Here is a 144179-nt window from a genome sequence, read left to right as displayed (position 1 = left end):
GAATAGGGAACAGAAATGAGAAGAGAAGGCCTGGTGTAGACCTAAGATAACAGAGTGTGATTGATGCTATTCTTTCAGTTGTTCAGGGAAAAAAACAAACAAACTTGGAACTGTTAAAATAATCAAAGAAAAAGGCCATTAGACTGAGGTGGCTCCAGTGTCCCCATAGCCTAGGTAAGCAAACCTAAACCAGAGTCAATCCTGTGAATGCCTCAAGGTTAAGAAGAACAACAAATCACAAACAGCCAGCTAGGCTTTCCCAAATAACGCATCCCTTAAGTTAAAGCCATTCAAATAATATCCTTGCTTCGCTTCCTTGTTTCCTCTATAAAAGCTTTGCCCCTAGTTCCTGCCAGTGGAGTGCTCTTAACCACTTCCAGTTTGGCACTGCCTGATTAAAATCAATGTCTGCTCAGATAAACATAAATATTTTAATATGCCACAGTTTATCTTTTAACAGAACTAGCCCTGATTTCTTTCTTTCTCTCACACCCCCACATTCCTTTCTCTCACACCCCCACATTCTCCCACATAAATCCTTTATCTTCCAAATATATGCAGAATTCAATCATTTGTCATTCTTTCCATCAATATCACCCTGGGCTTAGTCACCATCACCTCTGGCCTACTTTTGGCAACAGTCTCTTAACCAGTTTCTTTGCTTTTGCGTCTGCCAGCCTTTGGTCTATTTTCACTACAGCAACCAGAATGATCCAATTAAACAAGTCAGATCACATCAATTTCTGCTCTAGGTCTTCCGGTTTTCTGTCTCACTCAGAGTAAAAAAAAAGCAAAGTCCTAATGACCCACAGGTCACATGAGCTGGACTCGGCCCCACTCACACACACCTGCCTCTCTGGCCTTATCTCTTAATCTCTCCCCTTGGCCACTCCCTCATGCCACACTAGCCTCCTGCTATTCTAGAACATACCAAGCACACCCATTATTTAGGGCCTTTGCAGGTAGGTGTTTATACTGCTTCCTGGAATGCTCTTTCCTTAGAGTTACAAACAGCTCATACCCTCACCTCTTTCAGATCTTTGTTTAGAAGTCTTAGTGAGACCTTCTCCAACAACACTATTTAAAATTGCAACCCTCAAGTGGACAAAAGATCTGAACAAAGTGGGCAAAAGATCTGAACAGATACCTTTCCAAAGAAGATATGCCAATGGCAAGTAAGTACATGAAAAGATGCTCAACATCATGTCATTAAGGAAATGCAAATTAAAACAATGAGATACCATGACACACCTAGAATGGCTAAAATCCTAAAAAATGTTTATTGTATAAACACTTATACTATTCTCTAATTCACAGTACATATTCGAGTAACATCGATTGTTCCAGCAGTGCCTTCTATAGATTTTTTTTTTTCCTAATCCAGGGCGCAATCCAGGATTATGCATTGCATTTAGTAGTCATGTATCTTTAGTCTCCTTTAATCTGGAACAGCTCCTCAGTCCTTTTTTTTTCTCTTTTTGGTCTTTCTTCACTTTGACATCTCTTAAGACCAGTTATTTTGTAGCTGTCCCTCAATTTGGGTTCGTCTAGTTCCTCATGATCAGATTCAGATGATGGGTTTTTGGCAGGAACGCCGCAGAAGTGATGTGTCCTCAGAGACATGAGATGTTGGCCTGTGCCAAGGTTAGTGATGTTATCTCTTGCTTAAGGTGGCGTCCATCAAGTTTTTCCAAAAAGGGAATTTTGTAAGTTTCATTCACTGCTATATTTCCAAAGCCTAAAATGGTGCCTGGCACATAGGCACTCAAAAAGAATATGTTGAATGAATGACTAAATGACTTCAACTCTGTGGAGTTGAAAAGACAAAGACGAGGACGTGGAAGAGAAAGGAAGAGGAGGAAGAGAAGGAGGAACAGGGGAAAGCAGTACACTTACGGAACAGATCATCAGTATGCACATCTGAGGTTCATAATTATTCAAAGGATTTCCAGGGCATTTGTATTAATAATAATACCATCAATATTATGAAGTTTCCAGACCTATTATACTCTTGCTAGTATACCAAACACATTTTCTTTTTCTTAAAGAGTAATTATTGCTATTTATTTATTTATTTTAGATTTTTTTGGATGTGGACCATTTTTAAAGCCTTTATTGAATTTGTTACAATATTGCTTCTGTTTTATGTTTTTTGGGCCCCAAGGCATGTGGGATCTTAGTTCCCGACCAAAAAATCGAACTTGCACCCCCTGCATTGCAAGGCCAAGTCTTAACCACTGGACCGCCAGGGAAGTCCCCAAACATATTTTCTAATGTACTTCTTAATGATATAGATTTGTCCCCAGTAATTACTCATTTTAAGAATATCCTAATTCTAAAAGTATTCTCAACTCTTTCAGGAGGAAAATCTCCTAAATAATATAGTAGAGAAGCCTATTTCATAGATTATCAAATTTTATTATAGTAAGCAATCTATCTCTTATGTAAATATAATTTACTCTCAAGTCATCTCTAATTTGGTTCGTCTTGCAATTATAAAACAAGCAGTGTAAAAAAAAAAGGTCACATGTTCAAGCAATATGCTAAGAAGTATTGAAGGACATGAGAACACTATTCTCAAAAAGTTAATTTTGTCAATTTTTATTGACTAAACAAGCAAAAGTCAATTTTGATCAGCTCAATGTCCATAAACACTTACAAATAAGTGAAACAAAATTGTGTGAACCATTTTGTTTTAAATCGTATTTTAAAAGCAATCTTGAAAGTGAAAATTTTAAGCTTGATTTTTAACTATCAACATAATAGATTTTAGCCTGCATAAAGAAGGATTTTTTTTCTCTTCTGATTTTTAAAAAAGTTACTGAAAAACTTAAATCATCTCTGCTGTTAACAAGTTTTCCCCAGCTCCCCACAACGGGGGTGGGGCGGGGGGGAAGCCCTTATAAACAAGTGTGTGAAGTGGAGACTCTTTGAAAGTCAATCCTTCTAAAAAACAGTTTCCAGGCTAATTGCTTCAGTCCCTCAGGGTTAGAAAATTTGCGTGCAGTTATTTCCCATATACCTTTGGGACTTTATTATATAAACAGATAATGACACACTCACCAGACAATACTTAACTGAATGATGGGTATGTTTTCTCTTATTTGTAAGTTCTTTCATAAGAAAAATGCAATTCTCTTTGTTTGACATAAATTTGAACACCATAAAAATGAAGTCTATTTGATAATTGGATTAAAATTTTGGATCTAGCTTCCTATTTTCTAAATGTTTCTTCATAACTCTTCAAATAAATTAATATTTAACAGGCAAAGTTATTTGTACCTAATATGATTAGAAAGGGAGTAAACTTGGAAGTGAAACATCTACTAAAAAAAAATTAAAATTCAAAATATTTATGTGTGGGCATGATTAAAAGAGGAATTCCATTCGTGTTCAAACAGCATCTAGAGAAAAAAAATTATCTGTACATGAAATAGTTTATACTCAATGGTGACATCTCACCTAAATGAATGATTTTACTCCCACCAAATACTCTTTGATATACACCAATTTAATCTCTTATGCTTCTAATCTGTGGTGTTGAGTCCGATTCTAACCTTTCAGGCAGTGTTCCTTTTTCTGTAATTAATCATTTTTTCGACCTAAATATTTCAGGAAAGTAATTTGTGCAGAATTATCAAAAGGAAGTGAAACACATTCAGAGCCAGAATGACTAGTGTTTCACTCCTGAAGGGGTTTTTCAAATCCCAGAGCAGAATCATGGTCTTCCACTAAAGGGCATGGACATTCGAGGCACTCTAATATCCAGGGATCTTCCTTTCTACATTTTCCTGAACAAAAAAAAAAAGAAAGAAAAGAAGAGGAAAAAAAAAAAATTCAACCACTGCCATCCCAGTTAGACACAACAAGCACTAGTCTAACAATTCCAGCATGCCATTTTTATATACATGCAGCCCACAGGCAGCAGCACATAATAACATCCTCCTCCTCTCACCTCCCACTCCCTTCTGAGGGATGAAACACTGAAGAAAGTGAACAAGTGGATAAGCCAATTTAAGAAATTGTGGGTGAAGTTAGAAACCTGCTTGACGATGCAAAAGCTTCCAAACTGTGAGACTCCAAAACCATGGAAAACCTTGGTTCTTATCTGAAATGTCATGGCACTTAGAATCTGTACTAGCCAGTTTGCACTTAACCATATTATTAACTGATATTGTTAGTTCTCTTTACATATAAATCTTCACATTGTCTCAGTCATTAAGAAAGAGGAAGATCTCACTTTGCAAAGTAATTTTTTTTCAGGAACATTTGTTTGTAAATTATATTTTCACAGATAAAACATAACTGAAATACACCATTGGACCTAACAATTTAAGGATTCTTGCAATACCTTTAATCATTCACTATTAAGTATTTAATTAGGTCCACTTGGTGCTTCGTACTCTGGTGTCTGAAAACCTCTTTATATTTGTTCACTTGTTTATTATCTGTTTCTCACACCAAAATAAAAGCTCAGTAACTTAAGGAACATTTTTTAGTCTTTTCCTCTGCTTGATCTACTGCACCTAGAACATAATAGGAGCTCAATAAATATTTATGGAGTGAACACGTGCCAGCACCTAGTGAAATGTTTTTTCTCCCTCTAGAAAGCCACCTGAGTGTCTCTCTGTCGGCCATAAAATCCCAAACTGCTGTTACCCGAGTCACTGTCACACTGCTTTATGGAATTTGAACAGCAGTTCACTAACAAACTGCCTCAAAGATACTCCCGAGACTACAATTTGCTTATGTCATCAAGGTTCTCCCTTGGGGTACTCATATTATTCCCTTTGTGCAAATCTGAGATACACAAGAATGAGTTTAGACTAGATGCTAACTCTTGGAAACTTTTACAAATTTTTAAATTTTGATGTTAAAACCAAGAACCCACAGTTACTCTGACATAGATTGGGTTACCTCCAGTCCAAAAAGTGAGCATCAGCAGATGCACGGGGGAAGTGCTGAGCTAAGCTTGGCATTCCTCAAGCAGAGCCAAATAGGAATTTTCCATAGGTACAGACAACCTGGAAATGGAATTAGGCAAATTTTAACCCATCTATCTCACCCTCTGCTTGCATAGAGACTCACAGAAGCAGGAGCTGCTCTGGCAGCCAGTGATTAATGGAAAAATTGGTTCTTCTGTATGTAACCTGTTCATAAGCACCAATCCTCTCTCTTGCCATCAATGCTTCTCCTGCTACCAACCTTACCCAGATTTCTGGGTGCTCCTTCTCTTCTCAGAGACTATCCCTGATATTATTTTGACTTGATTTCATTCAGATGGAAATGGCAAAAAGTGTTTTCCAAACTTGCCTGATCATAAGAATATCTGGAATATTTATTTATTTATTTATTTATTTATTTATTTATTTTTTTTTTTTGCGATACGCGGGCCTCTCACTGTTGTGGCCTCTCCCATTGCGGAGCACAGGCTCCGGACGCGCAGGCTCAGCGGCCATGGCTCACGGGCCCAGCCACTCCGCGGCATGTGGGATCTTCCCGGACCGGGGCACGAACCCGTATCCCCTGCATCGGCAGGCGGACTCTCAACCACTGCGCCACCAGGGAAGCCCTGGAATATTTATTTTTAAATGTAGCTTCCAAGGGACTTCCAGAATAATTATAGCTGTATAAATCAACATCATAAACCTCCTGGAAAGTATACAAAACAACGAGGAAAGCAATAATAAAACATAAAAACAAATATATAATTTGTGTACGCAAATGTTCATAGCAGCATTATCCACAGAGCCCAAAAGTGGAAACGATCCAAATGTCCATTAAAGAATGAATGGATAGGGCTTCCCTGGTGGCGCAGTGGTTGAGAGTCCGCCTGCCGATGCAGTCCAGGAAGATCCCACATGCCGCAGAGCGGCTGGGCCTGTGAGCCATGGCCACTGAGCCTGCGCGTCCGGAGCCTGTGCTCTGCAACGGGAGAGGCCACGACAGTGAGAGGCCCGCGTACCGTAAAATAAATAAATAATAAATAAACAAAATGGTTAAAAGGTTAAATTTTATGTGATATATATTTACCACAATTAAAAAACCCAACAAATACATAAAAACACTCCATTTTTAGTGAGACCAGGTAACAGATATAATCTGCAGATTCCAAAACATGTCAGGGCAGCTAAAAGCAGTTGGGAATGGACAAAATCCATGTGAGAGTAAGTGAAGAAGAGAAATTTGAAGGGTGGTGAAAAACCCTGACATTAGAGCTCAGAAAATAGCAGGAAAAGTAATTCACTTTCTTAGGTGAAGAGCTCACTTTCAGCTAAAAGGCAATATCATTTCTTTGCAAAAACTCTTGTGGAAATTTGAGTGAGCAAGGCTCTAACCAGAAGCCTTCCTGGACACGGTATGGTCCACAAGAGAAGTATGGGTGGAGGGACTACCCAAAGAGTCACACAGCTAATTCAAATCTTTAGGAGTAGTATGCTTCTGTAGCAACAGAGAAGAGAGAACCTTTGGGCTATAAAACATCAAAAGCCACCTTCACCCACCTCTCTTGCTGTGCATAATCTGCAAGAAGGTGGTTTATGAAAATCTAACTCATTCATTATTAGGCAATAAAAAAAGGTTCTGGCACTCCTGGGTTTCAGCACCAAAAATAAAAAAAGGTAAAAGTCCTGGCACAGAACGATACATATATACTTTTTTTTTTAATGTGGAAACATTACAAACTTATCAGTGGGCAAGTCATACTGACCAGGAGAAAAATAGCTATCAAGAAACAGGAAATTTTAACCAAAATTTTCATCATGAATTCAAGAAATCTTAATGAAGTAATTATATCTCTGGAAGACACCCACAAAGTGGAAAGACGAGAATTCTGGAAAGAGATGATGAGACTATAATAGGAGATAAAATGTGAACAGAAAGAAGTACAGGAAAAAGCAAACCCAACAGAGATGAGGACGACACAGAGGGAACACAGGGAGAACAGACACAGAAGGAAAACACAGTAAGGATCACAGAGTATAAAAATAAGAAAAGTGATATAAAAATTTTAAAGGAGAGAGCATTATACAGGAAACAAGTAAAGAAGCACCAACACAAGCATAATTTAAATCCTTGAAGAAGAAACCCAAAATAATGTCATAACAAATAGTTAAAGATATCCAGGAAAACTTCCCTGAAATAAATGAGGACATGAATGTACACTTTGGAAGAACATACTAAGTACCAGAGAAAATTCATCCGAAAAAGCTGTCAATGAAAAATTAATCAGTCGATCTAAAAAAGAAATGGAAAATTTTATTCGAGCCAAATTTGAGGAGTATAACCCAGGAAGAGCATTTCAGAAAGCTCTGTGAACTGTTTTGCCCAACAGAAGTCAAGGCACAGTTATGTAAGTTTTTTGAGACGGGGGCTATACATCAAACGACGTATTATTGACAGTTTACATAATCCAGATCTAAGTGCCGTGGAAGGAATGTTATCTTTAAGGAATTGTCTTACTGATGCTAGGAGAATGTTGCTCTTCATGGTTGAGCAGGTATTTTTGCCGATGGGGAAGCTTGGTTGATGCATAATGCAGATACATAATGCACAGTGGGGGAAGAGAGGAGGCCAAAGAGCAGGGAAATTTTTTATTTAAATTTTTCTTGTCTTGCCATAAAATATGAATTTTATTCCACAAGCATTTCCTAGGAAAGTTATTGGACTGAAAATATAAATAAAGAATACTTTGGACAGCCAGGAAAAAGACTAAATCATTTATAAAGGAGAAAAAAATCAGGATGGCCCCAGATTTCCCCACAGCAATGTTCAATTCCAAAAGACGTTGGAGGTTTGATTGGAGCCAGATTTCTCTCTTTTTTAAAAATCTATAGGTAACATGGTACTGAATTTTTTTTAATATTTATTTTATTTATTTATTTGGTTGCACCAGGTCTTAGTTGTGGCCGGTGGGTTCCTTAGTTGTGGCATGTGAACTTTTAGTTGCGGCATGCATGTGGGATCTAGTTCCCTGACCAGGGATCAAACCCAGGCCCCCTGCATTGGGAGCAGGGAGTCTTAACCACTGCGTCACCAGGAAAGTCCCCCAGATTTCACTTCTTAAGGTTGTGGCTGGATTTGATAATTCACTGATTACTTAACTCAACAAACATTTAGAAACCATTCAATAAATGTTTGTATATTTGGACAATAGACGTATCATCTGACAACCTATAATTTTCCTGAGGATTAAAATCACATTCTAGGGACGTCCCTGGCAGTCCAGTGGTTGGGACTCTGGGCTTCCACTGCAGTGGGTGCGGGTTCAATCACTGGTAGGGGAAGTAAGATCCTGCATGCTGCACTGTGCTGCCAAAAAAACACAAAAGACATTCTATTAGTTTATATGCCCTTGGGAATTTTAGAAGCTCACAGACTAATAGGAAAGACAAACAGGTAAATTATCACAATACAATTTGATAAGGGTCAAAAATCATGACAGGAACAATAGGAAAGTTGTGTTCAGATGGCAAGAATTTCAGGGAGAGGTGGAGGATGGCCTACTTTAGGGCCAGTTCATTATGAAATTTGACGTTAAATTATAGGTGACAGAAAGTCAATGAAGGGTTTTAACTTTGGGAGTAATAAGGAGAAAGTGTGTGTCTCTCTGTGCTGTGTGTTCACATGTGTAGGGATAGGATTCTTATTGGACCTCAGATGCACAGGGATGAGTTAATCACTTGATAGGTCATGGCATAGTACCATTTTTTTTGGTCCTTTTATTCTCTTTTTATCCTCATATTCATTTTCATTTCCCTTAACTCCTACCATATGTAATCATATTATGTTTAACGATATTTTTTGTTTTATGTGTTCTTACAAAATGTACATGTACTTTTAATTTCTGTAAATGATAGTTTGTCACACAGGTCATCTCTTTAGCGTTTTTTTTTCTTTTTTTTGTTGGTCTTTTTTTTAGTTTTTTTTTAAAGGGCCTTTTTAAAATTTTTATTTATTTATTTTTGGCTGCATTGGGTTTCATTACTGTGCACCAGCTTTCTCTAGTTGCAGTAAGCAGGGTCTATTCTTTGTTGCAGTGCACGGGCTTCTCATTGCCGTGGCTTCTCTTGTTACGGAGCACAGGCTATAGGCGTGCGGGCTTCAGTAGCTGTGGCACGTGGGCTCAGCAGTTGTGGTATGCAGGCTGTAGAGCACAGGCTCATTAGTTGTGGTGCACGGGCTTAGCTGCTCCTCGGCATGTGGGATCATCCCGGACCAGGGCTCGAACCCATGTCCCCTGTATTGGCAGGCAGATTCTTAACAACTGCTCTGCCAGGGAAGTCCTTTAGCATTTTTTTATGTTTATTTATTTTTGGCTGTGTCGGGTCTTAGTTGCGGCACGTGGGATTTTTCGTTGTGGCGCCCAGGCTCTCCATTGAGGCACGCAGGCTTTTCTCTAGTTATGACGTGCAGGCTTAGTTGCCCCTCGGCATGTAGGATCCTAGTTTCCTGACCAGGGACGGAACCACGTCCCCTGCATTGGAAGGTGGATTCTTAACTGCTGGACCACCAAAGAAGTCCCTTTAGCATTTTTTTTTTGTTGTTGTTGTTTTGCGGTACGCGGGCCTCTCACTGTTGTGGCCTCTCCCGTTGCGGAGCACAGGCTCCGGACGCGCAGGCTCAGCGGCCATGGCTCACGGGCACAGCCGCTCCGCGGCATGTGGGATCTTCCCAGACCGGGGCACGAACCCGTGTCCCCTGCATCGGCAGGCGGACCCTCAACCACTGCGCCACCAGGGAAGCCCTAGCATTTTTTTTTTAACTAAACATTATGGTTTTAAAGTATATCTGTATGGCTCTGTGTATATCTAATCTGTTTATTGTAATTGCTATATAAGGGTGTGCATTCATCACATTTTACTATCCACTCTCCAAATGTTGAATGCTCAACTCCTCACTACCATACCAAAAAAAAAAAAAAGCTACAATGAACATCCTTTTATGTGTCCTGTTATACATCTGTATGATAATTCTTAATTTGACTAAATCATTCCAGGCTGCTCTCCAAAGCAGCTACACCGGTCTACATTTTCACCAGTAATGCATGAGGGTAAATTCCCTCACCTTGCTTAAACTTTCTAATATTTGCCAGTTTACTTGGTATAAACTATTTCATTGCTGTTTTCATTTGCATTTCTCTGATTACCAATGACCAGCTTCTAGTCATAAACTCATTAGCTTTTCAAGTTTCCTCTTCTGTAAACATCGTTGGCCCTTTTTTTTTCTTTCTTTTTATCCTTAGCCCATTTTTTCATTGGGGTTGCTGTCTTTTGTAAGAATATTTTAAAATATTCTATATATTAATCCTCAGGTAGGTTTAGACATTACAAATTCTTTTTCCTATTCTTTCCTTTGTTAACATCATTTACAGAAATACTCAGTTTTGATACAATTGCCTTTGCCAATTCTTTTTCCTTACAGTTGAGGCTTCTGTTCTATTTTAAGAAGTCCCATCTGACCCGAAATCACAAATATAGTCTCCTTCGTGTTCTTCTATTAACTTTGTCATTTAGCCTTTCACTTTTAGATCTTTAATCCATCCATAGCCCACTCTTCTATATGGTGTTAGGTGTTGGCCATGCTGCAGGGGCATGCGGAATCTTAGTTCCCCAACCAGGGATCGAACCTGTGCCCCCTGCAGTGGAAGGACAGAGTCTTAACCACTGGACTGCCAGGGAAGTCCCATGACTATCTTGATGATTGGAATGTCAGAACCTCTTCTCTATCACAACCCCATCTTCACTTCTTCAAAATCCCTAAAAGTTGACACATAGAAAGAATTTCATAAACATTTGTGGAAAGAAGGGAGAGAGGAAGAATAGGTGAAGGATCTGGAAAAAAAAACAAAACAGGCCTTTTCTTTCACTTGTAAAACAAAAAAAATCGAAGTTACCAACTTACCTACGTTTGTTCCTGCCAGCCCAGCCCCACCTCCCTGCAAATAAAAATGTTAACTAAGGCATACAGTTGCATTCTGTACTCCCAGTTCCCAGGAAAAGATTGCAAAAAGACACACAATTGGTCATGTTGGCTGCAAAATATATCTCTAAGCCTCCGTGAGTAAAATACTATTTGGACAGTATTTAAAAATTATTTCTTATATGTAATTAATAATACCAACAGAACCCAAAGAATACAAAGACATAAGAATTAAGATTTAGTGAAGAAAGCTTCAAAGAAAAGATTGTGGGAGTTGTTTTATCTTTTTCTGTTGTGACAAATATATATATTATATATATATTTATATTATATATATATATAGTTCTGAATTCTCCACAGCAACATTCAACTCTGTAAACACATTTTGCTCATGCTTCTGCTAAACAACCACAGTTACTTTGAATTCGTTTCTTCAGGATACCCTGGTATTTGTTCTTTTTATAGTATGTAAAATTGCACTGTTAGTGTGGTCCTGATCTTACTCTTTGTAGCTAAGGAAAATAACCATGTTAAGTTTGAGAATGTGTTAACTCCCGTGGGGTGGGGGGGACGAAAAAAAACTAGGCTCAATTAAATTATAAAGTTTTAATATGATATTTTTTTTCTTTATTTTGGCTGCGCTGGGTCTTAGTTGCAGCATGTGGGATCTTTGTTGAGGCATGCGAGATCATTTAATTGCAGCGTGCAGACTTCTTAGGTGCTGCATGTGGACTCTTAGTTGTGGCATGCAGGCGGGATCTAGTTCCGCAACTAGGGATCAAACCCAGGCCCCCTGCATTAGGAGCATGGAGCCTTACCCACTGGACCACCAGGGAAGCCCCTAATATATTTTAGAATGTCATGAATTTTCGAAGCTAGAGCATAAATTATCTGACAACTAGGTCATCTTCCACTATAAATAAACATTATTCCAAAGATTCACCTAACATAAAAACTGTAGGGTAGGTTCTTGAATGCAATGACTTGGCTGGAAAACCCAGATTATCCTTGGAAAGAAATGAGCACCAGCAGAGAAAATAAAGGGTGATTAGCTAGGAAAGGAGTGCTATGAAGGGTATCCTATTATCAGATGAAGGAACAGGCATTTGGTGCCAAATCACCTGTTATTATATGCAGATGTATATACAGTCCAATTGTTTTACACTGTCTCAACCAAAAGATCATTATGGTCATTATTCCCAAGAAGCTAGATTCAAAGACACTTAGAACTGGAAGGGGATTATTGAGATCATCCAGTTCAGTTTGCTCATTTTCCAATAAGGAAACTGAAGATCAGAAATGTGACTTGCTCTCAGTAACCAGATCATGTGCTCCTTTTGAACCCCCTTGCTTCAGCAGCAACTGCACCAAGCATAAGTTATTCAGTAAGTGGTGCTAAATTTGTATTCATGAGCAAAGCATGGGAAGGGTCATTTTCATGGTGCTTATATTCTAGCTGTGCTTTTGGAAGAAGGTTTGTCAACAGAAAGATTTCTAAAACAGGGAGAAGTAAGAATATGATGTAGAATGTGTCACTGGGAAAAACCTTTAAAAAATTTTTATTGTGGAAATTTTAAAAAATTAATGAAAAGAGAATACAATGTATCCCTAACCACCTTAAACAATTATTGACATTCTGCCATTCTTATTACATATGCATTTCCTCCATTTGTTTTTTCTTTTTGCTTTGTTTTGTTTGCCTAGAATATTTTTAAAGCAAAACTGAGACACTGTATCATTTTACCTATAAATATTTCTATATGTATCTCTAGGAGATGAGGATTTTTAAACAACATAACCACAGTAACATTATTATACCCTTAAACAGGCTAACATCTAGTCCAGGAGAAATTTAGTTCTATGAGAGTATTCAAGAATTGATCAAGATCTCAAGTCTTTCAATAAGGTTAAGAATTCAAAAGAGGAGAACTTCAAAACTAAAGATTGCAATCTCATTTTTTCTTGTATTGCTCTGCAAATACAAATCTGGATACTCAGATTCCAGAAGAAGATAAAAATAGTCTATGAATCAAAACCACTAATCATACCCTGTTATTTTTAGTTATGTTTCTTCCTGATATTTTAATTCAAAATCAGTTTAATATATTTAATCACACTTTTTTTTCAGGGAAAAAGTATTTTAGGTTGAGGTAGAAAATTTTGACCAAAAGATAAATTTAAAGCTAAATTAGGGTGGTTGTCAGAGCCTATATCCATGACCTTGGATGAGGTGCTCACTTACTCACTTGGAAAGTCTCGTGTTAATAGTCTATTCTACGACTCAACTATCTGCCTCATAGAGATAGTACAAAAACACCCTCAAATAACTCACACCCGGAAAGGTAAAAAATCACAAAAAATATATAAATGGTAATTGGGTGATAGGTCACATTACCCTCCATACTAAAAGCAGACACTAATAACAGGAATGTTGAGATAGCTTGTAAAAACATCTGGCTCTGCGTAAACTTAGAGTCAAAGTAAAGTACCAGAGTTTTACTTCTGTTGGAATATTTAGAAAGACCCCTCCATACAGAGTAGATGCTCAATAATATTCACTGACTGGATTTAATGCTGGAACCAAACTTTTGCTACATAGCAACTATTAAATTTCTGATTATGTAAAATGCAATGGATATGTATTAGTCTACATCCTGGAACTGAATAGGAGAAAACGTTTTTCTTACACATGCTTTTGCTCTGCACTCAGCACTTTTTCTGCTGTCCCAAACCTATACGTTCATATTCAGGGTTCATGCTGAATCTGTGTTTGTGTGGATGGAGACATCCAGCGTCTCTACTTCACCCCCATCCCCAAATTTCAGGGAAGCCAGAGGACTGTCCACAGAGTGAGTGATAATGGGGGCATTTTCTGGGCATTGATAGAAAGGTACTTACCAACACTTTATTTTTACACTAATTCTTCAGGATAGACAGACAGCCTACTTGGTAAGGATATCAGACCTCTCCAGACAATTCTATTTCATCTTTTCCTGATCTAGAATTCACTAAACCTAAATAGACTTCATATTATCATGTATGCTTCTAATTGCATACCAGCTTATATATAAACACATTCCATCAGTCCACATATTTGTCTACCAGCACACTTTTACTCCCAACAGTAACATGAAAAAAACAATAGCACCTGGCCTGTCTGTGAAGCCTTAGGCTGTATTTTGCAGGAGGGATGATATGGACAAATAAAGTTATATTACCTAGAGCCAAAATCAAACCAACAAACAACAACAACAAAAACTGATGTGGCTTGACTAAGTTTTCCTTATTAGCTATGCTCCTCTCCCAGTCATCTTTGTGAATAGGAACAGTGCCTTCAGTATATTTGCTTTCTTAGAAGAGTTCATCAGAATCACATAAAGAATTTTTTAAAAACATGAGTCCCCAGGACCTTGCAGCCCTTAACACAAATCCCAGAGTGTGAGACCCAAGAATTTATGATCTTAACAATTCCTCAGGTGCTTTTTCTGTGGCCAGCACCAAGAGTGTGTGAGAATCACTGCCCAGAATACCTAAAATAGCACTCTACACATAGTTATTTTATATAAATGTTTGATAACTGAATGAATGAATAAGTCAAGATTGTGGAAATTAGCAAATCCATGTGTTCTAACCACACCCAAGATCTACTGGTTTATGTACCTTCTAAGTGTCTTGCATCTTGCATAGTCTGGCTTAGATAGATACTGACTCAACTCTGATCTGTGTAATCTCACCCCCATTCTACCCTGAGCAGCCAGCAACAATCCCACTTAGCCAAGAAACAGTGATAAGAAAACTGCTTTATTTTTACCCCTTGACTGGTAAGGTAAACAGACTGAAATCATAAACCCTAGCCTCACAGAAATACCTCCTGGCATTCAATGTAACTACTTATTGGTTATCTACTATAGACTTTATATATGTCATGCACAGTATAAGATACAAAATGATTACAAGGCTTGATACATGTCCTTGAATATTTTACATTCAAAGTTGATAAGACAAAAGGATGTGTCACATCCTGTGCTGGGAGCTTTTTGATATCATCTTATTCATTCCTCAGAGCAATTCTATGGAGGGAAAAGTATTATCTCTATGTTAGAGGTGAAGAAATTGAGGCTTAAAGAGGTTAAATACCATCTCAAGGTTGTATATTGGCAGAGTTTGTATCTGAATTTCTCTTCTTTCTGACTCCAGAATTCAAGCTATTGCCCCAAAACTACTATGCACCGTGCAATGGAGATTACTATCCATTCAACATCCACTCCAGAAGTATGTAATAAGCATTTACTATACACTAGGTCCTGGCATAGATGCAGATCACACAGGGTCTCTGTCTTCATACAATTTCCAGTTTAATTGGAAAGGCAGACATTTAACAGGAAACACAACAAGGATTATAAGGGAGAACTAGAACTATAAGGATGTTATACAGGAACCTGTAACCAGGAACTTATTTTGGTCTAAGGATTCAGGAAGTAACTGAATCCATGTAAACCTAGGAACTCCACTTCCTAGCTGCACAGTTTGGGGAAAATGACAGTTCCTTATTTGCAAAATAATGACAACACCAGTTACAGGTTTTGTGAGGGTTAAGAGATACAATGTATACGGGCTTCCCTGGTGGTGCAGTGGTTAAGAATCTGACTGCTAATGCAGGGGACACGGGTTCGAGCCCTGGTCCGGGAAGATCCCACGTGCTGCGGAGCAACTAAGCCCGTGCGCCACAACTACTGAGCCTGTGCTCTAGAGCCTGAGAGCCACAACTACTGAAGCCCACATGCCTAGAGCCCATGCTCCACAAGAAGAGAAGCCACCGCAATGAGAAGCCCGTGCACCGCAATGAAGAGTAGCCCCCGCTCACCACAGCTAGAGAAAGCCCACGCGCAGCAACGAAGACCCAATGCAGCCAAAAATAAATATATAAATAAATAAATATATTTAAAAAACCAGAAAGAGACACAATGTATGTAAAGCACAGAACCTGACAAAAAAATACTCAATAATCATTAATTAGCAGTTATTTAAAATATTCATTCATATTTAAGAATATACAAAAGCAGGGGTAAAACAGAGAGAAAAGAGCAGTAGAGGGAGAAGGAAAATGCAGGGCAAAGGCCCTAAGGCAAGAGGGGCAAAGCATCACATAACTTGGTTTAAGATCCAGTCCTGCTGGCTAGAAAGTAGAGAGCTCTGCCAGAGAAAGCTGGAAAGGCAGGTGGGGGACCACAGCAAGCCTTCAGGTAAAGATTTTTATCTTTATACAGAGGCAACTGAAGCAATTAAAGGAACTTAAGACAAGGAAGAAACTTGTTGAGATTCAAATTTTAAAAGATTACCCCAAGGGAGGGTGGAGCAAATTTGTTTCCATTTTCTTATTGTACATATATACATATATATAATTTCCAACTAGCTTGCACATGCAGCTTTTGTAATTTAAAAAATAATAAGATCAGTGATGAAAATGTTACCTTGATTGTGGTAATAGTTTCATTTGACTACAGATGACTAAGGAATAATATACATTACACTGTATTCCATGTGCGATGCCAAGAAAATTCACCAATTTTACCTAGACTACATAATATCCCAGTGTACATTCATCCAAAGGCTCCTCTTGCCCCTGGGGTAGATCCAGACTCAGTTTAGAAGGCTCTTTGCAGTCTGGTCTCTGATCACCTCTGCAGTTTTGCTTTTTACTTCTACTTCTTTTCGCTTTAAGCAACAGAGCTACCAAGATACTTTCTTTTTTTTAAAGATTTTTTTGATGTGGACCATATTTAAAGTCTTTATTGAATCTGTTACAATATGACTTCTGTTTTATGTTTTGGTTTTTAGGCCACGAGGCATGTGGGAGCTTAGCTCCCCCACCAAGGATCAAACCCACACCCCCTGCACTGGAAGGTGAAGTCTTAACCACTGGACCACCAGGGAAGTCGTCCAAGATACTTTAAAATCCTCAAACATGCCATGTTCCCTTGGGTTTAGGGGTGTCTTTCCATATGATGCTTCCTCTGCCTGCACCATTCTTCACCCTTCTCTATATGCAAGCCAGCTGCCTCTCTTTCCCCAAACACTGTCCCACCAAATACTGCAATTACCTCCCCCATCACAGACACACACTCACTCTTAACATACACCCATATATGTAGCTAATTCCTATAAAATGTTAGGATCCATCTTCCCTGACCAGCCCTCTCTGCATATTTGGTTTAGGTGTCCATTCTTCTGGCTCACATGGTACCTTTTAATTCCCTCATCAGAGCATTTATCACCATTAGTTATAATTGCTTGTAATTTTTTTAAACTCACCCCTTTCTCATCCCACTTGATTATACACTCCCTGAGAGCAGGAGTTTAGACTGTCTTATTTGTTGAAGGAAAAAAGAAAAGTTAAGTATAACATATATAAAGTTAAATGTCCCATACTAAAATTAAAGCAAATAATACAGATTTATGATATACATCATGACATTTACAAATAGCAAATACAGTTTGAGTAATGTATTAAGAATTCCCCCCCCCCCCAAAATAAAAAATGCTTATAGGGCTTCCCTGGTGGCGCAGTGGTTGAAAGTCCGCCTGCCGATCCAGGGGACACGGGTTTGTGCCCCGGTCTGGGAAGATCCCACATGCCGCGGAGCAGCTAGGCCCGTGAGCCATGGCCGCTGAGCTTGCGCGTCTGGAGCCTGTGCTCCGCAACGGGAGAGGCCACAACAGTTAGAGGCCTGCGTACCGAAAAAAAAAAAAAAAAAAGAATTCCCATTCCATTTATTTTCTGCGATCCACTTCAAAAAAGGTAAATTCTTCCCCTGACATTAGGTCATCTCTGTGACCTAATAAAGTTCTATGCAATACTTATTAGCAAGACTGATGCCAATTCTTTAAAGCAAAAATTCCCTCTAGGCTGATTTTTTTTTTTTTTTTTTTTGGTGGGGGGGGGCCACACCTCACGGCATGCAGAACTTCCCTGACCAAGGATCGAACCGGCGCCCCCTGCAGTGGAAGTGTGGAGTCTTAACCACTGGACCACCAGGGAAGTCCCCTCTAGGCTGATTTAAGGAAACTTTCTTCTAATACAAGGCAACAATAGTTATGATTTGTTAACAATGCACTTCATCCTAATAAGCCCTTAAACTCTTAACTAGTACCATGGGCTGGCTGACCAGCCCAGAAGTCACACTGCTAGAGAACAGGCAACAGGCTGTTGCTCATTGTTTTTTTCTTCCACTGTTCCTGGAAAAAACTTAACTTTTGCAAATTTGGGTGCTGAACAAAAAGTAATAATAAAAATCTTGAGCCCAAATTTTCTTTCATTCTTCGACTTTATATAAAGGTCAAAATGTTAAGCAAATAACTAGAACTTATATTTGCATGGTACCACGTAAGCGTAAATACTTTCTCACTAACTCCTCATTTCATAACATTGATAAAGTTGGATAATTAATGCATTGCTGAATTGTTGATTCAATTTGAATTTTAAGGAGAGTGACTGGGGATTTCACTCTAAATCAGTAATCTAGTTACTTTAGTGTTTTTAATTGTATCAGACCAAATTACTGATGATTTATTACTTAATGATTTTAAGCAACTGTATTTCTTGCTTTTGGTGTTAATCTTTTAACAATGGATAGTATTTGTTCATGCTTATTCTTTCTGTGCTTTTTAAAGAATCACTTTAAATCACCTTCTGTCATTGAGTTGAGGGAGATTTCACCAGCAATGGTCATGCAGCATAACGCTCTACCAGCAAGAAAAGAGCCTGATCTAGTTAACAGCATCAGTCACTGTACCTGAAGGTCACAGAGCAAGTGATGAAGAGATACAGTCCTTGAGTGAAGGGTCAGAGAAAGTATGCAAAGAACCTTCCAGACTGCATCAGCTTTGAAGTTAGACCTAAGTTCAAAACACCAACTCTAGCACTGATTAGCATTGTGAGCTTAAAGCAAGCCCCTTATCCTTCTTGAGCCCAGTTTTATGATCCGCATTGCAATTTGCCACGTAAAATGATATGTGTAAAGGACCCAGAACAGTGCTGGCCAGCAAGCATGTGATAATTTGCAGCTATAACAGTGTAGAAGAAGTTAATGCAGCACTAACAGTCCAGTGAGAACCACAGAACTGATGTGTTCAGTTGCTGCCAGGGGCTCCTAAGGCCTAACTTCTTGGTTTGCTGCAGCCTGGCTAACCCCTCAAGATTAAAAGAAACTTCTCTGGCATCAGAAAAGGCTCCCTTCCTGTTAGTGGTCTCCAGAAAGGGCATCTTCTCAGGCAGATTGTAGAGATCAAAAGGAGACTTTAATGTGGAAGAACTTTAGAACTAAGATCTATGGCTCCACTTCATTGCAGCCAGCATAGGGTGACCAACAATCCCACTTTGCCCTGGACTGAGAAGTTTTTTGGATCATGGGACCTTCGGTACTAACACCACGAAAGTCTCATGCAAACTGAGATGATTCATTATCCTAGCATTTTCCAAGGTTGGGCAGGTGGCCTGGTAACATGTAGCCTAATAGGTGGTACTATTTTATTAATCATGATTAACACTTTCCAATTAAAAATCTCATACAGGTAATAATGAATACTGAAGAGTTTCATTTCACTGCAATTTACCCAGTCTGTTAAATACTTTGAGAAGCTTTTTCTCAATTCTCTTTCAATCACTATTCCTCTTTTCTTTTCTTCCTATCAAGACAGTGCCCTATAAAGTTAACAATGGTCCAATCCCTCGAGTATTGTGCTTACTATTAATTCCCATTTGAAGCAATTATCTCACTGATACTCTCAGCAACTCAAAGAAATATTTCTGAAATAACTGTTTAATTAACCCCAGCAGGAATAAAAATGGAGACTACAAAGAAATAAAATCTGAACTGCGTGTGAACTACCGATACTCTGTAACACATGAAATTCTATTTTCCAATAGAAGCCTGAAAGTTATTCAAAATACCTAATCCCAGTGCTAACAAAGAAATGTACTATCATGAAATAATGCCATTTACAGCAACATGGATGGACCTAGAGATTATCATACTAAGTGAAATAAGTCAGACGGAGAAAGACAAATATCATATGATTTCACTTATATGTGGAATCAAAAAAATCTTCAAAAAATGATAAAAATGAACTTATTTACAAAACAGAAACAGACTCACAGACACAGAAAACAAACATGGTTACCAAAGGAGAAGTGATGGGGGAGGGATAAATTAGGAGCTTGGGATTAACAGATACACACTACTTTATATAAAATAGATAAACAACAAGGTCCTACGTATTGCACGGGGAACTATATTCACTATCTTATAATGACCTATAATGGAAAAGAATCTGAGAAAGCATATATATATATACACATATATATATATAATTTTTTTAACATCTTTATTAGAGTATAATTGCTTTATAATGGTGTGTGAGTTTTTGCTTTATAACAAACTGAATCAGTTATACCTATACATATGTCCCCATATCTCTTCCCTATTACACCTCCCTCCCTCCCACCCTCCCTATCCCACCCCTCTAGGTGGTCACAAAGCCCTGAGCTGATCTCCCTGTGCTATGCGGCTGCTTCCCACTAGCTATCTATTTTATGTTTGGTAGTGTATATATGTCCATGCCACTCTCTCACTTTGTCCCAGCTTACCCTTCCCCCTCCCCGTATCCTCAAGTCCATTCTCTAGTAGGTCTGCATCTTTATTTCCATCTTGCCCCTAGGTTCTTCTGACCATTTTCTTTTTTTTTTAGATTCCATATATATGTGTTAGCATATGGTATTTGTTTTTCTCTTTCTGACTTACCTCACTCTGTACGACGGTCTCTAGGTCCATCCACCTCACTACAAATAACTCAGTTTCTTTCCTTTTTATGGCGAAGTAATATTCCATTGTATATATGTGCCACATCTTCTTTATCCATTCATCTGTTGATGGGCACTATATATAGATTTTTTAAAAAAAGGGAAATGTACTACCACCTTACTTCTCTTAATTACTATGTAGCAATAAATGATTTGAATTGGTGGCTTCACTTTTACATTTTACATACAATTGGTTGGGCAGCAAAAAAATTAAAAGTGACTTATACTTTGAGAAATGCTACAGGCAGCAGCCAAAGTTACAACTTTAGAGGTAATAATTGAGTACTGTATTTACATCCATCAGCAATATATCAATTTTCTATTATCTGCCCTAAAACATTAAGAAATCACCTTTTCTGTATCTTCAATTACCACCTGCCTAGTTTCCTTTGTAATCTTTTCTATTTTGCATTCCCTAGACCCACTCCCTTTCCTATTGGTCTCTGGATCCGTGCCCTTTATCATTACTCACTACCTGACTTGTAACTTCCAGCCTAAGGCAAAACTGTGAACCAGTAAGTCTCTTTCCTCTAGTTCCTTCCTCTTCCCCTCCTTTCTTCTCCATGATATTCTCTGTTCATTAATGACATTATACCCTCTTGATTTAAATCCACTGCTCCAAGAACTTAGTTTCTCCTCTTAGCTAAGAAAATTGTGGGGAAATTTTGGGTGGACAGTAGACTCCACTTAATTCAAATTTCTTTGACATATGACTTGTGATAAATGAACACTTTTAGCCAAAAATGTACCTTTTATTCCATTATAAAAAGGGGTTGCTGAGCAAATTAAGAATAGTCTGATAAATAATGAAAATCTTTATCCTTTATATATATTTTTATATAACATATATAGTAATATATTTAGTATATAACATCTTACAAGTTGGCAAAAGGTAATTTTTCAAAGCACTGGCAATATGTTTTCTTTATTAGCAAAATTACAATATCTGTTGAGGTTTATATAATGAGATTACATTTTCATACAATATTTGGGTATTATGGTTTTCATTATATCAGGCTCATACAATTTCACAATTTTACTAATTAAGATTTGCTGGGCCATTGGTGAAAGGAAACCAAAATTGTCATGTGCACATAAATATTTAAGAAACACTATTACTAATGAAGAATGATACCTTCATTGGTTCTTTTGTTTTTCACCTCATACCCCATAAATGTTCAGTACCTATGGGTTTATAGAATCAATCCCAATGAGAAGGGTAGAAACAATAAAACTGCTAGCAAATAAGCCTGGGCAATCACAAACAAAGTAGATCATACTGTTTGGAGAATCAATTTGTTTTCAGTAAGAAACTAGGTTGCCCTATTTCATATATCAATTGGCAATTTGATGTTAACCTAAAATTAATGTTTAAAAAGCAGAACTGGAAATTAAATGCAGGTTTTCATTCAAACTGTCATGAAAACATTTTTGTTATGACAAATTTATCTACACTAAAAGGGTGTTAGGAGAGACGCAAATAATCCAAAACAAAATAAAATTTTTAAAGAGTATTATTTGGCTTTGAACACTGTACCAATATCTAGAGATTGCAGTGAGATTTTCCCCAAGATATTGGAAATAAGGATAATACGACTGCTTCCTGAAAGCTAAACTTTAAGATTATATACAATGCATATGAGCAGAAGTAGGCAAGGTCACCTTTAAAACACAAACTGGGGCTTACCCGGTGGCGCAGTGGTTGAGAGTCCGCCTGCCGATGCAGGGGACGCGGGTTCGTGCCCCGGTCCAGAGGGATCCCACATGCCGCAGAGTGGCTGGGCCCATGAGCCATGGCCGCTGAGCCTGCGTGTCCGGAGCCTGTGCTCCACAACTGGAGAGGCCACAACAGTGAGAGGCCCGCGTACCGGAAAAAAAAAAAAAAAAAAGAAACTGGCCTGACTTGATTGTAACTTGACTTTTAATGAAGAATATTGTTAAGAGGTTTGGGTAGCCATGGAAACAGAGAAAAGAGCATACAGGGTCACTTTAGGGTCAATGCCCATCCAAATGCTGTCAGGAGAAAAGGAGCCCAAATCAACAGTGCAGCAGGATGCCCCGACTATATTGGAGATCAATGTACAAAGTTGCAACCATTGGAAACTGAGTATTTCTATCTCTGGGACAAAACAGTCCGGTCATGGAGTTAGATGAATCAAGAAGTGTCTGTATACACAACTCCACTTGTTCTGAACCTGTGCTCATCAAGCAACCTTCTGTTAATGCCTTTGGTTTCCTGAGTAGGTTTGTCTACATAGAAAATGCGCTGGCTTTGCAATCTTGAGTATTCAGGTATATAAATTACAGCTCTTGGAAATTAACAACTATTCTGGCTGTATACACCAGTCTTGTGACCTCAGTTAAGGTAAGTTCATCTGATGGCCGGAGCTGTTCTACATTGCTAATGAAAGATGTTTCTGTTCTAAAATACTCTAGACAACATCCTAGAGTATTTTGGAAAATTCACCAAAGTTATGCTTCCCTGTCTGCCTGGGGACAGTCAGCAGGCCTTTCGCTGGCAATGACCCTATATCAGCCAAGCTTTTCCATTTCAAAAAACTATTGATTATCAGTGGGGTGGGGGTTGAGTGCCTGTGATTTACCTCTCTTTATTATTTTATTTATTCCAACATTGCTACAGTGACAATTTCATGACCACAATGGTATAGAAGACAGCTCAGACCAGGAGAGGTGGTAGGTAACCTTTGGATATAAAATATACCATAAACAATTTATAAAGTGGACACAAGTTACCATCTACTACACATCCACCATATGTTTAAACACAGTATTATCATTACAGTCCCTCACTTACAGATATCCTTGCCTCCCTATGTTACACATGCCTGGTAAAACTCAGCATGGGTGAATCTTTCTATCTTTTCTGTAGCTGTACCAAAAGAGCTAACATTGCTGGAGAAATCATATGAATAAACTGAATGGCATATTTTAGATCCATAATCACAACTTCAAAAAATGCTCTCAGCAGATCATGCGAATCCTACTCTTCCTCACACTAGGTTTACTTTTTCACTCTCTGAGATAACTTTTGAATCTCCTTCTCCTCAAACTCCTACATACCAAGCCCTCTCAACAGATTACTTTGCTCCCTACTTCGCTGAGAAAATAGAAGCCATCAATGGGACTTCCCTTATGCTCCCATCATCAAATCATCAATTGTCCCTAGAGCTGCAACCATCTTCTCCTCCATCAGTGCTCTGGACTCACCTCTTCACACCTTCTCATGGATTTCTCTCTTTTAGTTTCCCTCTCTCTATTACATAATTGCCACCTCTTCCCTCTTCTGGATTATTCCTATTATCATACAAACATGATCTATTGTCTCCAATGTTTTAAAATATCTCTCTTTACTCCACATCTCTCCAGCCACTACTTTCTTTCCCTGTCATGACAGAGTTCAAGTTCTGGAAAGAATGGTTTATCTATAGTCTCCACTTTCTCAACATCTATCTAATTTTTAGCTCACTACCATATGGCTTTCTGACCTCAGTGCTCCACCAAAAATTCTTGTAAAAGATACCAGTAACCTCCATGTTGCCAAATACAACGGACACTTCTGGCTCCTTCTTCATAAGACTTGACCTCTCAGCAGCATTTAACATAGTCGATTGCTCACACTTTCTTACAACACTCTCCTCTCTTGGCTTCTGTGACATCATCCTCTTGGGTTTTCCAGTTCTCTGGCATCTGCTCAGTGTTCTTTGCTTAATCCTCCACCTCCACCTAACCTCCAAATGTTGTTGTTCTTTAGGTCTAGCCCTTTATTCTTTTGTTTCTCTAATCTCTCTCTCTGAGTTATCTTATCTCTTCCCACTGCTTGAAACACGTGAAGTACATATGAAACATGTCTATGAAGAGCAAATCTCTATCTCCAACCCCAACCTTCCCTCTGAGCCCAAGACATCCATGTCAACTGCATACTTTATCTACAGTTGGACACTATGTGAACACCTCAAATTTAACATGCCTAAAATCTAATTGTTCTCAATTTTTTCTTTTTAATATTTAATTTTTATTGCTCCACCAACCAAACTGCTTTCCTTCCCTCTCCCAACCCCATGGTCTCTATAAATGTCACTGTCATCCACCCAATTGTTCAAGCCATAAACCTATGTCATCGTTGTTTTTTTTTAATTTTTGGCCGCATTGTGCAGCATGCAGGATCTTAGGTCCCTGACCAGAGATGGAACCTGTGCCCCCTGCAGTGGAAGTGCAGAGTCTTAACCACTGGACTGCCAGGGAAGTCCCTAAATCTACGTCATCATTGATTCTTCTCTCTTCTTCACACCTTCCCCTCACTTAGAAGTGATCATCTCCCACAAGCAAATATATTCTAGCTCTAAAAATATATACCAAACCTGTCTACTTCTCTCCATCCCACAGCCTCTTATCCTACTCCAAGCTACTATCATTCTTCACTACTGTAATTACTTCATTACTGCCTAGTGGGGCTCCTTGCTTCTATTCTCACCTCCCTTTAATCCATTCTTCACACTCTTCACTCAGCAGTAACAGTGAGCTCCTTAAAATGGAAAATCAGACCATGTGACTCCCCTTCTTAAAATCTTCCAATGACTTTTCACTGTACCTGGAAGACATTCTGAACTCCTTACCCTGGCCTCCAAGGCCCCTCTAAGCCTAGCCCTTGTCTCTCCTTTTAGTTTCATCTTGTGCCACTCTCTCTTAACTAAGCTCCAGACAGACTCCTCCTAGTTCCTAGAACATTCCAAGCTCTTTCCCAAATCAGGGCACTTGTAATTGCAGTTCATTTGGTCCAGAGCACTTTTCCACCTACTCTATGCATTGCTGAGTAGGTCCCTACTCTTATCATTTAGGTCCCAGTTTAAATGGCACCTTCTCAGAAAGGTACTCACTGACCACATAAAGTAAATCTGGAGTGCCTGTCTTCCTGGTTATTCTTTTCTTCCTTCCTGTTTCCCTTCCTTCCTTCCCTCTGTCTTTCCTTCCTTCCTGACCTTCTTTTCTCTCCCTTTTTTTCCCAGTTATTCTTTACCTTAATATCCTGTTTGTTTCCTTCACTGCACATATCCGAATCTACTATGTGATCTGCATCACTACACTGTTTCATTAGGACCAAGATCTTAACTTTTCTTTACCTTTGTATCCCAGTACCTAGCACATATAGTAGGTGCTCAATAAATATTTGGTGAGTCAATAACACAAACTTGAGAAGTAGGTGTTATTATCTCCATTTTACAAAATGAGAAAACTGAATTTAAGGGATGTTAACTTATCCATACTACATAGTAATTAATTAGCAGAACTGTTCATTCATACCTGTTTGAGTCTTATTTTAAAGCCTAAAAAATATGTAATCCTTTTTGTATCTTAAACACAATGCTATATATACTTACATAAGCATGCACACTATATACACATGTATGCACTATATATGTATACACACATTTATCATTTGTTTCTCATAACAATTTTATCACTCACAAAAATTTTTCTGATTGTAAAATCTGGAAATTACAGAAAGCCATGCATAAAATATTTTTAAACATCTGATGGCTCTAAGAAAACTATTGTTAAAGTATTTAGCATTATAAACATTTCAGAGTACTTTTTTTTTTTTTTTTTTTGCGGTATGCGGGCCTCTCACTGTTGTGGCCTCTCCCATTGTGGCGCACAGGCTCCGGACGCGCAGGCTCAGCGGCCACGGCTCACGGGCCCAGCCGCTCCGCGGCATGTGGGATCTTCCCGGACCGGGTCACGAACCCGCCTCCCCTGCATCGGCAGGCGGACTCTCAACCACTGCGCCACCAGGGAAGCCCCAGAGTACATTTTAAAGTCTTTTTTTTCTATGACTATGCATATATGTGTGTTTTTAATAGCATATTTAGGGCATAAGCGTATTATGGCTTAAGCATTCCCTTGTCCTTAAACATTATTCTGAATTTAATGGCTTCCAAATATTCCATAATATTGGTGTAACATAATGCATTTATCTCTGTATCTTTATTAACAAACAGGTTTTGGTATTATGAATACTGAGTATTGTGTATGTACATTTCTAGAAAATACCGATACTGCCAAATACCAAGGTTCAAGATTATGCATAGTTTTATTTTGATACACACTGCCAAAGTGTTGTTTTAACCAATTCACACAACTATCCAGCACCTACAAGAGTGCTCACTTCCGTGAGGCATAACAACCTGTAATGAGGTCTCTAAGAGTTCCTGGAGAGATCTCAGGCGAAATCTTCACCCTGCATCTTGAGCTCTGATCGCAGGAACTCCCTCGGTCCAGCAAGCGGCGCCGTCGCCTTCCGTCGAGGTTGGGTCGTCACGGAGACCTCACGTGATCCGGCCGTCTCTGCGCCGGGGGGGCGGTCTTGCGGGGATTTGCCTTACGTACGCCGCCGCATGACGTCGTACGTAGGGGCTGGCTAGCCGCCATCTTGCTTCTTTTTCTCGCTCGCTATTTCTCTCTCGAGAAGGAGCGAAAGTGCTTTGGCGGTTTGTCCATCCGCAGCTTCGGCTCTCTGGGGCCCGGGGTCCTTACAGCCGCCCCCTACCCCTAATTTCCCCTTCCCCTTCCCCCATCAGAGCTCTGCGGAGCCCCTCGAAGCGCGCAGGCACACTCAGCTTGACACTCATCCTGGCCGGTAAGGAAAGCGAGGGCGTAGGAGCTGCGATCAAAGCGGGCCCTATCCGGGAGGGCTGGCGTGGGGCGGCCCGGGGCGTGGGAGCACACGCCGACCTGGCGCCCAGAGACGAGGGAGCCGCGTGGAGAGGGCCTTGGGTCCGGGCATCCTCTTTTTCTCTTTGGCTACCATCATCTCTGCTTCTGGGGGAGCCTCGGCCTCCTGCTTGGGGAGCGGGAAAAACCGGAGTCAGACCCGCCCCATGTGGTCTGCAGCGGGAGTTCCGGACCCGTCGGCCTCCTCCCACTCAGGCCCTGTAGGGGGATTACGCGCGTTGCCGGGTAAGGGAAGGGAGTTTCCTTCCCGCGGGATAGGCGGGTGCGTGGTCTCTTTTCCTAGTGTGGGTATGTGTCCCCCCAAACAACTCAGAGGCTCATCTAGGCTCTTTAATGCCTACTTCTTCTTCATGTTTAGTGAGGGTGAAAATTGCAATGAGTAGTGTGCGGGAGGGACCGGGTTAAAGGCCGGGCTCGGTGAGAGGCTCTTCGGGGAATGAGGACCAGTCCTACTTCCGCTAGGGACGTGCTTCCCCAACTCCAGAGGCGGGTTCGGATAGTCTTTTCTCACCCTAGGCCTCTGCATCCGCTAACCTGCTTGGTGAATCTCACTCCGCAGCTTTCTCTCTTTGAGATAGCATTAGTGTTGGTGTTACGGTAAAGGCCCCACTTTAGGGCTTGAAGAAAAGGGCATAGGGGGCCAATAGGAGCACTGATAAATTCTTCCTTCCCTTGAGAGGAATGTGTCTAATTCCTTTAAAGGGATGTTAATTCCTTTAAAGGGATGTGTATATGTTTTGACTTGATCTGAGATTCTTTTGAGGTTTCCGACGTGTCTGATGTTTGCTGGCTTCTAAGGCTAGCCGGATTTCCGCATTGACCGATCTTCAGACTATGTCCATAGATTCATACCTCGCCAGGGTACTTAGAATTGTACAGTAGGCAACTGTGCTGTAAGATTTTCATTTGGAATGCCCCCAGAAGAATCGGGATTTTTGATTAAATGCTTGATAGCTTATTCCCGCAAATAAAAATGATAGGGTGATACTTAAACGCCCACTAAGCCCAACTCCAGCATTTGTTAGAAGTAGATTAACCTCCTCTGTTGGTAATTAAGATGTTGCTCAGACTGGAGCCATTTTTAGGTGTGTGTCATAAATGCACTGCAGCATCTTTTCTGGTTCACTTCAAATGCATTGATCCCCTAAAAAAAGGAATAGGTTGAATTTGAGTTTCTAGCATATAGTCAACGAGTAATTCTCTCCTTTTCCATAATGGAATTTTCAGAATATAGACTTTTTACTTTTGTGTTTCGGTATGTGGCTGTTTTCCCTCCACTAGTTGACCTTTTACCATGTACTGAGCACATAAATAAGCTCTTTACAGACATTCTCTTTGTTAATCCTACAGCAAGCCTTTGAGGGAGGTACTATCATCATCCCCATTTTACAGATGAGGAAATGAAATCTGAGAAATTAAAGTAGTTTGACCAAGGTCACACAGCAGTTATTGATGGTGCTGTATAGATTCAAACCCAGGTTGTCTAAACGCAAAGGGGATGCTCTAAGCTGTCGAACTGCCTCCCTGTTTCTTGTAATTTTGCAAACTATAGGACCTAAATAAGATACAGCATTATTAACCTAGTTTTTGTTTTCCTTGACTTAGTATAGAAACATGGTTGCATGTGAAGGTTGAAGTGTTCCAAGGTGTAAAAAATACATTATAGCTACTCTGGGGATAGAAAAGCCAGTCGAGTAAAACTCAAATGCTGTGGTATGACAGATAAGTTTTAAATTTTGATATCTGGCTATATTATTGATAAAATATTTCCTCATCTGTAAAATGGAGATGATAATAGTAGTAACTCCTTCAAAGGCTTGCTGTAGGTTTATCACAGATAATGTATGTAAAGAGCTTATTACTGTGCTCAGTACATAGTAAAAGGTCAACTAGTAGTGGAAGGAGAATGACAGAATACTGGTAGAAGAAAATACTCTTCTTCCAAGCAGTGGGTAACCTGTATATTCTCAGAATGGAGTATACCTTTGGGAACTTAAGAAATAGTTTTCCTTTTTTTTTTTTTTAAGGCTTTTTTGGACTTAAATATCTTTTTTTTCTTTTTTTTTTACACTTATATATTGGGTTTTGTTTCTTAAAGATTTCTTCATGTTCTAGAGTCAGTACCCCTGTGATCAGTATATTGGGCATAGCTGAAAATACAGAAGTTCTGCCTCATTCAAAGTCCCTGTCTCCCCTCTACCCCTACCCCACCCCACCATCCTTATGGTAAAATGTCTTTGAAGATTATATTATGTCCTCCTCTCCCTCCAAGTGGTTTCCTTCTTCCCCCAGACCCCAAACACCACTTCAGTTTGTAATTCAGTTGAGGAACTTGTTTTTCAGATGCTATTTATGCCATATTTGTGTAAGGCACGAATTGATCATTCATAAAATGTTGACACAAACTGGTATAGAACCCTATTCTTACCATGAAGGAGATCCAAAAGTTGTGTCTGCCTGAGTTATGACTAATATACTTTCAGTAAAGCGAGCCTTGTCATCTTATGAATAGGCTGACACAATGAAAGCTTGTCTCAGTCTGTGTTAACTGTTGCTTCGAAGTCTTGAGAATTAATAACTTAGTTTTGAGTCATAACATTTAAAAATTCTCAATAATGCCATTGATGCATCAGTCAGGACATCTTTGGGGGTAAAAGTGTTCTCTAGAGAGGGTGATTTCAGTAAAGTTTTTATTGTATGTGTGTCCTCCCCCCTTCCCCAAAGGCTAAATGTAGTCTGACCCTTTTGCCAGTTATATTTCTAGTCATTATTTTGCTCTAGATTGACAGAATGCCTGTCACATTTTGGGGGCTTTGTGTGCACATATTTTCTGGCAAATCAGAACAAGGACTATTACTGAGTTTCAACAGTTGTCTAGTTGACAGAAACTTTTATGTGGTTAGCCTATACCTAGAGTTGAACACAAGATAGCAGTGGAATTATTACTGTTAATGTAATGTACTCACCCATGTGTGGTGCTGCTAGGTGCTCTACATTAAAGAAGAGCAGGACATAATCAGCAATTGTGAAGCACATCTAGTATTAAAAAAACACTATTGGGTGTTTTTTTTTAATTTATTTAATTTTGGCTACGTTGGGTCTTTGTTGCTGCGCATGGGCTTTCTCTAGTTGCGGCAAGCGGGGGCTACTTGAGCGGGGGCTACTCTTCGTCGCGATGCACAGGCTTCTCATTGTGGTGGCTTCTCGTTGCAGAGCACGGGCTCTGGGCATGTGGGCTTCAGTAGTTGTGGCATGCGGGCTCAGTAGTTGTGGTTCACGGGCTCTAGAGCACAGGCTCAGTAGTTGTGGCACATGGGCGGCTTAGTTGCTCCGCGGCATGTGGGATCTTCCCGGACCAGGGCTTGAACCCGTGTCCCCTGCATTGGCAGGCATATTCTAAACCACTGCGCCAACCAGGGAAGCCCCAATACTGGGTATTATTTACATAACATTATATAGTAGTTTTCTGTTTCTTGTCTGCCTTCTGATATTAGTCTGTTTTCCTTTACTAGACTGTTTCCGTGTCTTATCACTTTGTACAGTGGTTCGCATGTATCTAGGGTTTATTATATGTTGTTGAATAAATGAGATTAGGAAACAGAAAGATTAGACCCACAACTAAGGTTCAACTAACAAATGCCTTAGTGTAGCAAAAGAATACCCCAGTCATTTTTCCCCCTTTATTTACCTATTAGAATAGTATCAGATGCTTTCAAATAGTTTGTGTTTATGTTCTGTACATTGTGAGATTTCTTTGCATCAGATTATCCTTACTAATTTTTAGATTTATTCAACAAACATTACAGATTCTTTTAATTTTGTAAGGCACAGTGCATGAGAGGAAAATGGCTTTTGGTTCGTACTGCCGAGATGTTCACAGTCTTAAGGATTAATATTAAAAGTTATCATGTGATCTTTGGATTCATACCAGAATATAAAAATAAAGATATACAGACAGGTAATGGAAATTTGGGGCAGAAAATTCATATATGGAAAATTGTCCATAGTATATAGGTCGAGTACCCAGTTGGTTACAAGTAAAGGCATGATGGCCAGGAGGGACTAAGAATAATTGTAATTATTAATATTTAGTGAGCACTTACCATGCCAGGCACTGAGCTAAGAACACTTTGAGGATTATCTCTTTCATTCCATACAATAAGCCTAGAATGTGGATTATTTTATTCCCATTACACAACTAGAAAACTGGATTTAAAGAGATGTAGTAATTTGTTCAAAGTTACTTAGCTAGAAGGTGAGATTCAGATTATTGACCCAGAGCCTGAGTGCTTAACTTCTATGCTACATGGATTTCCCAGTGGCCAGTGTTTCTCAAACTTCAGTCATTCACAATTTTTGCTTTATCTTCAAACCATCTGTCAATATTTTTGTTTAATTTAGCTTCCTATCTTTTAATTAAGTGAGTTTAAAAGAAAAATTTATGTGATTATTTGGTGTTAGAGTTTTTTCCCCCCAACATGTGTTAAACATGTAATTTTAAATATTCCTCTATGGACTACTTAAAATCATCTAATATACCATCAGTACTCATTTGTATCCTACCCTTTGGGACATAACTGCTATAAGAAATGAATACTGCATAGGATCAGGCAGCAGTTGGAATTAATGAAGGCCAGAAGTGATGAAAGCCTAAAAATAGAATAGATTCATCAAACAGGAAATGGCAGCATTACAGGAGTAGAGATATAAATTAGAGCCTTAACTACATACTTGGGACAACCATTTCCAGGATGAACTGCAAAGTGGAGTGGGTTTATTTAGACAGAGAAATGTAACAGGATGTCTAAGATAATCTATGGCAAGAGAAGGAGAACAAGAATGACTAACTTAAGAAAGAAGTCACTACAGAAATCAGGGTGGAAAAGGAAAATCTCTAAAATAGGATTGTGACAGCCAAATGTAGCAGAGTTCAGAAAAATATGTGAGATAGGGCTCTTGGATTTGGCTTGAGTGATCCTTGGTGACCCTAAGAGAATTTAAGTCAATTAATGAGGCTGAAAGGTTATAAGCAGGGAGGAATAAGTAGTGAGACCTCTTGATTTTTAGGTGTGTTGAATACTCAAAATGAGCTCTGGACTAGGAGTTTGAAAATCTGGGGTTAATCCTTTTGTCACTTGGGGGCAAGTGACTTGGCTTCTTCAAGTTGTGGATACACTATTCATCTGGAAAATAAGGATAATATCGGTTTCCCCTATCTTAGAGGATTGTTACAAAGATCACATTAAATGTATTTCTTATACTTTTTGAGTTTAATATTCTTTGATATCACATGAGTCTTAACCACATTTAAAACAAAAGGGACGCGTGAAAAGTAGAAAGTTGAATTACGGGAGGATAGGTTCTCAACGAGATTGGAAGATCTCCTCATGGTGCATATGTAGTTAGAGAATGGGTGTCTAGAGAGGTTAATAATCGATCTTCCTCCTTTCCTAATGAATAATCTGAAAGTGCAGGGCTGCTGTATATGGTTGTACCATTTGTGCACTGCACAAAGATGCCTGGCTGAAGGAGGCAACAAGGACTGAAATCTAGCCCTTGATCTGCTTTCAGAGTCCTGTGCCCTGGCTAGGCCTCCAGCAGAAATTGTGCCTCCACTTCTCTTCTCCCTCACAAGACATCAGCCCTCTCACCAAGATGAGTACCTGTATCTTCCCAGAGGGTGTGTTTTTCTATTTGCACAAAGGCCCTGTGGAGGCCAGTGCTCTGAAAGGCTCCTTAAGGAGACATATTAAGGATATGGGTTTAGAGCAACATCAAAAACATTTGGGAGACTGGAGAAATGGTCACTAGGAACAGAAAGCTTAGAACTTATTATGAAAATGGGTTAAGTAGCTGCCCAACAGCAAGTACAGAATTCTAGTTTATCCAGTGTATTTTAAAGATGGGCATTATAACTTATTAAGTGTTTCTAATAATTTGGAAACAAATGTTTATTAAAATATCATATGTAGATTATCAGCTTTCAAAGAGGAAAGAGAATATATGAATAAAACTATACTTAACATTTTAATCTTCAAAAAAACCACTTTATACTTTTTCAGTTGCAATTACAATTTATATTTTTGCCAATATGACTATTGTTGCTTGGCCTATATTTGTATATATTTTTAATGTTATTTATTTTGATGTTTGAACTTTTTTTGGGGGCTGTGTTGGGTCTTCATTGCTGCGTGCAGGCTTTCACTAGTTGTGGCGAGCGGGAGGTACTCTTCGTTGTGGTGCGCGGGCTTCTCATTGCGGTGGCTTCTCTTGTTGTGGAGCACAGGCTCTAGGTGCGTGGGCTTCAGTAGTTGTGGCACGAGGGCTCAGTAGCTGTGGCTCATGGGCTCTAGAGCTCAGGCTCAGTAGTTGTGGCATACGGGCTTAGTTGCTCCGCAGAATGTGGGATCTTCCCGGACCAGGGATCAAACCCGTGTCCCCTGCATTGACAGGTGGATTTCTTTTTTTTTTTTTTTAAACACCTTTATTGGAGTATAATTGCTTTACAACAGTGTGTTAGTTTCTGCTTTATAACAAAGTGAATCAGTTATACATATACATATGTTCCCATATCTCTTCCCTCTTGCGTCTCCCTCCCTCCCACCCACCCTCCCTATCCCACCCCTCTAGGTGGTCACAAAGCCCCGAGCTAATCTCCCTGTGCCATGCGGCTGCTTCCCACTAGCTATCTGTTTTACGTTTGGTAGTGTATATATGTCCATGCCATTCTCTCACTTTGTCACAGCTTACCCTTCCCCCTCCCCATATCCTCAAGTCCATTCTCTAGTAGGTGTGTCTTTATTCCCGTCTTACCCGTAGGTTCTTCATGACCTTTTTTTTTTTCCCTTAGATTCCATATATATGTGTTAGCATACGGTATTTGTTTTTCTCTTTCTGACTTACTTCACTCTGTATGACAGACTCTAGGTCCAGGCAGGTGGATTCTTAACCACTGTGCCACCAGGGAAGTCCCTTGGCCTGTATTTTTAAGAAACTGGGTTTTTTTTGTTTTGTTTTGTTTTGTTTTTTGTCGTCGTCGTTGTTTTTGCGGTATGCGGGCCTCTCACTGCTGTGGCCTCTCCCGTCGCGGAGCACAGGCTCAGCGGCCATGGCTCACGGGCCCAGCCGCTCTGCGGCATGTGGGATCCTCCCGGACCGGGGCACGAACCCGTGTCCCCTGCATCAGTAGGCGGACTGTCAACCACTGCGCCACCAGGGAAGCCCTAAGTAACTGTTTTTAATGTTAGGTTTAAACTTTGTAGATCTTAATTGAACATAATATGAAGAATTACTTCTGAAATGGGACAGATAGAGAAATTTTATTTTAAAAGCAGGGAAAGGATGTTATTGAAATAAGCCTTTTGACAGAGATGTGGAAGGTTGGTTATATTGCTGTATAAGTTAAAATTTTGATCAAGAAAAATTGGATTTTTTGATATGTGTAGTTACAGGTAGCCCACACCACAATTAGGATACAGAATGTAGAAAGATGAAATATCTCCCAACTGTAGAATCAGAGTCTTCTGACATTTTGGAGACACAAAATATCTCTCCTGATGAAGAAAGAGCTATTGAGTAAGGATTGAAAAGTCAAGAATAGCTTATATGTGCTGATTGCTTGATTTCCTGACCTGACCAAAAAATAAATAAATAAATTTCTTTGGTTGTATAGTTATATTTATGACAAATTTGAAAACATGGAAAAAAATGAAAGTAGAAAGTAGGAGAAAGAGATGGGTAGGTTAACATGTCTCAAGACAGATCGTTTTAATGGTAGAGGAATAGAGCCAGTGCTTGGTGGGGAGGGATACTAACCCATTCTCTACACTTAAAAATTTAAACTTACAATTCCAACCCTTAAAGGCAGCCCTTTAGTTATATGAAAGGTTTAGAATAATTCATGATGTTGGATGAGCATCTTGAACAGAATGCTTCTCTTTTTCTCCCGTAAAATCCAACATACTTGCCTTTAAAAAATAAAGTTGACTAAGAACTTATTTATGCATTAGTTTTTATTTACTATCTATAAGTTTTGAAAATGTTATTACCGTTTATTAAGCTCATTATTAAGTACCAGACACCATCTAAAGCTTTATACACGCTTAAATCTCACAACAGACTAGAAGATATAGCCAACAGATGAGGAAATAAAAATTCAGGATTATATTTAATGACTGGAAATGCTTATGCCATAAATATGTGTATGCCACAATTATGCTATAAAAACACGTCGCTACTAAATGTTAGAGCTGGGATTTAAACTGAATCTGTTGTAAGAGAAGTAATTGTGTAATACGAACAGTTTTAAAATACTACAAGTTGTCCAAAAGAGTGCTCTGGCAGTCACCTTATAGAGTAAGTGATAGACACACAGCTTTACTTTGCTGGGATAGTAATTTATAATACAGAAGATTTGATAGCTACATTTCTTTTCTGATAAGGCTTTCTTGGCCCCAGAAACTTAATTCACATATTTCAGTTTCTAAGAACAGTCTGAGCCCTTCTACCATTTTGATTAAAACTGCAACAGATTTATTGGTATTACACTTTGTTTTTAAAAATAACAATTTTTAATGCTTTTGCTGTAGTGCTATTTGTAGTAGAGGCAGTCAATGTGGTGATATTCTTAGCTTTACTATTATAATAGCAGATGATCTTAAAAATATTGGATGTCACTCTAACTTTATTTTTTTAATTTATTTTTTATTGAAGTGTGGTTGATTTACAATGTTGTATTAGTTTCAGGTGTATAGCAAAGTGACTCAGTTATACACATATATATATATTCTTTTTCAGATTTTTTTCCATTATGGGTTATTACAAGATGGTGAATATAGTTCCCTGTGCTGTACAGTAGATCCTTGTTGTTTCTCTTATATATATAGTAGTGTGTATCTGTTAATCCCAAACTCCTAATTTATCCCCCCACCCTTTCCTTGTTGGTAACCATGTTTGTTTTCTATGTCTGTGAGTCTTTCTCACAGAAAGTGATATCTCACATGTAAGTGATATCATATATTTGTCTTTGTCTGATTTACTTCACTTAGTATGATAATCTCTAGGTCCATCCATGTTGCTGCAAATAGTGTTATGTCACTCTGAATAACTAAGTGATTATAACAGTTAGCAATGGAAGTGACCTTAGAAGTTGACCAGTTCAACCTCTCACTCAAAGCAGAAGTTACCTTTTAAAATATTTTTGATAAAGGCTTATCTTGCTGTTGCTTGAACATATGTGGTGCCCAGGAAGACACTGTAGTCAACCTTTAACAGTCATTTTAAGATCTTCTAAATTTCCAAATATTTGAACACCATGATAGCATTCAAACCTCTTCACTTTCACTTGGCTTCCATCATCTGCACGAGGATTTGGCTTTCTTTTCAGAGCTCTTTTTTCCCCCACAAAGAAACAGTTATGTATCTCTTCACGAGAGTTACTGTTTCTTTAAAAAGCAAAACAAACTCTGAGGATGAGACAGCAGGAGAGATAGGGAGAGATGTCTAAGCTTATTTCCTAGAAGCATCCTTCTCTCACATACCTCATGGCATTGTGGCATTTTGTGCCTCAGGAAAATTACTTATCACTTTATTTCACAGCTCTTTGGGTTGCTTGGCTAATGGTGAAAGTAGAGAATGAGTTTAAGATATAACTTGTTTCCACCTATGGGTAAACCTATGAACAGTTACGAAATTTTTCTTTTGTATCCAATTTAGTTTGTTTTTAATGTTTGTCTTAATGAAGACCAGAATTGAGCGTAATGCTCTAAACAATGTGATAAACACAAGATTCAGTAGAACTGTCACAATTCTAGATTTGTCCATTAGATTTCTATCAAAGTAGCAAGTTTTGTAAAGCAGTGCTGTCACACTACTAGCTGTTACTAACTGTCCTGTTTTATATGAACAGGCTGGGTCTGTATTCTGTATGAAATTCAGTTCTTGAGCTATGACTAACTACCTATTCTTTTTTTTTTTTTCTTTTTTTTTGGTACGCGGGCCTCTCACTGTTGTGGCCTCTCCCGTTGCGGAGCACAGGCTCCGGATGCGCAGGCTCAGCGGCCATGGCTCACGGGCACAGCCGCTCCGCGGCACGTGGGATCTTCCCGGACCGGGGCACGAACCTGTGTCCCCTGCATCGGCAGGTGGACTCTCAACCACTGCGCCACCAGGGAAGCCCACTACTTATTCTTAAATCCAATTTAATTTTATCCAGCATTCCAAGAAAGTCATTAAATCTTAAGAAAGTCGTTAAGCGCATTGTTACTCTTTCAGATGTTTGTGTCATATGTGGTGTCTACTTTCCAGGTCTTTATTCAAGTTTTTGACAAAAGGCTTTGAAAAGGACAGGGTCCAATATATTAGTTTTTCTGGTCACATTACTTCATATTGACTTACTTGAATATAAAATAATTTTCAGCCTCAAATATTATATGATCCTATTTGTATTTAAGGAGGAGTGTATAAAGACTAGTACTTTGATTAATGTGTTTAAAGTCAAACTGCGGGGGGGGGAGTTAGTCAAAAGTAAACTTTTTAGAAAGGTAATATTTTACATTATAAATCAACTATACTCCAATAAAAATTAATTTAAAAAAATTTTTTAGAAAGGTAATATTTTGTGAATGCTGATTGACCTGGAACTCAGAGGAGTGTGGTGAATGTCTTGACTTTTTATTTTAAATGAGTTAAAATTTGAGTTATAAAATGCTGTTTTCTGAAGTTAATACATCAATCCCCTCTATCTTTGTTAGCTACCATGAGAAAATACCATAGGCAAGGTGGCTTAAAAAACAAAGTTATTTTTCACAGTTCTGAAGGCTGGAAGTCCAAGATCACGGTGCCAGTGTAGTCGGGTTTGGCTGAATGCCTTCTAGCTGAGTCCTCGCATGGCTGAGTAGAGCTCTGATGTCTCTTCCTCTTATAAGAGAACTAATCCCATTATGAGGCCCCACGTTCATCACTTCATTTAACCCTAATTACCTCCCAAAGGTCCCAGCTCCAAATACTTTCTATTACATTGGTAGTTAGGGCTTCAACATATGAATTTTGGGGGGACACAGTTCAGTTCATAGTAACCCCCTCTTTTACAGTCTATAGTGCATTGATTTTTATGCTTTTTACATTGTTACACTTCAAAATAATATTTCTACAACAGTTGGAATACATTCATTAATTGAGATATTACTATGTTTTGTTGCTTTAATTTTTTTATCCTTGATATTCAACTCTGTATTGTAACGGAGTAAGTTTTTTTTTTAATTAATTAGTTTTTTGCCTGTGTTGGGTCTTCATTGCTGCTCGCGGGCTTTCTCTAGTTGCAGCAAGCAGGGGCTACTCTTCATTGCAGTGCACGGGCTTCTCATTGCGGTGGCTTCTCTTCTTGTGGAGCACAGGCTCTAGGTGCACGGGCTTCAGAAGTTGTGGCACGTGGGCTCAGTAGTTGTGGCTGGTGGGCTCTAGAGCATAGGCTCAGTAGTTGTGGCACACTGGCTTAGTTGCTCCGTGGCATGTGGGATCTTCCCGGACCAGGGCTTGAACCCGTGTCCCCTGCATTGGCAGGAGGATTCTTAACCACTGCACCACCAGGGAAGTCCCCAGAGTAAGTTTTGATACGAAAAACTTGAATCTTTTAAAATCTCTTAACCTCAAATGACATGTTATTTATTATGTATTTTAAAGGTTTTATGCTTATCTCTTCTATAATGAAAATTGAGTTCTGATTTTCATACGGTGAGGTTATCTTGGTTACTGGCTTTGACAGTAATCTCGGCTCCATCACTTCCTAGCCTTATGAGTTTTACTTCTCTAAGGTTGTTTCTTCATTGGGTAAGTTTTGGTGACTTGGGCTTTGAGCTCTTCTTATTTCCAGTCTGATATTTTTACATTCTAAATCTCTAGAGCTCAGATTTTAAAAAATTGGCTTCAAGAGACATTACAAAATTAGAATGTATAGAAATCGGATCCCTCTTTATGTTAGAAATGGGAGAAATAAATATAGAAGATTATTCAGGGTTTTAAACTAGAGGTTAGGGAAAATGGTTATGGTGAAATTGGGAAGAACATGTTTGGGAAAGCAGATAAGCTTTTAGACTTTTTTGGGGGTTGGATAGTCTTAATCTCAAAGAAATGTTGTAAAAATAATACAGAGAATTTCCATATTCGTTCATTCATATTCCCTGATTGTTAATAGTTTGCTGTATTTGTTTTACCATTCTCTGTGTGTACATGTACCTATGCACACACTCATACATATGTTCTTGACCTTTAATGTCTTGGTCTAAACCCTGTCATTACCTGAAACGTTACATTCAAATCACAAGCTCCTATGCCTCCACTTTTCATTCAGTACATTTTCTCCTGCTGTTTTTATTAAATGAACAATCCATAGTAAGCTTGACTCAGCAAGCATTCAATAATCACTACTGTTAAGAGCTTTTATTCAATCTTTTTGAAATTTCCAGTTCCTTCTCCTCTCCTCCTTATTTTTTTCCAGCTTGTCTTACTTCACTCTCTGATTTAGACTTCCATGAAATGTTAATCTAACCATTCTCCTGGCAGTATCCTCATCTCCCTTGCTTTTCTTTACACCTGCCTGGCGCAACTCTAATTTCTTATTCGATCCAGCTGCTTTGTGCCTCCCACCACTCCCTACTCCTAGACATGCTGCTGGACATTGTTAACAGTCTTCAAACTGCACAGGCTTGGGAATACTGTTTATTCCCGGTTTCCAGCTTCTACTCAGGTTTCAGTGCTGCCTGTCAATGCCTCGTTTTACTAGTTGGCTGTCTTTTCTCCCAGTTCTTTGCAAATCTTTTCCAGCCTTCTCAAATCTCCACTCAGTTGATGAGATCAGCATGTCTCTTTTTCATTTGTTCCTAGTAGTGCCTGATTAGTAGGCACTGGGTAAATATTTTTTTTGCGTGGATGGCGGAATTAAACATTTTTAGTGCGTAGTTCTGTCAAGAAACTTAAGTGAAGATGTTTTGTTCTATACGCAATTAAAAATGAATGTCTAAAGATTGTAGCTTGAAGGAAGGATTTGGTTGGGAATTATCCTTACTGAAGCAGTGAACAGTAGATGAGATGGCTAAAGAGGTAAGCACATAGAGAAGAGAGCTGACAAAAGCAGCTAACATTTATGTAGAGGGATAGGAAAAAAAAATGAGGCAGATGTCAGTCACAGAAACCAGTGAAAATGGTTTACACAGAAGCTCTTTATTTTTATATTTGTACGTGATACTTGACTGTTATTAGTATATATTCTTCCTATATTTGTTCAATAAAACATTTGTTGAATGTGTCCAGCAGGCTCATCTGGAAATGGTTGCAGTTTCTTTTTAATGTTAACAATTTGAGTGGGACATTGTGCTGTGTTTCCCAGAGGAACTAAACAATCACCATAAGAATAAGGAGGAAGGAGGTAAACAGAGGCTGGATACCTAGAAGCCCATGGAGGCCAGAAAGATTATGATTCTGTCATTTAATTGAATTTTGCAAATTGGTGATTTGCAAAAGTATGAGGTTCCTCCCTCCCCCCCAAATATACTAGATTTTAAATACTAGATTTTAAATACTTAATATTTTTGGTATCAAATACTTTTAATTATTTTGTAATTGTAGGTGAGTCACCTTAGAATCTTACAATTTTTGGCACTGATGGAATTTTAGAGGTGGTACCTAATCTCCTCTTGATGTGGAAATCTCTTACAGATTTTTTTTCCCACAGATTTTCCGCCTACAATACCTATCCTTTCATGAAAACCATCTTTTTGTTACCACTGTTTGTTATTCTTTCATTTCAAAAAGTTGATGTTTATATTATGGTAAACTGCTGCCTTCCAAATTTCCCTTGGACCTTTTGGAAACAGTCTGTTGGCTTTAAAAGCACTGGCTTCCTTTTTTTTTTTTTTCTTTTTCCTTTCTTCCATCTTAACTTTTTTTTTTTGGTCAAAAAAGGTAATATGTATTTATTCAAAATTCGGAAAATGTAGGTGCATGTTTTGCTACATCTAATTTCAGTGAAAAAAATGCTAGTTTCTTACCAGCATTGCTCAGTTATAGAACCTTGAATTTAGAGAGATGTTTACTTTCTCTTTCCTTAAACAGAGAAAGGGGATGTGTTATTCAAAAAGCTTTATTTTGGAGACTGACCCTCAGCCCTTAATGATTTAGATTTTTTTAGGTACATAGTAGACAGGGTAGTAATATAAAAAATAGGTGGTTTTTTTGGCCATGCCGCACAGCTTGAGGGTTCTCAGTTCTCTGACCAGGAATTGAACCTGGGCCACAGCAGTGAAAGCCCAGAATCTTAACCACTAGGCCACCAGGGAACTCCCAGAATGCTATTTTTAAAACAAAGACAAGCCTTTGCTCAGAATTCAGTGGTTTCCCATTGTTTCAAAGATAAAGTTTTTAATCCTAGTAGGCCCACCTCATCCAACCTTCTTTCTCTCCTTCAGCTGTCGCTTTCTTACTAGCTTCTGCTTCCCCAGCTTTTTTGAACATGGTTAGCATATCAGGGCCGGAGGTCCTTTGCATTTGGTTTTTCTTCAACCTTGAAGCTGCCTGTTTGCCCTTTAGATCCAAGTCAGAAGCTCTCTCCTCAGAGAGGCCTTTAGTGATCAACTTATCTAAAGTAGTTCCACCCTTTCTAAAGTAGTTTCCACCCTTTCATGTTGTCCTGTTTGGTTTTATTTATGGCATTTGTCACCATCTGAAATGATTTTATTTACCTATTATTTGAATCACCAAACTAGAAAGTAAGACCGGAGAGAGCAGATTCTTACCCCTTGTATCTCCAGTGCACAGAATAGCATACATAGTAGGTGTTCAGTAAATGTTTCAAAATATGGATCACTTAATGACTGACATAGATTATAAATAAATTTTACCACATACCATATTGTAGTGAATATCCTTACGTGTATGTGTATTTTGCACGCATTAGTATTTTTTTAGGATAGATTCTTAGACTTTGTTTTAAGCTATGCTGCTGGGTTCTAAACCATTCTTAGCTCTCTACCCAAGCCTTACAAAACAGACCACAGACTGGATTTGGCCATAGGCCTTAGTTTGCCAAAGCCTGCCTTTAGTTCATTGTAAATAGCATGTGAATTGTCTCTGTTTAATGTCAGAATTCCCTTGTGAAATCACCTGGGCCAGACACTTCGGGGGTGGGCAGCTTTTGGACAACTTTTTTTTCCCCATTGTTTTTACCTGTTTATTTTGAGCCAAATCTGGTAATTTCTGTTTTCCTAGAAAACCCTTATTTCAAAGCCTTCTCTTCATGTGTGTATTTTATATCATCTTTCTCATTCTTAGTGTTAACTTAAAATTAGAGTGATTCAGCTAATTTATATATATTTTTTCCAAAAGAGCCAGCTCTTGAATTTATCAGTAGTTATTATTTTTTTTTAATTTGATTTTTCTTTTCTGCTTTTTTTTGGGTAACTTTTAAAACATATTGTTTTGTCTGGTAATGAAAGTCCTTAAGAGCATTCCTTTGAATTATATGATTCTGCGCTTTATGGTTTGATAAGAGGTGTGTTTGTTTTTCACTTTCAGTTGATTTTCTTCTACATTTCTAGTTTTGTCTATTAACTTTGTAGCCACAGGAATATTAAACTACTGTCTTATCAATCCCAGGAACAAAAACAGTTTGTTGATTCCTTGTTTATGATGTTCTGACATTTTTTTTTCTGCTCTTGGTATGAGCTGTATTATTACATTGTTCTTCATTACTCCTTCTCAGAGCTACTGATTTCTCCAATTTCATATCTTGCCAGCCTGTTTCCCTCCCTGCCATCCCTGCCCTCTTCCCTTGTACAAATGAAAAACACTACTGTAGGGACTTCCCTGGTGGGGCAGTGGTTAAGAATCCGCCTGCCAATTCAGGGGACATGGGTTCAATCCCTAGTCCAAGAAGATCCCACATGCCGTGGAGCAACTAAGCTTGTGTGCCACAACTGCTGAGCCTGCGCTCTGGAGCCTGTGAGCCACAACTACTGAGCCTGCGAGCCACAACTGCTGAAGCCCGCACACCTAGAGCCCATGCTCCGCAGCAAGAGAAGCCACCGGAATGAGAAGCTCACGCACTGCAGCAAAGAGTAGCCCCCACTCACCTCAACTAGAGAAAGCCCGCACACAGCAACGAAGACCAAATGCAGCCAAAAAAAAAAAAACAAAAGAAAAAAAACCACTATTGTATATCTCCTATATTAATATTCTACTTTACTTCTGACATTTCTGGTCACCACGTGGAGGGCAGGGTTCCCCACACCAAGCAGTTAGATTCTCCAGCCACTGTCTGGGTGTCCTGAAATTTAACTCAATTCTGATCTAACTACCCAGAGATAGCATTATATCCCAGAGATTAATAAGGGCTCAGTCCCACAAGACTGTCCCCTCAAATACTTCAGATGCCAGTTGAAAGTCCAGATTGTTAACGATTGTTAACCATGCTGCTAGCTAACTGGCTGGCTGGCTGTAAATCATGTTTGATTAATTTGCTAGAGCAGTTCACAGAACTCAGGAAAACAATTTACTTGCTAGATTACTGGTTTATTACAAAGATATTAAAGTATGGGAGTGAATGAAAAGATGTACAGGGCAAGGTCCAGAAGAGTCCCAAGCACATGAGTTTTTGTCCCTGTGTAGTTTATGGAACTCCATCCTCCAGGAAGTGCTCCCAACCTTAATGGAGGCATGAATAATTAAATCTTTGGCCTATAGTGATTAATTCAACCTCCAGCTCCTCTCCCTACCCTGGAGGAGAGGAGGATGGTGTTGAAAGTGCCAGCCCTCTAATCACTTGGTTGATTCCCCTGGCAACCAGCCCTCACCCCTAGAGGCCTTCCTGGAGTCACTACACTAACTTATCCTCAGGTGTGGTTGTAAGGGGCTTGTTATGAATAACAAAAGATACCTTTATCTCCTATTATTTAGGAAATTCCAAGGGTTTTAGCCCTGTGTCAGGAGTGGGGCTGAAGACCAAGTATAATTTTCTTATAAATCACAATATCATACCTTGCAGTCTACACTCCACTTACAATAAATTTGTGTAAATATCTGTAATAACTTCATTTCTAATCCCTCTTGTTTGCTTGGAATCTAGGGGTCCTTGATCTTTTTAAAAATATTTTTTATTGACATAAAATAAACTGCACATACTTAAAGTATACTGTTTGATGCTTTGCATATACACATCATGAAACTCTTACCACAGTCAAGATAATGAACATATCAAGAAAAATTTCCTTCTGTTCCTCCCAGTTCCTATCCATAGGCAATCACTGATCTGCTTCCTGTACCATAGATACATTTGCATTTTGTAGTGTCGACTGAAAAAAAAGCACAACCTAAAAGTTGAGAATTACGTTTTATTTGGCGGACAAAACTGAAGACTTAAGCCTGGAAGTTAGCCTTTCAGATGGCTCTTAGGGACTAGTCCAGAGAGGTAAGGGAGGAGCCAGGATATATAGAAGTTTTGCAACAAAACCCAGGTAGTTGGAACATCAAAAAAGGTTAAGGTTAATTAAAGAAAACCAGATGTCTCAAGTTAATGAATTTAGCTCTTTTCTAGTATGGGAAGATGCAAGGGTCTGGGCTTATTGAAATCATTCCTTTGATATGCACCTTAACTCTCTAGGACCAGTATCCTCCTTTTTCTCCAACCTGGATCCCCTCAGGGTGCACAGTTGGCGGTGGCTGCTGTAGCTACTGGCTTGTTGGCCTGCGGCAACATCCTTTGTTTACTGATATGGGAGGCAACATTTTTCATCCACAGTTGAATTCAGTATATAGTGTATATGTTGGGAGTCTAGCTTCTTTCCTTCACCATAATGACTTTGAGATTTATGCATGTTGTTACATTTATCAGTAGTTCATTCTTTTTTATTACTTGGGTATTCATTCCATTTATGTATATACCACAATATGGTTATCCAGTAACCTGTTCGTGAACAGTTGGGTTGTTTCCAGTGCTTGCCTATTACAAATAAAACTATGAACCAGAGTACAAGTCTTGAGTCTTAATATGGACATATATTTTCATTTTCTTGTATAAACATTGGGAATGGAATTGGGATTGTACGGTTTGGGGATTTTTTTCCTTTTAAAGAAGCTGCCAAACTGTTTTCCCAAGTGGTTATACCATTTTACATTCCCACGAGCAGGCTATGAGAGTTCCAGTTCTTCCACATCCTTGTCGACACTTGGTATAATTATTCCGTAATTTTAGCCAATACGGTAGAAGTATGGAGTTATCTTACTGTGGTCTAAATTTGCATTTCCCAAATACTAATGGTGCTGAAATGCTGAATATCTTTACACGTGTTTATTTTTCACTTGTGTATCTCTGGTGAAGTGTCACATCCTGTGCCCTTTAAAAATAATTGGGTCATGTGTTTTATTATTGAGTTCTGAGAGTTTTGTACATATTCTGGATAAAAGTGTTTCGTCAGATACATGATCTGCAGATGTTTTTTCCCAGACAGTAGATTGTGTTTTCATTGTCAACCGTGAGAACTTTCAAAAGGCAAAAGTCTAGTTTAAAAATTTCATCTTTTATGGATTGTGAGCCCCGCCCCCACCCCCACCAGCATGCGGCTTGCAGGATCTTAGTTCCCCAGCCAGGGACTGAACCCACGCCTTTGGCAGTGAAAGCTCTGAGTCCTAACCACTGGACTGCCAGGGAATTCCCTATGAATTGTGTTTTTAGTGTACTATCTAAGAAGTCTTTATATTTAACCCAGGGTCACAAAGATTTTCTCCTATGGTTTCTCTAGAAGTTTTTATAGTTTCAGGTTTTACCTTTTGTCTGTGGTCCTTTTTAAAAAATTTGAGATTTTTAACATATGATGTCATATAAGCTTAAGGTGTATTTTTGTGCATTTATATATTGCAGTGTGATTAATTATGCACGTGATGTGTGGAGGTTAAGCATTAGCTTAAACCTCCACACATCACGTGCATAATTATGATTTAAGATCTTAGCTCGAAAAATCTACAAACAGTAAATGCTGGAGAGGGTGTGGAGAAAAGGGAACCCTCTTGCACTGTTGGGGGGAATGTAAATTGATTCAGCCACTATGGAGAACAGTATGGAGGTTCCTTAAAAAGCTAAAAATAGAACTACCATACGACCCAACAATCCCACTACTGGGCATATACCCTGAGAAAACCATAATTCAAAAAGAGTCGTGTACCACAGTGTTCATTGAAGTTCCGTTTACAATAGCCTGGTCATGGAAGCAACCTAAGTGTCCATCGACAGATGAATGGATAAAGATGTGGCACATATATACAATGGAATATTACTCAGCCACAGAAAGAAACGAAATTGAGTTATTTGTAGTGAGGTGGATGGACCTAGAGACTATCATACAGAGGGAAGTAAGAAAGAGAAAAACAAATACCATATGCTAACATATATATATGGAATCTAAAATAAAAAGGTTCTGAAGAACTTAGAGGTGGGATAGGAATAAAGACGCAGACATAGAGAGTGGACTTGAGGACATCGGAAGGGGGAAGGGTAAGCTGGGACGAAGTGAGAGTGGCATGGACTTATATATACTACCAAATATAAAATAGATGGCTAGTGGGAAGCAGCCACATAGCACAGGGAGATCAGCTCGGAGCTTTGTGACCACCTAGAGGGGTGGGATAGGGAGGGTGGGAGGGAAACGCAAGAGGGAGGAGATATGGGGATATATGTATATGTATAGCTGGTTCACTTTGTTATAAAGCAGAAACTAACACACCATTTTAAAGCAATTATACTCCAATAAAGATGTTTAAAAAAAAAAAAGATCTTAGCGGCTTCGAAATACATATACAATGTTGTTGACCATAATCATAATACTGTACATTAGGTCTCCAGAACTTACCCCATCTTCTAACTGCAAGTTTGTACCCTTTGCTATGGTCCATTTTGCATTGAGTTTTGTATATTTTTGTATTCATTCATTCATTCAGCTAGCTAGCTGCACTGGGTCTTAGTTGCGGCATATGGGATCTTTGTTGTGGCATGTGGGATCTAGTTCCCTGAACAGGGATGGAACCCTGGGCCCCCTGCATTGGGGGCACGGAATCTCATCCACTGGACCACCAGGGAAGTCCCAAGTTTTGTATATCTTTCTATATTCTGTTCTGTTGATCTGTTTTACACTGTTATTACAGTGTCTTCATTGCTGCTTTATAAGTCTTGAAATCAGGTGACATTGGCCCTCCAACATTATTTTTCTTTTTAAAATTATTTTGCTTATCGTAGAAAAACTCCCTCTGAGGTTTTGTTTGGGATTGCTTTGAATCTGCAGATAAACTTGGCAAGAATTGACATATTATTGGGTCTTTTGACCCACAGATATGGCCTATCTCCATTTATCTAGGTCTTCTTTAGTGTTTTGTAGTTTTCAGTATACAAATATTGCACAATTTTTGTCAGATATATCCCTAAGTATTTCCTAGTTTTAATTGCTGTTATAAGTTGTACTTTAATTTCTGATTGTTCGTTGCTACTATGCACTGATATAATTGATTTTTATATGTTGATCTTGTATACAACCTTGCTTAACTCTCTTCTTAGTTCTAGTAGCTTTTTTTAGACTTAGTCAGATTTTCTGCATATATGATCATGTCAGCAAATAGACAGTTTTATTTCATCCTTCCCCATCTGACTTCCTTCCCCCGCCCCCTTGTCTTACTGCACTGGCTTAGAAATTCCAGAACAGTGTTGAACAGAAGTGGTGAGAGTTGATAGCCTTTCTTTGTTCTTTAGAACATGGGTTAAGCATTCAGTCTTTTACCATTAAGTATGATGTTGCTATAGGTTTTTGTTTTTTATTAGTAGACTATTTTTTTTAAATAGGTTGTAATAGATGCCCTTTATCAGGCTGAGTCTTAATTTCCTGAGAAGATTTTATCAGAAATGGGTGTTGTGTTTTGTGAGATACTTTTTCGGCATATATTGAGATAATTGTTTGTGTGTTTTAGTTTACTATATGGTGAACTGTGGCTTCTCCCGCTGCGGAGCCTGATGCACAGGCTCAGCGGCCATGGCTCACGGGCCCAGCCACTCCGCGGCATGTGGGATCTTCCCGGACCGGGGCACGAACCCGTGTCCCCTGCATCGGCAGGCGGACTCTCAACCACTGCGCCACCAGGGAAGCCCCTGTTGGTCATTTCTGAAAGTATTTTTGCTGGATATGGAATTCTAGGTTATCAGTTTTTTCTTTCTAAGTATGTGGCTGCAACATTTTCTCACTTGCATGGTTTCCAACAAGGATTCTGCTCAAATTTTGTTGTTGTTGTTGTTAAACCTCTTAGTTCCTCTTAGTTTAAACCAGGGATTGAACCCGCACCCTTGACAGTGAAAACGCAGAGTCCTAACCACTGGCCACCAGGGAATTAATTCCCTCTGCTCTAACTCTTATGTTTGTTTCTCTTATTGCTTTTCAGATTTTCTCTTTATCACTAGTTTTGAACAATTTTATTATGATGTGCTTTGGTATGGTTTAGTTCATATTTCTTATGCTTGGACTTCGTTGAGTCTTTTGCATCTGTATTTATAGTTTTCATCAGATTTTGTAAGATTCTGGCCATTATTTTTTCTTTCACCCCACCTCCTTGAGCGACTCCAGTTACACATAGATTAGGCTGTCTAACTCTGTCTCAGGGCTTATCTTTCATGTCTCTGTATTTAATCTTTTTACTTGTTGAACATATAGAATGCAGTTATATAAAATAACTTAACATTTTTGTCCACTAATTCTGATACCTAGGTCAGCTAGATTGGTTTCAGTTGATTGATTCTTCTCTTCAATAAGGTTCATATTTTCCTGCTTCTTTGCCTGCATAGTTTTTAATTAAATTGTTCAATGTGGATTTTGCCTTCTTGGATGCTGGATATTTTTCCATTTTTTAAAATAAACATTCTTTAGATTTGCTTGGGACTCAGTTACCAGAAACAGTGTGGTTTAAAGTCTAGCATGTGAGAATTGGTGCTATTCCCAGTCCTTCCTGAGCAACAGGCACTGTTCCCTCTGATTATTTCAGATGGTTCTTTCCTGGCTTTGGGTGGTTTCCTCACACACGTACATATTGATACTCTGCTGAATACACAAGGGGGAACAGATCCTCTGCAGATCTGTAGCATTTTCTCTTTGTATACCTCTCTTCTTTCCAGTATTATATCCTAGCTACCTTGGTCATCCTGAATGCCCAGCTTCATTTCTTCAACTTAGGGAGTCTCCCAGCCTCCACTTGGATTCTATTCTGAGTTCCCTTCTCAGTGCCATGACCTGGGAGCTCTCCAGGCAATAAGCTCAGGAAACCATAGGGCTCACTTCATTTCTTTCCTCTCTGTTAGGGATCACATCAATTCAGTATCTTAAGTTCTTGTTTTATTTATATATAAGTAAAATTATACACACCTACCTGCACTGGACAGTATATATAAACACATTACATATGCATGTGTACAAAGTGATTCAGGTTTTTTATATATATATATATATATATATATATATATATATATATAAATTCTTTTTCCTACTCTTTTCCATTATGGTTTATTAGTTCCCTGTGCTATACAGTAGGACCTTGTTGTTTATCTATTTTATATATAGTAGTTTGTATCTGCTCATCCCAAACTCCTAGTCTATCCCTCTCCACCCCTCTTACCCCTTTGGTGAAACCACAAGTTTGTTCTCTATGTTTGAGTCTGTTTCTGTTTTGTAAATAAGTTCATTTGTATCATTTTAGATTCTACATGTAAGTGATATCATATGGTATATGTCTTTCTCTTTCTGATTTCACTTAGTATGATAATCTCCAGGTCCATCCATGTAGCTGCAAATGGCATTATTTCATTCTTTTTTATGACTGAGTAGTATTCCATTGTGATACATACCACATCTTTATCCATTCATCTGTCGATGGACACTTAGGTTGCTTCCATGTCTTGGCTATTGTAAATAGTGCTGCTATGAACATAGGGGTGGGGTGCATGTATCTTTTCATATTAGAGATTTCTCTGCATATAGGCCCAGGGGTGGGATTTCTGAAAGTGCCCACATATAACTGGCAAACCATTAGAGTGCAATTGGCTTTTCTGATTTATCCAGTCTTATTGTTTATGGCTTTAAATTCTTTGTCTTTAGAAATGCATGATCTTTTATAGAAATAGGTACATTGTGATAGTTTGTTCTTATCTTTGATTGAATTATCTTTTGAATGCATTTGTACTAGCTTCAATCATGTATTTATGATTTACTTTTGGAGGGGGGTAGTAGGTACTATAAAGTCTTCTTGGGTTTTATACTGGAAAGGCTCATAGGATATGAAAGAATAAATTTATTCTCTATTCTAATGGCCTGAGAAGCTGACTCCCTGGCCATATTTCTTACCTCAGAATATACCCAGTATGTATTTTGTTTATCTGTTTGGTGAAAGAGCATGTACTGAAGGGCATACCATATAGGCAGTAGTTTATTAATGGGGGAAGGAGAAACTTTGTACAGAATTTTGAACCTTAAAAAGAACTACTCAAACTTGAATTTTATTATATATTTACAGGAATTTTCTTTTTTTTTTTGTATTTGGAAATTCCTTATAATTTAAAGGAAATTTTTTAGTTTATTTAACTCTTAAGTAGGAAAATTAAGGTTCATTTTGTGATTATTTCCAGGCTCTAATGTTTTGTGATGGCTGAGTTGAATTAGATATTCTGTCACCCTACAGTTAAATTGTGTTATGTTAACTTTGTTTTCCTTGTGTAAGCCTATGGACAAGCTGAACTGCCCTATCTTGTTAATTTTGTTTACTTATAAAATTGAACATTTTAATACATTTGCTTAGTGGTATTTCTCTATAGTGAATTGTTTGTTACATATAGCATTAATATTTGGGTTTCTGCAAGTTTTTTTCTTCAATTTGTTGACTTCTTACATAACATTTGCATTTTGTCAAATGTTGAGGTATTTTCCCTGTTGACTCTCAACTTAATATTTTTAACTACAGTTTTCCTCTCGTGATTTGTGAATATTCGGTAGGTTTGCTTCTGAAACGTTTAATGTGAAATACATGCCTGTGTTGTAGGTAAAGTTGAAACTTTATTCAAAACAAAGGAGAAATGTAAACAGGAAGTAGAATTATGTAGGAACACAGAGTTCTGGGCTGGAGATATAAATTTGGCATGATCGGTTGGTAGTTGAAGCCTTAGAATTGGATGAGATTTCCTACAGAGTTGAATTTAGAAGGAGAAAGAAGGTGAGGACAGGATGGGTAGCACAGAAGGAAGGATTGGCCTTAGATGGAATGGGAGGAAAGATACACTTCCTTTATTGCAGTGGTTCTGAAGACTGCTTACATATTAGAATTGACTGAGGAGCATTTTCAAAATAAGGATTGATGATGAGATCCCACCTCACATGCCTAGAAACTTTTTTTTTTAATAAATTTATTTATTTTTGGCTGCATTGGGTCTTCCTTGCTGCACGCAGGCTTTCTCTAGTTGCAGTAAGCAGGGGCTACTCTTCGATGTGGTGCGTGGGCTTCTCATTGCAGTGGCTTCTCTTTGTTGCAGAGTATGGGCTCCAGGTGCACAGACTTCAGTAGTTGTGGCATGCAGGCTCAGTAGTTGTGGCTCACAGGCTCTAGAGCGCAGGTTCACTAGTTGTGGCGCACGGGCCTAGTTGCTCCATGGCATGTGGGATCTTCCCAGACCAGGGCTCGAACCGGTGTCGCCTGCATTGGCAGGCAGATCCTTAACCACTGTGCCACCAGGGAAGTCGCAAACTGGTATGTTTTAAATCCCCAGGTGATTTTAATGTGTGGCAAGAGTTAAGGACCGACTACTGCTTAGCATATATCTGTTTGTAGTAAGTCAGTGAGTCTTGAACTTTTGTGTTTTTCAGAATCACTGGGAGGGCTTTCTAAGGCACAGTGGTTGGCCCCATCCTCAGTTTGATTCAGTAGGTATGGGTTGGAGCCTGAGAATTTGCATTTCTAACAAGTTTCTAGATGATGCTGAGAACCACTGTAACAGTAGGTGAAGGAAAGGAAACCCTTAGGAAAGATGGATGTAGATGCTGGTGGGCTTGTAGGTTTGCCCCTAGGAAGTTTAAGGAGTTTCTTTCTTAACGTTGCGTTGTTTATGATGTAGGCACGTTAGGGTCTCCACTAAGAGTGCTGCATGAGTAGTTGTAGTGTTAAGAGGGGTTTGAGGATTCTTAGGTGTTAAAATTGCCATCAAATGAGGGTGAAAGAACAAGTTGACTTTTTATTATATGTCAGTTAATTTTTTTTCACCTTGAAGAAAGATCTCCTTGAATCTTAGTTCTGTCGTCTAATGAATATGCACTGTCCTCTTTTGTCACTGGAGCTGAATATTCTTCCTGTATATCTTTGTCCATGTTATTGGTGAAAATATGTCAACAGGATAGATTCTCGGAGTATATAGATAGCTCTCTTCACACCGTCATCGTTAGCACCCTTGGGATAAAATTAATTATATACATTCTGCCACATATGATTGTAAGCCATCTTATATTCATTAATGTAGTTCTTTTGGTTTCAGATGAGTCGTTTTCACAATTTATTTCAAGGAAAGATGGTCTATCGTAAATGTATACTTGGAGAAGCTAAGTGATTACAGTTACATGGGGAGGAGGCAGCATGGTGTAAATGGACTGACCCAGAAGCCTTGATTTCAAATCCAATCTTGTTTACCTATGAACATCAGTTTCCTTATCTGTAAAATCAGAATACTAACTGTATCATAAAGTTACTAGACTGAAATGAGATAACAGATGTGAAAATTATTGATAAATTTTATGGAACGCCATAAATATTGTGGCAGGTGATATGAATATAAAATCACGTCTCTGCAGGTGATGCTTATTCTGCAATTGACAAATGTAAAACCAGTACATAAAATGATTTTTATGATGGTAGGGTCTACACAGGCATTCCTTGACTTTGAATGCTTTTTGCATTATATACTACTCTGTGTTATCTTTAGCTCCCATGCTTTTAGCTGTTGATGGTTTATTGGTAGAATTCACCGCCTCCTGTCCTACGTCCACCCTGAAAACAAAATAAACAAAACAAACAGAAAAAATCCAACTCCTAAGGTTGATAATGTACACCTCACTAAATTGAAGGGAAATAGTATGAGAGCTAATTTGTGTCTTTTGCCCTGTTTATTAATAAACTAGTTTTTAATTGGGTACATGAGTTCCAAAGATGAACATTCTCTTTGTATATGAATGTTCATTAAAATACTATGTACTTCTAATAACTTCTTATATATACAGAGATTTGTTTTGACAAGTGTACACCATTTCTTGAACACTTACTCCATAGCCATGAAATAGAATATTGTTTTTATGTACTTTGGGTTTATAAAGAAGTATCTACCCTTTGCAGAACATCGAGAAAATAGAATGTTCTTTCTATTCTAAACTGTTAAACTAATAGATCTTTGTTAGACACATACTGCCTGAAAACACAGGCATGCAATTTATAGGGAAATGATGTTATCCTTCTGTCATGTTTGGATTCCATATGTGTAAGCTGATCATGCCAGTCATCTCAACCCTATTAAGTTGAATGATATTTGTTTATTAAATAGAAAGACATTATCCATAGATTCACTGTATTTGAACTGTTCATCTCAGTATGGATTGAAACCCTTATTCTCTATAGTGTAGTTAAATGATTACAAATCATAAACAATATACTCACCAAGCACATGGAAGTTTATTTTGATTAATTTTGTCACATTTTGGTTGTTGGAATTTTACAGGCTCTTGAAATTATTGTTGATGTGAGTTATTGAAGATTGACTTAATTTCTCATGTTTTTATTTTTCAGAATTTCTGTGAACATTTGAATTTACTAACAGCATTTAGTAAACTAATTCTAAAGTTTTCCTCCTTGTTTTTCTTTCTTATGTGCATCTTAAAGACTGGTTTTAAGGGGTGTGGCAGGACGTTCTGGACTCGATGAGTTTCCACTGAAATGTCGGAGAAGTCAGGCCAGAACACAAAAGCAAAGGATGGGAAAAAGTATGCGACACTCAGTTTATTTAATACTTACAAGGGTAAATCATTAGAAACTCAGAAAACCACAGGTGAGTAAAATCAAGTGGCATTTATATTTTTTATAGTTTTCATGGTTTTGTTTTATTACTGTAAATGACACACTAGGGCTATTGCTATTAGGATCTAGGGCAAACATATGTTAATGCAGCCCTGTTTACATTGGGCTTTTTATATACGTACACATCTTTGAAGGGATATGAATTTTTTTAGGCTGAAAATTTATAAATGTTATAAAATATGTTTTTTTTTTCCTGTTTGTTGTCATCAGAAAATAAATAAAACTATGTGGTTCCAAAAGGGAGACTTGGTCAATGAAATTAATAGGCATAAATATTAGTGGATTTATTCTACCACTTTTAGTTATGGACTAGAGAGTCCTGTGGTTCTTAGTTTTGTTTTGTTTTTTAATACCTTGAACCCAGTGTTTACAGTGAAGAGTGAAAACTGGACCATGTACACATGATAGCTATATGGTGCATTAACAGTGTTCATTATGTACATAAAGGTAGCATATTTCTTCTTTTCTAAAATTTATTCAAGTATAGTTGATTTACAGTAGTGTTAATTTCTGCTGTACAGAAAAGTGATTCAGTTATACATATACATACAATCTTTTCATATTATTTTCCATTATGGTTTATCACAGGATATTGAATACAGTAGCTCCTTGTTGTTTATCCATTCTGTATTTAATAGTTTGCATCTGCTAACCCCAAACTCCCAGTTCACCCCCCCACTCCCCTCCCCCTTGGCAACCATGAGTCTGTCCTCTATGTCTGTGAGTCTGTTTCATATCATGTTTATTCTTTAACGTACGAAGTTTCGAGTTTAAAATCGATTCCCTGGAAAAATTTAAAAAACAGCATTGTCAGTGTTTTCTTTTTCATAGTTTATAGAGTTGGTTCAGTTGTTAGAATTTTCTTTTTTTAATGTATGTTCTATTTTATTTATTTTCTGTATACTCTATTTTATTTATTTATTTATTTTTGGCTGCCTTGGGTCTTTGTTGCTGCGCGCGGGCTTTCTCTAGTTGTGGCGAGCGGGGGCTACTCTTCATTGTGGTTCCCAGGCTTCTCATTGCGGTGACTTCTCTTGTTGCAGAGCATGGGCTCTAGGTGCACGGGCTTCAGTAGTTGTGGTGCGTGGGCTCAGTAGTTGTAGCTCATGGGCTTAGTTGCTCTGCGGCATGTGGGATCTTCCTGGGCCAGGGCTTGAACCCGTGTCCCGTGCATCGGCAGGTGGATTCTTAACCACTGCGCCACCAGGGAAGCCCAGAAGCGTGGAGTCTTAACCACCGGACTGCCAGGGAAGTCCCAGTTATTAGAATTTTTAAAGCATCTGCTCAGTGGCTTGATAGTTAATTTTAGTATAATTTCTACATTGGGTTATGTTGCAGGTGTGTGGCTTAGTTTTAATTTTTTCATTTTAAAATAGAAAATAATAATTCAAGATCCCGTTAATTCCTATTGTCTTTTTATTTTGTTTTAAGAATAAAATAGTTACTAAGAAAGTTGATGTTACTGATCTTTAGTTGCAGCTCGACATGGATTGCAGAGTCTTGGAAAAGTTGGTATTTCACGGCGTATGCCTCCACCTGCTAACCTCCCAAGTCTCAAAGCGGAAAACAAAGGCAATGATCCTAATGTGAACATCGTACCTAAAGATGGCACAGGATGGGCATCAAAACAAGAGCAACACGAAGAAGAAAAGTGAGTCAAAGTCTGTTAAAGAATGAAATCATTCCCCTTTCTTTGTGGGAACTTATGTTTGAGTTCATTACGTGCTAGGTGTTGTGCTGTGCCCTTTTTTATATAGTCAACTTTTGTGTTTTATATAGTCAACTTTTGTGTAATTTTTCCTATGCGTGGGTTTAGTGGCAGTATTTTTATGTGTCAGGGTAGAACAGTTGACAGAATTGCTAATCACAGTTTTCCTTGTATCATACACTGTCGGGCTCCCTCCTATCCCATCCTCACCAAATCAGGCATTCTCTTTCTAAAATGATTTAAGAGTTGATTCTGTTAACTACTTTTCATGAAGCTAAGAGTTTCTGTCTGCCTGATTCATTGAAACTATACCTGATGCACATCATAGGTGCTCAAGTAATATTATTTGAATGAATAAAGAATTCACAAGAAAGCTGGCGTGGAATTAGTAATATCCCGCTTAATCATCATTCATTCAATAAATATTTAGCATTCTGTGTCATGGATTATTCAGGGCTCTTGGTTTATTAAATGACCAATCTAAGTAGTGGTAGTTTTTAAAAATAACACAAGAACATGAATACTTAATGCTTTTTGCCTATATCTGTTACTAAATTTCTATATTCTGGTTTGGGGAGCTTTATATAATAAATACAACTGCTTGGGTGAAGCTTACTAAAGACTTATTGTTCTCTACTTCTTAGTTGTTATAGAATTATTTTATAGTAGCAAGTCAGTTTTAGATCTAAGTATACCAGAAATATATTGCATTTCTTAAGCCTGTTAACTGCCTTTTTCATTTTTAAGCCTTAACTCATTACAAGAATTGAATAAAACTGTAGACCCCTTTAAAACACCTTTTACTCATGGGGATGCATCAGGCAGGTTGCTGTTACTTCTTTTGATTAACAGTAATATGTACAGTCATGAAACTGTGGACTGCCAAATGGAGAGCTTGCTTAGCCTTAGCCCCTGGTTAATCCCACCAATCCAGACTGTATGTATGACTATAATGTTATTCCTAATTATAAATGTTCACTTCTTCAAAACAAATTTTTGGTAGCTATGTTCAATAATGAGTGCTTCTTTTTTATCTTTCTTTCTCTTCTTTCCTTCCTTCCTTCTTCCCCTCCTCCCCTCCTCCCTCCCTCCCTTCCTCCCCTTTTCTTTCCAAAGTTAAAAACAAAGCTGTCATCTCCTTGGGTTATTCATGGGTAGAAATGAAAGGAGACAAAATTTAAAGGAATGTTGCAGAGGGAAAACATGGTGGCGTGCATCTGAGTAAATATGTAGCCAAAATAATTTGTATACAAATTTAGCTTAAATGCAATATTTATTTTATTTAAACATATAATATCTGAAATAATGGAGTCATATTTTTTTTAAGAGCACCAGAAGTTCCACCAGCACAACCAAAACCTGGGGTTGCAGCTCCCCCAGAAGTAGCACCTGCTCCCAAATCATGGGCCAGTAACAAGCAAGGTGGGCAAGGAGATGGTAAGTGGACATTAGCTGGGGAAACTGGTTAGGTTTGATGGTTACTGAACAGCCATGCAGGAGATAAGGGGCGAATTATGGTGTTTTGGCAGGGGTAGAGAACACTGTCAAAAGGTATTATCAGGCCCTGAAAAAAAGGGTCTTGTAAAAATTCTCTTGGGCTACTTAAGTTTCAGTGTTAAGAGCCATGTATGAGCCAATAATAGAGATTAAAGAAGGAGCCTTTAAGGTACCTTGTGCCCCACATTACTCTGTCTTTACCCTACATGACCAGAAAAAATCTTGTGCCTTCGGCTCTGAGACATAAAAGTACCCAGACGTTATGTTGATTGCTAGAGACCATTTTATTTTCCATCTGTGCCCCTAAACCTCTTCTGTTTCAAACATGCTGTTCACGATTTCCGTGGTAGAGAAGACCTAGAGAGTAGCCATAAAGCACAGTAGCTGTAATACTTCCCTCCCTACTAGAAATGATTGGAATCCCCAACAAAACTTAATTTTCCCACTTGCAAAACATATCTATAAAACATTGTATGGAAAAACCCATCTGGGCCCTCAAGCTAATAAAATCAGCTCTTTTAAATATATGGAAGTATAAAAATAAATAGGCGGGCAGGTAGGTAGATAGGTGAATGAGTGAATAGTGAGGTGCAATCAGTATCTCTGCAATAAATTAAAATGAAGCATTTTAGTCTCACCAAGATACTTGTAGTGTTGATTCATAAATTCTATTTTAGCAGTATTATTTGAACTGATTCTTAGAGTTATTTATTAGTAAAGGAATTTTACTTATGTTGAAAATGAAAGGAGTCATAATAAAAGAGAAACAGAAGTGAAATTCTCCTTACTTTCCTCATTATCTTTAATGAGTCCACTGGAACAATGTCTGGCAGATTCCTTTCTTAGATTTTTATTTCCTCATGGCTGTTCATTAACTTTCCAAGGGATTCTAATTCTAGATAAATTTAAAAGTTTTATGGATACAAACAGTCATCATTGAAATGTGGAATAAATTATCAAAAAAAGACAGAGCTCTATCCTGGGAGGGTTTTTGAATTATCTTCAGTATAAAAGTTACATGTAAGGTTTTTTTAAAAATATCCATAGGAATCCAGGTGAATAGTCATTTTCAGCAAGAATTTCCCAGCCTGCAGGCAGCTGGGGATCAAGAAAAAAAAGAAAAAGAATCAGTTGATGACAGCTATGGACCTGGACCCAGTTTACGCCCACCAAGTAAGAATACTTTCTATTTAATAAAAATACAGAATGAGATTATATTTGTGTTTTATCTTGTGATATAACCTCCTGTCTGCTATTGTTGTATGTATGATGACTCACCTAGTTTGAAAAGGCAGATAGTAACTGTAGTTGCTTGCCACTCAAGTATGGTTTTTACATGAACAGCATCAGTTTAACTTGAGAACTTGTTGGAAGTATATGTCTTGGGCCTCACACCCAACCTACTAAATCAAAAGTCAGAATTTTAACAAGATGCCTAGGTGACTTGGTTGCACATCAATATTTGGTCATTTTTACAATAGTAAAATTTTTTAGCACACCTCCCCAATATGCAAATATTTGTTTATAATTTATATCCATTCGTTTGCTTTCTGTTAATATTCTGAAATCAAACTGAGGAACCAGTCAATTTGGATAGTAAGAGATACTCGTATTATGTACATTATAAAGCAGAAACTAAAAATAGAAATATAAAATCTTTGAGAGATTTTAAAACATCTGATTAATTATATTGGATTCATAGTGTTGTCACCAAATATCTCAAAGAACCCTGTACCATGTACAGGGAAGTTCCTATTTACAGTAATGATTACAAATTCATGTTTTTGATAACCTAATACATTTTCTATCTCTTTGGCTCATTTCTTGCCAGGTCTGGGTAAATCACCTTTTTTAATTTTTATTTTTAATTACTGTAATGTGGTTGATGAGTTTGTATTAGGAATAGATGTGTCAGCTCCACTGTTCTCTTGTTTAGTTTCTTTTCACCAGTTACCTGTTGCTGTGTAACAAATTTGGCAGCTTAAAAAGACAAACTGAACTGGGCTTACCATTTCACACAGTATCTGAGGGTCAGGAATCTGGGAGCCACTTAGCTGGGGGTTCTAGCTTAGGTTTTGTTGGTTCTCTGTCAGCAGAATTGCAGTGAAACTGTCATCCGATGCTGACTTGACTAGGGCTGCTGTTTTAAGCTCTCTCATGGTGGCTCATTTGTATGTGGGCTCATTTGTATCCGTGGCTCACAACGGATTTCCTCAGAAAAAAATAAGGAGGGACAGACAGACATCTCTCACCCGAGATGGAACCCCTAGGCTTTCATAGCCTGTTCTCAGAGAAGACAGCCAACACTCCTGCCTTATTCTACAGGTTACACAGACCAATCCTGGTACACTGCTGAGAGGGGACTACACAGGGTGTGAATAGCAGGAGGTAGAGACCATTCGAACCAAACAAGGTTTCCTTGTAAAACCATTTATCTCTTTTATTTGGTTAAGTGTAGTTGAATCAGGTAATGCAGTCACTAAATCTGCTCACTTGGGCACATGTAACTAGCAATAGTAGACTGAAAACGAATGAGAGCATGCATCACTGTCAATCCTTCTGGGTTATGGAACTCCCTCTGCCCTTCTTCAGGACACCTCAGGTATAACAGTGATTTTAATCTCTGTATCAAAAATTGGTGAAGCTTAATAGGGAAGTTCTAATATTTTCTTCCCTGACCCCAGTATTTGCTTTTGGTGGTACCCTCTGAGGCAGGGGTCCCCAACCCTTGGGCCGCAGACCAGTACCAGTCCACAGCCTGTTAGGAACCAGGCCACACAGCAGGAGGTGAGCGGCTGGCGAGTGAGGAAGCTTCATCTGCCGCTCCCCATCACTCGCATTACCACCTGAACCATTACCCCCCTCCCCCTGTTTGTGGAAAAATTGTCTTCCATGAAACCGGTCCCTGGTGGCAAAAAGGTTGGGGACCGCTGCTCTGAGGTACATCCTCTCTGCTTTGGAAGCCACTGCTCTTGACTACCTAAACACCTTCAAAGTCTAAATTTCTAGTACAGCCTAGATTAGACTTTCACTATTCCTTCACTATGCTTACTTGCTTAACTTCTCTTGAAATGTGCCTAGTTTGGTTTCACTCTGTTCCATTTTCAGATTTTTTTCTTATTTTTTCTCTCTCTTCATACCAGATGTTGCTTGTTGGAGAGATGGTGGTAAATCTGCTAGTTCGCCTTTAACATCTGACCAAGATGAAAAGTCTGGCCAGGATGAAAGCACGACTGGAACATCAGAGCAAAATGATATCCTCAAAGTGGTGGAAAAGAGGATAGCTTGTGGTCCTCCACAAGCTAAACTGAATGGACAACAGCCTGCCCTTGCTTCTCAATACAGAGCTATGATGCCTTCTTACGTGAGTATTGTTGAATCAGCAAGTGGTTAAAAAAGAGGTTTTTGATCTGGATTCCAAGGAAAGAATTGGAATGGGAAAAAGTTGAAGTCTTTATTTTCATTAACATCTAACTAAAAATTAAAATTTTCTTTGATTATGAATTTAGGAATCAAATCACAGAAAGTATCAGTACCCATGTTTTATCCTTAGGGATCATAGGTATTTTCATATCACATTACATTGTTTTTAGGTATTGCAAATATTGTTTATACTCAGCATTCCTTCAAAATAGTTATTAGTGTTATTTAATGAAGCACATACATTACTGTATCACAAATTTGTTTTTTAAATATTGTGGTAACAGAATTTTAGTATAATTGTTTCCTTAGTAATACTGTGTTTTTAATTATACATTTAAAAACATTTCTGTGAGAAGAGGTCCGTAAGATTTATCAGACTGCCAGAGGGGTTGTTCATGGCACAAGAAAAGGATAATACCTGCTTTAGTTCTAAAGTTTTTATTAGTATACCTTGAATTTTTTAAAAAAACTTTTTATAATGGAATATTTTTAACATTCAAAAATAGAAATGATAAAAGAAAGCGTGAACTTTCTTCCTCCCATAACTACCATACATCTTCAATGGTTATCGATTTGTGGTCCATCTTTTTTACCTGTTTCTCACCACCTGGGATTACTAAAATCCTAGATATATCATCTCATCCATATATATTTTAGGTTATATTTTAAAAGATAAAGACTAGGGAAACGTCCACAGTGCCATTACCACACCTAAAAAGAAATTCTTATTTATTTATTTATTCATTTAATTTTTTTTTTTTTTTTGGCTGCATGGGGTCTTCGTTGCTGCGTGCGGGCTTTCTCTAGTTGTGGTGAGCGGGAGCTACTCTTTGTTGAGGTGCATGGGCTTCTCATTGCAGTGGCTTCTCTTGTTGTGGAACACAGGCTCTAGGCTTGCAGGCTTCAGTAGTTGCGGCATGTGAGCTCAGTAGTTGTGGCATGTGAACTCAGTAGTTGTGGCTTGCAGGCTCTAGAGCGCAGGCTCAGTAATTGTGGCACACAGGCTTAATTGCTCCGCGGCATGTGGGATCTTCTTGGACCAGGGATCGAACCCGTGTCCCCTGCATTGGCAGGTGGATTCTTAACCACTGTGCCACCAGGGAAGTCCCTGAAAATTCTTTTTAAAATACCAAGTCAATATTCTAGTTTCCCTGATTATCTCATAATTAGGATCCAGGTAACATCTATTCTTGAGATGGTTTATATTTTTGTTAGTAATCTTGTTATCTATGGGTACCTCTTTTCCTTTATCGCTTGTTTTCTTTGGAGCATATCTATTACAATTTATTTGTTTTCCTGTGCAGTTTCTCATAGTCTGGATTTTGCTGATTCCATCTTTGTAGTTTCATTTAATATATACTTCTGAGGGGAATTCCCTGGCAGTCCAGTGGTTAAGACTCCACACTCGCAATACAGGCACGGGTTCAATCCCTGGTCAGGGAACTAAGATCCTGCATGCCACACGGTGCAGCCAAAAAGAAAAAAAGAAAAAAGAAACAAAACTTAATAGTGGTTGCTTCTTGGGCAGGGGAAATTTAAAAAATAAACAAATATATATATATATATACACACACAGACACACACACACACACACACATATACACGCACACACATATATATATACTTTTGACCCCCATATTTCCTATAAATTAGTAGTTAGATTTGGTGCCCTCATTCATTCGTTTGCTCTCAGTCTACTGTGAAATTATATGGCAAGTTACATGTGCTCAAGTAAATAACTTTACATTTTTTGAGAAAACCATTAATCTCAAAGGAAAGAACAATCTAGTTCATACATTTATTTTTCTTATTACTTAACTCCTAAGTAGTCAAGGTCCAACCATATTTTCTATTTTTTCTTTGTATCATTATTACTTAACCATTCTAAGGTAGAGGGAAATAAATTATTAAATACAATTACTTGTTAAATATTTTCTTAAAAATTTGGGGTGTATGATAAAACAGTCTTATGTGCTAACCTGACCTTGAATAATGATTTGCATCCAAATGCTTGTCTCCTAAGATTTTTCAAATTGTGCTTCCAAGGACCCCTGCCTGAATTTCCGGGCGTAGGGGTGGAATGGGATAAGGGGGAAAGGTGAGACCAAGTGAGCTTTGTTCCCAATTTCATCAATGAGTTTATTCAAATAAAACGTGTCACTAAACAAAAACATTTAAAACACCATTATTATGTGTTGAGAACTTACAGTTGTTTCTGCATTTTTTTTTTTTTTTTTCTGGCTGTGTTGGGTCTTCGTTGCTGCGCGCGGGCTTTCTCTAGTTGCGCGAGCATGGGCTACTCTTCGTTGCAGTGTGTGGGCTTCTAATTGCGGTGGCTTCTCGTTGCGGAGCACAGGCTCTAGGCGTGTGGGCTTCAGTAGTTGCGGCATGCAGGTCCTAGAGCACATGGGCTTCAGTAGTTGCGGCGTGCAGGCTCAGTAGTTGCAGCGTACGGGCTCTAGGGCACGCAGGCTTCTGTAGTTGTGGCTCGCAGGCTCTAAAAAGTTGGCGTGTATGTAACTCTAGTGCAGGCTCAGTAGTTGTGGTGCAGGGCTTAGTTGCTCTGTGGCATGTGGGATCTTCCAAGACTAGGAATCAAACCCATGTGCCCTGCATTGGCAGGCGGATTCTTAACCACTGCTTCTTGTTGCGGAGCACAGGCTCTAGGCACGGGCTTCAGTAGTTGCGGCACGTGGGCTCTAGAGTGCATGGGATTCAGTAGTTGCGGCGTGCGGGCTCTAGGGCACGCAGGCTTCAGTAGTTGTGGCTCGCAGGCTCTAAAAAGTTGGGGTGTATGCAACTCTAGTGCAGGCTCAGTAGTGTGGCACACGGGCTTAGTTACTCTGTGGCATGTGGGATCTTCCAGGACTAGGAATCAAACCCGTGTCCCCTGCATTGGCAGGCGGATTCTTAACCACTGCACCACCAGGGGAGTCCCCTGTTTATGCAGTTTTTGTGGCAAATTCCTAAATTTCAAACATTTATTAATACCACATGAAATTAATACCTATGCCTAAATAATCAGAAAGATCTAATGCAACTTATCCTATGAACATTTGCCTCCAATAGTGTATTTGCTAATTTCAGTGTAAAGTGTGATGCAACCGAAAATTCTGCAGAGTGTTCCCCAAACAAAAAGCGTCTCCTGTTGTGTTTCAGCTGTTGCTTATCTTAATTAACTTTTGCTCCAACCCTGCTTAGACATTTCTTGTTTACACAGCACAATCATATAAACATAGCCTTTCTTCTAGTATAAAGTAATTCCCTCATCAGTTTTTTTTAAAGAAAAACTAAACTATTTCAGGATATAAATTATGTATTTAAGATAATACAATTTCATTTTTTTAAACATAATTTAACCTGGATATAAGCAAATAGTAAATAATCAAGCACTCCTTGACACTTCTTCCCTTCCAAATCATAGGATGAATCCTTTGGTGTTATTATTTGTCTTCATAATCTTAGAATTCTCCTAAAGTCAGATTCTCAAAGCCAAGTTCCCGTGGAGAGCATCATCTTTGCGCCTCTGTATATAATTACTATCTGTGTAATGACTCAGAATCCACCTATGCCCCACCCATAGAAAATCTCTCAATTAGCTCCCTACCCACTTCCTCCTTCAACTCTGTTGGGTTATGGACTATCCTTTTATCTGAACTGAGTTCCTCTTTATCAGCAAATCTGCAAATCTACTCTTGCATTAGGATGAGGTCTCACATTATATCATGTCAAGTATTGATATTTGAACTTGGTTAAGAAACTGAAGTTTTCTGGGGTGCATGCATGTCGTCGTTTTTACTTTTTCATTTCAGTACACAGTCATTTTTATGTAACTTAATTAATGGGATAACAGAAGTTCTTAATAAGATGTGTCCTAGTTATTACCTGTATTTGTAATGACTTGTTGGAGGCAATAGATATTTAAATGGCTTGTTATTGAGGGTGAATGATCATCTATACCAGTAGATAAAATTATTTATTGACAGTACTGTTTATTTTAATCATTTCTATAAATTATAATTTCAGGCTTAGTCAGGGTGATCTTTTTTTAAAAAAATAACTGGGTAGCTAGATTTTATCAATTTTTGTTTCTTTTATACAGATGTTTCAGCAGTATCCAAGGATGGCCTATCCTCCTCTACATGGTCCCATGAGGTTTCCACCTTCTTTAACTGAAACAAACAAGTAAGACTATTAAATGATTAAAGTTTGCAGGGTATATGTATACTTGTTAAGATTTTCTGGAGGTTGAGTGGATTATGGGGATTTATTTTTCTGTCCTCAAGGTGCATTTGCCATTAACAAGTAATTGGCTAACTTTCGTAAGACAGAACAAAAATACTTTATTCTTCTAAAACTTTAAATCAGCTGACATAAAATTCTAAAAACTGAAAATTGTGGCCCCAAAAATGTATGGCACTTGTTTACTCCTTCCTTCCATGATGTTGATAACCCCCATTCTCTTTTCTTTTTGCTTAGTGTATTTTGAGATTAGTATTAGTCTTAGCCATATCATCCTTTAACATATATTTGTTTTATTTTAGATGTTTGAAAACTTTGCTATTAAATATCTGCATAAGAAATATAATTATGTATTATCTTAAATTTCTTTGTTAATTTTATAATCTCTTCATACATGTCAGGTGCAAAATATTTTGTATATCACGGTATAGAAAACTAATGCTGAATTGAAATGAACTAAATTCCAGTCTTTTAATATTTTCCTAATTTAGTATCATTAAAACTTAGTATCCTTTTCTCTCATAACCTGTCACTGGTTAGAGGCCTTCGAGGAAGAGGCCCACCTCCTTCATGGGCCTCTGAGCCTGAACGCCCCTCCATCCTTAGTGCATCAGAACTGAAGGAGCTTGATAAATTTGATAATCTAGATGCTGAAGCTGATGAAGGTTGGGCAGGTAAGAGGCAAGATTAATTAAGCACTTTTAGTTTTTAGATGCTTTGAAACAGTCAATCTGAGTTCTCCTTAATTTAATAGGTGCTCAGATGGAAGTAGATTATACAGAACAGCTGAATTTCAGTGATGATGATGAGCAGGGAAGTAGTAGTCCTAAAGAAAACAACAGGTAAGTTGTGATATCTCTTACTAATAATAGTATGAATTTGTTGGTGTGACATGAGCCATTTACGCAGAGAGGTTTCATTAATAGGTATTTGTTCCCCGCTTACAGAATTTCTACATTCTACCCCAAGGAGTTTTACTGAGTGGGAAGGCGATTAATGAGCCAAATTTTAAAAGTACAGATAATCAAGGAATTAAGAGTTTGATGTTTCTAAAGAAAATACATATTTTTAAAAAGAAGCTATTTAGATGCTTGTCATCTAATTGGAAATATTTTGAGAAACCGTATTTGGGACCATTTAAAACTTGTTACTTACTTGACCTGATCCATATTTATAAAATTGGAGAAAAATTACTTGGGTTACAACAGCTGCTTCAAGTCTTTGATTTTTTTTAAACTTAGCAAGGAGCAATAAGGTCTTTGAAAATAGGAGCTTTTTCTCTTTTTTTCTGGAATATAGGGGCATCAGAGTCAGGAATATATGGGTTATGTAACATAAAAATTGGGCTCTTAAGATAAACAGGAGTTTGCATGCACATATTGGTATAATTTTTCAGCCATAGTGTTATAATACACTGCTGTTTCGTGATCAGTTGTGAGATGCCTACTAAAAATACTGTAGTTTGATTTCTCTTTTCCATTAAATCAGAACAAATTAGAATACATTAATTAATTAATTATCTGGAATATTAGTTGTGTTCAGATGAGAGTTTTGGGTGGGGGTAATAGAAAATGATGGAATCATATTGTGTGTCAGGTGTGAGTGTCCGTATTTGATAAGTACTATATCGCATCTTGTATCTTGTGGTGATAAATCTGGCCAAGCCCAGGCCCCATCACATTATAGATATATAGCATATATTTCTTGAATGAATAAATTAACACTGCTAGGTTACAACACCATCTCATTCCTTGATACATTTTCCCCCTGAAATTGTATGGAAATAATGTCTTTTTTACGTTGAGAAAATGCATTTACTTATGGTACATTCTGTCCACTCTATTTTTTATTTCACCTGGATTTTGATTCTTCAGTGAGGATCAAGGTTCAAAAGCCTCTGTAAACACTGAAAACCGAAAAGAAGCAGATGAAGTTTTCAACACTAAGTCATCTTCTCAGATACCTGCCCATCCATCAGTAGCAAAAGGTCCCTATGGGAAAGGACCTCCACTTAATCAGGTTTGTTGGACTCATGGAGATTCTTGTCACTGCAGACAAGTGACAAGGATGAATTAATCATAATCATAGAGTTAGTTGGAAAAAGACCTAGGGAATGGAAACTATATATTTTTTCTTAAATAGCTCTAGACCTAAACCATAATTTTATTCCATACCAACAGGAATTATCAATGCAGTAGCTAAAATTATAAAGTAGAAACTAAAGTTTCACTCTTCCTTCTTAGAGCAGCTTGGGCATGTCAGAGTGGAGGGATAAATTGTTTTTCCAAACTAACATAACTGAAGTGCTTTATAGTTTACTGAATGCTTTGTAAATCCTAGTTAGTATTCATGTGTGAAATTGTATGTTATCTGAGTAGGGAAATCACACTAGGGAGTAGAGCAGTCTATGTAGTCTGAGCCATTTTGAAGAATGTTGTTAAAAAGGGGGAAGTATGTGGGCAACAGATACACTTGATCCTACCTCAAAGATGTAGCAAGAACTGCACTGCAAAGTGAGAATTTAACAGGGCTATCTTCCAGAGAGCCTACTTAAGTAATTCATAGTATACTCAGCATGTATTTGTTGAATTCATACCAAACAGATGGAGGAATCGGTGCCTTCAGGGAGGTAAAAGTAAGTAGCTAACAGTGCCGTGATAGGGTGCACATAGTTCTTAGAAAATTCTATGTAAAACATTTCACAAAAGACTTGATACTTGAAGCAGGAATTAGCCAGTAAACAGAGGGAAGAGGGTGCTTCCAAGCAGTGGGAACATGTTCAGGGTAGAGAAGTATAGTAAAGCATGGCCTAATCAATAAGTCCCCAACAGTTTGACGTGGGAGAGGAGTAAGAGAGCTATGTAAGAACTAGTAGTTGTTAAGTCTTGTATGCTATACAAGAGGTTTGAATTTTATTCTTAAGGCATTGGTTAGCCATTGGAAAATAAATTTGTGAATTATGGAAAAGAAGGATTTTTAAAGTAATTTTTAAATAAAATCTGTTGTTTTGTGTGATTTTTAACTTACTGGCATAATGGGGAATGATAAAAGAATAGAAAAATATAGACCATATCTTGATGTTTTGATTTGCATGCGTGTGACACTGATATGTATAATAACAAGTGAATAGTCTATATATATCTGGTTCCAATGTTTTAGATGTTTCTTTTCCTTATATAAATTTGAAAGGTTTAGTTTGCCATTAGAAAAAATATTGGGTTTATGTAAATAAAAATTTGAAATTAGAGGCATACTTCTTCACAGCCACATTACCTGGGCTAAAATTCTAGAATTTGTACACTAAGATTCTACTCTTAACAAAGTTAATTTGAGATTGTAACCTTAATTAAAGTGGCTGAGTGATTGTATAGAACATAAAGTTATTTTGTAGAGACTGATGTACTTTTATTTAAAAAGAGAAAAGGATAAAGATGTTTTACTTTTTGCAGTCTTTTGGTCTCACTGAAAAACATTGCAATCAGAAATATTTCAAGTAGATATTTTTTTATCTTACTTTGTGAAAATCCTTTTCTTTATAATAGGAACGTGGACCATCTTCACACTTGCCACCACCTCCAAAGTTGCTTGCACAGCAGGTAAATTTTAACTAAATGCTTGTTAATGGTCTGTGTGTATTATTCGCCCTATTTGTTTTAATGGAAACGTCCTCTGTGTGTTTCTTATTTATAATTTTTATGAAACAGTTGTTGACTTTACTTTGTAGCTCCTGCACGTCTTCCTCTTTAGCCTGTCCCTCTTTCTTCTCAGCTGATAAGCATATTCCTAATTTTTCTAAGAAGATAAGAAGCAGCTCTTCTTCCCATTTGAGTACCCTTCCTGGTCTGACTTCTTTCCTGTTGCCCTTGCTCCTGAGGACGACCCTTCTACTTGTTCTCTGGATCCCATCTTCTATCAGTTACCAGTAATATTCTCTCTCATCTTTAAAAAAAAGTTTTAAGCACCAACCCTTCTTTAACTCCCACTACACTCCATTTCCCCAGTTTCCTACCTGTATCTCTGTTCCCCTTCATGGCAAAATTGTTTTAGTGAGCTGTTTACACTTACTGGCTTCACTTTGTCTCTCATTAACCCTCTCCAGTTATGTTCTCATCTCCCCACTATACCTTTGAAACTGTTAGTATCAAGGTTAGTAATGACTGTTGCATCTTGCCAAATACAGTTCTCTTGTATTCATTTACAAGATTACTCATCTCAGCAGCAGTTGACATAGTTAATCTTTTCATCCCTCCATCCTTCTTAAAACTTTTTGAAAACTTGCTTTTGAGACATCATACTGTTTTGTTCTCTTTTTAAAATTTATATTCCTTTTGGACCTCCTATACTTAAACCTTTGGGTGTCGGAGGGCTCAGGGCTGTGTTCTCATTTCTTTTTCTAACTATATTCTTTCCCTGGGGGATCATCTGCTGGCACTCAGTAAGTTTCTTGAGCCCTTAAAGCTCTATCCTGACTTCGAAAGTCATGTATTCAACAGTCGGCTCAGCATTTCCACTTGGATCTCTGGTAGATATCTGACAGTTAATAGTCCAAACCATAACAACCCCCACCCACACTTAGGCAGTTCAGCTACTGTCTTCCCTATCTTAGATAATGACATTGTTGAGGTTAAAACGTGGAAGTCACTCTTAAATCTTTCTTCTTTTTTACCTTACATCCAACCTAATCTATCAGCAAATTGTCACCTCTACCTTTAGAATATATTCCTATACGGAGTACTTGCTGCCACCAGATATATTTCATTTGGACTTAACAGGTCGTCTTGTTTTCCTGTCTTGCTGCCTTCTCACCCACTACGTCCACCCCGAATTCTCCTATAGCAGATATAACTTTAAATATGTATATATTTATATATCTTATATTACATGTATATGTTTTACATATACACACACACACACACACACACACACACACACACATACATACATACACTAGGTCAGTTATTCCTTGCTCAGGTTCTTTTCATGGTCTTTAAAGTTTCTGTCTCCTTTTCTGACTTCATCTACTTTTCTCCCTCTCTGTTCTTACCACACAAGCTTTATTGCTCTTGTGTTAATTTTACCCTCAAGACATTTTATTTGCTGTTGCCTCTAACCAGAAGACTCTTTCCGAGGTTCTTGCTGTGGTCGAGTTCTTTGCTCAGGTGTTAACAATGCACAGGCCTTCCCTGATCACTGTACAATGACAGTGCACATACCATCACCATCACCGTCATCTCCACCAGTCATTTTCCTTTTAACCACTGAATGCTCTTTGTAGCATTTCTATACACATAGAAGCTAAAACTAAAACATCTAGCAGAAAATGTAGAAGAAAGTCTTTATGAACTTGGGCCAACAAAAATGTCTTAGATAAGACAAAAAATTCAAGAATTAGAAAGAAAAAGGAAATCGATCAGTTGGACTTTGAAATACATCTCTAAGGCGAAGAAAAGATATCACAGGAAAAATATTAATACATCTGACGAAGAACTTGTATGGGGGTGTGTGTGTATTTAAAAGCCCTTACAAGTCAATAATAAGACAAAAAGTCCAACAAAATGATTTGGACATTCACTTCATAAAATAAGGTATACAAATGGCCAATAAGCACATGAAAAGATGTTCAGTATCTTTAGTCAGCAGGAAAATGGAAAGTAAAACCACATTGAAATTCTGTTACACATCCAGAATTTAAAAGGCTGATGACACCAAATATTGGGGAGGATGCAGAGCAGGTGACACCCTCATATATTGCTCATGGAGCTGTAAAACCTTGTAATCAATTTGGAAAACAGTTTGGCAGTTTCTTATAAAGTGAAACACATAGTTACTATATGACTTGGCAGTTCCACTGTTAGGTACTCATCTAAGAGGAATGAAAACATACATTTACACAAAGACTTAGGCATGAATGACCATAGCTGTCTTATATCTAGTCAAAAAAAAACTAGAAGCGGGCTCCCCTGGTGGTGCAGTGGTTGAGAGTCCGCCTGCCGATGCTGGGGACACAGGTTCATGCCCCGGTCCGGGAAGATCCCACATGCTGCGGGGCGGCTAGGCCCGTGAGCCATGGCCACTGAGCCTGCATATCTGGAGCCTGTGCTCCGCAACTGGAGAGGCCACAACAGTGAGAGGCCCGTGTACCGCAAAAAAACAAAACAACAACAACAAAAAAACTAGAAGCAATCCGTATGTTCATCCACAGATGAAACAATATGCCTATGATGCCATACTATGCAGCAATAGAATGGAGTAAACTCCTGCTACACACAGTGACCTCAGAACCATTACCCTGAATGCAAGAAGCCAGATACAAAACAGTATATAACTTGATGTATCCATTTTTGTGAAATTTTAGGAAAGGCAGATCTACTCTATACTGCCAGAAGTAGATTGCTGGTTGCTTGAGGTCAGGGATGCAGGCAGAGGACTGATGAAAATGCTCTATATGTTGATTGGGGCAGTAGTTACCTAAGTTTATCATTTGTCCAAACTCATCAAACTATACAGTTAAAATATATATATCACATTTTATGTAAATTATACTTCAGTGAAGTTGCTTTTTAAAAAATGCTTACTCTCTGAGTTTACAGTGTAAATTAGGTGTGTTTATATAATTACTTTGTTTTTGCAGCTTGTCTTTCAAGCTATAGATGAAGTAACTAAATACCAGAGAGATTAAACGGTTTGCCTAAGACAGCACTGTTAGTAAATGGTAGTCTGGATTCATGGTTTGTTTGGGTTTTTTGTTTTGTATTCAGTCCAGTGTTTTCACCATATCATTATTTTCTCTTTTGTAGGGATTCTGACTAATGGCTTTTAAGGTTTCTTCACCCTAATACTATTAAAAATCTTTTTTGTGGCTGCGTCACTGAGCACGGGCTTCTCATTGCAGTGGCTTCTCTTGTTGCGGAGAACGGGCTCTAGGTGCTCAGGCTTCAGTAGTTACAGCACATGGACTCAGTAGTTGTGGCACGTGGGCCCTAGAGCACGTGCACTTCAGTAGTTGCGGCATGTGGGCTCTAGAGTGCAAGCTCAGTAGCTGTGGCTCATGGGCTTAGTTGCTCCACGGCATGTGGGATCTTCCCAGACCAGGGCTCAAACCTGTGTCCCCTGCATTGACAGGCGGATTCTTAGCTGCTGCGCCACCACAGAAGTCTCCAAAATCAATATTTTTTAAACAAATTTTTTAGTTCCTTGATATTGCAGCTCTTCATGTGCTTTTTTCATCCTGCTTGTCTTTGCAAAGTTGCTGGCATTTTTAGGCTTTGTAGTAATTGTTTTAGAACACGTTAGTTGAAAATTAAATCATTAATACTCAGCCTCTCAGGTCATCCTCCCATTCTTCACCATGGGATCTAGATACGCCTTTCTGGATCTTTCAGTTTAAAGATAGAATTCTCTCTACCCAAGCTGCTTTTTAGGAATTTCCTCTCCTTTGGCATGTCAGCAGCAGCAATGTCTCCATGTCCTTTACTTAGCATCTTTGACTGTGTGCTCTTTCCTTGTAACTGTATCTCAACCTTCTCAGGGCTCATGTGGTGCCATGTTGCATCTTTATGGACTTCTTTTCTCCCTCTTTAGGCATTCCATCTCTGGAAGTTCCTGCTAAAGCACTCACATTCTAAATTTCCTTTGTCTCTAAATATAGATTTTGAAATTCATGTTGTGGCAATTTCTAATTTTATTCAACAAATACTGAGTGAGCAGTAATGTCTGGCACAGTAAATAGGTACACTCTCAGTAAATATTTATTAGATGGCTGGATTAATTATTCTCGAAAATTAACTAGATTTACTATTTTCCCCACATTGTTACTTGTTTACATTTTAACGTGTACGTTTTTCAGGAAAATTTCTGACACACTGGAGAATTTTGCTCCTGCTCCGTGTCTGTGATATATCCTTTGTTGTCATACTCATCTGATAATTTATCTTAATGTTTCAGCATCCTCCTCCAGACCGACAGGCAGTACCTGGAAGACCAGGCCCTTTCCCCCCTAAGCAACAGGTTCCGGATGAAGATGAAATATGGAAGCAAAGAAGAAGACAACAGTCAGAACTTTCTGCAGCAGTGGAACGTGCTCGTAAACGGCGTGAAGAGGAAGAGCGAAGAATGGAAGAGCAAAGGAAAGCAGCATGTGCAGAGAAGCTTAAACGATTAGACGAAAAGCTTGGTATAGTGGACAAACAACCCTCTCCAGAGGAAATTAGAGAAAGGGAGCGAGAAAAAGAACGAGAAAAGGAACGGGAACGTGAGAAAGAACTTGAAAAAGAACAAGAATGGGAGCGAGAGAAGGAGCGGGAAAAAGAAAGGGAAAGGCAACAGGAGAAGGAAAAAGAACTGGAGCGAGAGCAGGAAATACAGAGAGAAATGGAGAAGGAAAGAAAGCAAAAAAAAGAGAAAGAACTAGAACGGCAGCAAGAAAAGGAAAAAGAACTGCAGAAGATGAAAGAACAGGAAAAGGAATGTGAGTTGGAGAAGAAAGAAAGGGAGAAGGTGGAGGAAAAAATTGAACACAAAGAACCTACTTTAGAGCCTATGGTAGAAAAACCAGAAAGTGAAAACAGCTGTAACAAAGGTATGACAGTCTTGTTTGTCTTTATATAAGCTTTACAAAAGGCTTCATGTTACATGTGGATATTGGATATTTTTGTATTTTTAAAATATGTAATCTGAATAAAAGTGATTAGTGTTTTTTGGATAAGGTTGAATTTTATTGGATACTTTAAAATGTTTTTTTCTGTAATTTTTTTTATTATGATAAAATACATGTAACATAAAGTTTAGCATCTTAACCATTTTTAGGTGTACAGTTCAGTGGTATTAAAAACATTCATAATGAGCCATCACTACCATCCATCTCCCGAACTCTTTTCATCTTTTTTTTTTTTTTTTTTTGCGGTACACGGGCCTCTCACTGTTGTGGCCTCTCCTGTTGCGGAGCACAGGCTCCAGACGCGCAGGCTCAGCGGCCATGGCTCACGGGCCCAGCCGCTCCATGGCATGTGGGATCTTCCTGGACCGGGGCACGAACCCACGTCCCCTGCATCGGCAGGCGGACTCTCAACCACTGCGCCACCAGGGAGGCCCCTCTTTTCATCTTCTTAAATTGAAATTCTGTATCCATTAAACAGTAACTCTCCCCAGCCCCTCCCTGGATGGTGATTCTGCTTTCTTTCTGTGTAAGTTTGACTATTCTCAGTACCTCACGTAAGTGGAATCATACAGTATTTGTCATTTTGTAACTGGCTTTTTTTGCTTAGCATAATGTCCTTAAGTTTCGTCCATTGTAGCATATTACAGAATTTCCTTCCTTTTTAAGGCTACTAATCATCATATAAATACACACACACACCACATTTTGCTTACCTAATCTGTTGATGGACACTTGGGTTGATTCCATGTTTTACCTATTTTAAATAACACTGATGTGACTGTGAGTGTACAGATATCTCTTTGAGACCTTGCTTTCATTTATTTTGAGCACAGGCATACCTCAGAGATGTTGCAGGTTAGGTACCAGACCATTGCAATAAAGCAGATATGGCAATAAAGCAAGTCACATGAATTTTTTGGTTTCCCAGTGCATATAAAAGTTATGTTTACACTATTCTATAGACTATTAAGTGTGCAGTAGCATTCTGTCTAAAAATACATATATGCTGTATGTACATACCTTAACTTAAAAATACTTTATTGCTAAAAATGCTAACCATCAATGAGCCTTCAGTGAGCCATGATCTTTTTGCTGTGGGGGTGAGGGAGGGTCTTGCCTCAGTGTTGATGGCTGCTGACTGATCAGGGTGCTGAGGTGGGGGCGCTGTGGCAATGTCTTAAAATAAGACAACAGTGAAGTTTGCTACATCGATTGACTCTTCCTTCCACAAATGATTTCTTTGTAACGTCCGTTCTGTTTGATAGCATTTATCCACAGTAGATCTTCTTTCAAAATTGGAGTCAATCCTCTCAAACCCTGCCAATGCTTCACCAACTAAGTTTATGTAATAATGTTCTAAATCCTTGGTTGTCATTTCAACAGGCTTCACAGCATCTTCACTAGGAGTAGATTCCATCTCAAGAAAGCACTTTCTTTGCTCATCTGTTGGAAGCAGCTCCTTATCCATTCAAGTTTTATTGTAATATTGCAGCAATTCCACCATATCTCAGGCTCCACTTCTAATTCTAGTTCTCTTGTTGTTTCCACCACATCTGCAGTTACTTCCTCCACTACAGTGTTGAATCCCTCAAAATTATCCAGTACTAAGTTGAATAAAAGTGGCAAAAGGAGGCACCCTTGTCTTGTTCCTCATCCTACAAAAAAAGCTTTGTCTGTCAACATTGAGTGTGGTATTAGCTGTGGGTTTCTCATAAGTGGATTTTATTCTGTTGAGGTAGTTTCCTTCTGTTCCTAGTTTGAGTATTTTTATCATAAAAATGTGTTGAATTTCGTTGAATCCTTTTCTGTGTTAATTGTGATGATCATGTGTTATTTTCCCTTCATTCTGTCAGCGTATAATAAATATATTGATCGATTTTTGTATGTTAAACCATCCTTGCATCCCAGGAATATATCCCACTTGGTAAACAGTGTATAACACTTTCAGTATACTGCTAAATTCTGTTTTCTAGTATTGTGTCGAGAATTTTTGCATCAGTGTTCATAAGAGATACTTGTCTGTAGTTTTCTTGTAGTGTTCTTGTTTGGCTTTGGTATCAAGGTGATGCTGGCCTTATAAATGAGTTAGGAAGTGTTCCCTCCTCTTCAGTTTTTTGGAAAAGTTTGAGAATAATTGATGTTATTTGTTTAAATGTTTGGTGGAATTCGCCAGTGAAGCCATCAGGTCCAGGGCTTTTCTTTGTCGTGAGAATTTTGATTACCAAGTCAGTCTCCTTACTAGTTAAAAGTCTATTCACATTTTCTATTTCTTTGTGACTTAGTCTTGGTAGATTTTTTGTTTTTAGGAATTTGTACATTTCATCTAGGTTATCCAGTTTGTTGGTGTACAGTTGTCCATAATTCTCTCATAATCCTTTTTATTTCTGTAGAATTGGTAGTATTGTCCCCATTTTCACTTCTAATTTTAGTAACTTGAGTCTCCTTTTTTTCTTAGTTCACCCCCTCCCCACCCCAGCTAAAGATTTGTCAATTTTGTTGATCTTGTCAACGAGCTAACTTTTGTTTTCATTGATTTTTCTCTGTTTTTCTATTCTCTTATTTTCTTGATCTCTGCTGTGATTTTTATTTCCTTCTAGTAACCTTGGGTTTAGTTTGTTCTTCTTATTCTCATTCCTTAAGTCGTAACTCTAGGTTACTGATTTGAGAGCTTTCCTGTTTTTTAATGTAAGCATTTATAGCTATAAATTTCCCTCTTTGCTTTGCTTTTGCTGCATCCCAGAAGTTTTGGTATGTTGTGCTTTTGTTTTCATTCATCTCATAGGTATTTTCCAATTTCCCTTGCACTTTCTTTTTTGATCTTTTGGCTGTTAAAGAGTGTATTTTATTTCCACAGATTTGTGAATTGTTCAGGTTTACTTCTGGTGATTTCTAACTTCATTCCATTGTGGTTAGAGAAAATATTTTATGTGATGTCTATCTTTTTAACTCTGGAGAGATGATTTGTGGCCTAATGTGATCTGTCTTGGAAATGTCCCTCAAGAAAAATGTGTATGCTGTTTTGGGGTAGAGTGTTCTGTATATGTCTGTTGGATCTAGTTGGTTTATTAAGTCCTCTTTCCTTATTTATCTTCTGTGTGGCTATTTTAGCCATTATTGGGATTGGAATGTTGAAGCCACTATTTTTTTATATATATATAAATTTGTTTGTTTGTTTATTTTTGGTTGCGTTGGGTCTTCGTTGCTGCACACGGGCTTTCTCTAGTTGCAGCAAGCTTGTGGGTACTCTTCGTTGCAGTGCGCAGGCTTCTCACTGTGATGGCTTCTCTTGTTGTGGAGCACAGGCTCTAGGCACATGGGCTCAGTAGTTGTGGTTCACGGGCTCTAGAGCGCAGGCTCAGTAGTTGTGACACATGGGCTTAGTTGCTCTGCAGCATGCGGGATCTTCCTGGACCAGGGCTCGAAGCTGTGTCCCCTGCACTGGCAGGTGGATTCTTAACCACTGAACCACCAGGGAAGACCGAAGCCTCTGACTATTAATGTGCAACTATTTATCCCCTTAATTCTGTCAGTATTTTGCTTCATACGTTTTGATGGTCTGTTACTAGGTGTATAAGTGTTTTATAATTGTTGTATCTTGCAGTATTGAACCTTTTATTAGTATTTAATGACTTTCTTTATCTCTTGTAAAACTTCTTTGATTTAAAGTCAATTTTGGGGCTTCCCTGGTGGCACAGTGGTTGAGAGTCCGCCTGCCGATGCAGGGGACGCGGCTTCGTGCCGCGGTCCAGGAAGATCCCACATGCCGTGGAGCGGCTGGGCCCGTGAGCCATGGCCGCTGAGCCTGCACGTCGGGAGCCTGTGCTCCGCAACGGGAGAGACCACAACAGTGAGAGGCCCGCGTACCACAAAAAAAATAAAAAAAAAATAAAGTCAATTTTGTCTCATGTTAGTGTAGCCACCCTGCTCTCTTTTGGTTACTGTTTCCATGGACTATCTTTGTCCATCTTTTCATTTTCAATTTATTTACATATTTGGATCTAAAGTGAGTTTATTGTAGATACCATATAGTTAGATGACCTTTAATTCTATTTTGTCTGCAAAATTGTATTAGCTTCATAGTTAGGAGATGCTGATTCTTCTACTCTTTTCTGATTCCAAGACATTTAACTACTAAATAAAATCTCATTTGTTCACATGTGTTAATACCTCTAAAACTTAAGTTGAATAGAGGTTAATGGGAATTTTGGATTGTCATAATTAAATGACTGTACTCTGTTCGTAATTTCATATTTGTTTTTCTACCAGTGGGAATAGAAAAGCTTCCACAGGTCATTTATAAGCTTACCAGACAGTAATTATGCTTTTTGAAAAGAGCCTTTGCTGGACTTTCCTGGCAGTCCAGTGGTTAAGACTCTGCGCTTCTACCTCAGGGGGCATGGGTTCAACCCCTGACTGGGGAACTAAGGTCCTGCAAGCCACACAGCGCTGCCCAAAAAAACCCAAAGCCTTTGTTAGCTATAATCAGCTTTTTTGTTCTTTCCCAACTTAGCTTATAAACTCTAATTAATAAAACTTTGCTCCAAACTTGCTGTAAAATTCAGTCTTAATGAATAGCTTGAGTTAACAGTGATTTAAAATAGAAATAGTTTTATTTCAGTATATTTTCTGTTACGGAAATACTGAAATTTTTTTTACCTCAAAACCAATGCTCTTTCTATAAGACCCTGCTGCTTGAAGTTATAAAGCTGTTTAAAGTTTTGCTTTAAGTTTTTATCTATATTCTGGGTTACCTTCAAACTTGGTCCTTAATGTAACTATAAAAAGAGTAAGAGTGTTTTATCTCAATTTTTAAAAAAAAATAAGATACAGCCCATGTGGATTATTTGTTTAGTTACCAGATTTCACAAATTTTTATATTAAGCAGTCTAGAGATAAGTTGATATTGATAATGGGCTTTTATTATATATCTTAAGCACTTTGCTCAAAACACTCAAAAAAGGTAAAGTAAAATTTCTCACCACAGAAATGAAAAACATTTGTATACTTTAAAATTGATGAATTCTGAAAGAGAACAACCTTAGGGAATCTCATTCACAGTTAATGAGAAAGGACCATGGATTAGAAATAAGGAAATGCATTTTAGTCCTAGTTCTGCCAGTGAATACATGTAATGACCCTGATTAATTAATTTAACCATCAGCAGCCACTATATATACTTAATTTATTATGCTTTTGTTTTTAATAATCGTTATTTAGTGACACGTTTATTTTCATTCACATTTTATATGTCTTCTGATGGCAGTTTAATTTTAGCTGGGTTTATCATGAGATGTACCCATTTCATTTTTAAATGTTGCACCTACTTGGCTCTCTTTTCTCACTAATATTTTATTTTTTTAGCATTTTTAATATTGAATGTAATACAGACAAAATGTGATTTGTGATTCTTTACTGCATCGTTTTACCATTGGCATTACATTAGCTTTCCCATTAAAATCCACCCCTAATTATCTGAGAAAAGAATTTATAATATGCATGGCTTTGTAGTTGTGACAAATAGCATTCTCTAGAATGTATATATGGCTCTGGTTTTCTTTGGGATGAGAACATTTTTTGTGTGTGGGGGATGTGTGTGATTCTCCTTCTCGTGTATCATAATTGATACCCTTTACATAAAATAATGATTTTAAACTGATGACAACAGAGTGATCACCATCTATCTTCAGATATATCACAGAATAATGATTTATATATTTGAAGATAGCTGGTGATCACTGTTGTCATCAGACTTAGATTCATTAGTTTTCTTTATAGATAACATCCCCTGATCAAAAAAATTTTTAAGTAAACCAGTATGTTCTATTTTAAGTATTTATAGGCCATTTATGTTTTCACCTAAGTCCTAGAGGACCCCAAGTAAATTTTGACAGTAGTGTTAATATTTAGTGAAACAGTGCAAAATAGGTAGTATTTGAAATGGTTTATTATCACAAAATATCAAATATAGACATTTGTATGGTAAAGCATTTGGGCATGTGATTTCTGTCTTAAGAATCCAGCTTTGAGAAGGTCTAGGGTTTTGTTAATCTAATGTTACCTCATTGATGGTTACCAATATTAAAATACAAAAGTGTTTTAGAGTAAGGATGCTTTCTTCCTTGTTAACTTTTTAAATATATCAATCTAATTATTTCACTCCAGTACAAACAACATGTATTTGTCAAGTGTCGTTGATGAGTATAATAATCTTTCACCTTTTCTTTGGGCAGAGGATGACCCAGTTTTCAGTAGACAAGATAACAATCGCAGTGAAAAAGAGACCACACAAGCAGCACATGAAACAGAACCAGAGTCAGGGTCTCAGCCTCGGCCTGCTATATTATCTGGCTATTTTAAACAGTTTCAGAAGTCTTTACCACCACGATTCCAGCGGCAGCAGGTAACAATAAAAACATTTTATCTTGTATGTGTGATTAAAAAGGTTTATTGTTCAGTAGTATAAGAAATAATTTGACATAAAACTCAAAATACACAAAGCATACAAATTTTCCCTGAAAAATTTCCTCCTTTTAAATTAGTAAAAGTTTGTTGATAAGGGCTTTACTGTGAAACTTCTGTGTCGTTCCTTTTTTCCATCTGCCTCATTTATAGAAAGCATCTTCCGTTCTAGGAAGTGGTTTCTGCAGTATAATTAATGAGTGATTAGTTGCTTAAGTCACGTGTAAGGCAAAATGTCATAACTTATTCTTTGTTCTTTTGTCTTGCCACCTCTCACTGTCAAATGTGTTTGGAATTCTTTTCCCTCAAGGTTTCAAAAAAGCCTGTTTTCTGATTGATTGTATTAATTTATCACATGGAACTAAAGTCTCAGATGTAGGGTCCTGCTTTTTTTAGGAACAGATGAAACAGCAGCAGTGGCAGCAGCAGCAGCAGCAGCAAGGTGTACTTCCACAAACGGTTCCTTCACAGCCATCCAGTGGTGCTGTCCCTCCACCACCACACAGACCTCTTTACCAGGCCATGCAGCCTCACCCTCAGCATTTGGCTTCTATGGGTTTTGATCCAAGGTGGCTCATGATGCAGTCATACATGGATCCGCGAATGATATCAGGTAGACCTGCTATGGATATTCCACCCATTCATCCTGGTAAGTTTAAGTTGGCATTGTCTCATGGCTCACTTGCAGTTTTGCAAGTTCAAAGTTTTTCATTTTCCCCACGTTTTTAGTCTTAATTCCTTTGAGAGTTATAATCTAGTCAGAACTTAAGTAGGACTTTTTAATCATAAAATTATGTGTCTTCTCTCAGCACAGAGTAGTTAAATGCCAGGTACTGTACCAACAGTGTGGTAAGACCAAAGAGAAAATATATTTTCTCTCTTGCAAATACTATTTTAAAATTTTCAGGTGGAAAATTGCTATCTTAGTTATAATATCTGTTATTCGCTACATTGTTTTTATTCTTTCAGGTGTTTCAGCATTTGAATTTTGTCCATATATTATATATTACAGCTTTTCAATTTTCTCTGTCATTTGCCAGCCTAACACTTGGATTTCCTAATAGTTTAGCTAAAAACAAATAAAATAGCAGTCTTTATCAGAATAAATCCAGATAATCCAGTACCAAGACAGTCTAGAGGAAAATTTAGAGGTGACAAAAATATGATCAAGAATCACATCTTTATTTTAAAATTTACACTGAAAATTTTAAATTTAAGAGGCATAATTTATAGCATATTGATCAACTAAACTAGATTAATGGGATTTTTCTATAGAAAATGTTTTTCTGAAAATTTATCACTTGGTGTAATTGTCATAATGTTTAACATGCGTAGAGTCACGGTGCTTGTTATATGATTTTTATAGGCATTATTTTTTCTTTCCTTTAAAGTAAAATAGGCTGTTCTTATGGTTTTGCTTGCTTTGCTACCTCAATTTTTAAATCTATTTAAAAGCAACGATAAAAATCTCATTCACAGAAAAACTCAATATAATTTTCACTGATTATTTTTTTGAATTAATCAGTTTTACTTGCCAAAAGTATTTCTTTGGTTTAAATATAGAATGTCCAAATAGTAATTAAGTAATAATGTAGATTCTACGTCTATAATGATTTTGTTTCCTTCGTTCTCCTACCCCCACCCCCCAATCTTTTTCTGATCTTTTGTATAGGAATGATGCCTCCTAAGCCATTAATGAGAAGAGACCAGATGGAAGGGTCACCGAGCAGCTCTGAGTCATTTGAGCATATAGCTCGCCCTGCAAGAGATCATGCAATTTCCCTTTCTGAGCCTCGTATGATGTGGGGGTCAGATCCCTATCCTCATACTGAGCCTCAGCAGGCCACCACTCCCAAGGCAACAGAAGAACCTGAGGATATAAGGTAATTATTAAAATTATTAGTAGACCAATAGAATATTGTGGGGAAACGAAAACTGTGTAGTCTCTCTGAAGATCTTTCTGATTTAGGACTGAGCCACCGATCTGATTTTCTCCCATTTTAGTATGTCTTATTTCATTCTAGGACGTATTTTCCTTTTTCTGGCATTTCTGTATTGATTAGGGCATTTTGTAACGTAGTTCTGTACACTTAGTTAAATGCTGAAATTCAGTGGTAGATGTTAAAATTGGCAAGATTCTGCTGTTGATTAAGTACTTGACATGTAATGTGGCTAAAGTGTGGATGTAGTTCTTCCACTAACGAGAAATATGGTAGACATTTAATTATCGATATCTTATGGAAGTTTTCTAAGGCTGAGTTGAGGACAAACACTAATTTACAGAGTTACTATGAAGTGTCAAACAATTGGTGATCTCTAACAGTTTATAACCATGAAGTTAGAACTTCTGCCCTTTTAAGGAGTATGTTATGGTGTTTTAAAATTCTGATTCAGTGGGAAAGATGGACCTACTCTAGTGCACTCTCCTTATAAGTGGAAATGACTAGTTTCGGTCTTAAAAATTCACATCAGCATGGTCTAAACTTCCTCTTAAGGAATGAGCTTCATTTGTTTTTAATTGTGGGGGTAGAAACATAGCATATCTGCCCTCCTATCAGAATTTTAAGTGTGTAGTATAAGCATAATGTTGTACAACAGATCTCTAGAACTTTTTAATCTTGCACAACTGAAATTTTTTACCCATTTAATCATACTCATTTCCGCCTTCCTCTTAGTCCCTGGCAATCGCCTTTTGTGTGGATGAGTTTGATTACATTATATAGTATATATAAGTGGAATCATGCAGCATTTGTCCTTCTGTGACTGGTTTATTTCACTTAGTGTAATGTCCTCATCCATGACATAGCATATAGCAGGATTTTCTTTCTTTTTTTAATACTAAACAACATTCTATTGTATGCATTTACCACATTTTCTTAAGCCATTCATCTGTCGGTAGGCATTTAGGTTGTTTCTATCTGTTGGCTATTATGAATAATGTTGCACTAAACTTTTTATAGAGACATATAAAGCTCTTTATGATTAGAATCCATTTTTTTCTTTTTAAATTAGAGGGGTTATTTTGCTGTACATGTACCTGTGAGAAAGATTTTTGCCTTGATGGCTGTTATTTCTTTGAATTCTCCTTATCATAGGCCTGAAGCCCCATTGGATCAGGAACAGATAACTGCTGCTTATCCAGTAGAACATAGTCAGTTAGAGGCTCATCCAAAAGCAGACTTTGTCAGAGAATCAAGTGAGACAGAAGTACAGAAGTTTTTAAGCAGATCAGTGGAAGACATTAGACCTCATCATACTGACACAAATAATCAGCCTGCTTGTTTTGATGTACCTGATCAAAAGACTGTATCCACTCAAGAAGAGCGAATTTCAGCTGGAGAAAGTCAGCCTGCCCGGAAAAGAAGTGTTTCCCATGGATCTAACCATACTCAAAAATCAGAGGAGCAGAGAAATGAGCCATCTGCAAGCATTCCTAAAGTAACTAGCAGATGCATTGATTCAAAAGAACCAGCAGAAAGGTCAGAGGAAAAACCAAAAAAAGAGGGCTTTATACGATCTTCTGAAGGACCAAAACCTGAAAAACTGTATAAATCTAAATCGGAAACTCGTTGGGGCCCAAGGCCTAGCTCCAACAGAAGAGAAGAAGGTAATGATAGGCCTGTGAGAAGATCAGGTCCTATTAAAAAACCTATACTTAGAGATATGAAAGAAGAACGAGAGCAAAGGAAGGAGAAAGAAGGAGAAAAGGGAGAAAAGGTCACCGAAAAAATGGCAAAACCTGAAAAGACAGAAAAGAAAGAGCCTCTTCCTCCACCCCCACCACCTGTAACACCGCTTCAGCCACAGTCGGTTCCACTGCCACCTCAACCAGAACCAGAGAAATTTCCTTCAGTAGAAACTTCACCTTCAACTTTGGTGCAAAAGCCACCTCAGGATACTGAGAAGCCTTTGGAACCTGTAAGTAGTGTTGAGGTAGAGCCTGCAGCTAAAACTGTAAACCAGCAAACTGTCCCAGCACCAACAGTCAAGGAAGAAAAGCAACCTGAGAAAGTCATCAGCAAAGACCTTGTTACAGAGAGGTCTCGACCAGATTTAAGACCAACCGCTAAGAAAGAATCAGCTTTACCCCCAAGGGCCTATTGGAAAGAAGCTAGAGATAGAGATTGGTTTCCAGATCAAGGGTACAGAGGTCGAGGCCGAGGTGAATATTACTCCAGGGGGCGAAGCTATAGAGGCTCTTATGGAGGGCGTGGCCGGGGTGGTAGAGGACACACTCGAGACTATCCTCAGTATAGAGACAGTAAGCCACGAGCAGAGCATGTGCCCCCAGGGCCCCTCAGACAGCGAGAAGAAAGTGAAACACGAAGTGAGAGCTCTGATTTTGAAGTAGTTCCCAAAAGAAGAAGACAGCGAGGTTCAGAGACTGACACAGACAGTGAAATTCATGAAAGTGCAAGTGACAAGGATAGTTTAAGCAAAGGTAAACTTCCCAAAAGAGAGGAACGGTCTGAAAACAAAAAACCTGTAAAGCCTCCATCTTCTTTCAAGCCTGAAAATCATGTCCGAATAGATAGTAGACCTCTAGAAAAACCTTTTGTAAGGGATGATGATAAATCTAAACCAGGCTTCCTTCCTAAAGGAGAGCCTACAAGGCGAGGCAGAGGGGGAACATTCAGACGTGGTGGAAGGGATCCTGGAGGTCGCCCATCACGCCCTTCCACTTTACGAAGACCTGCTTATCGGGACAATCAGTGGAACCCAAGGCAGGCAGAAGCTCCTAAACCAGATGATGGAGAGCCACCAAGAAGACATGAGCAGTTTATTCCTATGCCAGCAGATAAACGGCCTCCAAAATTTGAGCGAAAATTTGACCCAGCTAGAGAGAGGCCCCGAAGGCAGCGTCCTACCCGACCACCGAGGCAAGATAAACCTCCCCGATTTAGACGGCTAAGAGAGAGGGAGGCTGCTTCAAAAACCAATGAGGTGGCAGTGCCCATAAATGGCACAGTTAGTAATGTGGTTCAAGAACCAGTTAATACTGCTGGGGATGTTTCTGGGAATAAGACACCAGACTTATCTAATCAGAACTCTTCAGATCAGGCAAATGAAGAATGGGAAACAGCTTCTGAAAGCAGTGATTTCAATGAGAGGCGTGAAAGGGATGAAAAAAAAAATGCTGATTTGAATGCACAAGTGGTTGTGAAGGCTGGAGAGAATGTTTTACCTCCAAAAAGGGAAATAGCAAAGAGAAGTTTTTCTAGTCAGAGACCTGGCATAGATCGCCAGAATCGGCGTGGCAACAATGGTCCACCCAAATCCGGAAGGAATTTCTCAGGTCCTAGGAATGAAAGAAGAAGTGGCCCACCATCAAAAAGTGGAAAACGAGGGTGAGTATTTTGTGTTAGATATAATTACTTACGCAACTTCTCTTTTTTTTTTTTTTGGCCGCCATGCGGCTTGTGGGATCTTAGTTCCCTGACCAGGGATTGAACCTGGGCCCTCGGCAGTGAAAGCACAGAGTCCTAACCACTGGACCACCAGGGAATTCCCTAGTTTTGTACCTTTAGCGAAGCTAAAAGTATACTTCTTGGTTGAACTGTGCAAAGGAACTAGTCTATAGAGGGCCAAGACATTCTTCTCCTAGAATTTTTTTCTATTCTAAAAGTGTAAGGGTGCTTGAGAAAGAGGTTAGTGTGTCTCAGGAGTCTGCCTGTTGTTACGTTACATTTCCCAAAAGAGTCCTGTTAGGAATTTGTAGGTTTGGGAAAATCTACACACCTAGGGCAGGACCTATACAGTGTCTTCCATTTGGTAAATCATCTTACTGATGATGAGCAGCCTGCCTTTCTTTCTTGGTTTCTCTTTGGAAAACTGGTGCTCACAGGTGTCCTCTGGGACTTAAATTAATATGTTGTAACCATATACAGTCACTCTGTACTGGTTTCTAGAGAGTGAATGTTGAAAGTTAAGGATAAATTATATTCCTCACTCAAGTTGCAAACCTACAATAAATGATCCAGCTTAGAGAGAGGCCTAGAAAGCAAAGTCCTGCCCAACCACCAAGGCCACCAGTAACATAAATACCATGTCATTGGTGGTGTTTTTAAAAGAATTTTTCTCAGCTATGCTAAATTTGGTCTGTTTTTTTAAATATTAAAATGTTGGTTATAGTAAATTATTATTATTATGTTTAGTATTAGGAAACATTATAAAGTAGCGTTATTCCTAGTTTTAAATCTAGACTCTGGTATTTACTAGTGGTATAAACTCTGTTTCCTCACCAGTAAAAGGGGGAAAAAGTAATAGTACTTATAAAAATGTGTGAAGATTTAGTGACATGATATTTGTGAAACACTTAATGTAACACCTGGTATATAGTAAGCAACTATTATTATGGCCTGCCCCTTTGTTCTTTTTTTTTAAAACCAATTCCCAGATTTGCAGCCTGAGCTGGTAGGAAATTTATTCAGGCAAAGTATCTTAATCTGCATTGGTTAGTTACTGACAATTAGCATTTCAGGTTACTATACCAGTCAGCGAAAATATTTTTGCTTTCTGATAATTTAGACGAAGTTCCAGGGAAATAATACTACCAGTTGTGTTTGAGTACCTGCTTAACACAGAATTTAAATCTCCCTTTAAAAGTCAAAAGAATAGGATAACATATAAGTTAAAATAACAACGTATCAATAGTTGTTGACTGTAACCAAACTATTAGAATTTCAAGTAATAATACTCAAGGGAAAAATTAATCAGATTTGTGTGCACTGTAGATCTCAACTACTTAGCAAGACTTTTGTGCTATGTAGATGATAACAACTTTGAACCTGCAGAAATAGCAGTTACTGGCTGCAGTGAAATGAATGTTTTGCAAGAGTCCCATTTAGAAGAAATGAATTCATTCTTCACCTGTTTGAGGTCATGCTTTTTGTCAGGCTCTTGTTAAGCTTTTATCTTGAGTAATACTATAGACTGAGCTGGAAATGAATTGGTAAGGCCATTTTTCATGGTGTATTTTCATGAAGTTTTTATAAAATGAACCCAAGAAAAGAATCTGTTAGGTAAAAAAAAAACCCTGTAGAAATACCTTTGGTTTTGTGACGTGAATCGTTTCCATATTAAAACTGGTTTTTAAAATGTTTACATGTATATAAATCTGATTGAACTTTTAAAAAAAAAATACTTGTAGTATAAGCATAGAATTCTTTAAAAAGACATTTTCATATGCTGCCCTCTTGTGGAGAAGATCCACTAGTGAATACTTTGGACTAGCTTGGATCACAGAAATTTTCTGCTGTAAACAATGTTGATAGCTCATTTATCACATGATAGACACAGTAAGAATAGACACGATAAGAACCTTCAGAGGATAATTAGAATTCTAGAATTTAATTGCTGGAAAGAATCCTAAGGAGCTTGTCTTATCTCCTTTACTGGGAAGCTCCATCTTAGTGAAGTTGTACCCAACCAAAGTCACTAAAGCTTGTTGGTTTTAGAGTTAGGGTCTTCTATCCCACTGTTATTTCTTCTTAGATTGAACTTTAGAAACTGCCACTAAGAGCATTTTTCTTTTGTTCGGATATGTAGAGGTAGTAATAAAATCTCAAATTATTATTTTGTAGGCCATTTGATGACCAGTCGGCAGGCACAGCTGGTGCTGATCCTGTCAATGGCAGCTCTGCACACCACCAGGAAGGAGCCCCTAATGGTACAGGACAAAAGAACTCCAAAGATTCTACTGGGAAAAAAAGAGAAGAGCCCAAACCAGGCCCTAAAAAACCCAAAGAGAAAGTGGATGCACTATCACAGTTTGATCTCAACAACTATGCAAGTGCGTCTCAGGTCCCTTTTATATATCTATCTGTTTATCTATTTGTTACATTTAAATAGATACTGTAAATAAAGAAGTCATCAAAAAAGAAAGAGTTGGACTTCAAGGTAGAGATAGAGACTGGTTATGAATCACCGATATAGCTTTAACTGAAATAACACCAGCTTTTAGCATAGGCTTGAGTGCTTGATAAAATTCTTGTTAAAGATAATCCACAGAGTTTCACTGTTCTTCTTTAAAAAAAAAAAAAGGAGGAAATTAACCATGCTACCTTGCTAGACAGGTGTGGGGAAGCACAGAAAACCAAATGTGAAGGTGCTTAGTTATATCTGTACATATTCTGTGTCTGAAAGGAAAGAAATATTAACCTCAGTGAGTTATGACCTTGATAAAATTGGCATCTAAGATACGATAAATAGAGAATAAATAATAGGATGGGAGGTAGTGTTGCTGTGGATAAATGCTTTCAGAAAGCCACAGAGTGATAGGATATCAAATATGAAGGACAACACAGCAAGAAGGAGATATTTGATGAAGAAGTTAACAAGGAATCTCTATGAGTAGACACTTATATTGATACATGTAAAAATGTGCTATTTGCCATTCATTCAGATGAGACTTAAGCTGGAAATACTGAATAAGATTGAGAGATTTACTAAGTTAAGACCAGATAGTAGTAATGGGAAACTTGGGTTAGGTACTTTTGTTATATCAGTATTAGAGATGTAGATGAGAGTTTTCTTTCATCTAGTTAATACTTATTTATACATACTAAATTTGATTTGGGCCCAGGACTTTGGCATTATTATTTCTAGACCAGCGGTTCTCAAAGCGTGGTCCTCAGACCATCAACATCACTTGGAAATTTGTGAGAAATACAGAATCTTGGGCCCTACCCCAGGCCTGCTGTATTAGAAACTCTTGGAGTGTGAAGCAATCTGTGTTTTAACAAGTTCTCCAGGTGATTCCAATGCACGCAAACTTTTGAGAGCTAATTCTAGACTACCATTTTAGGATTCACATGGGAAAGAAATAAACTTATCTTAATTGCGCCTTTTAAGAATTTTTAGAACTGTGGTTCTTAACAGGGATGGTTCTGCATTTGGCAATCTCTGGAGATATTTTTTGTGTCAAAACTGGTGGCCGGATGCTGCTGACATCTTAGTGGGTATAGGCCAGGAATGCTGCTAAACATCCTACCCTGCACAGGACAGCTAGCGCAAAATGTTAATACTGCTAAAGTTGGAAAGTTCTGATTTAGAGAGAGCGATTAAAGTAAATCCACAGGAAGCTTGGATGCTAATCTTATTGTGGTCCATGAGAAGAGATTAACATCCATCTAAACACTACATTTGGAAAATGACAAGTGAAGATTACAAAAGTCCACAGAACATGGCAGACTTCTCAAATATTTGTTTACTAGTTTCTCTTTTTCCAAACAACTTCTGGAGTAGAAATTTTGCAAAGTATTATATTATTGGATTAACACAATATAAAAAGGTAAGAAGTCAAATTATTTCTGAATTGATAATGGAAATTGAGCTATTAGTTTTAACTTGTTGAAGTTAATTTTAAGAGTCATCTTTAGGTTCTTTTCCTAAAAATGTTCTATAATTTCCTAAAAATGGTCTTCCTAATAATGTCCCATTAGCCCAAAACGTTGCAAAGCACCAGGCAAGAACAGGGTGTTGAGAACAAAGTATTGTTCACATGTCCGTAAATGCTTCATGTAATTGAGTGAACTATTCAAAAGGTTTCTAACGGAGCCCTTAGGCAAGAAAATTAAAATAATGAGTGATGGGGCTTCCCTGGTGGCGCAGTGGTTGGGAGTCCGCCTGCCGATGCAGGGGACACGGATTCGTGCCCTGGTCCGGGAGTATCCCACATGCCGCGGAGCGGCTAGGCCCGTGAGCCATGGCTGCTGAGCCTGCACGTCTGGAGCCTGTGCCCCACAGCGGGAGAGGCCACAAATGAGAGGCCCGCGTACCGCAAAAAAAAATAATAATAATGAGTGATGACATGACTATGAAGATGAGCTTTAAACACACACACTTTTTAGTTTAAGTGAAAAACCGAGATGAATTTAGAATTATGAAGAGGTCTCTTCACAAGTCTGAAATACTGGAGTGCATGACATCCTTAGAAATGTTGGACTAAAACCTTGCATTGAGATGAGCATATGCTCCATTTTACACAGTTAATTTCTTTTTTTTTCTTTTGACATCTTTATTGGAGTATAATTGCTTTACAGTGTTGTGTTATACACAGTTAATTTCTTAAAGGATTTAGAACACAAGTAGAAGCGTCATAGATAAATCAGAATCAATTGGCTTTTTCCTTTGAAATTAAACTTTTATTAGAAAAACAGTAACAGTAATAGGTTTATAAAGAGTGAAAGCCAGTCTTAGTATTTATTTTTTGTTTCCCTGTCAGTGTTTCTATAAATGCAAATTTTTAGCTATTTAAAAGGAACTGTTTGCCAGTAGATTCTCTATGATCCACTCCATGGTCATATTCTCTTGCCAGGCCCCGCAAGTTATCACCATTCTGAATTGTATATGTATCATTCCCAAGCAAGTATCTTTTTATTATGTGTTTCCCGATCAGAACATATTATATATTTATATTTGCAAAATTAAAATAATTTATTTGAATTGCCTCACCCTTTTCTTATATTTATTGTGCAAACATTATGCCTACAACCCAAAATCACATCACCTGGACTATTTTTATTTTTCTTCTAAGTATTAGTTAATGGATCTAGATTTCTTATACTCACTGGAATATAGAATTTTTTTTTTTTTTTTTTTGCTGTACGGGGGGCCTCTCACCGTTTTGGCCTCTCCCATCGCGGAGCACAGGCTCCGGACGCGCAGGCTCAGCGGCCATGGCTCACGGGCCCAGCCGCTCCGCGGCATGTGGGATCCTCCCGGACCGGGGCACGAACCCGTGTCCCCCTCATCGGCAGGCGGACTCTCAACCACTGCGCCACCAGGGAAGCCCTAGAATAATTTAACAAGATAGCCAGAATAATTGTTAGAGAATGAGTTGAAAGTATATCTTGAATTATTCTTCCACTGGGTTATTATGATGTATGTACATCTATGCCACTTTACATTCACATGGAACTTTAACATGTATTTCATGGTTTTTAACAGCTCCACATTATAGACAATAGTCTACGTAAACTAGAGGCATTAAGAATTATAAGACCAGCTTAGTTGTTCAACACCGCGTTGTTAGCACATCAGCCTCTCAGAGCTTATTACATACATCCTTTGAAAAGGGGAAACAATAGTAATACCCACCTCTTAGAATGGTTAGATGCAAATGAGATAAAGTACTATGTAGATCTTTAATAGCACAGCACACATCTTGAGGCTGGGAGAGGTAGAGTTTAAGTGATTTGACTACGATAAGACAATTTTGATTTTTCTTTCTTTTTTTTTTTTTTATAAATTTATTTATTTTTGGTTGCGTTGGGTCTTCGTTGCTGCATGTGGGCTTTCTCTAGTTACGGAGAGCGGGGGCTACTCTTTGTTGTGGTGCGTGGGCTTCCCATTGCGGTGGTTTGTCTTGTTGCGGAGCACGGGCTCTAGGCGCCCGGGCTTCAGTAGCTGTGGCTCACGGGCTCTAGAGCGCAGGCTCAGTAGTTGTGGAGCACAGGTTTTGTTGCTCCACGGCATGTGGGATCTTCCCGAACCAGGTCTCGAACCTGTGTCCCCTGCATTGGCAGGCGGATTCTTAACCACTGTGCCACCAGGGAAGCCCTTGATTTTTATTTTAAAAAACAAGGCACTACCAGTATATTGCTTAAGAAAAAAGGATGTATAATATATCATTCAAAGTAGATAGTCTCAGGACTTTTAACCTGTTTATGAAATTTTTTCATATATCTATGAAATCTTTTCAAATTTTGCTGCTAAATGGCCATTTTATGGTATGGGAAATGACTTATATACTATGAGTTATGAGAACTAGATCTTTGCCATATCTTTTATTTTTTAATCACTACTGGACTAAACATTTCTATTTATCTTTTCAGTTGCAAAAAAATATCATTTTAAATCTTTTTGTATATCTGTAGGTGTTGTTATAATTGATGACCATCCTGAAGTAACAGTAGTTGAAGACCCCCAGTCAAATTTGAATGATGATGGTTTTACTGAAGTTGTATCCAAAAAACAACAGAAACGTTTACAGGATGAAGAACGCCGAAAGAAGGAAGAACAAATCATTCAGGTATAGCGTTTCAATTTGTTACTAGTTATTTAGATTGTTGCCCAAAATATACTAGGAAATGGTCAAGGTTTCTATCCACCTATAAGGTCAGGGCTGCAGTTATTATTCAAGTTTTGAGAATGACCTGATTTTTCACAACTTTAAACTTTTTAACCAGAATGAGGTAAATTTTAAGTAGAATGTAATCACTAGCTCACCATTTGCCTTAGAGAAGACCATCTTTACTTTATTTCAAAATATATCTTATTTGCCCCATCATACTTCATTGCAGAGTTAGGGTTAATTTTAAATCATCTTGGAAACTTAATGAATACAGCTGCCATGATCTCTAATAACTTGCAGATTCTTGACCTATACAAGTTTCTGTTGTAATCTAAATTAGTTCTTTGAAATACATAGTATGAATCATGATACATTATTTCCTTTAGATCAACCCAACACCCATTTTACTAAATGCTGACAGAGGATAAAAATAAATAGAGCACATAGGTCATACCGATAAAGAGCCCTAACAGGTGAGAGGCTTAAAAGCAGGAAACACTGTAAAAATCCTATGTGGTTGGTAATATTGAGTTTAATTGGATATAATTCTTGGGACTAGATATTTTCAGAAGTCATTTATTTGTTATTATTGTTTAGGAAGATACATTGGTGCGTATTTTATATAGCATAATACCTAGCAACACTCCCAGGATTAATGCTTCTGTGGCAAACATGAGTTGAGTGAACTCAGTAATTTTTTGTCAGGTGGGGTCAGATTTTGCTGCCAAATGAATTTAGTGCGAATTTCCTTAATTTCTTTAACTTCAGAATAGTGGAAAAGAGATTGTGGACCTGTATGTCAAGAATATATAATACATATTTGTCTTTTTTCCCCTATAGCATCTTGTAATTTAAAATCTCATTGGCAACCTTGATGTTTTTATTCTATCAAGTAGCTATTTTGTAAAGTAAAGGAGCTAAATTAGCAGTAGATAGCTTTGTTGGAATGTCTGTGTATGAACTATTACTTTCAGCTGTGTTACTGACACAAATGATTCCTGCAAATTTTTTAAGGTCTGGAATAAAAAGAATGCAAATGAAAAAGGAAGAAGTCAGACTTCTAAGCTCCCGCCAAGATTTGCCAAAAAACAGGCTACGGGAACCCAGCAAGCACAGCTTCCAGCTTTGGCTCTAGCCTCAGCTCCAGGTCCAGGTTCAGCCTCAGCTCCAGGTTCAGCCACAACCTCAGCTCCAGTTCCAGCCTCAACCCCAGCTCCAGTTTTAGCATCACCCTCGGCTCCAGTTCCAGCCCCATCTGCAGTCCCAGTCTTTACCTCCACCTCAGCTCCACTCCCAACCTTAGCCTCAGCCTCAGCTCCAGTTCCAGCCTCCACCTCAACTACAGCCACAGCCTCTTCTCCAGCTCCAGCTCCAACCCCAATCCTTGCCTCTGCTTCCACCCCAGCCTCTGTCCCCATCCTTGCCTCAGCCTCAATTCCTATCCTTGCTTCAGCTCTATCACCAGCTTCAGCTCCACCTCCAGCCACCTCAGCCCCAGCTGCCCCCACCTCAGCCCCGACTGTCCCTGCCTCAATCCCAGCCCCAACCCCTGCCCTAGTCCAAGTCTCAGTCCCAGCCCCTACTGCCCCAGCCCAGACTCAGGGACAGACTCACAAACCAGTCCAGAGTCCACTACAGACTACAACACAGTCTTCAAAACAGCCACCTCCTTCAATTAGACTGCCTTCAGCTCAGACACCTAATGGCACAGATTATGTAGCCACAGGAAAACCCATCCAGACCCCACAGTCACATGGCACTCTTACAACTGAATTATGGGATAACAAGGTGGCCCCACCAGCTGTGTTGAATGACATCTCTAAGAAATGTAAGTGTGCAACAGGAAGTGAGGGGTGGGATATGGCATGGGAATTGGGGGTTTGTTTTCAATTTTATTTATATACTCAGTATGTTTTTTCCTAGGCATTTCTTTTTTGTCAGTAGGAAGCAGTAACAGTAATCTTTTCTTAGCTTCCTTTCTTAACACCTTTGTTTCTAAGACAAGTGTGTTATATTTTTAACAGCCATATTTTATGGACACAACTTTGTGTTGATAAAACAATGGTACAATGTTTTGGAGGAGATTATATTTATTTTGGTATGCAAGAATCTCTTTAAGTATTATATACCATGTGAAAAGTCATTGTTTTATTATCTAGCTACCATTAAAAGAAAGGGTTAAATGGATTAAAGATTATTAGCCTCTAAATTTTAATGGTCATGTTTCCTGTGGCTTCTCCTTCTCAGTAGGTCCCATTAGTCCACCGCAGCCACCTTCAGTCAGTGCATGGAATAAGCCCCTAACATCATTTGGATCAGCTACTTCATCAGAGGTAGGAACAGACTTAATAATGGCTTTTGTGGGGTTAGTGTGGCAGAGTTTCCTTAAAACAGTTTTTCAAACTTTGGCATGCATCAGAATCACCTGGAGAGCTTATTAAAGTAGATTGCTGGGACCCATGCCCAGAGTTTCTGATTCATTAGTTCTGGGCTAAGGCCTGAGTACATTTCTTATAAGTTCCCAAGTGATGTTAATGCTACTGAATCTCAACAGTTATAAGCTGCTTCTCCCCTTTAGACATATTAAGGTTAACATTTTAAAAGTTCTAGCTTTGTGACACAGAGAGTATAAGTGCAATTACTATTTTCTGGACTGTTCTATGTTTTTAATGATATGCACGTTTGAATAATCAGTATAATTACCTAGAAGCAGAGTTTCCGGGAGGTTGTTCTAACGTAATTTCTCAAACACGCAGTATTGGTAATTGACTATTTAGGCCAGCAATTCTTCATTCATTGAACAAACATTTATTGAGCACTTGTGATGGTATCAGGCACTGTCCTAACCTGTGGCCTTAGAAAAAGTGGGTGGTGGTGTGAAAACAGAATAAAAACCCTGTGCTCATGGGGCTTCCATTGTAGTTGGGGAGAACCAACAATAAACAACACATAGAATGTTAAATGGTGATCAGTGCTGAGGAGAAAAGCAAAAGCAAGGAAGGTGTATAAGGAATTTCCCAGGCGGTGTGGAGACAGCTTAAAATAGGGTGGCCAGAAAAGGCTACTTAGGTGACACTTGAATTAAAGACTTGAAGGAGGTAAGAGAGCATGCTATTCAGTTGTCTGAGGAAAAGTGAATTCCTGGTTCAGAGAATAGTAAATACAAAACCCTAACACAGGAGCATGCCTGGTGTGTTTGAAGAGGTCCATATGGCTGGATTGAAGTAGGGATGAAAAGAGAACAGATGAGGTTGGAAAGATAATAGGTGGAGGATCCGGTAGGGACTTCGGGCATGGTAGGAAGACAGTAGATAGTTTTGAGAAAAAGAGTGACAGCATCTGACTTTTTAAAAGACTATTCTAAGTAGTCTGTTAAGAACAGTCTGTGGGAGCAAAGAATAGATGGTAAGATGCTGTTGCAATAATCAAATGATGATAGCTTAAACCAGGGAAGTGACATTAAAAGTGATCAGAGGGCTTCCCTGGTGGCGCAGTGGTTGAGAGTCCGCCTGCCGATGCAGGGGACACGGGTTCGTGCCCCGGTCCGGGAAGATCCCACATGCCGCGGAGCGGCTGGGCCCGTGAGCCATGGCCCCTGAGCCTGCGCGTCCGGAGCCTGTGCTCCGCAGCGGGAGAGGCCACAACAGTGAGAGGCCCGCGTACCGCAAAAAAAAAAAAAAAAAAGTGATCAGAAATGGTTGGTTTCTGGGTATTTGAAGATAGAGCTCATAAATTTACTGATGAATTAAATGTGATATGTGAGAAAAGGGAGTCAGTTATCTCCAAAGCTTTTGACTTGAGCAACAAAAGGGATAGAGTTCCCATCAGTTGAGATTGGGAAGCTGTAAAATGAATCATCATTGGGGAAGAAGATCAGGGAATTCAGTTTTGAACTTGTTAGATTTAAGATGTTTATTACACATCTAAGTGGAAATGTCAAGTAGGTAGTTGAATATAAGAATTTGTAGGGCTTCCGTGGTGGCACAGTGGTTGGGAGTCCGCCTGCCGATGCGGCGGACACTGGTTTGTGCCCCGGTCTGGGAGGATCCCACATGCCACGGAGCGGCTAGGCCCATGGGCCATGGCCGCTGGGCCTGCATGTCCAGAGCCTGTGCTCTGCGGCGGGAGAGGCCACAGCAGTGAGAGGCCCGCGTACCACAAAAAAAAAAAAAGAATTTGTAGTTCAGAGAAGATAGTCTAGTTTGACTACATAAATTTGTAAGTCTTTAGATGGTGCTTAAGTGATGACGTTGGTTGAGGTCACGAAGGGAGAATGAGTTATAAAAGTAGTTAGAAAAAGAGAAGAGAAACAAAAACCGAGTCCCAACTCAGGGAGTTGCGGGAGATGGAGAAGCTAAGTGATGAGAAAAGTGTCCTGGAATCCAAATGAAAGATGAGTTTAAAGAGGGATAAATCAAGTGTGTCAAATGCTGCTGGAAAGTCAAGTAAGACAGACCCTGAGAATTGACAGTTGGCATTAACAATGTGGAGGTCACTGGTGACTTTGACAAAAAAAATGTTGGTGGAGCACTTGGTGCAAAAGCCTAGTTAGTGTGAATTTAAGAGAAAATGGGAGAAAAGATGAGTACAGTCGTCCCTCAGTATCGCAGCGGGATTGGTTCTAAGATCCCCCACGGATACCAGAGTCGAATGATGCTCAAGTCTCTTGTATAAAATGGCACGGTATTTGCATATATTTATCTCTAGATTACTTGTAATACCTAATACGATGTAAATGCTATGTAAATAGTTGCCGGTGTGCAGCAAATTCAAGTTTCACTTTTTGGAACTTTCTCGGGTGTTTTTTTGGTTTTTTTAATCCAGGGGCGGTGGAGCCCATGGATGCTGAGGCAAGGCTGACTGTGTAGAGAACCTAGAGTAGTTTTGCCATAAAAGGGGAGCAGAGAAATGTCAAGGAAGATACAGTTAAGAGATTTTGTTTTTCTTCTTTTTTCCTTTCAGGGAAGTCTTCCTGTTGTTCCCTACCCCCAGTTCAGCTTTCTGACTTAGGTCTGGAGTAGGCCTCATCATCTGTTTTGATTTTTTTAAGTTCTACAGAGAACTCTTTGTAAAAATAGAATTAAGAATCACTGGATTCTGTATCTGAGATGCCCAGTTTAATCGTTTTTCCTCTGCCTATTTGTTTTGACATTATGATTAATTAGAACATTTCTTGTATAGAAAGTTGATTTTTCATTACTAATGAGAAGGATGGAGTAAAAAGTTTCTTTTCTTTGTTTTGGATGAGTGTACTGGTTTAATAATTTTATTAAAATGTTTGGTCCAGGTTTTTAAGTTGACATTAAAGTACAGAGACCATAATCTCTCAGCTGCAAGATTTTTGTTGTAGACATTCCACTACAAGTTGATAATACTAGAAGGATGCTTACATTCTTCTTCAGCCTCTTGGAGCACCAGGATATTTTGTTGGTATCTCATTTTTCTCATGCATATTTTTCTTCATCCTCTTTATGTTCTTTATATTTTCTGGATAGAATGATTTTATCATCTCTCCTTGTCTTATCTATATTTTATAGACATTTTTTGTTTCAAAGAATATAATATTGTCTAACGTTCTCTAAGTCCCATTAACTATTTTAACTAGTCCCATTAACTATATTCCTATTCATTTAACTATTTATAAGTTCTTAATTGTTTTGTACATAAAATCAAGAGCTTTCAGTTATTAAGTACTGCACCATTCTCTCTTCTAAGATTAATTGTACATTTATATTGACCTGACTAGAAAATTTCAACATTGACTAAAACAGAGATGTTTATTCTAAGTTATATCAGTACTGTTTGTAGTTGAAAGTGAATGTTCAGATATTAAAAATAGATCTGAATGACATGCCTTATTCCTACTGTTGACATTGTTATACTGATAAATATAACAATAACCTTACACAGTAATTGCCACACTTAATTCAGGGGTACCAAAAATGATATGAAATAGTGATATGATTATAAGACCAAGGCCTGAAGTTTAACTTTGTCCCTAGTTTTGTCTTTTTGTTTGTTCTTCCATGAAAAGGTTAAGTACAGTTTTTGTGGTTTCAGTTAACTGCAGTCAACCACAGCCTGAAAATATTAAATGGAAAATTCCAGGAAAAAACAGTTCATAAGTTTTAAATTGTGCACACCCTTCTGAATAATAGCGTCATGAAATCCAGTGTTCCCACCCACCCATTAGTCATTTAGTAGCCATCTTGGTTATCAAGTTGGTCGTTTTGGTGTGTTTGTGTTCACATAACCCTTACGTAACTTAATAGTGGCCCCAAAGCGCAAAAATAGTGTGACTGGCAATTTGGCTGTTCTCTTACTGTGCTTAATTTGTAAATTAAACTTTATCATCAGTGTGTATGTATAGGGAAAAAAACACAGTATGTGCACTGTTGAGTACTATCTGTGGTTTTGAATGTCCACTGGGGGACATTGTTATAAACATCCTCAGGCTTACAAAACCCCATGTCATCTAACCTTCTGCTTGTCCATCTTCTGCCACTGTTCCTAATACCTGCTGTGTTCCAGCCTCACTAGGTTTTTTTTTTGTTTTTTTTTTTTAATTCCTGACCTTTACACTAGATGTTTGCTCTGCCAGAAACACCTTCCACTAATCCTATAGTTTAGATTCAGTTTCAGTATGACCTCCTAGGGCCTTTTTCTAAGTGGTTTAACCATATTTTAATTTTTGCATATCCCTTATCTAACTTTTTAGTTGTTTATTTTCTTCATCCATTATAATGCAAGTTAGATAGGTAGTGTCTGCCTGGATCAGCGCCTAGCACAAAGAAGGTATTACATAAAGTAGCAGTTTAATTGATGAATGAATTTCTGATGTGTGTGCACGCCATTACCAATCACGAAGTACTTTCATGTATATTAATTCATTTTATTTTCAAAGCAGAAGTGGGTGACACTGGAATTCCTATCTTTTTTCTGCTCCATTAATTCATTCCTTTATCTCTTGCTGGTGGTGCCTTTCTGTATTTGTTTTACATTTGTTTTAAATGATGTTTTACATTTGTTTTAACTTGAGGCTGTGATTTGCCTTTCAACCCAGGGCACTTAAAGCCAGGACTTTAAAACTTAAGTCTTGTCCTAGTTTTTATTTTATCTGTTGTTTTCTAATACAAATCAGTAGGGTTAAGGGAGTGTTCTCCTAAAACATAAACCAAGGTCAGTTAATCTCAGCTGGATGTAGATTGCTTCAGACCTTCTATTGTACTTTTAAAATGTGTGCTCTTACATAAATCATTCAAATTTGAATTCTGCTTTGAAGCAAGTATTTTTTTTAAAGTTTTTATCGTTATAAAACCAGAGGGTTTTTTTTAATATATTTATTGGAGTATAATTGCTTTACAATGGTGTGTTAAGTTTCTGCTCTATAACAAAGTAAATCAGCTATACATAAACATATATCTCCATACCTTCTCCCGCTTGCTTCTCCCTCCCACCCTCCCTATCCCACCCCTCTAGGTGGTAACAAAGCACAGAGCTGATCTCCCTGTGCTATGTGGCTGCTTCCCACTACTAGCTAGCTGTTTTACATTTGGTAGTGTATATATGTCCATGCCACTCTCTCACATCTGAAGCAAGTTTTTAAATGTTCTCTTACTAGGGAACAAAGAATAGTCAAGAAAGTGGAGTTGAAATTGGAATTGACACAATTCAGTTTGGTGCTCCAGCTTCAAACGGGGGTGAAAATGAAATTGTTCCTGTGCTTTCGGAAAAAACTACTGACAAAATATCTGAACCTAAAGAACAACGGCAGAAGCAGCCACGGGCAGGCCCTATCAAAGCCCAGAAGGTAAATATAGTTCATGTTCCAGATATAATTGTATGAAAGCCACTAACACTTAAGGAGAATAAATAAGTTTCAAAATTGGATTAGTTTTCAATGAATGTCTTTGATCATGATGTGTTTTTGTCATAAACATTGAATTTAGCTTCCAGATTTGAGTCCAGTAGAAAACAAAGAACATAAACCTGGTCCTATTGGAAAGGAACGTTCATTAAAAAATAGAAAAGTAAAAGATGCCCAACAGGTGGAGCCGGAAGGACAAGAGAAATCAAGCCCTGCTACAGTCAGAAGTACAGATCCTGTGGCAACAAAGGAAACCAAAGCAGTTTCAGAAATGTCTACTGAAATAGGAACAATGATCTCAGTATCGTCCCCAGAATATGGCACTAACGTGAAGGTAAGCAATGCGCAATGATTACCAGTTCAGTTGATGCAAATCACGTCTAAAATGAATGGGGAAAGCAACAACAAAATACTTTTTTTTTTTCTTGAGGCATATAATTCTATAGCTTACAAGGGTTATTATTTCTTACAGAGAAGATTTTATTTCATGGTGTGCATATGTGATCTAAAGAAATTCCTTACAGTAAATTATTTTTCTATGGCAACTTAATTCTGGACTATTGAGTAGTTCAAAGTGAAAAAATATTTACCGAAGATTAGAATGCTTTTCAGCGTGTTTATAGACTTTGAAAGAATTGCTCTATATTACTTTTTATTTTGTTAATGGAGTTACAGTGGACCCCTCCTTATCTTGCACACTAGTGAGATTCTGAAGTCAGGAAAGATAAACTAAAAGATAAACTTTTAGTAACTCCAGTATAGCCAGTTTTCTTTCAGGGTTGGAACAGATCATGTTTCATTGGTTGAGCACCAGAGGAATGGTTGACTTGCATTTAGGAACTACATTGAATGAAAGATGCATATCTTTAGAAATAGTCATTAAGGCAAGATACACTGAGTGACTTTATGGGGACTGACACTTGTGGGAGTAGCAAATTTATATCTGCCATTTGGTGTTCACTCCGGAACATGTATTCATGGAGAAGAAAGGTAGATGGAATCTTTCATATTACTTGAATATTTTTCTCTTTTTAATTGCCATACAACTCAGTGCATAGAAGTGAAAAGCTTGTGTGATCTAACTCTGCCATGTTTAAAGAAGAGATTCATGATGATAAACAAGGAGTTTATCCTAAAACCTAATTAATTGTGACAACTAAGATCTTGACATTCGTTTATCCATGTTTTATTTTGAAGAAAATAAAAAATCAATAGTTGAAAGTAAGCTATAGATTGAGTATAAGAACCACACAGAGTTCTTTTAGAAATCCATAGAAATAACTATTTGACACTGTTGACAACCTCCTAGTACTATACAGTATATTTTTTAAATGTATAGGACCCCAGCAGTGGTTGGAATGTGGTAGGTCCATGTTTGTTTTATCCCACTTTTGGTCTTTAAGATTTGAGTCTTAAGATCTGCTCTTCTCTCCTGCTTTCTTCCAAACAACTTTACAACTGTTAGACTGTTATTAGAAAGTGACTCTTTAATTCAGTTTAAAACGTATTTTTTTCTATTACCACTCCACAGGAGTCTGTAACAGACTATACTACACCTTCTTCCTCTCTGCCTAACACTGTGGCTACTAATAATGCAAAGATGGAGGATACTTTGGTTAATAATGTAAGTAATCAACCTGAGATGTGGCAAGTTTGAACAGGAACCTGGCTATTGTTATCTAATACACACTTTATAACCAATATTTAACTCTTCTTAGGGAAAAAGTTGATAGTATTTAGGAGCACTGTAATATAATTAGGGGAAATAGTCAAAGCTGAGTTGTTGCTTTTCCCCTGAAAGTCATCAGCTTTATGTTTAATATACAGGCTTGTGATGCTGAGGCTTGGTTTCATAAGTACTAATCCTATTAACCTGGTTTGGTAAGAATTTTTGTTCTTAGCTTTCACATTCTACAGATTCGGCATTTATTTGGTTGGTAATTTTGTTCTTAAATGACACCTTTTTATAATGCAGTGAAAGGTCATTCACTTAAAAAGACAATTAGATTATTACCAAAGATTTATGTGTTTCTTTTTGAATTTAAATTATACTGAACGTTAACAACTTCATTCCTCTTGTGAAGATTGAGCTATAATGTATATCTTCATATAGCCTTAAATGCTCTATTAACACATTATGGACCAGGGGATTTTTGCAGAAACTAACGCCTGTGGCCGTAATATGTCTCCGTTCAAAAATGTGTTAAAAGATGACAGTAAGTTATGTAAATTTAGCTCTAGTATCCCAAAGCAACCATGTTATAATTCAAGACTGTTAAAAACCAGTAAAGTCCAGTATTTGGCCTAGTTCACTAACTGACAGGTGAAAAATTGTGAGCCAAAAAAAAGTTAGGTAACCTCCCATGGAAGAAGAAGAGCATTTTAGAAGTTACGTGTATGGCTCTTGTTTTGGAGAGCAGGTATGGTGGAAATTCATCTGGTCTCTTTTTTAAATATAGCCTTCTATATTAAACAAAGGCTTCTTTTAAAAAAATAACCTTTACAGATATATTTAAAGATCTCTTAAAAAGCTTTAACTCTATTATTTTAGAATAAAAATCTCAATTATCTTTTATTACAATGTCTTTCCCATGTTTTCTGTTTTTCTCTCTAGCATCAGGTATATAGACTTTTAGGTGAGATGCATTAGGGATCATTTAATCCAACTTTTGTAGTCCAGCTGAAGGAAAAAGGAGAGAAAGGAGGAAGACACACATTTTCTCTTTGTGATAAGAGAACACTTTTAGAGCTGATTAATGTAATTTGTCCAACTTATGTTATGAAGCTTCACTTCATATGCCAAATCCTCTTCCCCTGACCTTTTGGAGAAAGGTTTATTTAACCTCTTATAGCAAGTAATAGAAAACTTGGGAAGGGCAGAAAGACTTTCTGTCAATTTACTTCCTGATGTCACTACATGGATTCTCAAATATTGAATTAGTAACATTTCAGTAACGTTTAATTATACTTGAATCATGCTGTCTTTTCTCACTTTAGAAAAATGTAGAGTATGTTACCTTTTCCAGAAAGTATATGATGCTTTCTGCCAAACAACTCTTTTCTAAAAATATAATTTATAAAATATGAATGTGGAAGGGAAGATCATTATTCTCAGAACCCTTAAAACTCATTGAAAATATCCATATGAGCATTTTAATGGTTTCTGTCTAATCTGCAAGGCTAATTAACATAGTGACTTGTACACAGAGGACTACTGAAGGGAAGACGCCCAGTCTTGGGTTTAAGTAAATAGTCTATATTTGATTTTTAGCAGTGTATCCAGAGTATGTTTGAAAACAAGATCAGTTTGGGTCAGGGAGCATTATAAAAGGTGATAAGTTTGGAATGATTTCACAGTGTTGCTTATTTGTGCCAAGTTTGGTGGTGATTCTGAGCTTAACGTAGTGTTAAAAACAAACGTCCTACATGGGAAAAAATTTTAGGACCTTTTGAAATGTCCCTTTCTAATTCATTAGTCTGGGGGCTCCATTTTATGCATAGAACTTTTGTCTTTTTAAAAATTAAACTGGGGAATTCCCTGGTGGTCCAGTGGTTGGGACTCTGCACTTCCATTGCAGGGAGCACGGGTTTGATCCCTGGTTGGGGAACTAGGATCCCACAAGCCGTCTGGCGTGGCCAAAAAATTAAAAATTAAAATTAAACTGAAAAAAAGCCTTATTTCCCGAGGCTTAACGCACTTTTTAAGGATCTTAGCTAATATTTATTGGTTGTAGTACCTTATATTACAATTGTTTGGAATCTTGAATGTCTTGAAGATTTAAATGCAGGTGGTGTTTTGATTATTATGGCACAGCTATTTTAAAGATTTATAAAATAATCTCCATTAGATTGTCCATAGTACCACAAAGTGATTATCTGAAACCCACCCCCAACAACTCAGTCATTGTGTTTAAACAACTGACTGAACCATCATGTAGTAGTACAAATCAATCATATAGTAGTACATAATAAACTCTCAAGATCCAGAGACTTAGAGGAAGAAAAGAGATATGAGTAGTGAATTTCTAGTATCTTCAAGTTTCTAACAGTACTTGCCATAATCATGTCTTACTATAGCAAAGCAATTTGGTTAGTGTAATGAGGTGGGGGTGATACTATATATTTTCCTCTCAACATTACTTTTGTTCTTGAATCTAGTTATAAGTTGACTAGGTTGCTGTAAAGAGAATAATTTCTTATACTTACCCTATCATGTTAAATGCTTCTCATAGAACCTGTGGGCCCTGTAAATGGTGGAAATTATATTACTTAGAGCTTTGCTATACAGCGTATGGTCCAGGGACCAGTAGCATCAGCATCACCTGGGAGCTTGTTTGAAAGGCAGAATTTCAGGCCTTCCCCAGGCCAAGTGAATCAGAATCTGCATTTAACAACACCCCCAGGTGTTTTGTATATATATTAAAATATAGGAAGCATGACCTTTGAGTTTTTACCTTGTGTTTGCGACAGATTCTTTTTCTGTCAATTTATGCATAAATAAGCAGATAGTATTTCTTCTCAGAAGTTTTATCTAAAATGTCCAGAATTATCAGTTACTATAAATACAGTGTAACTAAGCAGTCAAATATTCCTCTTGGCTCTGATGAAAATAGCCTTAGAATACATTAGCATTATCTTTAATGGGGCTTTTGTAGCAGACTTAGTTAGATTATAATATGTGTTGCCTACCTTTTCAGGTGCCCCTGCCCAACACCCTCCCCCTCCCTAAGAGGGAGACTATACAACAGAGCTCCAGCCTAACTTCAGTTCCTCCCACTACTTTCAGCCTCACCTTCAAGGTATGTACTACATCCATTTCTAAAGGTCCTTGATTATTGCATGCAAGGGGACATAAGTTAACAATACTCTTGGTATTTTTACTAGTTTTGTGTGAAAAGCAGCAACACTAAGCTGAAGAAATGATGTCAAATTATACCTTAAAATTGTATTCGTTTCTAATACCACATAGCAGTGACTTGATAGCCTCATATTTAAAGTGAGGCGTATTATGCTTGTGAATTTTGTCTTAAAAGTACAGGAGAGCATTTTATATTTCATGTTTGTACTGAGTTCCTCTTAGAGATCTTAATAGTTATTGGATACGTAAGTTGTATAGAAAACAACTAACTTGGTGTTGCATGTTTTTTTATCCTAAGTACTAATAATGGTAAGAATGCTAATTTTCTGTCTTTCCTCTAAGTCATGTGTGAATTGAATGAATGTAATGTAGTAATTAAGAATATTTTATGAAGATGTAATTGATTAGATTAATACAAGTGATTTTGATTTGATTTTTGTTGGATAATTTTTGAGTAACGGTCCAAAAGAGTTTTACACAACACATGTTTTTTGATGTCAAGAAGTTTAGGCTTTTTTTTTTTAAATCTCCTATTCTTATAATTTTGAGCTATGTTACTAATACTTTTTTTTACAATTGAGTTATTTGAGAGTATTTTAAATCAGTTGTTCACCTCAAGATTAGTCAGTGGTTAAAAAGTACAGATGTGGAATTAAGTGAGGATTTTTTTTTTTAACTGCATTTATTTATCTCTTTGGTGCTGTTTGTTTAGTTTCATAACCTGGGCAAGTATTTATCCTCTACTGTAGCAGGGCTTTCTAATGCTACACTGGTTGCCAGTGAATCTTTTTGATGATCTTCAGGAGAGGGAGTAACTAAGTTTTTTTTAATAATGTGACCAGTGTTTATTTCTAGACTCTTTCTGTTTGATTCTCCAGCCTCCTGACCACTTGTCCCCTTGCCCCCCCCAACTTTTTTTTAATACCCCCAACTTCTTTTTAAGAAGCTGCTTAAATACAAGTTTGAGACTATAAGATTTTACAAGACAACCGCTTCTGCTTTGTGTCATCTCCATCTTTACCCAGTTCTTACTGTTTACTGCCAGTTCCTACTCAGCCTTTTTTGTTGTTTTTCCACCTGAATGACTGTCTTAACCTGTGTTTCATACTATATCTTACATGTGGTTTTTACCGTTATTCTGCTTAAGGCAGTCTCATTTCGCATAAGCAAATACAATATCATCATTAATTATTCTTCAGGCCAGTTGTTGATTCTTCAGAAAGCCTTTCCTCATTGCCTTTCACTTAATGTTTTTAACACCCCAAAAAGAAATAATATGCATTTGAATTAAAGTAAATTTAAATTAAATTGTATTAGCTTAAGGCTTTTTCTGGTTTATTTTTACTTTTTTAATTTAATTTTTATTTTATATTGGGGTATAGTTGATTTACAATGTTTTGTTAGTTTTGGGTGTAGAGCAAAGTGATTCAGTTATACCTATACATATATCCATTCTTTTTCAGATTCTTTTCCCATATAAGTTATTACAGAATGTTGAGTAGAGTTCCCTGTGCTATACAGTAGGTCCTTGTCAATTATTTTCACTTTTTTTTGGACACCTTTATTTGAGTAATTTATGAAGTATGGAAATTTCTATTATATGGGTATTGTCAACAGTATACTTGCCAAAAGGAAAAATGAATGTAGTTAAGTAATTATACTTTTTAGTTTCCTTGAATTTCCAAAATTAGAATCTAAATTTTCATGCTGCTTAAGAAATGAAATGAAACCACTGTATATGGCTTAAGTATTATGTAAGATTGATAACCTATAATTTATGTATTTCCCATACAACAAAACTGGTTGTAAAGGCATTGTAGTCTATAACATTGCTCTAAGCTATAAAATCTCAGACTGTACAAGCAAATTGCATTTTGTCTAACTTGCTAAGTGGTGGTGTGGGGGTTTTTTGTTTTTGTTTCTTACCCCCTAAGACTTTTGTTTTAAAATAAAATACATTTGAAACCAGCAAGGTGATTGTGAGGAAAAGGAAAGAGTCAAGTAAACCTAAAAGTGTCCTATGTTTTGAATTTGTAGTAATGATATTAGCCATCAAGAAGAGGTTATATTATATATAGTGTGTGTTTTAACAGAAAAGTAGGGAGATATGTGATACTTCTCAAATACTTAAAATCAGGTTGAAATTTTTAAAGTTGGTACTTCAGAGACCTACAAACTTCCCAACAGTGGTATTTTTAAATCTTATTTGTGAAAAGTACCCTGGTGTAAGTCATTGCAGCTGAATTTTATAGGTTATCTTAGATTTTTCCTCTCAGCTCAGTATTTTGACTAGTAGAACTAAAAACTTCAGAATCTCTCTGTTTGTTCCTTTCCTGTTCAAGGAGCCTCAGGATAGTTGAGGATCTACATCTGTGCTCTCCAGTTCAGTATCCACAAGCCACATGTAGTTATTGAGCACTTGAATGTGGCTAATCCAAGTTGAGGTGTGTGCTGTAAGTTTAAAATTAAATAGATGGTGGATCTGAAATGTTAATTTTTTTAATTAAAACATCTCAATGTTTGTATTGATTATAGGTTTTAATTATTATTGTAGATATATTGGGTTGAATAACATATGTTACCAAAATTAGTTTTACCTCTTTATTTTTATGTTTTAAAGTGTGGCTACTAGAAAATTTAAAATTATATGTGGCTTGCATTTGTCTGTCTGTTGAATAGCTCTAGATAGATTAAACTAAGCCTACAGGTAAAACCAGCAGCCACAAATACAAATGGTGGCAGTCAGAACCCAAAATGCTTGATGGGGTCTGGAGGTGAAACAAGAAGTGTTTCTACTGTACCCAAGCCTAAAACCTGTCTGGTTACACTGCCTTTTAAAACACTGAGCATAAAACAGCCAAACAAAAGGTACCTGTCACTTGCCATTTGAGAACTGTTGGTTTAAAAAGAAAGACTGGAGAGAATGGATATTTATTTAATGGAGGGCCTTTAGTGTCTTTCCTACTAGAATCAGAGCCTTATGTCAGTCCTAAAGGGACATGGTATTTCCATTTCCTTATTCACTGGTAGGAATAGGGACTCAGGTTTAGATGATACAAGAGCTGTGACTATATTTCACTGACCTGTTTGCCAAAGCTTTCAACAAGTTCTCTATAGAGACATAATTAAAGCCCACTGCCTCCAATTTGAGTAAAGGAGTAGAGATAAAAGAGAACATGAAAGCTTTGAAAGCCTTATGGTCCTAATCTTTATATGTGGTTTTTGAAAGGTTATAGTTGGAACACATTTATGTATATGTATTTGTTTATATATGTGTATTAGTTTTGTTAGCATAGTGATTTTCTTTTTTTTTTGGCTTTAAAAAATGTTCATTTGGTTGCAGATGGAGTCTGCACGTAAGGCATGGGAAAATTCTCCAAATGTTAGGGAAAAGGGATCTCCAGTAACTTCCACAGCACCTCCAATCGCAAGTGGAGTCAGCAGTAGTGCCAGTGGACCAAGCACTGCTAATTACAATTCATTCTCAAGTGCATCGATGCCTCAGATTCCTGTTGCTTCAGTCACTCCCACAACTTCACTATCAGGTAGAGGTCTTGTACCTTTTCTTTAAATATCTTAAATTATTTAAAGTTTCTTATGATCTTTTCCTGTTTACTATCCCTCAAAGTATTATTTGTAAAAGACAGAAGATTGCACATGAGATAATTATCAGCTGGTTTATAAACTTCTTCCCTCCCTCCCCTCTCTTGCCCTCTCCCAATTTTAATTTGGCAAATATTTAATGATGGCTTACTAAAATACTTCGCTTGACCCTCTCTTCTTCCCACCCCAACTCCCAATACACATACGGGTAAGGAATTGGTGGGAAATTTTCTGTCTTGTTCCTCTAAATTTTTCTATAAATTTCACCTTTTAATTTTTATTATTTAACTCATAGAGCTAATTAGACCAACTCGGAAATAACACAGAATCACAAAGCTTTTAAGTTTTGTGTGATCTGTATCTAATTTGAAGGAGCTCTTGGCCTAAGTCTGTTGGTTTAACATATTTTCTGGGGAAGAGTTACAGGTAGAGAATTTCCAGTCTGTGTTATTTGAGTAAATGATATCCATTAGTTTCGGGGTTTTGTTTTTGTTTTTGTTTTTTAAAGGAAAGTCCATCAGCATCCCAAGTTAAAAGATGTTTTTCTTTCTTAAATGTTTCTCTAGTGTGTAATCCTTTCATTGAACTATATTTCTTGTGGGGCTTTATCATTCTTAAAGAACCAGAGATGTTTCTGAAATATTTGACTCTAAGAAGGTATACCCTTTTACCATATGTATAACCATGTTTCTTCTACTGAAAATAGAAATTCGTTTTAAGCTTTCCTAATACTCTCTAATGTTTCCAAAACAGTCGGGAAACTCCTTTCCAATACATGTAAAATATATACAGCACAGAATTTACTTGCTTTGGCTAGTTCTCATTTAATGAATGCAGTAATGATTTTGAGTATTCTGGCTTTCTGTGCTATTTTCAAGCACCAAAAGGACTGAGGTTGTACTATAGTTATTTTGACATTATCTGGAATCAGATATATGTATTAAGACAAGCCCAGATATTCAAATCAAAAGAGAGTATTCCAACTGTACTTCTTCCCTCTTTAAACCCTTTCAGGCACTCCCCATCACCCATTTCCAAGGCATCTTCATTATGCTTACCAGCTTGGGCCCCAGACTACTTGGGTGGATAGGGGGTGAGGCTATAAAGGAACCAGGAGGAGTGTATGGTAGGAAGATTAGGAAATAAAGGGACTAGGGAGGTTCCTAGTTTTTTCTTTGGAACCCAACTACTTCCTTTCCTTTGGGTCTAGTTTCCCCACATTCCCCTCAACTAGGATAAACTTCTAACAAGGATCTTCTTGGCTAGTCATCCTACTGGTAGGTTCAAGTGCAAGAACAGAGGTACCTCAGTCTTGGTCCTCTCTTAGAACATCATTTGATATCTGAAAATAATAACTACTACATCACACTTTTGAATCAAATACCTATATTGTCATTTGCTCTAGTATTATTAATAGTTTGTCTTGTTTTTAACGTATCACTAAATACCAGTTTTTGCTGGTATATATACAAGGAGAGACAGGAATAGTCTTATGTTTATATGACTTTATAGGAGCAATTTACATTAAATTTTTATATTACATTAATAATTATTCTTAAGGCAGTTTATCCTTCTGTGTTTTTATGTCTATGCCTGGCCTTTAATAGATGTTCAAATATTTATTTATAAATAAGTGAACTTCTAAAGATTATCCTTAAGGTATTTCGCCAGAAAGAGGAAAAAAATTCTAACCTTAAGTTTATGTGACTTTTTAGGAGCAATTGTGATCTCTCAAGGCCCATTTTGTGCTAATATTTATGCCTCACCATAAATGAATGAAGCTCTTGATTATCCTTTGTGATGATTAAAAAACTAAATATTAGTTTGAGGCTAAACTATAACAATGTTGTAGGCTCTCAGCCTCCTTATTTTGTGAGTTTATTTTTAAATTTTCTCCTCATTTTAATTTTGTATTTATATTTCTCCAGATTTTATAGTCTTATTTGCATCTGATAAATGTGTCTTCCTTTTACAAGCCCCCTCATATCCACTTGTTGTCTGAGGTACCGTATATAAGCGCCTAATAAGTACACAGTGGGCATAAATATTAATTTTCCAGTTTCTGGTTGGTGCTTGAGTTTACTGTGAACATCAGTGGTACTTTAAAATATGCTACATTTCACCCTTATTTTATCCCTCCCCCGAATGTAGGAGCTGGTACCTATACTACCTCTTCTTTAAGTACAAAATCTACAACCACATCAGACCCTCCTAATATTTGTAAAGTGAAACCCCAACAATTACAGACAAGCAGCCTGCCTTCTGCAAGTCATTTTTCACAGTTAAGCTGTATGCCTTCCCTTATTGCCCAGCAGCAACAGAGTCCACAAGTCTATGTGTCTCAGTCTGCAGCAGGTAAGATGTTTGAATATAAGGAATTTAGAAAATGAAGACGTTTTAATGCTTTTTTTTCTCTCTTCCCTTACCTTTCAAGTTTAAATATTTTTTGATCTGCTTTGCAAATTTGTTTCCTCATAGAATTGAGTGCTGTCTCTCCTTGGCAAGCATTCTGGGGTGTGTGGCAATTGTTTCTTACACATATGTTATATATATAATAGACATATTAGTGTCCAGTACAGTCTATATCCATGGATTCCGAGTCTACGATTTAACCAACTGTGGATTGAAAGTAATTCGAAAAAAATGTTCACAAAGTTCTAAAAAACAAAACTTGTATTTTCTGCACACAGGTAACTATTTACATAGCACTTACATTGTATTAGGTATTGTAAGTAATCTAGAGATGATTTAAAGTATATGAGAGGGGACTTCCCTGGTGGCGCAGTGGTTAAGAATCTGCCTGCCCTGGTCCAGGAAGATCCCACGTGCCACAGAACAACTAAGCCCGTGTGCCACAACTACTGAGCCTGTGCTCTAGAGCCCACGTGCCTAGAACCCGTGCTCCGCAACAAGAGAAGCCACTGCAATGAGAAGCCCACGCACCGCAACAAAGAGTAGCCCCTGCTCTCTGCAACTAGAGAAAGCCTGCGCGCAGCAACAAAGACCCAGTGCAGCCAAAAATAAATAAATAAACAAATTGGAAATAATTAAAAAATGAAGTATATGAGAGGATGTGCTTAGGTTATATGCAAATGATATACCCCATTTTACATTTGCAGGTTTTGGTATCTGGGGGGTGGTCCTAGAACCAACCCTCTACAGATAACTGGAGTTTGTTATCTGAAACCTGACAAATTGATGATAAAGTTCATGAGGAAGAATAAACCTAAGAACAGCAAAAAAGAGAAAAAAATATTTATTGGCAGGGGGTAACTTGTCCTACTAAATGTCACAATGTTAATCTGAGTTAAATAGTAAATAAGCATTTGAAAAATATTCAAGCTCACTAATGATTTAAATTCAAAGTAAAAGGACAGTGAGGCTATTTTTTGTCTTTCCATGTGGGAAATATTAGGAAGATTGATAATACCCAGCATATTTAATACCCACTATCGATAAGGATCCACAGGTATTATTAATAGGCTCTTAAAAGTACATTGCTGGGCTTCCCTGGTGGCCCAGTGGTTGAGAGTCCGCCTGCCGATGCAGGGGACATGGGTTTGTGCCCCGGTCCGGGAAGATCCCACATGCCGCGGAGCGGCTGGGCCCGTGAGCCATGGCCTTTGAGCCTGCAGGTCCGGAGCCTGTGCTCTGCAACGGGAGAGGCCACAACAGTAAGATGCCCACGTACCGCAAAAAAAATTAAAAATAATAATAAAAAAAAGTACATTGCTAGTGAGCATATAAATTGGCAGAATTCTTTTAGAAAAGTATCTCAGGATATTTTATGTGTACATAGTCACTGTAGTAGCAGTTTCATAGTTGGGAATCTTATTGTACTGGTAAACTTACTTATTAATCAGAGATATATGTATCAGGGTGTTCATTCATTGCAGTATTGTTTATAATGATAATAAATTAAAAACAACATGGGAAGTTCTCCCAAACATACTATTATATAGAAACAGCATAATACAAAGTAGTGAGTATAAACATAGAGAAGAAATCTGTTAAGAATCTATACCAAATTCTTTCAATTATTAAATGTCAATTCTTTTGAAATATTTTGCTAAATTCTAGTTGGTAGATTTAAAATTGGAGTGGATTTGCTGGTAAACAGGTAGGTTCATTTTCAGTTTTAGTGGATTATGTAAAATTTTACTAGTTTATACTGCAGTGGCGGCACTGTATGAGAGTGTCTATTTTCGTCTGCCTTCACAAGTTCTAGAGTTTCATTGTTTTAATTTTGCATATACCTGTCTGAAAGAAGTTTTACATCTTTTTGCATTTGTATCTTTCCACATTTCTAGTTTTTCCTTGGCTGTATTAATTTTCAGAGGGCTCACTTTATTTGAAATCCGCTTTTTGGGTTTTCTGTTACTATTTGGAAAATTCTGAAGTTTAGACACTCATCGCTGCTTGTTTTTCCTGCCAATCTAGCTCAAATCCCAGCTTTCTATATGGACACAAGTCATTTATTCAATACCCAACATGCACGATTGGCTCCACCATCCTTGGCTCAGCAACAAGGCTTCCAACCAGGTCTCTCTCAGGTAAGTATCACAGGCTTCTTCCATTCTGTATTTGTTTCTTTGCATTTTTGTGGTGTGATAGTATTTGGGGGCTCAATGTAGAACTAGTAATGTATTGAAAAGAAATTTTAGATGTTTACATTTGGTTTTGTTTTAAAAAGGAACTGATACATAGCATTAATCTTTTGTTTCATATCTCGAATGTTTATTTTCCAGGTGTTGTCATTTGTGTATATGGTGTTCATATATTGTTTTTTTCATTGCATTGCAGCCAACTTCAGTTCAGCAGATTCCAATCCCTATTTATGCACCACTGCAAGGGCAGCATCAAGCCCAGCTAAGTTTGGGTGCTGGACCTGCTGTTTCCCAGGCTCAGGAACTATTCAGTTCTTCACTTCAACCATATAGGTAAAAGCTTTAAAATTATGTCTGTGATGTTGGAAACAATGTAATTGCTGAGCCTTCTTGCCATATCCTTTCTACTCCCTCCTTCCCCTCCAAAACTCAATGACCCTCTTACAAACTACATTAAATAATTGTGTTGAGTATATGTCATGAACTTCAGCCTCTGGTAATTTCTGTCAGTCTTTATTGAACAAAGTGAATCGTCAAAGCGTCTTGAAGAAGAGGCTAACAGCAGTCCTATAACAATTAGAAATCACAGAAAATACCTGCTAAAGGACCTGAAAGTTTGAGTGCCATCTCGCTGCTAACAGCTCTAAATCCAGACCTGCTCTGTGTAAGAGCTGAGGCATGGCAGATATCATTACAGTATGTAAGGGGGCAGAGGCCAGGGTGAAATATAATAAAAGCGAGAGAGTAGAGTGTCAAAGAATAGAAGTAGTGGTGATGAGTGGTGATGCTCTGTAGTGTAGAAGAAACCATTGTTTTGAAAGATTCACTACTGTAAGTTATCTTTGCAGTTAAGCAAGTAATGAAAACTGATCTTTATTGAACTTCTTTATATATGATAGTTATTCAGCCCTTTACATACACTAATTTATTTAGTTTTCACAAAACCATATAAGGTAGATTAAGTCATCCCCATTTGACATTCGAAGAAGTTGTGGGGGTTTTTTTTGTTTTGTTTTTGGATTCTTTGGTATTTTATCCTAATGTTACACTGAAAATAAGTGGCAGAGCCTGGATTTAACCCAGGTGTCTCTCATCTCCAACTTAATGAGAGTGGAAGGGTGGGGTAAGAGTTGAATGACAGCAGTGATCATGGCATAACTCAGTCATCATCATGGTATACCTGTCATTGATACTCATGGTAATGGCCCTAAACCATCAAAAAGAAAAATAAGGGACTTCCCTGGTGGCGCAGTGGATAAGACTCCACGCTCCCAGTGCAGGGGCCCGGGTTCGATCCCTGGTCAGGGAGCTAGATCCCACATGCATGCTGCAACTAAGAGTTCGCATGACACAACTAAGGAGCCCGCCTGCCGCAACTAAGGAGCCCGTGAGCTGCAAATAAGGAGCCTGCCTTCTGCAACTAAGACCTGGTGCAACCAAATAAATATATAAGTAAATAAATATTTAAAAAAAAGAAAAATTCCTTTCAGGACATTTACTGTAAAGAAGGTTGCAAAACTAGGCATTTCCTTTTGGAATTTTGCTTTTTAAGTGGTTCAGGTAGAATTTCCATACTTTATAGATTAAACTTTGCATCAATTGATACAGCTCATTTCTTTCAGATTACGTTTTACTCCTAAAGAAGCTAGGCTCAGCTAATCAAACTTTCTCAAAGGAACGGAGTTATTAGTAAACTTAATAAATGTGGCTCTCACTTCATTTTTTATTAAAGATTATTCAGTAGAATTTAGTACATCTGTATAATTATATAGTATGTTTTATTTTCTGGTATTATTCTGTCATACCAGAGTAATGGTATAGTATGACAGTTTGGGTTTGGTTATTCCAAGAAATTCTCTCTCACTACAAGTAAAATTATTTACCCCAACTGGAATTATAGGCAATCTCTTTCATGTTATTAAATTTGAGGTTATCTTGAAATTTGTGGTAAAAATTAAAATTTTAAGGCTTCCCTGGTGGCGCAGTGGTTGGGAATCTGCCTGCCAGTGCAGGGGACGTGGGTTCGAGCCCTGGTCTGGGAAGATCCCACATGCCGTGGAGCAACTAAGCCTGTGAGCCACAACTACTGAGCCTGCACGTCTGGAGCCTGTGCTCCGCAACGGGAGAGGCCGTGACAGTGAGAGGCCCGCGCACCGCGATGAAGAGTGGCCCCTGCTCTCCGCAACTGGAGAAAGCCCTCACACGGAAACGAAGACCCAACACAGCCAAAAATAAATAAATAAATTTATTTTTTAAAAAAAAAATTAAAATTTTAAAACTTCAGTAGATTTAGATATAGCAAATAGATTTAATCTCAGAACTAATCTCCTTTTAATTGGTACTGGCTGTTTGAAACATTGTTGAAAAGTTTGCTACTTTTCAGCTCTGTTAAAAAGAGTTTAGTAATTAATAGTAAGGTCTTCCATAGCCATGGGAGATGGATTAGCAATGCAATTCTGTATTTGTAACCCCCATTTTAACAATTGCCTTGGAAGATGTACTTTTTTTTTTCAGTACGCGGGCCTCTTACTGTTGTGGCCCCTCCCGTTGCGGAGCACAGGCTCCGGGTGCGCAGGCTCAGCAGCCATGGCTCACGGGCCCAGCTGCTCCGTGGCATGTGGGATCTTCCCAAACCGGGGCACGAACCCATGTCCCCCTGCATTGGCAGGCAGACTCCCAACCACTGCACCACCAGGGAAGCCCCAGAAGATGTACTTTTTAAGACCAGACCTGTTCAATAGAAATATAAGCTGTATATGTAATTGTGGCAAATGGCTACTTGGAAGGCACCAGTTTCAACTTTGAAAGTAGTTGTTTGTATCCCTACCGCATCATTCTGCTGTTTCTTGTTCTGAACGTAACTAGCATAGTGTTTATTAACAGGGAATCCTTGAATTAATTTCTGCCAGGACCAGGGTAGTTTTAACAGTATGCTTATGTTTTACATTTTATATTTGAAACAGATTATAAGTGGACATTGTAAAGAATACTTGTGACCCTAGACTAGTGCTCCTGCTTAATGGGTTTTGTTCCTGTCACATGTGTAAAGATTGGACGCCTCCATCCCAGAAATAATAGGGCAGTCTAAGGTTAGATTTCAGCATTGTATTTTTTTTGAAACCTTTCAAATGTGCAGTACAGTATTATTAACTATAGTCACCATGCTGTACATTACATCCCCATGACTTATTTTATAATGGGAGGTTTATACCCTTTGACCATAATAGTGTGTTGCATATCTGAACATTGCTAAGAGAACAGATCTTAAAAAGTTCTCATCACAAGGAAGAAAAAAATGTGTAACTGTGTGGTGACAGATGTTAACTAGACTCATTGTGATCATTTTGCATACATACAAATACCAAATCATTATGTTGTACACCCGAAACTAGTGTAATGTTATAAGTCCCTTATACCTCAATTAACAAAACAAAATTTTGTGGGTAATCTTGTTGCTAACTACTACTCTGCTTCATTCCATAGAGGTCTTGAGACCTCTTAGAGGAAAAATATATGTACATATATATGTATGTATGTATATACACACACATATATGTGGAAGTAATGAAATACGAATAACGAAAGTCAGAGCTATTGGGGTCTATAAATTTGAATAGAATGTCAATACCAAAGAGAAAAACAGCAGATTTGGTTCTGAGCTGGCTAATGAACACATGAAAAGAGAATTATTCTCATTGTTAAAGAGAAGGAAATCTTACCATTTCCTCAGGAAGAGCAAGCCTTTTCCCAGAACTTTTACATGGGGAGCTTTGCTGTATACAGGGCTCTAAATCTTGAAACAAGTGCTTTAGACACACTCTGCCTCTTTAATTGTGCTGATTAGAGTATTTGGTCATTTGAGATACTCATTCTTAAGATTCCAGATAGAATTAACTTCTAACACAAGCCTTTTCTCTTTAATACTTCTGTAGATCTCAGCCAGCCTTCATGCAAAGCAGTCTATCCCAGCCATCTGTGGTACTTTCTGGTACTGCCATCCACAACTTCCCAGCTGTCCAACACCAGGAACTTGCCAAGGCACAGTCGGGTCTTGCCTTTCAGCAAACTTCAAATACTCAGCCTATTCCTATACTGTATGAACATCAGTTGGGTCAGGCATCAGGACTAGGGGGTTCCCAACTGATTGATACACATCTTCTCCAGGTAAGGCAGGAGCTAGAATCATGCACTGTCTTTGTATTCCTATGCAGCAAATTATTTAAGAAAACAGTTTTGAAAGAAAAAATGTTAAATGGCACAGTGGAAAAAATAAGATCTTCCTTTCTATCTAATGCTAAAATTCTTAGAGCTTACTTTGAAGTCATGATCTTGATATCTGAACTGAAAAATATTTCAATCTTAACTTCTTACAAAATATTTTCTAGGCTAGAGCGAATCTTACCCAGGCTTCAAATCTTTATTCTGGACAAGTACAACAGCCTGGTCAGACAAATTTTTATAACACTGCCCAGTCACCAAGTGCTCTCCAGCAGGTAAACTATGGCATGGTAAATTTCCTCAATTTTCTTTACTATTATTGTTGTTGTTGCTGCTGTTGCTGTTGCTGTTGCTTTTGTTATTGATGGGGAATTTAAATAGAACCAAGATGGGGAAGTGGTGCAGTGGTTTCAGACTTCTCTCTGAGATGTCTCGGAATTCCATGGGGTCCACTAGTAGTGGGACATGTTTCAGTCCTATACCACCCCTCTTCTCACCCCCACTTCAATCCATTATGTTTTTTACCTCTTTTTAAAATGGATTTCTGTGTAATCATTTATTTTAACAAAAGATTCCACAAATGTAAAAATTTGAAAACCATTGTCCAGGATATGCAGTTACATGTAAGTGTGATAAATGCTTTACCCATTCGTGCTAGAGGTGAAGGAAGACCCTGAAGACCACCACACCGGTTAATATAATACATAGGACTGTGTGGCAGAATTATGACAGTAAAAATGACAAACACATTTCTTAAGTATATGAATGTAATAATAATTTTCAGTGGAAAATGTATATTTTTATGAAACTATCTCCTCTGGCAATGTCATTAATCAGCTTACTCTTTGAAAGTTGGTAGAGGGCTGGAGGAGAGAGGCAAGCCATTAGTCATTTTCTCATAACTATTTTTGGTGGCTATTTTAGGGGGTGAGAATTCAAAAAATATCACCACATTGACATTCAAATTAAATATTATTTGTATGAAAACTGAAAGACTATTTTTTTGTCAAAGCTCATTTTGACCACACCTGAAAACAGTATAAAAATGTCTGTTATAAAAATGAAAGTTGTAACTGGTTTCTTAAATTGTATATTCATAATTTTATTGTATTTTGTGGTTATTAGGCATGTACTATGGGTTAATTCAAAGATAGTCATAATTATTTTATATGTATAGTTTCTCTACTGCTAATCTGTTTTATTGTTGCACATTTAATAAAAGAATGGAGATAGTCACTAAGCAAACTATTTATATGTGAAATATAGTAATAGATTGAAGTATTCTGTTTAAAACATTACTCAAAAGTATTTGAAGAGTCATGTATAATATATAGTAAAAGGGATATACAACAGGTCTGAGCAAATAGTTACAGTTTCTGTTTGCTTATTTTCTAGGTTACAGTACCTTTACCAGCCTCCCAGCTTTCCTTGCCTAATTTTGGATCCACCGGGCAGCCTTTAATTGCTCTGCCTCAGACTCTTCAGCCCCCATTACAGCATACCACCCCACAAGCACAGGCCCAGAGCATGAGTCGTCCTGCACAAGTAAGCCAGCCTTTCAGGGGATTAATCCCTGCTGGAACACAGCACAGCATGATCGCAACCACAGGAAAAGTAAGTGAAGAGAAATTTACGCAGTTTCTTTGAGAATTTAAGGCCATGAGTTTAGATATGCATCTGTGTAGTATATAAAAATAAAATGCATCAGTTTTTACCACCCTCCAAGAAATGTCAAACTCAATATACTTATTTTTTATCTACTCTCTGTTAATGTGTTTGGTCCCCTCTGGTTTTTACCTAATAACAAAGAATTCATAAATTTTGTGGAGGAATTTTGTACTAAGGTTCTTTGCACTTTGCCAGATGAAGTTATCATATATAGAATACTAAACACAGCACTTTAGTTTATGGAATTGCAGAAATATTAAGTTTACTTTATGCTCTTTCTCAGATGTCTGAAATGGAACTAAAAGCCTTTGGAAGTGGCATTGATATAAAACCAGGCACACCTCCAATCAGCGGTAGAAGCACCACACCAACGTCTAGTCCTTTCCGGTAAAATGGGCCTTTAAATTTGCTTATAGAATATCCGAATAACTGAGCACCATTTGTTTGTTAGATACTTAATGCCACTTTTCCTATAGTAAGTATAAGACATTCTGATAGTTTTACCAAAATGTTAAGCTATTAAGTTATTAAGAATGTATTTGCTGTACTCTATTTTAAGAAAAAAAAATCTAACCCAGGGAAAATCTAGCTAGTGTGCTTTCTCACATCTGCACCTCCAGTGTCTCTTCATTACCACCATAATGTTTGGTAACTCACCTTGGTAAATTTGCATCAACTACCAAGTATGATGAATCTACCAAGAGCAATGTCTCTAAAAATCTAACAGCATCATTTATGTGGCACTACCGTACTGACCAGTGATGGCTTCTTTCCAAGGGCTACTTCCACAAGTCCGAACAGCCAGTCCAGCAAAATGAACAGCATTGTCTATCAGAAGCAGTTCCAGTCAGCCCCTGCCACTGTGAGAATGACACAACCTTTTCCTACACAGTTTGCACCCCAGGTGGGCAGATATAAGTGAGAAATGAGTATTATTTACTTGCAGGTGATTGCTAATCTGGCTAATTCTCTGATTTAATAATCTTGCCGTATTATAACCAGTTTAGAAACAGTTTTTAGTAAATTTATGACATTCAAATATATTCTCTACAATCTTTAGCTAGACACAAGTAGTAACCATATAGTTCTAAAGCAGACAATTGAAATATAGTCATAAGATTCCCCACACAGCTCTGATCATTCATTTCAGTCCTGATCCTTTTATCTTTTTGAAGATGACTTTTCAGAGAAGGGTCCCAGTGCTTAACGTTTTCTAGTTTTAAAGTTGGGGGGTGGGGGGGTTGGTTTTTGTTTTTTTAAGATAACTATATGTAGTTGAGCTGGAAATTCAAAAAGGTGTTCTATTGTATGTGTAAAAATGTTGGCTTCCCTTTGCTAATCATATGGAAGGACTAACTAAAGTTAATAAGCACTCTCATATATTTGTTGAATTAGTATTATTTTCATTTATCTTCAGATTATATTTGGTATAGGTATGTGCCTTTTCTGCAGTTATATCTTTTTTTAAAGATATCCTAATTAATAGCCTTTCTGTCTCCCCTTCAGAATTTGTAGCTGAAATGCTAGAACCAACTCAAGTGCCATAGCATGCTTTGCCTAATTTTTCGGTTAGATTCTCCAAGCATGGCCCATTTGTTCTTGGTCCTTGTAATAGAATGGCACAAACCCATACACTTCCTTTCACTGACAGAATGGGCACAGATTTACTCTGGGATAAGCCAACCTGGTCTAGTTGGCAAATTTTTTCTTTTTTTAACAGTTCAATGTTGTATGTTTTGTTTTTTTCACTCAGATTCTCTCTCAGCCTAACCTGGTCCCTCCATTGGTAAGAGCCCCACATACTAACACCTTCCCAGCGCCTGTTCAGAGGCCACCAATGGCACTGGCCAGTCAGATGCCTCCTCCGCTGACCACAGGCCTCATGAGCCATGCTCGTTTGCCACATGTAGCCAGGGGTCCTTGTGGATCACTATCTGGAGTCAGAGGTAATCAGGCCCAGGCTGCGTTGAAGGCTGAACAAGACATGAAGGTTAGTACAGTGTTAACAGCCAACAGAGCAAGAATCTGTCTCTGAACCATGTCTTAAGATGCCTCTGGACCCATAACTGCATATCCAGGCATTCATTGTCTTAGCAGACTTTTAACCAAACTAACTACTTTTATTCATCCTACCCCGCCCCCCTTTTTTAATTTCTTTTTTTTCTCCCTACCCTCCCCACACTTTTTTCTTTCTTTTTTTTAATGTTTTTGTTGTTTTTTGTTTTTTGCAGCTATAGTCAGCAAACAAGTTAACATTTTAAACTCTGTGGCCAAATGAATTGCTTACAAAATAAATATTTGAGGGAGATCTAAGTTTAGCTGCTACATTTTTTGGAAGAGCAAATAAGTAATATGAATAATTATAGGCTTCCCCATTTTCTTTTTTTTTTTTTCTCCCTTTCCACCCCACCCCCATCCCCCCATCCCAAGATATAAATCATGGTTATGTGAAAACTCTGGAATGGGTGAGGCATTTACCTATCTTGATTTTTCTTCCTTCATGAGTCATCCAAGTATAGTTTTCTTCTCAAACTGGTTTCATACCCTTTTTTTTGCCTGCCACCTGAGACAGCCATATTCCACAACAGATTGTATAGTGTAGATGAAGAACTCAAAAAGCACTTTGGGATCCTTCGTGATAAAAGGCGCTGATAAACTTGAGGTTTGCTAATGCAGAAGGGTGCCTTTAGGAGTCTGTGTGGGGACAGTTTTTATAGCATAAACCTTACCTGTCTGCCTGTACAGCTAGCTGAATCAGTTTATTTCTGTTTCTACACTTAACTTCAGAGGTCTTAATAATTTTGCCAATTTTGTCACTTTATATATCAGGTCAGACAAGAACAAAGAAAAGCTTACTGCTTTCAAATGGGAAATGTCCATAGTAAATGCTTTACTCTGAATTAGAAACATGTTTGTGACAATCCTGCTAGAAAATTCGGTTGACTGAGTAAAGTTTCTTTCTGGGTGGATATCCCTTGTTTCTGATGCTGAGTAATCAGATTTAAAGACTGCCCTGCAGTGAAATGCTTGTTAAATGTTACCCATTTTAAAATAGGCTGTGTGCCTAGGATTTCCATCCATTCATAACTATTAAAAATACTAGTATGTGTAGAAATCTTTGGAAACCATTTGGCCTTGGTTTCCAGTTCTCTTGCCTTCTTGGCACTTGATTTTCATACATCCCCATGTTGGAAATGACATTAGAGCTTAATAATGAATGGGCTGGGGAAGGATACAGATTTCATGAAAATTGCTTCAGATCTTTGAATATAGTACAGGTTACCTATAGAACATGAAGGGCTTTTGTTATATGCAAGAGGTGTAGAAACTTTAGTTTTAATTGTGTATGTTATACAATGGTATAATTTACAGATTGACGTAAGTATATTCTGTGGGGGCACAGAGTCAATAAAACTAGGAAATTATTTTACCAGCTCAGAATGTGGTAGGAGCTATCAGAACTTAGTGATCAAGTGAAGTTGTAGTTACTAATTTCTGATGCTCTTCCCCTGCAGAAGAGAGCTGTGGGAAGAGGACTCAGCCACAAGACATTTGGTCCTAGGTGTTGGTAATGCCACAATATAAGTGCTTCCTTTTCATTTTATTGTAGACCACATATTGATAACTAGAAGTTTTAAGTATTACATATATGTTTTCAAATTTGCAAGCAGCCTCCCTAAATAAAATTTAATATCAATAAGCTTTGTTCCAGAAAAGATACAAACCAACAACAATTTCTATTTTATTATTTTATAAAAGGGCAAACTTTGAAAAGATGGTGGGAGGTGGTCCTATTCTTTTTATATTTTTTTTAATTTTTTTTTTAAATCACATGGAATGTTTTCAAAAACAGGAAGAAATCTATCCATTAAAAGCCAAAAGATCAGTGAGGTACTTTGGGGCCAAACCAACATGGGGAAAACTGATTTGTGATTGGTAAAAGAATTTGAACTGAGCTTGATTGACAAGCTTTGGTAATACTGTAGCATTTTCAGTTGTTGTTTCTCATTTTTTAAGGCAAAGCAGAGAGCAGAGGTTCTTCAGTCCACGCAGCGGTTCTTCTCTGAACAGCAACAGAACAAACAGATAGGAGGCAAAGCCCAGAAAGTGGACAATGATTCAAGTAAACCTCCTGAAACACTGACCGACCCTCCTGGTGTCTGTCAGGAAAAAGTAGAAGAAAAGCCACCCCCTGCACCCACCATAGCCACCAAACCTGTTAGAACTGGACCAATCAAACCTCAGGCAATCAAAACCGAAGAAACAAAATCCTAAAGGCTGTGGGCTGTTGCAGGGGGTTGGGGGAAGGGAGAGGGGAAAGAGGGAGGATGAAGTCAGATAATGCCAGCAGCCAAAGGGGTAAAATGGTCTCTGACGTTATCCTGTCCAGAGCTTGGAGGTGCACAAGGGACATAGGAGCAATTTACACTGACACCCAGCTGCTGCACCAGTAAAAATGAGGCTTTGCCAGCTTGCACCTACTATATAACATGCATTCTGTTGATGGCCATGCATCTTCAGTCAGAAATTTATATACGAATATGTGCACACATTCCTTGAGTGCATATAATTTAGAACTAAAATCCTTATGGTTAGATGAAACACCAGAAATGTGAGGGCAGTAACATCACAGAGGAATAGCTCAGCCTGAACAATGCAATGATCCCAGCTAAGACATCAGACGTGGTTTCTTTGCTCCGTTATGTTCTTTGGATATGGTTATAGCATTTATAGGCTTGGTGGTGAAGAACAGAAGATAACTGGTGCTGGATAGAGGAGCCTTATTTTTTATTATGGCAGCTTGCTATTTTTGTAACGTGGTGATTGAGTTGAACACAATCAAAGTACAGTAACTGATCTCCCCTTCTTCCTGAATGAGTGAGCAGATGATGAAATATTGTCGTCAGCATCCTTGAACATATCCAGGTGGGCAGTGTTTGGCTACTGCTTCTGTTTGAAAAGATGCTGTGTTTTGGTTGTGGCCCAAAGGTTTGATGTGCTACTTGGCATTTTCTTTCTTCCGTGGAGCTCTTACGGTTCAGACACAACAGAGTTGGTCAAATACTAGTTAGGTTGAATCTTGCTTGCCTCTACTCAGTCATCTTTGTATGAATCCAGTAGTTTTTTTTATTTTTTAAAACGGTTTTTAGCTGATGTTCATGAAGATCAGTGAGTACCTAGAACTGTGCCACTAAAGAAAGGAAATCCTATCTAAGAAGGTGCATTTCTGCACTAGAGCTGTGTTATAACCATCCTTTGGGCCCTCTGCTGGAAAAGTAGAATCAAGTCTCAAATAATGCCTTTTTAATTATATCCTCTAGTATTATAGATGTAGGACAGTACTGTATCATACCTCTGTGAATGTAAAATATCTTGTACCTGCTTTATGATACGTAGTAGTGACCGTGCTTTATCAGATCTGTTTTTAATGACGTTATTCTAGAATGTTTTCTTTCCAGATGATAATTGAGAAGCTAATTAAAAAAAAAAAAAAATGGTGCCAGGTACCACAACAGTAACAGAATTTGCTGTTTTCTGAGGTTTTGTTTTTTACTTTTTTTTTTAATGGAGTGCGCTGGATGTCTCTATAATTTTGTTCAGATGACTGCAGAACCTGGAAAAGCTGTTGCTGCTATTGATGCATAACATACTGCTATTGGTCTTTTTATATAAATAAATAAATCTATCTATATATATATATACATATATATATAATTTGAATTTTTGGAAACTTTAGCTGTGCTGTCAACTTTGGAGAAGTATCCCAGTTGTACCGTGTTGGGTTGGCATTGTACAGAAATCAACAGCCATATTGGTCTAGAAACATTAAACATAATTTTTTCCATTTGTATAGGGGTAACGCACTGTATTAAATATGTAAGGTCTTATCTACATGGGTTTGATTACAGAAACTAATAAAGTATTCTCTAAATAATGAGTCTTGGAGCTTCTTATCCATTCCTAAAATCTGAAGCAAGAAGGCTTGTCACATACCAAAAAGAGTGATCAAGACTACATTATGCTCTAGGAAAAAAGTCATCATCCCAAGACTTGATTTCTAACTTTCAAAAACTCTAAAGCTTATTCAATCAAAGTAAAGATTGTTTCAGAGGATAATGTTTATGGCTCCTGTTCTCAAGGTAGCCATACTCCTGTTGAAAGCAGTCTGCCAAGGAGGAGGAGAAGAGAAGTCTTTCTTGATGATGCAAAGTGCTGAATGTAGAAAATAGAATCGCCATGCTTCTGGCTGGAAATGGAAGGACCCAAAATAGATCTCAGTACTTATATTTGTATTTTTCTTATTTTTGCTAGCACATTCATAGCCATTATCACCCACACAAGCAGACAGTAAGGGAGTTTGTTTTATCATTCACTCAATTTGTGAAGTGAAGTACTGAGGGATTTCAATTGCCTAAAATCCTGTATCCAGAACGTGTGGCTTCCAGATCCAGCTTTAGGAAAACTAGTAAATTCAGTTACTAATAACCTGTGTGCCTTTTTTACTCATAGATGCTGTGATTCTTAAACATTGAAAGTATGCAAGTACTAATAAACCCTACCTTGATGTCCAAGCTTTCCAGTCTCAGGTTTTTCTCTAAATGTGCTCTAATTTGGTATGATGGAGAAGGCTGGGAACACAAGCCTCTACCAAAATGCTGTAGTCACTACTTCACATATGTGCCTTCTCACTCACTTCCATTACCACTCTTTCATATTCTCATCCTTAAGTTCAGTCCTCCTAAATTTTAGGACTTTTAGGACTTACAGAGTGACCAACCAGCTGTATAGTGTGCACCGTCTTCACTTACAAGCCACCAAGTATGTGCTGTTCAGTTGGTTGTGTTAATTTGAAACCATTAATACCTTAGGCCCTTTATTAGCTAGGATCTACAGTGGAAAAAATGACAATGAAAGTATAGCCAATGAAAGAAAGATATTTGTATAAGTTCTTCTCCACAGTTTGGTCATATAAATCTTATCTCTGGCTTGAGGTCTTTCAGGTTGCCATCACTGATACCTGACCTCTATTTCCTGGGTCCCTCAAGCTGTCTTCTTCCAGTCAATCTCTCCCTTCCCCTGCCATATATCCATACTGCTTAACTTCTAAGTATGATTAAAACCTTCTAAAAGTATTTAGGTAATACTAATCTGGTCTTGTTTCTCACCATTTCTTGATACACTAGGTAGTAAGTAGTAGAATTATATGTAAATTTTGGTCTTACTGGTTTCTGAGCAAAAAAAGCGAAGTCAACAATTTGTTCATCTGAGATGAAAAGGGAGCCCCTAAATGAGTTAATATTCAGTGGAGAATTAGAGTGCGGAAATTTCATTAATCAGGCCTGAGGTTCCAGATGAATAAGTCTTAGGTTCAGGTTCAAGGATGATGTAGAGGGACAGAAAAAGGATGGACAGATGTATCTTGGCCCGCTGGAGTTAGATTTGGAAGTGTTCAATTTCAGTTAATTTCACACTGTTAGGTGTGGAATGATACGTGGTTTACTGACTTAGGGTTGTGGTTTTCAAATTGGAAGTACACATACTGTTCAACTGAAGCAGTTTTACTTTAAAATTTTGGCCAAGGGATTCATCTGCTACAAAACACAAGCATTAACATGAATAAGGTTAATTGATTCCAGAGAGGAGCTGCCCTCTCAAACTCTTTAATATGAGAAGCCAAAAAGACGATTGTACCAAGAGTAAAGCCACACTTCCCACAGAAGGTGGTAGTGATACCCATTGGGGGGATTGATTGGGTCTTGAATTTCTATAACCTGGGAATAGAAATGGATGTTATAAAGTTCCCTCTTAAACAGCTCAGTTACCAGAATTTTATATCCAGCTTAAAGCCTCATGGGGGAAAAACAATTCTCATAGACATTACCACCTTTTTTTCCTCAGCAGCCCAGAATCAGGGCATAGTTCAGGTGCTTGAGTTTTGTTTTAACCCTCCTGGCCAAGTAGGCCTCCCACATAAAGCAATCCTATTCCTAACCATAGGGAAAGGCACACGGGCACTCCTATTTATTCCAGAAACATTTGTGCAGCACCTAACACATGGGAAGCATCATCCTTGCTAGGTCCTAAGTGTTTAAAGCCAAAGGCATGATTCCACCCTCCAAGAAGCTCACAGTTTAAGAGACAGTGTGACCAAACAGTAGTGGTACTTCCCTGGTGGTTTAGGTTACTGAAGGGACAGGACCTAGCCACCAGTGCCAGACCATGCTCATACTCCTTCTAAAGTTCCCATCCACATCCATAGTACAAAGGCTTCTCCCAAGTACATTCTGACCAGAGAACACAGGGAAAAGTGGTAACACAAAGAGTAACACTCTCCGGCCACACGTGTCCAAAACTAGCTTCTTCCTTAGTCCTCCTGCTATGTCTGCATAAAAGTAGGAAACAGAAAATGCCAATGTGCCAGGGACTGTCCTAATAACCGTGTATCAACTGATGCCTCCCAATACCCTTAAAAGGTATTTTTATTCTCATTTATACTTGAGGAGAATGAGGCATAGATAACTTGCCCAAGGATATGCAGTAAGTGTAGGAGCCAGGATTTGGTCCAGGAAGTCTCTGATTCTCAAAGCACAAGCTCTTAACTACTGAGCTGAACTGCTATGAAAGCACTGGACTTGAAGTTACTAAGAAAATCACAACTCTTATGTCTGTTTCTCCAGCTCTAAAACGGAAATGATTCAGTCTTCCTCACAGGTTTTGATTAAATGAAATAAAATATATATACATACACACACATATATCCACACACACTATGCCTGGTGTTTGGCAGGTTGCAATAAAGTGATTCATGCCTTGCTAAATCCACATAGCTTAATCTAAACTAGTATCTATGCTCTTCAGAAAACTGGAATTTCTAACCCTTCCACTATGTGAGCATAAAATAAGTCTGCATCTCAGAAGAGGACACTTACCTGACCACGCTGGTACCCTGACCTCAGCCTCCAGAACTAGATAAGTTATAGAAGAGCTGCCAAGATGGCAGAGTAGAAGGACCCTAAGTTCACCTCCTCTCACGAGCAGACCAAAATCACAACAGTCTGCAGGATGACCATCACTGAAAAAGACTAAAACCTTCCAGAAAAGATCTTCTACAACTAAAGACATAAAGAAGGAACCACAAGGAGACCAGTAGGAGGGGCAGACTGACAATACAATCAAATCCATACCCCCGAGGTGGGTGACCCACAAACTGGAGAAGAATTACATTACAGAGGTTCTCTCATAGGAGGGAGAGCTCTGAGCCCCACATCAGGCTCCCCAGCCCAGGAGTCTGCCACTGGGAAAAGGAGCTTCCAGAGTATCTGGATTTGAAGGCCAGCAGGGCTTGATTGCAGGAGCTCCATAGGATTGTGGGAAATACAGACTTCACTCTTAAAGGGTGCACATAAATTCTCACGTGCACTGGGACCAAGGGCAAAAGCAATAATTCAATAGGAGCCTGGGTTGGACCTGCCTGCTGGTCTTGGAGGGTCTCTTGGGGAGGTGGGGGGCAGCTGTGGCTCACCCTGGGGACATAGACACTGGTGGCAGACATATCAGGGAGGATTCATCCGTGTGAGCTCTCCTGGAGGCTGTCGTTTTGGAACCAAGACCTGGCCCCACCCAACAACCTGTAGGCTTCAGTGTTGGGATGCCTCAGGCCAAACAACCATCAGGGCAGGAACACGGCCCCACCCGTCAGCGGACAGGCTGCCTAAAGTCTTCGTGAGCACAGCCACCTCTACACACGTCCTTAGACATGGCTCTGCCCACCATCTCTAGAAGACCAAGACCCAGCACCATCCACCAAGGGGCAGATAGAGGCCCCTCCCACCAGGAAGCCTGCACAAGCCTCTAGACCAGCCCCACCCACCGGGGGACAAAGAGAAGCAAGAAAACTACAGTTCTGCGGCCTGCAGACAGAGTCGGCAAACGCAGGCCAGACCCTACCCTGGGACCAGCTGGCCCTTGGCCCTTGGGTGATAATAAGGGAGTGCACTGCTGGGACACATAGGATGTCCCCCACAGAGGGCCACTTCTCCAAGGTCGAGAAATGTAACTAACCTACCACATACATAAAAATACGAATAGCAATTTAGACAAAATGAAGTGACAGCAGAATATGTTTCAGATGAAGGAACAAGATAAACCCTAGAAGAAGAACTAAGTGATGTGGAGGTAGGTAATCCACCTGAGAAAGAGTTAAGAGTAATGATCGTTAAGATGATCAAATAACTCAGGAGAAGAATGGATGCACAGAGCGAGAAATAAAAGTTTTTAACAAAGAAAATATAAAGAACAAAAAAACAATTGGAGAATACAATAACTGAAATGAAAAATACACTGTAAGGAATCAATAGTAGACTAAATGAAGCATATGAACTGATCAGAGCTGGAAGACAGAGTAGTGGGAATCACTGCCACTGAACAGAATAAAGAAAAAAGAATGAAAAGAAATAAGGACAGTTTAAGAGACTGCTGGGACAACACCAAATGCACTAATATTCACATTGTAGGGGTCCCAGAAGGAGAAGAGAGAGAGAAAGAGCCTGAGAAAATACTCGAAGAGATAACAGTTGAAAACTTCCCTAATATGGGAAAGGAAACACTCACCCAAGTCCAGAGAGTGCAGAGAGTCCCATACTGGATTAACCCACATTAGAACACACCAAGACACATTGTAATCAAAATGACAAAAATTAAAGAGAGAATATTAAAAGCAACAAGGGAAAAGAAATAACACACATGGGAATTCTCATAAGGTTATCATCTGATTTTTCAGCAGAAACTCTACAGGCCAGAAGGGAGTGGCATGATATACTTAAAGTGATAAAAGAGAAAAACCTATGACCAGAATACTCTACCCAGAAAGGCTGTCGTTCACATTTGATGGAGAAGTCAAAAGCTCTACAGACAAGCAAAAGCTAAGAGAATTCAGCACCACCAAACCAGCTTTACAACAAATGCTAAAGGAATTTCTCTAGGTGGAAAAAAAAAAGGCCACAATTGGAAACAAGAAAATTACAAAAAGGAAAAGCTCACTAGTAAAGGCAAACACAGTAAAGGTAGGAAGGAAATCATCCACACACAAAGCTAGCAGGGAGGTTAAAAGACAAAAGTAGTAAAAATCACTTGTATCCACAGTAAGCAATTAAGGGATACACAGAACAATTAGATGGAAAATATACCAAAAACAGTAATCATGAGGAGATGGGAGTATAAATGCAGGGTATCTAAAACGGAGTTGAAATTAAGAGATCAGCAACTTAAAACAAGTGCATATATATATATAGACTGCTATATAAGAACCTCATGGTAAAAGCAAAACAAAAATCTATAATAGATATACACAAAAAAAGAAAAAGGAATCCAAACATAACACTAAAGATAGTCATCAAATCACAAGAGAAGAGAACAAAAGAAGAAAGGAGGAAAAAAAGACCTATAAAAACAAATCCAAAAGGAGACATCACAACCAACACCACAGAAATACAAAGGATCTTACGAGACTACTACAAGCAAATATATGCCAATAAAATGGACAACCTAGAAGAAATGGACAAATTCGTAGAAAGGTACAGTCTCCCAAGACTGAACCATGAAGAGACAGAAAATATGTTCAGACCAATTACAAGTACTGAAGTTGAATCAGTAATTTAAAAGCTTGCAACAAGCAAAAGTCCAGGATCAGATGGCTTCATAGGTGAATTCCACCAAACATTTAGAGAAGAGTTAACACCTATCCTTCTGAAACTATTCCCAAAAATTGCAGAGGAAAAAAAAATGCAGAGGAAAAAATTGCCTCTTATAGGAAAACATAGGAAGAACTCTCTTGGACATAAATCACAGCAAGATCTTTTTTGACCCACCTACTAGAGTAATGGAAATAAAACCAAAAATAAACAAATGGGGCCTAATGAAACTTAAAAGCTTTTGCACAGCAAAGGAAACCATAAACAAGACGAAAAGACAACCCTCAGAATAGGAGAAAATATTTGCAAATTAATCAATGGACAAAGGATTAATCTCCAAAATATACAAAGAGCTCATGCAGCTCAATATCAAAAAAACAAACAACCCAATCAAAAAATGGGCAGAAGATCTAAATAGACATTTCTCCAAAGAAGACATACAGATGGATAAGAGGCACATGAAAAGATGCTCAACAGCACTAATTATTACAGAAATGTAAATCAAAACTACAGTGAGGTATCACCTCACACTGGTCAGAATGGCCATCATTAAAAAATCTACACGCAGTAAATGCTGGAGAGGGTGTGGAGAAAATGGGACACTCTTGCACTGTTGCTGGGAATGCAAATTGATACAGCCACTATGGAGAACGGTATGGAAGTTCCTTTAAAAAAACAAAATATAGAATTACCATATGACCCAGCAATCCCACTACTGGGCATATACCCAGAGAAAACCATAATTCAAAAATACACAGGCACCCCAATGTTCATTGCAGCACAATTTACAATAGCCAGGTCATGGAAGCAACCTAAATGTCCTTTGACAGACGAATGGATAAAGAAGATGTGGTACATATATACACTGGAATATTAGCCATAAAGAGGAACAAAATTGGGTCATTGGTAGAGACGTGGATGGACGTAGAGACTGTCATGCAGAGTGAAGTAAGTCAGAAAGAGAAAAATATTCTATATTAATGCCCATTTGTGGAATCTAGAAAAATGGTACAGATGAACTGGTTTGCAAGGCAGAAATAGAGACACGGATGTAGAGAACAAACGTATGGACACCAAGGGGAGAAAGGGGGAGTGGGATGAATTGTGAGATTGGGACTAATATATATACACTAATATGTATAGAATAGATAACTAATGAGAACCTGCCATATAGCACAGGGAACTCCACTTTGCTCTACAGAAGAAACTAACACAACATTGTAAAACAACTATACCCCAATTAAAAAAAAAACAAAACAGGAATTTCAGGTTGTATTTCCCCCTTTACTCAAGAATTATTTCATACCATGCTTCCTTTAATAAATATTGAGGAGGGACTTCCCTGGTGGCGCAGTGGTTAAGAATCCACCTGCCAATGCAGGGGACACGGGTTTGAGCCCTGGTCTGGGAAGATGCCACATGCCACGGAGAAACTAAGCCCGTGTGCCACAACTACTGAGACTGCGCTCTGGAGCCCGCGAGCCACAACTACTGAGCCCGTGCACCACAACTACTGAAGCCCGTGTGCCTAGAGCCCGTGCTGTGCAACAGGAGAAGCCACCACAATGAGAAGCCCGTGCATCGCAATGAAGAGTAGCCTGCACTTGCCACAACTAGAGGAAGCCCGTGCACAGCAACAAAGACCCAACACAGACATAATTAATTAATTAATTAATTTTAAAAAATTAAAATAAATATTGAGGAATTTTCTGAATAAATAAATAAATTCAATGGTGTCTGTGATAAGAGTGGGCAGTGGACCTAGTATATGGAAATTGTGGGTAATTATCAGAACATTTCAACTGTTTCCATTGGTACATTTTCTCTTTATATTTCTCTTTACATCTGCAAACTGCTGATTCATTCCTTTGCTATTTTCATGTTGGCATATTTCTCCCATGCATTCTTTGCAGGTATTATCTCCAAGATGGTGCCTCAATTGTGTCTTCAAAAGGCCATTCCATTGCACTGTCGGGGTGGCAGCTTCTAGTTGGTACAGTATGCAATAGGACAGTGGACTCTATGGTTATGCGTCCATTGCCACATCTCCTTTGAGGTAAGGTGGGCTCCTTTGTTCAAAGAGAGGTAGGAACCCTTGAGGGGAGAACACACATTCTGTAAGCTCTCTGATGGTGCCAGTTGAGGTCCTGCAGGCAGCAAAGGCAAACCGATATACAGAATGGGTCAGTTCCAGTCACCAAAGGGTTGGATGGTCTTCCAGGCATTTTTCCTTCCAAGCTCCTGACCAACAAGCCAAGTCTCCCATTGCTATGAGTTTGCAGATATTCTTGGCTTGGGGCCCTTCTCTTTCCACACAGAGTAAATGGCCAGATGAATTGCCCAAAACTCTACTGGGACAATTTTCCCTTGTCCGTATCATTTAGGGCCACGACTAGCAAGAGGTACGGCACAGCAGCCATCCAGTTTTGGCTTGCATCCACATATTACATTGACGGGACCAAACTTGAGTTTTCCCCTTCTTTCTAGGCTGACCATAAGGGACACTTCATGCAAACGTAGGGATGATCTGAGGGAGAGGTGCTGTGCAATATTAATGAAAGATATGGGGGTCTGGGCCACCTGCTTGTAGCATGGGCCCTACTTATGCCCAGTTCTAGATATATAGCTTATGATAGATTGCTGCTGGGCCTGCTCAACTTACGACCCTGAGGGCCTAACAGAGCTGCTCAAGATGAACAGTCCTGGCCATTTGGTCACTTCGCGTCCTGAGGTCAGGTGATCTGTTTCTCCCAGGAGCCTTGTATACATAAAACTCCATTGCAGATGGTCTTGCATTGTAATTTTCCTACTGTATCTTGCCACACAGATCTTTTTCCCATCATCAATACCTTTGATGGGGTCTTCTAGTCAGTTATCAACCAAGTGGCAAGTGAGTACACTTGCCTCACTGCACCTGCAGGGGCCTTTCCTGCTCTAGAACCTGCTCAAGTTTGGCAGACTTTCATGTCACTCAGTACTCCCAAGTATGGAATATGCTGCCTCAGAATCCAACAATTGTGCTTTTGTGAGAGGTGTAAGGTGCAATATTTTGTCCTTTAATTTGGAGGTGATGGAACGGCATGACCCCAGATCTCCGGATCCCTAAAAACTTCACTGATGGGGTAGACCCACATCGACCTGCTCTAACAAATGTATTACTTGACTCAGCAGCGACAATTAGGGCTACAGCTGGATTGAGTTTGCAGTAATCTTCAGTCTGGTTTATCGTAGAGGCCAGAGGAGCGAATTAAATGGGGATATTATGGGAGCCAGTATCTCTGCACCTTTTAGATTTCTAAGGGTGGTACCCATCAGGGCGATAACCACCCAGCACAAGATATTTGATTTACTATATTGACTGGGAGGAGACAGTTTCAGAGACTTTCATTTAGCAACTTAGTATTTCCCACAACAACAGCTCCTACCTCAGGCCCAGGCACAATGGGAGAGGACTGCCGACTTCCAAGTATGTCTGTTCCAATCATAAAAAGCATATGGAAAGCATGTGGAAAGGACCACTGGGTAGGTCCTGGACCCAGTGGACTCACTGTGATTCAAACCTGGGCCAGGACTCTATCCCTGGACTCCATGTGTTCCCAACTCTAACAGAAGGACCGTGTTGGCACTTTAAATATCAACGTCAACTTGAATCCTGTATCCAAAAATCTTCGAAATGTGTAGGTAATTCCCAGTGTATGGTTACTTGGGTAAATGGCCCTAGATCCCCATGAGGAATCATTATCATACACTCTCACCAGGGTATTATTGCAAGGACCTCCTCCTAGAACTTGATTTCTCTTTTATTTATTGATTTGTAAATAATTAATTAATTTCTTTTTTTGGCCACTCTGCAGCATGCATGATCAGGGATCGAACCTGTGCGCCCTGCATTGGGAAGATGGAGTCTTAACCACTGGACCAACGGGGAAATTCCTGATTTCTCTTTTAGTGAGTGTGGGTTATTAAGGTGGCTGCCCTCGGCCTCATCATCCAGCACTGATCTGATTGTAGAAACTGAGCAATACTTGCTGACTCTTCACCATTCCTGGGAAGGCTGTGTTCTATGAACCACTTCTATAGTTGTGTGGGGGCCAAACCACCCAGCTGCCACTCTGGTTTTGCTGCTGGTTATGATAACATTATCCACCTGTTCCTGATCTTTAACCACCTGACCTCTCTTATTTTAGTATCTATTATGCTTGCTGCTATACGTGAGGCCAATTCCAGTCATAGTATCTCCCACTGTCAGCCCTTGCCTACAGAGGACAGCCACCCCTGGGCTTCCTAATGACACTGGAGCCCTTTTGTGCAATACATTCTTTGTTCCTTTGGTAAAGGGAATGTCCGCCATGTGCATCCCCAGAGCCTACTCAACTGGGTTTTCTGCCCTACACAGTATATCCAGTCTAGAATGCCCATTTCTCTGAGCCTTGTGTTACCTTCCACCATCCATCCTGGAATTTGTACTTCATTTGACATGGGCCATCTCTTACTGCCAGCTTCCAAGAGCCATCATAGCAGCCGGTGAGCACTGTCTCCCAGGGTCCTTGCTGGGGAGTTAAAACATGTATCGCAAGACAGGGCTCTCCTAAACCCCCCTTGAGCCGGCATTCGCAGGATCCGGTCTCAAATGTAGATTAATACCAGGCCCAGCTGGTACAGGTTAGCCGAGTGCTGTAGCTGTTTCTTCCTATAGTCCCTTTGGTCCCTTAGCAGTTTCCTGGCAGACTATGTGGTGACTTGACTCTAGGTATTGGTCTGGCAGCCAGAATGGAGATCCTGAAGGGTGTGTGTGTTACCCTACAACACAGAGGCCCCTGCAGCATCTTTAATCAAGAGGAGTGCTAGTCTCCAATAGGGAGGACTAAACCATCTCGGCAGGCCCTGAGGATTTTCTTATAAATTTACTTATTTATTTTTGGCTGCATTGGGTCTTCGTTGCTGCGTGCAGGCTTTCTCTAGTTGCGGCAAGAGCGGGCTACTCTTTGTTACGGTGCCTGGACTTCTCATTGCAGTGGCTTCTCTTGTTACAGAGCACAGGCTCTAGGTGCTCGGACTTCAGTAGTTGCGGCATGTGGGCTCAGTAGTTGGGGCTCGCGGGCTCTAGAGCGCAGGCTCAGTAGTTGTGGTGTGCACGGGCTTAGTTGCTCCGCAGCATGTGGGATCTTCCCAGACCAGGGCTCAAACCTGTGTCCTCTGCATCGGCAGGTGGACTCTCAACCACTGTGGGATCAGGGAAGCCCTCTGAGGATTTTCTTCATCCCAAGTCTCAGGATCCTGTTTTTTCCCAGCCCTGCTGGAACTGAGAAGTCAGCCTCCTCTGGAATGCTACTTTTTTTTTTTTTTTTTTTTGCAGTATGCAGGCCTCTCACCGTTGTGGCCTCTCCCGTTGCAGAGCACAGGCTCCGGACGCACAGGCTTAGCGGCCATGGCTCACGGGCCCAGCTGCTCCACGGCATGTGGGATCTTCCTGGACCGGGGCATGAACCCACGTCCCCGGCATCGGCAGGCAGACTCTCAACCACTGCGCCACCAGGGAAACCCATGGAATGCTACTTTTATAATTACGTCCTCAGCCTTATCCTCAATGTCTTCTGTCCTTTGGCTGCAGAAACTAAGCTGTTGCCTAAGAGGCCTCTGACTTTCTCACTTCACCTTCAACTGCTGATTAATGACCTCAATCTTTCATCATCTTTGTCAGAAAGAGGCATTGTCCTTATAATTGGTTCTTCCCCTGAGCCTCTGAAAAGCTTGAGATATTAAACCTTCCAGTTCATCCTCTTCCAACACAATCCCATCGCAATTCACCATGAGTGAAAAAAATTTTTTGGAATATAATTGCTTTACAATGTTGTTAGTTTCTGCTGTATAACAAAGTGAATCAGCTATATGTGTACCTATATCCCCATATTCCCTCCTTCTTGCACATCAATGAAAATTTTAACCACTGGCCATTACAGCTTGCCAGGGACTGCTAATGCTCCACATACCATCAGTGATAAGGTTCTCTTTGCCTGGTAACCCACAGCCAAAATCTCTTTTTAGAGTCGTCTTCCTTAGACCACTGCTGGCACCTGCTGTGCTAGACTGAGTTTCCTGGGAAACACACTGAAATGTAGATTTATGTGCGGGAAGCTCATTGGGGGAGTGCCCTCTGCATCAGTAGCCATGGGAGAGAGAAGCTGAATTGCGATGTATCGATAATTACAACAAAGGCCTCGGTTGATTCTATAGGCAGCTCCTGAGGTAGGATGGGTCTGGGCATTCATACCCCTACACTGGTCAGTCATTGGATGAGGGCTATCATTTGTCTCCAGGGGAGGGGCCGAGGCAAACTGTCTTCAGCTGAAAGCAATGCCTGGAGAGGGACTCACCTGAAAGCCATCAGCCGCCAACACTCCTAGCATCTGGGGAAACGAGTGCCTCGGCCAGAAAGAGGACCTGGATGACGTGCCACAGCATCAGCTACGATGCGCTGGATGTTGTTTCAGGTGTTGAGATACAGCAGGGAGTATAGCAGGCAAAAACCGGTGTTTTTTTCTATATTTTAAATGGAGTACATGAGGAAGGCATCACTGTGCAGGCAAAATTGAACGAAGACTTGAAGGAACAGAGGAAACAAGGTATGTAGATATTTGGGGCCGCGTGTTCCAGGCAGAGGCAACTGCAAGTGCAAAGCCTGGCTTGAAGAGGGAGTGTCCCCAGGTGTTCAGGAACACGAGGAAGCCAGAGTGAGAAAAAGGGGGAGTAACAATTGTCGAGATCAGAGAAATTGGGAGTGAGGGAAGGAGGCAAATTGTAATAAGCTCTGAAGGCCATTGCAAGGGTTTTTGGCTTTTACTCTGAGTAAAAATGGAAAGCCATTGGAGGGTTTGGAGCAGAGGAGAAACATGACATATTTTTAAAGGATTGCTCTGGCTGTGTGTTGAAGGAGGGGCAAGGATGAAAACAGGCAGGCCAGTTAGGAGGCTTTTGCAATTATCCATGCCAAGGATAATGATGCGTTGCGGACAAGGGCAGGTAACAGTGAGGGTGGTGAGAAGTGGCTGGATTCTGGATATAACTTGAAAAGTTGAGCTCAGAATCCATCTGTTGACGGACTGAATGTGAGTTTGAGAGAGAGGAGAGAGAGAAGACAAAGATGACTTCTAGATTTGAGGCTCAAGCAGCTGAATGGATGGGGTTGCCATTAACAGAAATGGGGAAGACAGCAGGTAGAGCAGGTTTGAAGGAGTTGATCAAGAGTTGATTCTTAGGCGTTTTGAGTTAAGTGTTTATTAGTAAAATGGAGATGTCAAGTGGACAGTTGATGTATCAGTCTGTGGTTCAGGAGAGAGATCTGGAGAGACAGACAGGATGTCATCATCCTAGAGATGGAATTTAATGATGTGACTAAATGAGATCAACAGAGAAATGAGAGAAGAGATTCAAGGACCGAGCCTTGGATGCTCTAATGTTAAGAGTTTAGGAAGATGAAAAGAAACAAGCAAAGGGAACTAAGAAAGAGTAACCAGTGAGGTTGGGGCAGGAGACGTGTGGTGTCCTGGAAGCCAATGAGGAAATGTTTCAAGGGGGAGGGAGTGATCTACTGTTTCAAACGCTACTGATGGCTGAGTGAGAGGAGCGTTGTTTTGGTAATTCACCACTGGCGTGGATTTGATAGAGGATGGAAGGAAAGCAATTGGAGACAATGAATACAAACAACTCTTCTTCAAGAAATTTTTGTTGACTTGTTTTGCGGTGGGGAAAACTGGATTCAAGACAGAGTTTTAAGATGGGAGAAATAATGTTTGAACACTGATGGGAAAGATCCAGTAGAGAGGGGACATTTGATATTCAAGAGGAGAGGATTACTGGAGTGAAGACCTGATGTGGATGAGAGAGGATGGGGTCAGGTGTCCGAGTGCAAGCGTTGGTCTCTGAAAAGGCATCGATAGTAACGGGAGAAGAGGCAAACAATATGGCACAAAAGCTGGAAGGTGGGTAGATGGGTGGGTGGTGGGTACTTTTGGAAGTTCTCTTGATTGTCTCTGTTTTCCTCAGCTGAAAATGAGAATTAGGAAGAAGGGTTGGAGGTTTGGGAAGAGATGAGAAGGTTTCTAGGCCTGAGAATAAGTACCCAGTTGAAGTTTGCAGTCATGAATTTCAAGTGAGTAGTTATCAAGGTGTGTGTTGTAGCGTCAAGAGGTAGAGAGGTGAATGTAACTTAGGTTGGCACTCAGCCAAGCAAATGCAGACTAGAGAGGGGGTCAAGGGAGCTGAGAGTAGACTTGAGGGACTCACACACCTGTGTTAGTGCTAATTATCCTGTTACCTCAGCTAGGCATCTATGCCTATAAAAATTATACCCGGCTTATACATCTTGCAGAGATTGAGACTAACTGAATCCCGTTCAGGGTAGAGTGCTAGAGCCATAAATTTTTGTAGCTGTAGGGATGGCAAGATAATATAGTCCCTAGAAGTGTCTCCACTTTGGCTTTCCCAGTTCAAGTCTTCCTGGGAGGCACAGCAGGGTGACCCATCCTGTTCTTCCAGGAGGATTCCTGTCCCTCTTTTGCCTGCATATCCTCCCAACAATCCCTATCCCTTGGTCTTTGTTCCACATAGCTGAGAGCCTAAGAGAGAAGTTTCAGTTCCCCTATTGTAAAATTAGTAATATTGGTAGTTGTATAGTTTTCTATTGTTTTTTAGAGAATACATGTTTTCATTTTATTCTATTTTGTGAGTGGAAAACCGCAGTCATTAAATATGTGAACTTTGGTGTCAGGTAGACCATGTTTTGAAGCCCAGCTTTTTTTTTTTTTTAACATCTTTATTGGAGTGTAATTGCTTTACAATGTTGTGTTAGTTTCTGCTGTATAACAAAGTGAATCAGCTATATGCATACATATATCCCCATATCCCCTCCCTCTTGCGTCTCCCTCCCACCCTCCCTATCCCACCCCTCTAGGTGGTCACAAAGCATTGAGCTGATCTCCCTGTGTTATGCGGCTGCTTCCCACTAGCTATCTATTTTACATTTGGTAGTGTATATATGTCAGTGCTACTCTCTCACGTAGTCCCAGCTCACCCTGCCCCCTCCCCGTGTCCTCAAGTCCATTCTCTACGTCTGCGTCTTTATTCTGGTCCTGCCCCTCATGAACCCCAGCTTTAACACATGTTATCTCACAAGTAGCAGCTAATTTCTAATGTGATTTCATTATAGTTAATGGATAGAAATACCGACTCTCTTACCACCAAACTACTCTATTACCAGGGCTGCTTCTTACACATCTGAAGTGTCAACTTCATGTTTGGATGTCAGGGTTCAGGAACATGTTTTAGATTTGTATGGAATATCATAAAGGATGGCTAGCATAGGAGGTAGGGGTTTGTCCAGGTTTGTATTGCTGTTAATCATTCAGATATATCTGACGACAGCAAACTTCCCAAGGGTTCCTACTTAAGAGCTCAGACTTCGTTCTCCAAAGTCATTGGGCCAAAAGAACACCAGACAAGCACAAAACAAACCAATAATTGTTTCTGACATATTCAAACACAATAGAGAAATTTGATTATGTTAGACTTTGGTAATCACATGGCTAAAGGAGACAGATGGGAACACAATGCTATTGCAGTTTCTGATTTAATTTAAGTAATTGTTGGGTTCCCACTAGGAACTCAACACGGTGCCAAGCCTGGGTTAGGAGGGAGGGAAAAAATAGGGCTCCTGGGCTTCCCTGGTGGTGCAGTAGTTAAGAATCTGCCTGCCAATTCAGGGGACACGGGTTCAAGCCCTGGTCCGAGAAGATCCACATGACGCGTAACAACTAACCCCATGCGCCACAGCTACTGAGCCTGCGCTCTAGAGCCTGCAAGCCACAACTGCTGAGCCCGTGTGCCTAGAGCCCGTGCTCTGCAACAAGACAAGCCACCCCAATGAGAAGCTTGTGCACTGCAACAAAGAGTAGCCCCCGCTCACCACAACTAGAGAAAGCCTGCACGCAGCAATGAAGACCCAACACAGCCAAAAATAAAAAAATTAAAAAAAAAATAGGGCTCCTACTTTCAAAAAGTATATAATTGAGTTTGTGAGGAAAAGGCTTACATGCATGTTATTACATCAAGGGCAGTATACACACATATTCATATTCATCCTGGGCTAAATGTATATATGTATATATATATATGTGTGTGTGTATGTGTATATAAACTCGAATTTAAACATTTTAAAAGCCCAAAAAAGGTTAATTTAGGGATTTTTGCAAATATTTTCTCAATCCTCACAACTGCCCTTGTAGAGATTATTACTTCTTTTTGTAATTGAAGTATAATTGATTTACAATGTTGTGTTAATTTCTGCTGTACAGCAAAGTGATTCAATTATATATATATATATATACATTCTTTAAAAATTCTTTTCCATTATAGTTTATCACAGGATATTGAATATAGTTCCCTGTGCTATACAGTAGGACCCTGTTTTTTATCCATTCTATATATAATGGTTTGCATCTGCTAATCCCAAACTCCCACTCCATCCCTCCCCCACTCCCCCTTCACTGACAACCACAAGTTTGTTCTCTATGTCTGTGAGTCTGTTTCTGTTTCATAGATAGGTTCATTTGTGTCATATTTTAGATTCCACATGTAAGCGATATCATATGGTATTTGTCTTTTTCGTTCTGACTGACTTAGTATGATAATCTCTAAGTCCATCCATGTTGCTGCAAATGGCATTATTTCATTCTTTTCTATGACTGAGTAGTATTCCATTGTGTGTGTGTGTGTGTGTGTGTGTGTACACCACATCTTCTTCTTTACCCATTCATCTGTCAATGGACATTTAGTTTGTTTTCATATCTTGGCTATTGTGAATAGTGCTGCTATGAGTATTACTCCTCTTTTACGGGTAGGAAAACCGAGGCTTATAGAAGTTAAATTACTTGCCCAAGATCATGCGGGTCAAAAGTGAGAGTCATGAAATCAGTCAATACCTTTTATTTCAAAGTCAAAGCACCTGCCGCCTCAGCAGAAGTGCTGAGTCATCAGGAAGGAGTGGGATCAATTATTATGGTGGTGCTGGGAGGACGGCTGTACATGAATTAGCTTTTTAAATGTAGTCAGTAGTAACAGGTCATGCTTTCCAGCCTCTTTCTGTGCTTCCTCGTTGCTCACGGCGCCCAAGGCTCTTGCCCTGCTTTGCGCTCAAGACCCATCTCCCCCGCTGCAACATCTTTGGAGATTTCTCATCGAGGTCAATTCTGCAGGGAAAATCTGTGTCAGCTGCTAACTTATTTATTTATTTAGTTGCACTGGGTCTTAGTTGCAACAGGTGGACTCCTTAGTTGCAGCTTGCGGTCTCCTTAGCTCCAGCATGTGAACTCTTAGTTGCGGCACGCATGTGTGATCTATTTCCCTGACCAGGGATCGAACCCAGGCCCCCTGCATTGGGAGCTCAGAGTCTTAACCACTGTACCACCAGGAAAGTCCCAGCTGCTACCTTTGAAGGGCAAAAATCAATCAATTAACTCAAGCTCTTGAGAGAGATTGACTACAGGAGGATTTAAAAAGTCTGGGAGGCAGTTGGCGGCAGTAGTGGTGGTTTTAGACTTTTCCTTCTCTGAGACGGTGGAGTAACTGACGTGTGGGAACAGAGACTGCACAGAATGAGGGCATTTCTTCAAAGACCATGAGCTGAGGTGTGGAAAGGGTCATATCCTGAGCTGATCTGGGATCAAATGGTGAGTCATTTGGGCTTCCTCCTAAGAACAAACCTTTCCAGCCAGCAGACCAGGCTGGCGAGCTCAGGCCATTGCAACTCACGTTCTGAGAACGGCCATGTCACCCCGTAAGTGTGACCAGGTATCCAGGAATGAAGACTCATCCCTTACTCCTTTGGAAATGGCTTGGCACCGAGGCAGAACTGGAGGGTCACTTGACTCTGTACTGGAGTCTTTGAAGCCAGGCAGACGTAGGTTGAGATTCTAGGTCTATTCCCCCTGGGGAAGCTACCTAATTTCTCTGCTGCTCTGTTTCCCCATTGGCTCAATGGGGATCATAATAACTTATCTTGCAGAGTTACTGTGGTTACCAAACAGAATACTATAAAAGGATATCCCACATCCGACACTAAAGAGGTCCCACTGCTGTTATTTTTCTTCTCAATATCAAGCCTCCAGTATCTCTGCCAGGTGCATATCTGAATAAGTAGCCTTGTCAATCCTATGTCCCTTTCCTGTTCTTTAGAAGGTAAGTGCTCCAGGAAGAGGGCGGCTCTGCGTGTGTCAGTGATGCCAAACAGCCCTGTGAGAGAAGGGCTCCGTGGAATTGGCACTCGTAAGAGGGGAAGCAGCACCGACAGGGCCCAGCTGTGCAACCTGGGGAGAGACAGTTCACCTCTCTGGGCCTCCGTTTCCTCAGCTGTTCCCTGGGGGAAACCATAGCTGCCCTTGGTTTCCATAGCACGAGATTGGGTTAATAATACCTGTTCTATCTAAGGTGGGGAGGACCTTGCTCTTCCCCCACAGCAGGTATTTGAATGAGAAAATGTCTGCCTCATGACGGGGGTGGGACTGGGGAACGGGGGGGGGGGGGGGGGGCCTGTAGGGAGGACCCACTGAGAACATGGCAGTGAAAGTCCTCTGCAAACCGTGCCATGTTGGACCCAGGCAGAGCAGTCCCAACCCCTGAAGCATGTTTGCTGGTGCTTTTAGATTCACAGGTGCGGTGAACATAAATCCTCTGAGTGCAAGGCCATGGCAGAGAAAGGCTCCATGGGCAACAGCATTAACCTCCCCTACAGAGACCTGGCCTCCGAGGTGACCAAGCGCCGAATCACCATGACCATGAGGTATTTCCGGGGTCTCTGGTGGGGGTTAGGATGGAACATAAATGCTGATCCTCACCAAGTGCCGTAAAATGCCTCCAGATG

At 38.6% G+C, this 144179-nt stretch overlaps 1 protein-coding gene across 15 annotated transcripts; it reads left to right on the top strand.

Annotated features, from left to right (window-relative positions):
• Window positions 1-27053: 27053 nt before the first annotated feature.
• PRRC2C (proline rich coiled-coil 2C) lies at window positions 27054-126148 on the top strand. 15 transcript variants are annotated; one of them, XM_027086333.1, is made up of 36 exons: window positions 27054-27434; window positions 54500-54665; window positions 56168-56345; window positions 57730-57839; window positions 58947-59072; window positions 61043-61263; window positions 65425-65507; window positions 66105-66238; window positions 66319-66406; window positions 67439-67583; window positions 69107-69160; window positions 73509-74142; window positions 80451-80620; window positions 81076-81328; window positions 82352-82562; window positions 83775-86027; window positions 88263-88471; window positions 92559-92713; window positions 93770-94583; window positions 95003-95088; window positions 100377-100565; window positions 100705-100956; window positions 102154-102246; window positions 105320-105421; window positions 108824-109025; window positions 111235-111438; window positions 113524-113636; window positions 113887-114023; window positions 117623-117854; window positions 118076-118198; window positions 119304-119522; window positions 119860-119963; window positions 120354-120480; window positions 121330-121566; window positions 123092-123144; window positions 123594-123750. In XM_027086333.1, the coding sequence occupies exons 2-36, from the start codon at window positions 54554-54556 to the stop codon at window positions 123664-123666; spliced, it is 8496 nt and encodes a 2831-aa protein (XP_026942134.1). In that variant the 5' UTR covers window positions 27054-27434; window positions 54500-54553; the 3' UTR covers window positions 123667-123750. The 15 variants fall into 15 exon arrangements, with proteins under 15 accessions (XP_026942134.1, XP_026942139.1, XP_026942140.1 ...); XM_027086338.1 differs by lacking the exon at window positions 121330-121566; XM_027086331.1 differs by lacking the exon at window positions 123092-123144 and having other exon boundaries at window positions 27055-27434; window positions 56174-56345; window positions 57730-57824; window positions 123594-126148.
• Window positions 126149-144179: the final 18031 nt, after the last annotated feature.

The sequence above is a fragment of the Aethalodelphis obliquidens genome, unplaced genomic scaffold (assembly GCF_003676395.1).
Source record: "Aethalodelphis obliquidens isolate GAN/ISIS:26980383/991018 unplaced genomic scaffold, ASM367639v1 scaffold55, whole genome shotgun sequence".
NCBI classification, from domain to species: domain Eukaryota; kingdom Metazoa; phylum Chordata; class Mammalia; order Artiodactyla; family Delphinidae; genus Aethalodelphis; species Aethalodelphis obliquidens.
This window is presented reverse-complemented; position numbering and strand designations above follow the sequence as displayed.

Excerpts from the sequence above, each read along its gene's own strand:
- PRRC2C (XM_027086324.1), top strand. The coding sequence starts at position 54,554 with ATGTCGGAGAAGTCAGGCCAGAACACAAAAGCAAAGGATGGGAAAAAG. Across the intron at positions 100,957-102,153 it reads AATATGGCACTAACGTGAAG|GAGTCTGTAACAGACTATAC; the intron begins GTAAGCAATGCG and ends ACCACTCCACAG. Across the intron at positions 102,247-105,319 it reads AGGATACTTTGGTTAATAAT|GTGCCCCTGCCCAACACCCT; the intron begins GTAAGTAATCAA and ends CTACCTTTTCAG.